The 135,446-nt window shown below is 42.3% G+C and overlaps 4 protein-coding genes and 1 long non-coding RNA gene across 11 annotated transcripts; 4 read left to right on the top strand and 1 right to left on the bottom strand.

Moving 5' to 3' along the window:
* Positions 1-6,889: 6,889 nt before the first annotated feature.
* Positions 6,890-7,665, top strand: LOC135558151 (uncharacterized). Its single transcript, XR_010458315.1, has 3 exons — positions 6,890-6,938; positions 7,213-7,438; positions 7,540-7,665. It is a non-coding gene; the product is annotated as an uncharacterized LOC135558151 (long non-coding RNA).
* A 6,717-nt stretch (positions 7,666-14,382) lies between these two features.
* On the bottom strand, positions 14,383-48,662 carry LOC135558468 (unconventional myosin-VIIa-like). The gene is made up of 48 exons (XM_064992280.1): positions 48,485-48,662; positions 48,009-48,045; positions 47,289-47,390; positions 46,638-46,787; positions 46,146-46,330; positions 45,804-45,925; positions 45,396-45,538; positions 45,008-45,121; positions 43,213-43,366; positions 42,918-42,994; positions 42,686-42,805; positions 42,289-42,431; positions 41,928-42,138; positions 41,703-41,838; positions 41,426-41,595; positions 38,585-38,728; positions 38,190-38,348; positions 37,952-38,044; positions 37,206-37,300; positions 32,884-32,968; positions 32,207-32,425; positions 31,898-32,107; positions 31,351-31,665; positions 30,195-30,344; positions 29,877-29,945; positions 29,434-29,561; positions 29,110-29,236; positions 28,852-28,971; positions 27,543-27,716; positions 26,283-26,510; positions 25,513-25,680; positions 25,182-25,299; positions 24,710-24,836; positions 24,175-24,347; positions 21,015-21,196; positions 20,057-20,166; positions 19,677-19,825; positions 19,068-19,221; positions 18,511-18,666; positions 18,175-18,280; positions 17,582-17,695; positions 17,384-17,495; positions 16,862-16,968; positions 16,442-16,627; positions 15,857-15,973; positions 15,691-15,774; positions 14,865-14,984; positions 14,383-14,642 (listed from the first exon to the last, which is right to left on the bottom strand). Exons 2-48 carry the CDS (start codon positions 48,024-48,026, stop codon positions 14,544-14,546), a joined length of 6,543 nt encoding a protein of 2,180 aa, XP_064848352.1. The 5' UTR covers positions 48,027-48,045; positions 48,485-48,662; the 3' UTR covers positions 14,383-14,543.
* An 11,961-nt stretch (positions 48,663-60,623) lies between these two features.
* LOC135558467 (nucleolin-like) lies at positions 60,624-65,499 on the top strand. Of its 4 annotated transcripts, none has more exons than XM_064992278.1 (14): positions 60,624-60,747; positions 61,110-61,170; positions 61,281-61,352; positions 61,546-61,602; positions 61,733-61,807; positions 61,904-62,027; positions 62,133-62,269; positions 62,369-62,495; positions 63,171-63,313; positions 63,527-63,656; positions 63,839-63,975; positions 64,099-64,225; positions 64,310-64,542; positions 65,160-65,499. In XM_064992278.1, exons 1-14 carry the CDS (start codon positions 60,631-60,633, stop codon positions 65,189-65,191), a joined length of 1,572 nt encoding a protein of 523 aa, XP_064848350.1. In that variant the 5' UTR covers positions 60,624-60,630; the 3' UTR covers positions 65,192-65,499. The 4 variants fall into 4 exon arrangements, with proteins under 4 accessions (XP_064848350.1, XP_064848349.1, XP_064848348.1 ...); XM_064992277.1 differs by having other exon boundaries at positions 61,251-61,352; positions 61,736-61,807; XM_064992276.1 differs by having other exon boundaries at positions 60,625-60,747; positions 61,251-61,352.
* Positions 65,500-74,393: 8,894 nt separating this feature from the next.
* Positions 74,394-115,683, top strand: LOC135558466 (polyamine-transporting ATPase 13A3-like). 4 transcript variants are annotated; one of them, XM_064992271.1, is made up of 33 exons: positions 74,394-74,673; positions 84,463-84,539; positions 84,765-84,941; positions 86,775-86,954; positions 87,211-87,281; positions 87,448-87,531; positions 88,002-88,071; positions 88,606-88,740; positions 89,145-89,217; positions 89,723-89,854; positions 90,117-90,284; positions 90,927-91,084; positions 91,484-91,672; positions 93,579-93,640; positions 94,384-94,534; positions 96,967-97,089; positions 97,196-97,213; positions 97,354-97,507; positions 97,680-97,800; positions 98,011-98,135; positions 98,475-98,641; positions 98,911-99,051; positions 101,053-101,132; positions 101,351-101,393; positions 101,980-102,089; positions 102,467-102,563; positions 102,719-102,791; positions 102,989-103,166; positions 103,736-103,917; positions 104,277-104,365; positions 104,499-104,579; positions 104,895-104,996; positions 110,441-115,683. In XM_064992271.1, exons 2-33 carry the CDS (start codon positions 84,489-84,491, stop codon positions 110,618-110,620), a joined length of 3,765 nt encoding a protein of 1,254 aa, XP_064848343.1. In that variant the 5' UTR covers positions 74,394-74,673; positions 84,463-84,488; the 3' UTR covers positions 110,621-115,683. The 4 variants fall into 4 exon arrangements, with proteins under 4 accessions (XP_064848343.1, XP_064848345.1, XP_064848346.1 ...); XM_064992272.1 differs by lacking the exon at positions 74,394-74,673 and adding an exon at positions 74,825-74,906; XM_064992273.1 differs by lacking the exon at positions 104,895-104,996.
* Positions 115,684-132,723: 17,040 nt separating this feature from the next.
* Positions 132,724-134,469, top strand: LOC135558150 (transcription factor HES-1-B-like). Its single transcript, XM_064991887.1, has 4 exons — positions 132,724-133,035; positions 133,146-133,241; positions 133,384-133,471; positions 133,643-134,469. The coding sequence occupies exons 1-4, from the start codon at positions 132,928-132,930 to the stop codon at positions 134,149-134,151; spliced, it is 801 nt and encodes a 266-aa protein (XP_064847959.1). The 5' UTR covers positions 132,724-132,927; the 3' UTR covers positions 134,152-134,469.
* Positions 134,470-135,446: the final 977 nt, after the last annotated feature.

Here is a 135,446-nt window from a genome sequence, read left to right as displayed (position 1 = left end):
TAGCTAGCTTCATTAGCTAGCTAGGTAAGTGGAGGGGAAAGTGGAAAAAAATACAACAAAATGCTCTCTCTGATTCTCCTTCATTTTTTAAGGAATGAATAAACTGATCAACTCTTGTCTTTTCTCTCTCTTTGTCAACTACTATCCACATTGTATGTACTGCAGTGCTAGCTAGATGTAGCTTATGCTTTCAGTACTAGATTCATTCTCTGATCCATTGATTAGGTGGACAACATGTCAGTTCATGATGCAAGAGCTCTTGGAGGACGTCCTCCGAAAGACGTCATAATTACTGTGCAAGTATGTGGAAGGAGGTGAGAAACATCAGCCTCCAAGGTTTTGTATTGAAGTCAATGTCCTCAGAGGAGGACGGAAAATAGCTGTTCTCCGGCTACACCATGGTGCTACCCTACAGAGTGTTGTTGAGGTTACTGTAGACCTTCATTGCAAAACAGTGTGCTTTAATCAGGTATTTGGTGACGTGAACCTATTTAGTCTAGTTTTATCTAAAAAGCATAACTTTTTTAATGTTTCACTTTTTTATGAAATTCACTGAGTAGGATGGTCCTCCCCTTCCTCCACCGGTCAACAGTGTAATGAGTGTGTGAATGTTGTATTGCTTGATAGCTGTGGCTATGAGTTTATGTTGACCTCCATGTACCCTGAGCTGTTCATACTTCTATGAGTTCCAGTTTCATCTGATTCATAGGGATGACTGAGGAACACACTCTCATCAGTTGTGCAACCGACCCACAGATAGAGAGCTGTCTTTCCTCTAAGTCAAGTCAGAAGCACTTCTAACTTTAATCTAACTTTATTTGTCGCATGTGCCGAATACAACAAGTGTAGACCTTAACGTAAAATGCTTCCTTACAAGCCCTTAACCAACAGTACAGTTCAAGACAGAGTTAAGCAAATAAACGAAAGAAAAAAATAATAAAATGTAACACGGTACCGAGTCAATGTGCGGAGGTACAGGTTAGTCGAGGTAATTTGTTCATTTGTCCATGATGTTGATTTTCACACAGGCAATGTTACTGTCACAGACAGAACAATGAGCCAGATATTTCACCAGATGTGTAAATGTGAAGCATCCGGTTGGTGTTTCCACTCACTACCAAATATGGTGATGAGAGGAAGCCAAGTGGATCAGCAGTGGGAGAAGATGGAGCTTGATGAATTTTGGTTGACATTCTGCACATTTTCTCATCGATGAAACATTTGATCTCAGTACAGTTTTCTGTTTCCAAGACTTTACTCTTTGCCAAAGTTTTAAAAAATGGCTTTGTTTAGAAGGAGTGAATTGAGTTATTGCACTCGCACACTTCATAGAGTAGACGTTCCCTAACAGAAATATGCAAATACATGCTAGAATGTGCTAATTGGCTCTCACTAGCTTGTGCTTGGCTCTGCCCACTTCCTTGCTTGTTCTGCCAACTATGATTAATTTACTCCCATTGGAAACGACAGGCTCTGGTCTATCTTGGGTTAGTTATAAAAAATCTTTGTTGATAGTTTGATAGAGGTTGGATGTTTATAGCACCTCAACAAGCATGGACTTGGCAGGGCCCTCCCTTATATAAGCGGCAGGGTAGCCTAGTGCTTAGAGAGTTGGACTAGTAACCGGAAGGTTGCAAGTTCAAACCCCCGAGCTGATAAGGTACAAATCTGTCGTTCTCCCCCTGAACAGACAGTTAACCCACCGTTCCTAGGCCATCATTAAAAATAAGAATCTGTTCTTAACTGACGTGCCTAGTTAAATAAAGGTAAAAATAAAAGCCCATACAGGAAATTTGATGGCAAGATCAGTCTGATTAGATATTAGATAAGAGCAGGCAAGCTTCTATAAGAACTGGTGGTATGCGAGTGGCTATCAATCTCATTTACGGACTGAGTGAGTTTTTCTTCCCCCTTGCACTGACAGTAGTTTGAGGAGCCGCCAACATTCCTTCTGTTTCACTGAAAGGCGGTTGGCATGTTTCAACAAAGGTTCTCTTTCCTGGATTTTTACATGATGAAGAAAGATCGTAATGTTGACGGGGTCACGGGTGAAATTCCGCAACGGGGCTAGCATGTCAGGAGATGTCAGAGCAAATGTATTTTGACATTCTTCTTCTGTTGCTCAACCACTTGAAAGCTCTTCTTCAACCTCAACCAATTGTCCTTAGAGGATCATATCGGTTGTGTTATACACGGAGATCATTTTTGTACACTTTGTTTTTGTAACATTTGTTTATTCTCTGAGCCCTTTACTGTTTTACAACACATTCCTAATAGTTCAGAAGATTCTTTGTAGTTTGAGGGCTTAGAATACTGATGGGAAACACTAATATAAGAGCAGTGAATTGAAAGGGAAGAGCTTTGGAAGTCAAACCGAGCTTGGCCTGGTTCCGCCTCCACCAAACTATAGTTCCTGGAACCATGCTCAAAGGACAATGTGTAAAGAAGATAACTGAGCCAGCACAGTATGGTTTGGGTCGGAACTATGGTGTGAATCAGGCACTTGATATTAGATGTTTGTGAACAACTATAAATACCTGGGTGTCTGGCTAGACTGTAAACTCTCCTTCCAGACTCATATTAAACGTCTCCAATCCAAAATGAAATCTAGAATCGGCTTCCTATTTCGCAACAAAGCCTCCTTCACTCACGCCGCCAAACATACCCTCGACTTCGGCGATGTCATTTACCAAATAGCTTCCAATACTCACCAAAGCCCCTTATACCACCCACCACTGCGACCTGTATGCTCTAATCGGATGGCCCTTGCTACATATTCGTTGCCAGACCCACTTGCTGCTCCATCTCAGCTCACTGGTCACGACAACAACACCCACCCGTAGCACGCACTCCAGCAGGTATATCTCACTAACACCTCATTTGGCTGCCTTTCCTTCCAATTCTCTGCTGCCAATGACTGGAATGAATTGCAAAGATCACTGAAGCTGGAGACTTATATTTCCGTCACTAACTTTAAACATCAGCTATCTGAGCAGCTAACCGATCGCTGCAGCTGTACACAGTCCATCTGTAAATAGCCCACCCAATCTACCTACCTCATCTCCATATTGTTTTTATTTACTTTTTTACATCAGTATTTGTACTTTCACATCATCATCTGCTCATCTATCACTCCAGCGTTAATTTGCAAAACTGTAATTACTTCGCTACTATGGCCTATTTATTGCCTACCTCATGCCATTTCCACACACTGTATATAGGCTATCTTGTTTTATTGTGTTATTGACTGTATGCTTGTTTATTCCATGTGTAACTCTGTGTTGTTGTTTGTGTCGTACTGCTTTGCTTTATCTTGGCCAGGTCGCAGTTGTAAATTGGAACTTGTTCTCAACTAGCCTACCTGGTTAAATAAAGGTGAAATAAAAACAAAATACAAAATTAGAGTCCAATCTTTACATTGAGCTAATCAACATGTGTTTCCCCAACTGATTTTATTTGGATCCCCAAGTTTTTTGAGCAACATTTTTTAAACAAATATAAAACCTTCTGCACATAGAAACTTGCTACAATGGTCCAATTTGATACATCTTTAATACTGTTAAACAGACTGTTTCAGTGTGATTTGCCTCGAAGCTAGCATAGATGTAGTTTAGCTCGTCTGATAGGCTCGTGTCACTGGGCAGTTATTGGCTGTGCTTTCCTTTCTAGTCTGTAATGATTTGCAAGCCCTGCCACATCCGGCGAGCATCAGAGCTGGTGTTGTACGATTTGATCTTAGTCCTGTATTGACGCTTTGGCTGTTTGATGGTTCGTCGGAGGGCATAGCTGGATTTCTTATAAGCTTCCGGGTTAGAGTCCAGCACATTGAAAGCGGCAGCTCTAGCCTTTAGCTCAGTGCAGATGTTGCCTGTAATCCATGGCTTTTGGTTGGGGAATGTACGTACGGTCACTGTGGGGATGAAGTCATCAATGCACTTATTGATGAAGGCAATGGCTGATGTGGTGTACTCCTCAATGCCATCGGAGGAACCCCGAAACATATTCCAGTCTGTGCTAGCAAAACAGTCCTGTAGTTTAGCATCTGCTTCATCTGACCACTTTTTTATTGATCTAGTCACTGATGCTTCCTGCTTTAATTTGTGCTTGTAAGCAGGATTCAGGAGGATAGAATTATGCTAAATGGAGGGGGAGCTTTGGGCGAGGGGCGAGGGGAGCTTTGTATGCATCTCTGTCTGTGGAGTAAAGGTGGTCCAGAGTTTTTTCCCTCTGGTTGCACATTTAACATGCTGATAGAAATTTGGTAAAACGGATTTAAGTTTCCCTGCATTAAAGTCCCCGGCTACTAGGAGCGCCGCCTCTGGGTGAGCGTTTTATTGTTTGCTTATGGCGAAATACAGCTCATTCAAGGCTGTCTTAGTGCCACCCTCAGTCTGTGGTGGTATGTAAACAGCTATGAAAAATACAGATGAAACTCTCTAGGTAGATAGTGTGGTCTACAGTTTATCATGAGATACTCTACCTCAGGTGGGCAATAGCTCGAGATTTCGTCAGATATCGTGCACCAGCTGTTATTTACAAAAATACATAGCCCCCCGCCCCTTGTCTTACCAGATGCCCCTTTTCTGTCCTGCTGATACAGCGTATAACAAGCCAGCTGTACGTTGATAGTGTCATCGTTCAGCCACGACTCCGTGAAGCATAAGATATTACAGTTTTGAATGTCCCCTTGGTAGTTTAATCTTCCGCGTAGGTCATCTATTTTTTTCTCCAAAGATTGCACGTTTGCTAGCAGAATGGATGGAAGTGGAGGTTTATTCGATCGCCTACGAATTTTCAGAAGGCAGTCTGCCCCCTGCGCCCTTTTTCCCACCTCCTCTTCACGCAAATCACGAGGATCTGGGCCTGTTCCCAAGAAAGCAGTATATCATTTGCGTCGGGCTCATCAGACTCGTTAAAGGAAAAAAGGATTCTGCCAGTCCGTGGTGAGTAATGGCAGTCCTGATGTCCAGAAGTTATTTTTGGTTATAAGAGACGGTAATGGCCACATTATGTACAAAATAAGTTAAAAAATAAGTTACAAACAACTAAAGAAAATAAACGCAAATAAACAAACAAAAAACACAATCGGTTGGGGACACATAAAACGTCAGCCTTCCCTGGCGTCATTGTTACTCTACTGTATATAAGGGAGATGGAGTTGAACAGGTTATAATTGTAACCATGGTGAATTCAATAATGTTTGTAAATCTATCAAAAGTAGAGAACTTTTCAGACCGTGAGTGGTCTTCCCTGAGGGGAATATTTTCCCTTAGAAAATTCCACTAAATGTAATTTTTTCCCCCGTTAAATAATGAAACAACTATAAAAAATGAAATTTCCCTGCCAGACAAGGATTGTCCCGACTTACAGTATAATCCTTGAAAGGGGAAAGCGATCCAAGAGAGAAAAAAGAATGCTTAATTGTTCATTTATTTATATTCCAAACATTAGCCAACACAAATAAATACGGAATATTTCAGCTAACTGCCTTTGTCAAAGGATGGGCTCACTGCTCTGTGCTGGTTGGAATGCTGTGAAGTGTAACAGCATACCTTTAGACCATCCCCTCACTCGGGCGCGAACCAGGGACCCTCTGCACACATCAACAACAGTCACCCACGAAGCATCGTTACCCATCGCTCCACAAAAGCCGCGGCCCTTGCAGAGCAAGGGGAACCACTACTTCAAGGTCTCAGAGCAAGTGACTTCACCGATTGAAACGCTATTTAGCGCGCAACGCCGCTAACTAAGCTAGCCGTTTCACATCCGTTACAGAAGCAATATCATTTCCAGTCATCTCTGTTTTATGTATGCACAAACCAGTTGGAATGTGTAATATTTAGGTCTTCCAAACACAGATTGTGTCCAATAAAGTCCCCATGCAGCGCTCTGGTGGGGCTGAGTTAATAGAAGGTTGTTGTGGTACTTTCAGTGGTGAGATTGACTCACTTTCCCAAGGGAAGACATATCCAGTGTTGATTAATGGACATCTGGAACAACTTTCAGAGCCCAGGTCTGCTCCAGCAAATAGGGATTTCTAAAACACCCAAAGGAGAAATGGATTGACGTAGCCGCACGCCATTTGTCTTTCTTGTTGTCGAACCAAAACATATTTTGGACATTGGGTAATTAAGGTGTAATGTGTTATGGTGGCTTTAGAGCCGCAGGGAGGAAACACGCCCCACCTATTAGCCTACTAAAGCCAAAAGCTGTTAAAGAGCAACTGCCCCTAAAACCCAACTAATCCATTTGAAAACGGCCTGTGTGGCATTGATATGAGTCCGAAACATTTATTCTAGTGTCAAAATTTACTACATAGTCTAAATAGGATAATTTTGGTATAAAGTTAGTCTAATCCAGTCTCATTCAAAACAGAGTTTAGAACCTGTGAGTGCGTCACAATGGGTAAATGAAGGTTGGGTTTGGATTACAATTATGTCAACAATTCATGCCCACGTTTGCCTATTAACACATAGTGGCACTGTGTTTTCTGGGAAAGGACTGGGCGAGTTTTCTTTGCATGGCCCAGTGCCCCAGGCGGGCAGAAACCTCTCCTTAGGAGGAACAATTGAATGATTGAAAAGGAGCAAACCCGGCCCACCAAAGGCACTGGGTCACACAAAACAAACTCTTCTCGAGACAAGACAGGTGTGTTTAGTACTTGCCCTTGCTCAGGAAATAACTACTGTAGTGAAAATGGGCTTTCCATAACCCTCATGAAACTACTCTAGATACACCAGTATAGTTTTGTAATGTTCGGTAGGAAAACAGTAGTGTTTCCAGTAATAATCAGGTAGAGTTTTTACTAATTGATGTTGATAGTAAATAAGTAGTCACAACACTATAGCCAGATTACACAGCTTTTTTGCAACAGTAGAAGAAGACAAAACAGAAAGTAGTTGGTTGTTGTTAGCTAGCAACTGTTGACAATCCCAAATGTAATTATCTTCCATCTTTCCTCGTCCTTATACAGGCACCATCTATAAATTATGTTTTATGAATACCTTCATGTTGTTGATTAGCCGTTAATATTAATTTTTAGTTAGTCAAATCAGTCTTGTGTTGAGCCTAGCTGTTTGCTAGCCCTATTGAAATGTAGCTATGTAGCCTCGGTTTTTGTTGTGCTAGCTAATAAGTATGTGTGTTTTTATGCAAATGTACAGTATGTTCATATTGGTATACTTCCCCATTCTCCTTACCTCTTTTGTATAGGAGGCTGCTAAAGGGAGAATGGCTCATAATAATGGCTGGAACAGAGCTAATGGAAAGGCATCAAACCCTTGGAAATCATGTGTTTGATGTATTTGGTACCATTCCACCTATTCCGCTCCAGTCATTACCACAAGCCCATCCTCCCCAAGTAAGGCGCCACCAAACTCCTGTGTGTTTTAACCTTTTGACAAGGAGGTCCTCGACATAAGACTGGAAGCCATTGTTGGTAAGATTAACATTGTTTATCAAATGTTTTTCTGTGTTAGCCGATGATTGATATGGCTTATAATGGGTTGTCTCTTGTGCTTGCCTTTATTTTCTTACAAGTTATGTGGTGGAGATATGAGGCTGCAACTAAGAAGAGGATCTGAAGATAGTTAAGTCAAAGCTGAATGAAGGCATGGCCTCAAAGGGATTAACAAAAAAAAGTGTAAATATGTAATTTAATATGTGATTAATTTAATAAAGACTGAATGTGCAATTACATTTGTACGAGACTAGTAATTTCTTGTTTGATGATATAACTACAGTTAGAAACTTGAGGAAATAACACGTGAATAGGCAAACAGTAGTAAATATGTCAGTTTTCAATAGTAATTCAAAAGGGTTTATGTAGGAAATGAAAGAGGATGTAAGAAGGGCTATATGAATACATTTGATTTGATTTGAAGAGGATCAGGAGCAATTCAGTAGTTGTCAGTAGTGACGACACTACACACAAATTGCAGTAGTAATTCAATAAGGATTGATTAGGCATACAGCAGTAATGTGTATGCATTACGTAGTAATTCAATAGTGAACATGTAGGAATTATCTAGGTATGTGTAGGTTTTAAGTAGTTGATACTCAAAAGCTCAGTAGTTACACAGTAGTCATTAATGGAGAATTCTGTAGTGATTTGAGGAGGAAATATGCAGTGTTCACCAGTAGTGAAACATCCTAATTTATCACTCATTACTACTGAAATTACTACAGAAATCACGAGTAGTAAAAGCAGTAGGTTTTGTGTAGATCTTCCACAGTAACATGTATTTGCATGACTTGTTGAAATTAAGCTACTTTCAAGGCAAGGTGTTGTAGAACGAGTGTCTTATGAAACACATTCCAGACACTGTCTCTTGCCATCTTGCCATAACTGATTTGACAGAAATATCAGCTAGCTAGGTAGATGCAGCTGGCTATCCTATCACCAGCTAGCTAGCTGCTTTCCGCTTGGCTAAACACAAGGTCAACGCAGGCTTTGGCCTACACGTAGAACTGAATTAGCTGACCATATTGACATGGCAAGTCAGTCAGGAGGGGAGAAGTCCTCAACTTCAAAACTTTGTTGTCTCCATGGCAAAGCTAGCTTAGCTTAACTCTTTGTACTCACTACGGCCCTTGTTTGTTGTGATTGAATGGCAAAGACACACCCAAGAAACACCCACATGAAACCACATCCCCAAGTTAACTCTTTTTTGCCTTCAGTCGTGGCCCTAAAGAATGAGCCATCGTGTATTTTCCTTGGACTTCTTTTTTCCACTACACACCCACAGTGTAAACACAAGCAAAGTGTTATTTTACTTTGGGCCAAAATTCTGGTGTTTACCACCCTTTCTTCACACACAAATACTGTTCTGGGACCCACCTCTCACTGACATCATTTCCCCTCTCCACACAGTGAAACGTTGTCCCCCAGTCAAGAGCGAATGAAGCTTAGCTTATGGCAAAGTATGTGTAATGTCTCTCAGCAGTATGGGGTATGCGGTCCAAAATCAATGACCACCAGTCTCTACAATTTAACCTTTTCAGGGAGCATAAACATTTTTTTAAAGGGTGAAATCTATAACTCTACATTGTGTGAATGGTCCTCCATAGTACATCACTGTTCGTGCCCTTGACATGCAGTTCTACTGAAGGTAAGTACTGCCACCTAGTGGCTCTGACCAGCTTGGTTCATAATGTTTATTTTATAAAGCCCTTTTTTGAATCAGCAGTTGTCACACAATGCTTTATAGATACCCAGTCTAAAACTACAAAGAGAAAGCAATGCAGATGCAGAAGCACAATGGCTAGAAAGAACTCCATATGTCATAAACATCATAAACTCTTTCTTGTATTTCAATACACATTTTATGTGCAGGTCTGGCTGTGGACCAGAATGACAACCCAAACTCTGAGGAGTTAGGCAGGGTTGCATCCCAAATGGCAAATAGGGAATAGGGTGTCATTTGGGACGCAGATCAGGTTATGTATATTTCCGACAGTCAAGAAACATCAGCCATTTTGTCCTGAAACCCTTTAGTTTTCACATTGAAAACAAACCAACTAGTCTTTTGACACATTTCTTTCTTGATGGCACTGAATACATTTTTGGTAAACAATTGCAGCATAAAAGACAGCTGCAATGCACGTAAGTAAACATTGAAGGAGTTGTGGTCCTGCTCTCTCTCCTAATGAGCCTCCCTCCATATTTTCTCCTAAGAGTGCTGTCCACATCCTACCTTCTTATTCCCATCTTAGATAGAATATATTTTTGTCCTCTTTATTCTTTAAGTGTTCCTCCCGTAGATGTTTTCTTTGTGGGTGTTATTCACACACTTCAGTAGGTCACCTTTCTGGGTGAATCTTCTACCACAGACAAAGCACCCATGTCGTTTCTCCTCTGTGTGAGTCAGTAAGCATGGTTAAAGTCCCCTTCTGATGGAAACTTTTACCAAAACGTCTGTTTGGGTCCGAAACTGTTTTGGTCAGGTTCTCCTTGTCCTTAAAACTTTTCCCACAGTCACCAAAGCTAAAGGGGATTCTCCCCTGTGTGTCCGTATATGTGCGGTTAAGTTTCTCTTCTGATGGAAACTTTTTCCACTGTCTCCACAGCTAAATGGTTTCTTGCCTGTGTGGATCCGTTTATGTGCTTTCAGGTTTTTCTTGCGATTGAAGCTTTTTCCACAATCACCACAGCTAAACGAGTTCTCCCCTGCGTGATTCATCATTTGCTTGGACAGATTTCCTTTGGGTTTGAAGGTCTTGCGACAAATGGGACAGGGGTACGATTTCCCAAGAGTAACGTGCCTCAGCAGGTCAACTTTCAGAGCAAGCGTTTTGCCAAAGCCACAGCAGCGATAGATTCCCTCCCCTGTGTGAAGCCTTGTGTGCATCTTCAGCTGGCCAATCCGAGATAAGCATTTGCCACAGTCAATGCAGCTGTGAGTCTTTTTAGATGTGGTGCTGGTTCTGGAATGGTGTTTTTCCAATTATGGTTTTGATCCAATAGTGGGTTGGGATCCAATGGTGGGCTGCTGTCTAGGTCCTTGCTTACAGCTGAGCTATGGCTGAAGGCAAGGCATTGTTTATGTTATCTGGAGGATCACAGTGAATGTTGAGACTCTGTAGGTGGGATTCAAAAGGTTTGAGATCAACTGGTTTAGAGTCGCTCTCTTGGTTAAGGACTGAAGTGGGTCCTCCTGCTCATATTTACGTTTCACTTGGGAAGAGCCAATTAATATTAACTCAATGAGTTTAGCCTCCAGCCCTTGAACCTGCTCTTCCCCCTGAATGGTCTGGAGTTGCCTCTTTAATCTGTGTGGGCTCTGAGTCCTCCTGGTCCACACTCCTGCTCACAGTGCTACTGCTGCCCAGGGGAAACAACCTTTTCAGAGACAGGGAGAGAGAGCTGCAGAGTTTCTGAAGGGAAGTAGAGAGGAACAGAGGTCTATCTAGTATGTTACATCTTTAGACACTCCCTGGCCAAATGCCATTGACATTCCCTGGCCTAATGCCATTGACATTCCCTGGCCTAATGCCATTGACATTCCCTGGCCTAATGCTATTGACATTCCCTGGCCTAATGCCATTGACATTCCCTGGCCAAATGCCATTGACATTCCCTGGCCTAATGCCATTGACATTCCCTGGCCTAATGCCATTGACATTCCCTGGCCTAATGCCATTGACATTCCCTGGCCTAATGCCATTGGCATTCCCTGCCCTAATGCCATTGACATTCCCTGGCCTAATACCATTGACATTCCCTGGCCTAATGCCATTGACATTCCCTGGCCTAATGCCATTGACATTCCCTGGCCTAATCCTTAGTGGCATGACTTGCCATTTCAAACTGCTAACGCAGACCATTTTGCACACAGATCAAAAACGATTTCCTAAACAGTTTATTGAGTGATTCTTAACAGCTTCTACCCCAAGCCATAAGACTCCTGAACAGCTATTCAAATGGCTACCCAGACCCCTCTTTAACTCCGCTGCTACTCTCTGTTTATTATCTATGCACGGTCACTTTAACTCTACCTACATGTACATATTATCTCAATTGCCCCCCGCACATTGACTCTGTACCGGAACCCCCTGTAAATAGCATCGCTATCGTTATTTTACTGCTGCTGTTTTAATTTGCTACTTTTATTTTCGATTTTTTACTTAGCACTTAACTTCTTAAAGCATTGTTGATTGAAGGCTAGCAAGTAAACTTTTCACTGTAAGTATTCTGCGCATGTGACAAATATAATTTGATTTGATTTGATCATTTTCCACCTGGTATTCCGCTTTTGTTTTTTCAAGTACCCCTTGTATATAGCCTAATTATTGTTATTACATTTTTTTTAACTTTAGTTAATTTAGTAAATATTGTCTTAACTCTTATTTTTCTTGGAACTGCAATGTTGGTTAAGGGCTTGTAAGCATTTCACGGTAAGGTCGACACGTTGTATTCGTGCATGGGGGGGGGGGGTTCCCCAGTGATTTTACTCACACACCACTAATGTCTCCTGAAGACCTCCACTCTCCCATAGACCTCCACTCTCCCATAGACACTATCTCACATGGACAAATAGTTGAAGTCGGAGGTTTACATACACCTTAGCCAAATACATTTCAACTCAGTTTTTCACACCTCTTGACATTTAATCCAAGTATAAATTCCTGTCTTAGGTCAGTTAGGATCACCACTTTATTTTAAGAATGTGAAATGTAAGAATAATAGTAGAGAGAATTATTTATTTCATCTTTTATTTATTTCATCATATTCCCAGTGGGTTTACATACACTCAATTAGTTTTTGGTAGCATTGCCTTTAAGTTGTTTAACTTGGGTCAAACATTTCAGGTAGCCTTCCACAAGCTTCCCACAATCAGTTGGGGAAATTCTGCCCCATTCCTCCTGACAGAGCTCATGTAACTGAGTCAGGTTGGTAGGCCTCCTTGCTCACACACACTTTTTCAGTTCTGCCCTCACATTTTCTATGGGATTTAGGTCAGGGCTTGTGATGGCAACTCCAATACCTTGACTTTGTTGTCCTTAAGCCATTTTGCCACAACTTTGGAAGTATGCTTGGGGTCATTGTCCATTTGGAAGACCCATTTGCGACCAAGCATTAACTTCCTGACTGTCTTCAGATGTTGCTTCAATATATCCACATAATTGTCCTCCCTCATGATGCCATCTATTTTGTGAAGTGCACCAGTCCCTCCTGCAGGAAAGCACCCTGGGATATGCTTCGACCACAAGGAATGTTTAATTCTACTTTCTTCTTCAGATTTTATTGACAGTTGGAAAACAAATTCAACGTTGCATTATTTACCATTATTAATTGGGCTGGAGCATGGACCAGTGGCAGGGAAGATCTAAACCTTGTTGATATGCTTCTAGAACTCTCTGCCCACCTATCTCCAAGAAAACAAATTACAGATACATTAATCATCTCCGGTGGTTTACTAAGCACCTCTTTCATATCTGCCTCCTGAATGCTGTTAAACTTACCTGGAAACATTCTCTTTCCCTCCCATATTGCTGACATGTTCCACCATCTCAACCTCCTGCCAATAATCACACCTCCCAGTTGACTGCTACCTATAATATTCAATGTAGTATTCCTTCAACCTGGTATGCTCCAGTCTCAGCCTAGAAACTATGGTCTCCCTTCTGTCTACCCGAGGACCTCCCTGCCCTCGCCTTTCCCTGGATCTTAAAAAGATGTAGGCTCTTTCCCTCCATTTCACACAGGGGCGGACTGGGATCAGAAATTGGCCCAAGCATTTCTAACGCATTGGCCCATTCCGTCCCTTGAGGCCCCCACACCGACCCATTATTTTTTGCCTACCCCATTATAAGCCAAATAATGATTTTGCGCAAAACCCCCAATTTAGACCGGCCAACTGGGCCAAAAATGAATCAGCCCATATAGCTTTTGCCTGAACTGCCCAATGGCCAGTCCGCCCCTGATTCCACATCTCCTGCCACTTCTTAATAACAATCACTTTCCTAAAGTTAGCCACTTGGCCTCTGCTTTACTGGGACTTCCATGTCAACATTAATATGTCTAAGACCCACTGGACACACAATGGTTGAATGGTTGAATGGTTCAATGTTGCTTCCACATCATTACAATGAAATTACACTGAAACAACGTGGAATAGACATTGAATTGACATCTGTGCCCAGTGGGGAGCTTTGTTGTTGGCCAAAAAATATCCATCTCTTCATTCCCCTCTACTCCTTGAAATAATAATTTCAGTTCACACATACAGCATGAGCTACCATCTTATATTTCACAACTGCTTTAGTTTGAATTCAGTCATCCTTGTTGTTTGTATATACGCCTACACATGACATTTTTAGGGGGTTTCACACTGTGGATACCGGTCATCAAAATTGAGAAATCTATGAGAAATCTTTTACACACATACACACACAAACTGGTCGTGCTGCTGCTCCAGTTTCAACTGTTCTGCCTGCAGCTATGGAACCCTGACCTGTTCACCTGGATGTGCTACCTGACATCAAGAGCGGTAGAGATACTCTGAATGATCGGCTATGAAAAGTCAATTGACATTTACTCCTGAGGTGCTGACATGCTGCACACTCGACAACCACTGTGATTATTATTATTTGACCATGCTGGTCATTTATGAACATTTGAACATCTTGGCCATGTTCTGTTATAATCTCCACCCGGCACAGCCAGAAGAGGACTGGCCACCCTCCATAGCCTAGTTCCTCTCTAGGTTTCTTCCTAGGTTTTGGCCTTTCTAGGGAGTTCTTCCTAGCCACCGTGCTTCTACACCTGCATTGCTTGCTGTTTGGGGTTTTATGCTGGGTTTCTGTACAGCACTTTGAGATATCAGCTGATGTAAGAAGGGCTATATAAATACATTTGATTTGATTTGAAACAAGGCACAGTGTCAATTCATTACAGCATTTTAATTACAAAGCTAGGCAAAAGGTTTTAGACCAACTGAAAAGCAATATAATAATTAAATTAATTCCTCCATCAAATTACTAGTTCTATCAATTAAATTAATCTTCCTTGTCCTCCATATTTCCGTATTTCCCAGCAGGCATTAGGTAGGGAACATGGAGTTATTTCTGGGTCGCACAGCCTGCCTCTGCATCTCGTACATGTTCACATAAGATGATAAGAGGTCATCCATTTTGTAACCCTGAAGAGCAGAGTCAAATAGAGTCGTTGGGGTATGAACGTAGAGGCAAAGTCACATCACATTCTGGCTCTTGTGAATAAGTCACTACAATACAAGTGTTTGTGAAGGTCATTTAGTACACCCTCAACAAACACTACTTTTCGATTTACACAAAATTGTAATTTATTGGTTTAATGAAGGAAACATCTTTAATTTTGCCTCAAAGACATAATGGCCACTCACCAATGAGGTCTCACAAAGTAAAGTGTTCCCTTTGACCAGGTTGCCAATGGTGATGTGGAAGTAAGTGCTCCCGCTGGACCAGTTGGTGATGCGGTTGAATGGGTGCATGACCAGAAACTCCTGTAGTTTAGGTAAAGGTCAAAAGGAAATGTTTGGTGAAACAGAAAAGGTAAATACTTTATAGTGCTGATGGTGACAGAAGCATGATGTTGTCTTAATGTTGTGGTGTAACATTTGGAGAACAAACGTGAGGTACAATGTTGTTGTGTGAAGAGATAGCATTGTATTGTACACAGCATCTCCTCTCTCTCCATCTTGGTTCGTGCAGGTGATCGTGACCTCCTCAGACCAGTTGGCAGTACACCCAGAACATTGTTCACGGAACCAAAAGGGATCTCAGTTTCAAGGTCTCAGCTTGGAGAGAAGAAGCCTCGTGAGGTATTGGTCGGTCACATGCAGGAACCAAATGTTAATGAGGAATAATGTAAATCATGCAAATATAACTTGTCTGTGTAAGCAGTATATAAGAGAACTAACGGGACTGCCCCGGGAGAGCTCCCAACCGACGTGTACTATGGTGCATTAAGTTGTTGGACTCTCCCCAGCTTGCTGATAATACAGAATGATTACTTTAAGTTTGACTTTGAGTCCCTGGTGGTAATTTCCACGGCACACATGTAAGCGTTCATATTTTTAGGAAACTGCACCTGATGTCAGCATAATTATATGACAATATGTCAGTAAATGTACTATAGATTAAAGTAAAATACTCTGAATGTTGATCAAATCAAAATAATCATATATAAAAAAACAATGGTACGTTTACCTTTGTTTTGGGGTTGATGAAGTTGACTCCTTGCTTGCTGATTGCAATCTGGATGATACTTGGGTAACTCGGCTCAGAGGTTTGCTGTGAAGGAAGAGCATCCAATGGGATGGTTGGTGTCTGTAGGTATCATTTTTGTATCGACTTGAGCTGTCTGCTAACGCACCTTAACTTCGAAGAAAGCACAGCCGAACGTTGGCCAGTGGCAGATGCCTTTTAGAAAGGCCACTTTAGCCTCGTCCAAGGTGATCCCGGCCTGCTTGTTGTAGGAGGCGATGATGTGCTATACGGGAGGAAGAAAACAGAAAGATTCAGAAATGTTGGTATTTCTTTATTATTATACTATATACAGTTGAAGTGGGAAGTTTACATACACCTCAGCCAAATACATTTAAACTCACTTTTTCCCCTTTAATCCTAGATGTCCTAACCAACTTGCCAAAACTATAGTTTGTTAACAAGAAATTTGTGGAGTGGTTGAAAAACGAGTTTTAATGACTCCAACCTAAGTGTATGTAAACTTCCGCCCAAATCTTTTGTCATAATGGTGCACTATTCATTTACTAAGAACACTGTTTACTAAGAACACTGGTGGCAGTTCTAATTGCAGAAATTATGCTTTATTGGAATGAGCCATCTGCTTCGTAATGGAGAGAGCAAGAGATATCTGCCAAATATCATATAAAGCTCAATAATATGAGAAGGACAGACAGTGTACCATAGGTGTCTGTTATCTCCTCCTCCTCCTTACCTTCTTCCAGTCCTCTGGGGACATGGTTTTCATCTCGTCAGCTGGCACCAGCTCCTTCAGCATCCTGGGAATCATGACAAACTGGGACCTGTCCGTGTCCACCTTGACCCGGAACAGCAGGCCAGCCAGGCTGATCATCTCCTCCTTGGTACACTTGTGGTAGCCACGCAGGTACTTGGGCAACTCCTGAGAGGAGAGGTTTGTGTATGAGTTATGAGTAACTGGGTTCTGGGTTCACCCCGCTTACTCACCATTTACAGCGGTTTGAATAACAGGTTGAGATGCGTAACTCTTTAGTGTAACCATTACCCATTGACGACGATGGGAGATCTGAATGATGAAAAAAAAAACTAAATCTACTACTAGAAATGTACAGTAGTCTGTGTGTGTGCCTGTCTGTCTGTGTCTTTCATGCCCGACCTGTGGGAAATGGAAAGTGAGGTCAGCGGTCAGGTCTCTTCCTGGGGTCACGTTGAACCACAGCTTCCTCATGAATATAACCAGGTAGGGCATGGTGGCTGGACCTCCTGAAACACAAATGTTCATCAGTCCTTATAGCATAGCATAATATAGTTTATTATAGCATAGCTTAGTATAGCATAGTGTAGCATAACATAGGTTTAATCCACTGACAACTTGGTGGGAGTACTTTGACCTTTTGCTAAACATTATATGATGTTTTTGACTATTTTAGGGCTACTATGTACATATAAGTACAACATTGTGGATGCTAGATGTTATTGTACAGTGGTTCTTCCTGTAAAAGTCGTGGCATACTGCAGCACAGCTTGCTAGGTGCCGCAGAGTTCTATGGCACGTTATTTAAGTATCAACCATTGTTGCCAGAATGACGCAATTTACCACAATCTGCCACCATCTACCACAAATGGTTGCGGCATTGAGCTCAAAACTTTCTCTGTTAAATTCAGGACTGCGCCTTACCCTCTGTTTTACCTCCTTTCTTCGCCTCTCTGGCTCTCTTCGTTTTCTTAGGTTGGTCTGTCGTCTCCCTCAAACTGTCAAAGAAGTAGTTTTGGTCGTGTAAGCTCACCACCTGAAAGCAACAGGGAGAGAGAAAAAATAAACATACATTCACTTGCACTACCCAAACTAAACCAGTTAAATGAGCTTGAATTTAACCTTGTTTGGCGTTTTCATGAAGAGACTGTAACCGTCAGCTGAGGCCAGAATGAGCTTGTAGGCAATGCTACGAACAAGGTCACGAATCCTAGACGTTGATGTCACCTCGAAGAGCTAAATAAAAAATTGAGACATTTAATTTATTTCATTACATTTATTTCACACGGACAATGAGCATAATTAATCAACATTTCTGTGTTATTATATTTCTGTAGATTTAGCAAGCCAGATAGTTTCCACTGTGACAAAAGGTCAGATACCATATGAAAGTGGATTTGAGAAATTCATAGTGATCATAGGGATCAGTGACCATAAGTATCAGTGATCATAGGGATCAGTGACCAAAAGGATCCGTGATCATAGGGACCATAGGGGTCAGTGATCATGAGGATCAAAGGGATCAGTGACCATAGGGATCAGTGATCATATGGATCATAGGGATCAGTGATCATAGGGATCAGTGATCATATGGATCATAGGGATCAGTGATCATAGGGATCAGTGATCATAGGGATCATAAGGGTCAGTGATCATAATAATCATAGTTATCAGTGATCATAGTGATCATATGAGGCAAAGAAGAAGCTATCTACCTCAGCTTTGTCGTTAGGGAAGTGGACTTTATGGAAGATCTGGTTGCTGTCCTGTTGAACGGCGTCCACCTCCACCTGATGGGGAGGCAGCTTCCTGGGCTCCATACTACAACAAGAGGACAGTATAGTGTTCATTTCCCCCCAATCATTTTAGTATTTAACATCTCAATACCATATTTTGTAGCGTCCTCAGCACAACTCCAGCAACCTCATTCAAGATATTCAGATTGAGACCTCTTGGTGTCATGGCTTTGGTGTTGGATTTGAAGGGACATTTAGTTCGAGACCTTTTCCCACTGCCTCCCAAATTCACTACAGTGTGCTTTGGAGCCCCACCTGACTAGCATTTGTAGCCGTTGCAGGCAGTCTGCAGCCAGGGGCTCTCTGGGCCGTGACTCTAGGAAACGCTGGGTGTACTTCAGCAAGATCTGACTGGGGGGGAAGAGGCCGGTACACAGCCAAAGGAGCTGCCAACCATAGTCTACACTCATTCTGTGAGAGGGAGGAGGAGAAAGGGAAGGTGAGATGGATATAATAGAGAGTAGAGAGAGATTAGAGCGAGGGGGGGGGAATAGAGCGAGAGAGGGAGAGAGGAGAGAGGGGGAGAGAGAGAGTAGAGCGAGAGAGAGAGAGGGCCGGGGGGAGAGTAGAGAGAGGGGGGAAGAGAGTAGAGGGGAGAAGAGGGTAGAGAGAAGGGGGGAAGAGAGTAGAGAGAGGGGGGAGAGTAGAGAGAGAGGGGGGAGAGTGAGAGAGAGAGGGGAGAGTATTATAATTATAATAAAAATAGAATTATAATTAAAAATAGAACATCAGACATATACTGTACATCTCTGTGATTATTTCCTAGTAATACATGAGAAATAGCTGACATGGCAGTATATTACCACACATACCTGCTGTTGTTACTGGTCATCTGCCTCATGATCTGGCAGTAGACCTCGTCCTGTAAAGGTACATGCTGAGTGGCCGCGCCAAAGATCTGGTCAGTCAGCTCTATGGGCTGGCGCACCTGTTTGATGGGGTAATCTCCCATGTACTTTAGGATAGGTGAGGGAAAGGCTAAAGACAATAGCAAACGTTTAGAAAACTCCACTTGGAGAGACATATTTATCAGGATAAGTTGGTAACTGCTACGCCATTGTAAACAAAGTATTTTTATTTATTGTTTAAAGGTGTCCAGGTGTAATCCCTCCCTAGTGTCTTCAACACCTATTAAAAATCTTCCTTGTTGTTATCCAGTGTTCGCCTCAATATCAATATGAACATCAATCGTACATTAAAGTGGAAGTTCAGGATTTTACAACTTGATGTTAGATGGTTTCTCAACCTGAAAGTAGCTGAAGTTGGCTAAAGTTAACTGAAGTTTGTAGTGGCTGTTTAAAGAAAACCCGAACCAGTTTGTCGTGGCCCGTAGACTACTTCAGGGCGAGGAACCATCGAACATCAAGTTGTAAAATCCTGAACTTTCTCTTGAACTAATCAAGTACTTGAGTAAAGGATATCAGTGAAGGAGATGCAGGCCAGATGGCTGAGGTCGGTGTTGCCCACCAGACTCTTCAGTAGGGGCTGTTTAATGGGTTCTTTGGAGGCAGCCCAAAGTTTCTCCCTGCCTCTGGCCTGCGCCCCGCGCCCCCCTTCTTTACCAGGCTGCCTAAGGGAAACCAAGGAAATAGCTAAGGTTAACTTGCTGTCTTGAGAATAGTATAACCAGAAAACATACTGTTAACCCTGCAAACTGTAGTAGTGAGATAACTGGTCAGATTACTGTCACATTGGAATACTCCTTTCTTAAATTGATGATTCATTTGCAAATGTTTGTGGTAATTATTAAAGTTAAAATGGTTATTGGTGTCGTTGAAATAGTAGTGAGAGTGGATTCTACCTGAAGTAGTCATAGGCAAACTCTTTCAGTGAGACGGGGGACACTGCCTCTTCCCTGGCGGGTGCGTTCTGAGCCACTGTCCTCTGATCTGGGCTCAGATTCAGCAGACTCTTGTGGTTCAACCAAAGAAAAACACAATGTTAAAACGACCACAAGATGGTAGTCTTCCCCTTCCACAATCCCTCGAAGAATAGGGACTTGGGCAGCATTCCAACTGGTTAGGTGTAAGGAATAAATCCACCACGGGACCATTACGTTGTTTCCCGTAGGGACAACTATCTGTAACGGAATGCATCCATGTTCACTTATTAGCTTATAAGAATCTTATCATAACTAAGGCACTACATCGCAGTGCTAGCTGTGTCACTAAAGATCCTGGTTCGAGTCTATGTTCTGTCGCAGCTGGCCGCAACCGGGAGACCCATGGGACGGCACACAATTATCACAGTGTTGTCCAGGTTAGGGGAGGGTTTGGCCGGCATTGATGTCCTTGTCCTATAGCGCACTAGATGTTTCCTCCGACACATTGGTGCGGCTGGCGTCCGGGTTTAAGCGGGTATTCTGTCAAGAAGCAGTGCAGCTTGGCTGGGTTGTGTTTTAGAGGACACATGGCTCTCGACCTTCGCCTCTCCCGAGTCCGTACGGGAGTTGCAGCGATGGGACAAGACTGTAACTACCAATTGGATACCACGAAATCGGAAAGAAAAAGGGGGAAGAAATTTAAAATCTAATCAAATAAAGAATCTTATCATACACAATCCCATTTGTATCACCCTCTTATTTGTACTGTGTGCACTGTTTAATTAGCCTAGTCCCACACAACACAAACAGATTTGGGACCAGACTATAATTCTATGACCTATTCTTCTAACCATATGAATTGAAACATCACTCGAGTGAAGTTTTCAATAAGTATTTTTAGTCTAGAACATTCTGTTAGAGTCTAGAAACGTCTTACCAGTGTGGTATCGCTGGGCTTGTCAAGGGTTGGCAGAACCAGGACGGTATCCGTGGAGACGGCGCCGGTGTTCCCGGTGCGCTCGTTAGTGCCTTTGATCCAGCCCCGGTCAGGGGAGTACTCTCCGTCCTTCAGGATGACCAGCATGTCCCCTCGCTTGTAGCTCAGGAACGTGGGGTCGTCTGCAGTTTGAGAGAGAGAGAGAGACACAGAGAGACACAGACAGAGAGAGAGAGAGAGAGAGAGAGACAGGCAGACAGAGAGAGAGAGAGAGAGAGAGACAGACAGAGAGAGAGAGAGAGAGAGAGAGAGAGAGAGAGAGAGAGAGAGGGGGTGAGAGAGAGACAGAGAGAGAGAGAGGCAGAGAGAGAGACACACACACAGAGAGAGAGAGACAGTGAGACAGACACACAGACAGACACACTGACACAAACTCATGAGAGACAATACAGCCACATTACCATAATCATGTTTATACATGAGTCTCCGTTATGAGGCTTACATCTAATGGCTGTATAAAATGAATGAGTAATGATGAAACTATTTGTGAAATTATGTAATGTGATTTTAGACTGTTTAATGAAGGAAACTCCAATTCCCATTGGAGTTTAACTAAATCAGAGGACCACCCATGAGCTCGGACCCGGCGTCATGGGACAGCCCTTTTCTATGTTCCGAATAAAATCCCCATCTGGGTTTTCCCACCTCAGACCAGCTTACCTCGATAACTACGAGAGGGCTAAGGTTTGAGTAGAGACCAGCCTACCTCGATTTCCACGAGAGGGCTAAGGTTTGAAACCAGACCATAAAACCTGAGTATAAGCTAAGGTTGTAATGGTTGTTGAAACTCTAAGACTATCGATACTGACAGAATAAGAACAAGTCTTTGATATTAATTACTAGTCTGCAGCTAGGAATTCGGTATCATTGAACGCAAAGACCGACAACACCGAAACATATAACGATATGAATGAATGTTACTCTGAACTATCCATTCTAACCACGGCAGAGAGAGAGAGAGAGAGAGGGCGGGCAAACTCTCCAACAGAAATGAACTTTTCAACAGAGATCCCGACAACACACTGAGTATAAATATACATATATTGATTGCAATTACTCTCAAATGAGTGTGCGTTCATGTGCAAAGGATTAGCATTTCAATTGTTATAATTATCAACTTTGTAGTGTCTCATCTCAGTAGACCCGCTCTTCCCCTTTGTCCACCAAGCCGCGATGCAGGTTTAGCCCACTAGGGCACATTCCCCTATCATTTCCTTGTAACCATATCTACTGTTTGTTATGCATTTCTGTGAATTACTTAGTGAGTAAATAAAGGATTTAAGACAATTGGTGTATGGATGACTCATAGTGAAGACTGGGTTCGTGCGGATAACCAACAATTTACAACGTTTGGAATGAGACTAACGTGAGGTAAATAATAATTCATTAAATCGAAGACTAATTGATCAGATGTTAAAATATCTGAAAGTTACATTAGGAAAATTATAACTTTGTAATCTGAATATTTTCCTTGATGTGTTGTCGGACTTCCTAGTTAATTACAGTTACATGATTAATCAATTTAATCGCGTAATAATAATTACAGAGAGTTATTTGATAAATAAGTCTTCAGTTTTAATGATGCCAAAGACACGACAAGAGACTTGTACCGAAGCCACTCCTGCATTGTCTTGGCTTTGTGCTTGGGGCCGTTGTCCTGTTGGAAGGTGAACGTTCGCCACAGTCTGAGGTTCTGAGCAGGTTTTCATCAAGTATCCCTCTGTACTTTGCTCTGTTCACCTTTCCCTCGATCCTTACTAGTCTCCCAGTCCATACCGCTGAAAAACATCCCCACAGCATGATGCTGCCACCACCATGCTTCACCGTAGGGATGGTGCCAGGTTTCCTCTAGATGTGATGCTTAGCATACAAGCCAAAGAGATCAATCTTCGTTTCATCAGACCAGAGAATCTTGTTTATCATGGTCTGAGAGTCTTTAGGTGCCTTTTGGCAAACTCCATGCGGGATGTCATGTGCCTTTTACTGAGGAATGGCTTCCGTCTGGCCACTCTACTATAAAGGCCTGATTCATGGAGTGCTGCAGAGATGGTTGTCCTTCTGGAAGGTTCTCCCATCTCCACAGAGGAACTCTGGAGCTCTGTCAGAGTGATCATCGGATTCTTGGTCACCTCCCTGAACAAGGCCCTTCTCCCCTATTGCTCAGTTAGGCCGGGCAGCCAGCTCTAGGAAGAGTCTTGGTGGTTCCAAGCTCTTTCGATTTATGAATGATGGAGGCCATTGTGTTCTTGGGGACCTTCAATGCTACAGAAATGTTTTGGTAACCTTCCTCGCATCTGTGCCTTGACACAATCCTGTCTCGGAGCTCTATGGACAATTCCTTCGACCCCATGACTTGGTTTTTGCTCTGCCACGCACTGTCAACTGTGGGACCTTATACAGACAGGAGTGTGCTTTTCCAAATCATGTCCAATCAATTGAATTTACCACAGGTGGACTCAATTTCGAGTCTCATGGCAAAGGTTGTGAATAATTATGTAAGTAAGGTATTTCTGTAGTTTTTTTATATACATTTGCGAAAATGTCTATTTTCGCTTTGTCGTTGTGTGGTATTGTGTATAGCTTGATGAGGAAAACATTTTCATTTAATCCATTTCAGATTAAGGCTGAAACAAAATGTGGAAAACGTCAAGGGGTCTGAATACTCTCCAAATGCTCTGTATATAAGAGAAGCCATATTAGGTCATGCATGATCCCCAGCCAAAAACACTTACTGTATATGAAGGGTTCTTTTAGGATATTGTTTTCTGTTAAACACTGACTACCTGTTGTTATCTGATGGGGACAATTATATTGTTTTCCACTCCAATTTACAGCATTAGAATTCAATGGAAAACCCACCCCTCTTAAGCAGTGCTAAGCAGCATGGCCTTCACCCATCTCATCCAAATGGATGAACCTCAGTTATGAAGTGTCTGTTGATATACTAGTAAGTATTATGATTCTGACAAATACATCCATCTACTGTAACTTAACCTCTGTAGCTCAGAGATACAAAGCTTAACCCCAGACAAACTTATCAAAAATCAGTGAACCTCAGCTGTGAGTTGAGTGATCAAGTGATTTATTGTCATATTCTTACCCTGTCTGTTGATGTCCTGCAGGGCCACTGCATAGACGGAGCGCTCCCTCAGGCCCTCCAGGTACCCCTGGATCAGGTCAGCCATCTCGCCTGCCTCCACAGACTGCAGTAGGAACTGCCCTCTCAGTGTGGCCAGGCTCACAGACTGACTGTTGTCGATCCTGCCGTCATCACTGATGAACATATGAAACGTATGTGATATGTAATAACTTCATGGTGGATTGAATGTCAGTATGAGGGATTATGTGAACCATGACGACCACCGCTACCTGACAGCTGAACAATGAACAGCCAGTGTATAAAACTAGTTTCTGGCTATGAATTCTGGGCCCTGTTGGAATACTTAAGAAATGCACCCTTCCTTGTTTCCTTGAGGTAAACAGACCTATAAGTGATTGGATAGCTGTGAGTAAGGTTATCACTCCATTACCTCAAAACCAACCAATTCAGATCAGTGATCACTTCGAAGGGGAGAAGGAAGGAGGGATGCATTTCTGAAATATGTAAACAGGGCCTTGGTATAGCATGTTCATACCTGGACTTGTTCACCCCAGTCACCTCTGTGTAGGGCAGCTCGAGGAGCTTCTTCTCCTTCTCGTCCTGAAAGGAGATCCCATTCCAGTTGATGGCTACAATAAAATTGCTTTTGGATAGAGGAGGTCCTGTGGGTATACAAATACCTTAGTTATAAAAATCATCTTTTTTTACCTTAATTTAACTAAGCAAGTCAGTTAAGAACAAATTCTTATTTTGAATGATGGCCTAGGAACAGTGGGTTAACTGCCTGTTCAGGGGCAGAACAACAGATTTGTACTTTAGCAGCTCGGGGATTTGAACTTGCAACCTTTCGGTTACTAGTCCAACACTCTAACCACTAGGCTACCCTTCCGCCCTCTGACAAATAAAATAAATATTTTACCTGATTTAAACCAACTAAAAGCTTCATCATGAAAAATGATAGAAACTTCACTTGGTACATTATGTGGACATATTCCTGTTAGACTTACCTGCCATTTGCGTAACCTCGTAGAACTTGGAGAAGAAGATGGGCCATTTCTGACGCGCGTAGTCAACCACGTCCCCCTTCACGCTGTCTGTGCTCCTTCTGCTGTTTATGTAAGGACCCTGTGAGAATGATTAGGATCATTATTAGTTGAATAATTTAGTCTGGCATTAACTTTCCTTTATTCTACTTAACTTAACTTTTCAATTTAATTATTTATTTAACTTTGCTTTACTTTACTTGATAGGGATAGCACACTGAATAGCAGGAATTTTTTAACAGAATATACTACAGGTGGTCTGGCCATTACTTATTGCACCTGTGAGTAGCAGTACCTGTGTATGTGCTGCGGTGACCAGCTGAATCCATTTTCCTTGTGACTTGGTCTCAATAAGTTCAGTAGTGATGCATTCCCCCACCACCTTCTTGGCACTTTCTACACTGTTGGTAGACCCAAATGTCACATAGTAGTACATCGCTGCCAGCTGGACAAAGTCATCCTCCTGGATGACAAAAACAAATAAATACAAAGTCTGTTTAGGTCCAATTAATAAAGAAAACTGTTTAGTTGTTTAGTTAATATAATTTCCACTTCAAACATATGCAGTCTTTTATATCTTTTCTTTTTTTCAACAATAGTGGTAATTGATTTTTATTATTTTATGATTTCTTACATAGAGTTCAGTGAGACATTGTGACTCCTAAGATTCATGCTTGGTTCATGGTCAACCTACCCTCGAGAGTAGTGGAGGCTACTTTCACAATGTCACCTTCAGTGATATGATATCCACATTGTCTGGGTGGGTGGAGTCTTAGGCGTTGTACTGTTTTTTACGATTGTGTTTTGCTGTATAATAATGTTTATTTTAATGTGTATATGTGTGCATTGTATTTTGATGTGTATTGTTGTGCTAAACAGGGCTCATCTGGAAAAGAGACATTGGTCTCAGCATTAACTGCCTGTCAAAATAAAGGTGCAATCAAATAAATAAAACAACGACGCACCTTCTCAGAATGGTACTCACCTTCTCAGAATGGTACGCACCTTCTCAGAATGGTACGCACCTTCTCAGAATGGTACTCACCTTCTCAGAATGGTACTCACCTTCTCAGAATGGTACTCCCCAGACTTGAGGCCTCTGATGACCTGTCTGTAGATGAGATCTGTGCTGACGGCATCTATCGAGGAATCGTGCCAGGGCGTAAACAACTCCTTGCGGAAGTAGAGTCTCCAGGAGGCGTGCTGCTCCTCCTCGCCCTTCCGCCTCACTTCCTGCTCGCACTGCGAGATAGCGTCCATCACGTGCTTCCCGCCACTGCCTAGGGACCACACCTGGAAACAGCAGTGTCAAAATATGTCAGGGCTAGTCAAAACATGTCACAGGCCTAGTCAAAACATGTCAGACGGCTAGTCAAAATATGTAACAGGGCTAGTCAAAACATGTCACAGGCCTAGTCAAAACATGTCACACGGCTAGTCAAAATATGTAACAGGGCTAGTCAAAACATGTCACAAGCCTAGTCAAAACATGTCACATGGCTAGTCAAAATATGCCATGGGCTAGTCAAAACATGTCAGACGGCTAGTCAAAATATGCCAGGGCTAGTCAAAATATGCCAGAGCTAGTCAAAATATGTCAGAGCTAGTCAAAACATGTCATAGGGTTAGTCAAAACATGCCAGGGCTAGTCAAAACATGCCAGGGCTAGTCAAAACATGTCACAGGGCTAGTCAAAACATGCCAGGGCTAGTCAAAACATGTCACAGGGCTAGTCAATGCAAGTCAATGTTAGTCAACTTCTGAAAGCTAGTGAAGATGCTAATAAATGGTAGTCAAATGCTATCAAGTCAATGTTGTCCCTTTTCAATCTCAATATTGAACTGACACTTAATGAGGAACTTCAAGTTCTCAATCCACAATGCATGATGCTAGTACCCAGGACACCACAGTTAGGTATCCCCTTGCAATGCAACTAAGAAGAGTACCTATTGACACTGTTGTATTTATTATGTATCTTCTTTGTCAATACAGATGTAGGACCTTAATTTGATCACCCTGTTGCAGGAGAACTTTCCTGTAATGCAGGAGATTTCAAACTTGTAGTGTATTTGAGTTGTAAAAAAGCTTCTGGAGTTAGTAATATCCACTTAGAAATTACAGACTTGTTTTTCCCTTACGAAAAATATATCAACCCCTACAAAAATATCCATTCATTATAATCCACCCAATAATTCACATTTTCCTGTTGCTGCAGGATTATTTTCCTGCTGTAGCAAAACAGCTCAAATTAAGATCCTACATCTGCATGTACTCGTTTTAGTTGAATGGCTAGGTATCCCCAAAACCCTTGGGGGTTTCCTTCACCTTCTCATAGAAGCCGATGTAAAGAGAGAATCCGTAGGTATCCTTGATGTTGACTTTCTTGGCCAAAGCCTGACACACCTCAGCAGAGGTACAGGCTGAGTCAACAGGCAGGCTGACACTAAGGCCATCCATCAGGGCCACAGATACTTGTGTGGGCTTCTTGGTCTTGACGGCCTACATGTGGGAAGGTGGAGACATGGGAATAATTAGTCCTTGCAGTATAATAACTACTTACTACAGGACCCCTATTGCTCTGTACTGCACATACGCGGTTTTGGTGTCCTGTCTCCCTACTAATACAGTCACTGTCATAAGATTAATTGTAAGATCACATTATTCGTGAATTGTACAAAAGGTCGAACCGAACATTGACTTCCATTTATTCCAACCCTTCCAAAAGACACATTAGGGGTTGGACAGTTTGGAACAGGGGGCTACCACACTGGGCCCCCGTGGAGCAGTTGTTGTGTGGGGTTTAAGTGCCATGCTCAAGGGCACAACGGCAGGCAATAGCATCTAATATTTGATACCACCAACACTCTGGTTGCCAGCTCACTTCCCAACAGATTTTTCCAGGCAGATCCAGGATTCGAACAGGAAATCCTCCGGTTGCTGGCTCACCTCTCTGACAGCTAGGCTACCTGCTGCCATGAAGATACGTCCGCAGAGCAAAAACAGAGAATCGATTTCATATGTTGGAGTAGGTGGGATATTAGCAGTGGTTGGCGCATGTAGCTGTAGTTTAGCAACGGTCTCTCACATAACTCTGATGCGACCTCTCATCATTTAACATGAGTGCCAGTCTGTTTCTGATCAGTCAATGTATTGTTGTCTGACCAAACCTGCTCTGATGGTGATTTCAAGACAACTGGGAACTCAGAAAAATACGAGGTCAAATCATGACGTCAGTTGTAAAGTCGGAGCTCTAGAAAGAGACCGAAGTTCCCAAGTTGGAATTCCGAGTTGGATGCCCGTTCGAAACCATTTTTTCCTAATCGGAGCACTTTTTTTCACAGTTCTCAGTTGTCTTGAACGCACTGAAGTCGGAAGTCAGAGATTTCCCAGTTCCCAGTTCTGAGTTCCCAGTTGTTTTGAATGCGACATTTGTAATGAATACTGTCCATGACCTGTAGTGTTGATACTGCTTTAACAGCAGCAGTAGTCGACACCTAGCGACATCGTCAAGAGATTCTTTGGCTAGGGTGTTGGACCCGGGTTTGAGTCCTGACAGGCCTACCCCCCAATTCTGTTGCATTGTGTCAGAAGGGAGATGGCACCCAGATGACTACGTCTCTGTCATGGATCTTACCTGGAGCTCTATCCAACAAGGCAGTTCGCCTCGCTCCCCATTGGCCACGATGCGACGCAGGCGCTCAGCACAGTACGGACAATAGCTACTTGGCCCTCTGCGCAGGAAGCTCTCCAGATACTGTGGAATAGAACAGAATTACAGTGTATGTAATTGATTGAGTGGGGCCTGGGTTATAAATTCAGTATGACTATACGTAAAAACACAGCGCCTTAAGACATACAGCCACAGGTGAAAAAATGTCAACTTTAGCCTGACCTGTATAAGGAGTTCTGTTGGGGGGAAGATACCAAGACAGATGGACAGGAGGACCCAGCCTCTGAGGGAACTCTTCTGGTTCTTATTGTTCACCAGCTGTTTAATGATCTGACAATAGATCTCATCCCTACACGGACAAACAAGGACAGACAGGGCTCAAGTAGCTATCCATCAGTTTTGATTGGATCCAATTCATTTGCATTGCAACTGTAGCTGTAATCCTTTATTAGTTCTGAATGAAACAGTTTTGGGATGACAAACAAATTATTTTTGTAGACAAATATCTGGGTAACATTGTTTACGTGTTGTAATTTGGTTTGTTACCTTATATCTCGTCTGGATAGGGCGTATCCAACAATAATGTGCAGTTTTTCCAGGTCGGATATTGGCCGATCCAAAGTGCGCCCCTCTCCAATTAGAATGTCTTTCTCCTCCTCCGTCATAGTCTCCGGCTGGAAGAGATGAGGAGCACAACGAGACAATTAGCCGGTTTTGTCTGGAGCGGATACAGCTTATGTCATATTTGCCTTTTCTTCGCAGGTTAGGAAAACTTAGGCAGCATGTTAGGAGAAATGCAGTTTAGGAGAATTAGATTAAGGTTAGGAAAAGAGTAGGGTTAGCTAAAATGCACAACAACAAAAAAATCTACTTTTGACATCAATTTTACATAAACTGTATCCCATCTGGACAATTAGCCTGTGTTGTTACATCATGGATATTCAGACTCATTTTAGTTCTGAGGACAAAATAATGTGTATGTAACATACCTCATCTACAATGGTCGAAGCTTTTCTGTTCCCCATTCCTTCTTTCTTTCTATTTTTCCTTAGTATTTTCTGATGGAAACAGGTATAGGACGAATTAGACATCTGACAAACTGTTTAGTGGTTGAATTCAGTCAGCAAAAACTCAGTACAACAGTAAACTATTAGAAACACACAAAATGACACAAGTGTCTATTGTCATCACATTAAGGGAATCAGTGAGTAGCGATATTTCTCCTGCTGCCCGTAAGGGATGAATAAAGTCCTATTGAACTTAGTTGAATGTAAGGTTAAGTCCCAGTAAGGCCTTATGTTCAGTACCTGATCCAGGCCCACTAGATTGCTGAGCCTCCTGTTCTGCCTCTGGCCAAGGTTCTTCTGGATGATGGTGGAGGGCTCCTGGTTGATCTGTTTAGGCTCAGCGATGTCCCCCATGAACCTCAAGATGATCCACCACACTGTCAGACAGGCCTAAAGAGGAGCAGAGAGCAGCGGAGAGGAGAGGAATGGAGAGGAGCAGAGAGCAGCGGAGAGGAGAGGAGAGGAATGGAGAGGAGCAGAGAGCAGCGGAGAGGAGAGGAATGGAGAGGAGAAGAGAGCAGCGGAGAGGAGAGGAATGGAGAGGAGCAGAGAGCAGCGGAGAGGAGAGGAATGGAGAGGAGCAGAGAGCAGCGGAGAGGAGAGGAATGGAGAGGAGCAGAGAGCAGCGGAGAGGAGAGGAATGGAGAGGAGCAGAGAGCAGCGGAGAGGAGAGGAATGGAGAGGAGCAGAGAGCAGCGGAGAGGAGAGGAATGGAGAGGAGCAGAGAGCAGCGGAGAGGAGAGGAATGGAGAGGAGCAGAGAGCAGCGGAGAGGAGAGGAATGGAGAGGAGCGGAGAGAGGAATGGAGAGGGAGAGGAGAGGAATGGAGAGGAGCAGAGAGCAGCGGAGAGGAGAGGAATGGAGAAGAGCAGAGAGCAGAGAGCAGCGGAGAGGAGAGGAATGGAGAGGAGAAAGTGGGGAAGGGAAAAGAAAAGAATGGGGTGAAGTGAGGAACAAAACAAAAACAGCAGGGGGAAAATGAAGAAGGAGAGGAGAAAGTACAGTAGAAAAAGAGAAGAGGAGAGAAGAATTAAGAAATATGGCCCATGGGGGTGTGGTATATGGCCAATATATTATGGCTGGGCTGTTCTCAGGCAGGACGCAAAGCAGAGTACATGGATACAGCTCTTACCCGTGGTATATTGGTCATGTACCACAAACCCCAGAGGTGCCTTATTGCTATTATAAACAGGTTACCAATGTAAATAGAGCAGTAAAAAGACATGTTGTGTTATACCCGTGGTATATGGTCTGATATGCCATGGCTTTCAGCCAATCAGCACTCAGGTTTCGAACCACCCAGTTTATAATGTCGCATATGTGACAGAGGAAGAAAAATTCCATCCTTGCTTTGGATCCCTCTGAGAGACACAGAAGCCCAATGTTGAATTCTCACCAGTGTGTCCCCCTCGTCCTCGTGGTGGAGCAGGGGCTGTCGCAGCCTTTGGGTGATGTGACTGTGGGTAGCAGAGCCCTGGAAGTGCGAAGCACTGAACTTGATGAAGGAGAACTCCTCATCCTCATCATCGTACTCCACCACTGGTAGTTCCACTGGTACTGGTGCTGGTGCAGGAGTTGGTTCAGTCCGAGCTAGCACTGGTACTGGTACTTGTACTACTACCGGAGCTGGGGTTTCTACTGGGCTCTCATCTCGACTCTCCTCTCGGCTCTCCTCAGTCACCTCTGGGATTGTTCGCGTTCTCTCCAAGTCCTGAGGATGGATAGGGAGAGTGCAGTTGGATACTCAGTTAGATACTTTCTTCTTGGAGTTGAAGAGAATAGTAGAATATTATAATGCTTCTTCAATGAGAAGAGATGATTAGATGGATGTGGTCATTCTGTTAGCAGTGTTCATCACTGAGGTATTAAGACATATAAGACTATAGCAAATGGAAACCGATGTTAATATGACATTAAGATCCACCATTGGTTGTGAGCATCACCTCAAAGCCCTCTGGAGCCGGGCCCTCCCGCCCTCCTACTGACACTTTGTGGGGCAGGAATTCAAACATTGTTTCCACCATTTCCTGCTCACTGACTGGCTCTGGCTCGGCAGCAGCCTGTTGTGATTGGCTGAGGACCTCCTCTAGCCTCCGCTGGAGCTCTGCGGCTGTCTGCTCTCTCGCCTCCCGCTCCCGGGCTGATAGGAATGCCTAACACAGACACACACACAGATATATTGAATTTGCACACAGGTGGCAAAACAGGCTTGCAATCACACAAACACACTTTTCTCAAATGTCAGAACTCACATCTGTCCTTATCTTGTTGGTGGTCTTCCTAGCCAGCATGCCTCTGGTGTGTGCCTGGAGGACAGTCACAGCTTCTCTCTTGCTCTTATAACTCTTCCTAGCCAGGTACCCGCGCACCTGGGACTGCAGAGTGACGGCTGCCGCCAGCTCCTTCAGGTAATGCAGCCGGGATAGACGACCACGGATCGTAGACTGCAGACGCTGAAAGCCGCGCTGGAGCTAGTCGAACGAGACGGAGAGGAGGATCAATTATGTTTGTAGAAGGTAAATTGTGAGCAGCAGAGAGAAAACCGAAAGATATGTTAAAAGCTGAAAATCTCTATCAGCACAATAATGTGCACTCCTTAGCTAGGGCATTTGATCAATATCACCTCAGTTTGTCTACAAAAGTGTATCTGAGTTGACTCCTTACCAGTGTTGTGGTGTAGTGAACTATATGTGATTCAACTAGTAATTTAATATCATTTTGCTGTAGCTTGGACTCAATTCAAATATTAGTAGTGTTTTCAGTATTTAATTACTTTTTTTACCATGTAGTGGTGTAGCTAAATACTGGAACTTCACACTCATTTTTTGGCAAAAAGAGGAGAAAATATTGGTAAATTAGACAAGAATTGTCTTTCTTTTTCGGCAGTAGACCTCCCTAATTGCCACTTGAAACTGAGCCAGTGATTTACCTTTCTATATTGATTCTTGTCTTTGTAACCTCTCCAGTGCTTCTGTATCACCACAGCGGCTCTCCTTTTCTTTACAAAGCTCTTCCTACAAGAGGAATACATTTCAACAAAACATCAATAGCGCAGACTGTAAGAACTACTGTATTAAAACAATAGTAACAACTGTATGTAGCTCTGTGGTAAACCTTTAGATTGGGGTATTAGAGAGAATAACAGATAAACCCATGTCAGTAACCACTGCCAGTGTGCTATTTAGAATATATATATATATATATATATATATATATATATATTTCACCTTTATTTAACCAGGTAGGCAAGTTGAGAACAAGTTCTCATTTACAATTGCGACCTGGCCAAGATAAAGCAAAGCAGTTCGACACATACAACAACACAGAGTTACACATGGAGTAAAACAAACATACAGTCAAAAATACAGTAGAAAAATAAGTCTATATACAATGTGAGCAAATGAGGTGAGATAAGGGAGGTGAAGTCAAAACAAAGGCCATGGTGGCGAAGTAAATACAATATTGCAAGTTAAACACTGGAACTGTAGATTTGCAGTGGAAGAATGTGCAAAGTAGAGATAGAAATAATGGGATGCAAAGAGGCAAAATAAATAAATAAATAAAGTAGGGAAAGAGGTAGTTGTTTGGGATATTTATAGATGGGCTATGTATAAGTGCAGTGATCTGTGAGCTGCTCTGACAGATGGTTCTTAAAGCTAGTGAGGGAGATAAGCGTTTCCATTTTCAGAGATTTTTTTGTAGTTAGTTCCAGTCATTAGCAGCAGAGAACTGGAAGGAGAGGCGGCCAAAGGAATAATTAGTTTTGGGGGTGACCAGAGAGATATACCTGCTGGAGCGTGTGCTACAGGTGGGTGCTGCTATGGTGACCAGCGAGCTGAGATAAGGGGGGACTTTACCTAGCAGGGTCTTGGAATATGAAGCGAGGGCCAGCCAACAAGGGTGTAAAGGTTGCAGTGGTGGGTAGTGTATGGGGCTTTGGTGACAAAACGGATGGCACTGTGAGAGACTGCATCCAATTTATTGTGTAGGGTATTGGAGGCTATTTTATAGATGACATCGGCGAAGTCGAGGATCGGTAGGATGGTCAGGTTTTCAAGGGTATGTTTGGCAGCATGAGTGAAGGATGCTTTGTTTCGAAATAGGAAGCCAATTCTAGATTTAACTTTGGATTGGAGATGTTTGATGTGAGTCTGGAAGGAGAGTTTACAGTCTAATCAGACACCTAGGTATTTGTAGTTGTCCACATATTCTAAGTCAGAACCGTCCAGAGTAGTGATGTTGGACGGGTGGGCAAGTGCAGGCAGCGATCGGTTGAAGAGCACGCATTTAGTTTATTTGTATTTAAGAGCAATTGGAGGCCACGGAAGGAGAGTTGTATGGTGTTGAAGCTCGTCTGGAGGGTTGTGAACTTCTTTAAGGTATAGGGGGCAGCATTTTCACTTTTGGATAAATAGCGTGCCCAATTTCAACTTCCTGCTACTCATGTCAAGAATATAAGATATGCATATTATTAGTTTGGATAGAAAACACTCTGAAGTTTCTAAAACTGTTTAAATCATGTCTGTGAGTATAACATAACTTACAGTGCCTTGCGAAAGTATTTGGCCCCCTTGAACTTTGTGACCTTTTGCCACATTTCAGGCTTCAAACATAAAGATATAAAACTGTATTTTTTTGTGAAGAATCAACAACAAGTGGGACACAATCATGAAGTGGAACGACATTTATTGGATATTTCAAACTTTTTTAACAAATCAAAAACTGAAAAATTGGGCGTGCAAAATTATTTAATAAATATTTTATAAAAGGTCAAGACTTGAAAAGTAGCGTTAGTTTCCTCTCATCCTCATCTTAAATTTGATCGATTATTAATGTTCAAAAATACCTAAAGTTGCATTACAAAAGTAGTTTGAAATGTTTTGGCAAAGTTTACAGGCAACTTTTGAGATATTTTGTAGTGACATTACGCAATTTGGAAGCTGTTTTTTTCTGTATCAAACGCGCCAAATAAATGGACATTTTGGATATATAGGGATGGAATTAATCGAACAAAAGGACCAATTGTGATGTTTATGGGACATATTGGAGTGCCAACAAAAGAAGCTCGTCAAAGGTAAGGCATGTTTGATATTTTATTTCTGCATTTTGTGTAGTGCCTGCAGGGTTAAAATATGCTACTCTCTTTGTTTACTGTTGTGCTATCATCAGATAAAATCTGACATGTTGGCTGGATTCACAACGAGTGTAGCTTTAATGTAGTATCTTACATGTGTGATTTAATGAAAGTTAGATTTTTAGATAATTTTATTTGAATTTTCTGCGCTGCATTTTCCCTGGCTTTTGGCCAAGTGGGACGCAAGCGTCCCCTATACCATAAGAAGTTAACACAGTGTCCAAAGAAGGGCCAAAAGTATACAGAATAGTGTCGTCTGTGTAGAGTTGGATCAGAGACTCACCAGCAGCAAGAGCGAAATCATTGATGAATACAGAGAAGAGAGTCGATCCAAGAATTGAACCATGTGGCACCCCCATAGAGACTGCCAGAGGCCCGGACAACAGGCCCTCCGATTTGACACACTGAACTATCAGAGAAGTAGTTGGTGAACCAGGCGAGGCAATCATTTGAGAAACCAAGGCTATTAAGTCTGCCGATGAGGATGTGGTGATTGACAGAGTCGAAAGCCTTGGCCAGGTCAATGAGTACAGCTGCACAGTATTGTTTCTTATCGATGGCGGTTAAGATATAGTTTAGGACCTTGAGCATGGCTGAGGTGCAGCCATGACCAGCTCTGAAACCAGATTGCATAGCGGAGAAGGTATGGTGGGATTCGAAATGGTCGGTAATCTGTTTGTTGACTTGGCTTTCGAAGACCTTAGAAAGGCAGGGTAGGATAGATATAGGTCTGTAGAAGTTTGGGTCAAGAGTATCCCCCCCTTTAAAGAGGGGGATGACCGCAGATGCTTTGCAATCTTTGGGAATCTCAGATGACACGAAAGAGAGGTTGAACAGGCTAGTAGTAGGGGTTGCAACAATTTCGGCAGATAATTTTAGAAAGAAAGGGTCCAGATTTGTAGGGATCCAGATTTTGTAGCTCTTTCAGAACATCAGCTGACTGGATTTGGGAGAAGGAGAAATGGGGAAGGCTTGGGCAAGTTGCTGTGGGGGGGTACAGTGCTATTGACCGTGGCAGGGATAGCCAGGTGGACAGCATGGCCAGCCATAGAAAAATGCTAATTGAAATTCTCAATTATAGTGGATTTATCGGTGGTGACAGTGTTTCCTATCCTCAGTGCAGTGGGCAGCTGGGAGGAGGTGCTCTTATTCTCCATGGACTTTACAGTGTCTCAGGACTTTTTTGAGTTTGTGTTGCAGGAAGCAAATTTCTGCTTGAAAAAGCTAGCCTTGGCTTTTCAAACTGCCTGTGTATATTGGTTTCTAGCTTCCCTGAAAAGTTGTAAATCACGGGGGCTGTTCGATGCTAATGCAGAACGCCATAGGATGTTTTTGTGTTGGTTAAGGGCAGTCAGGTCTGGAGAGAACCAAGGGTTATATCGGTTCCTGGTTCTAAATTTCTTGAATGGGGCATGCTTATTGAAGATGGTGAGGAAGGCATTTAAAAAAATAACCAGGCATCCTCTACTGACGGGAATAGGTCAATATCCTTCCAGGTCGATTAGAAAGGCCTGCTCGCTGAAGTGTTTCAGGGAGCGTTTGACAGTGATGAGTGGAGGTCGTTTGACCGCTGACCCATTACGGATGCAGGCAATGAGGCAGTGATCACTGAGATCTTGGTTGAAAACAGCAGAGGTGTATTTAGAGGGCAAGTTGGTTAGGATGATATCTATGTGGGTGCCCGTGTTTACGGCTTTGGGGTGGTACCTGGTAGGTTCCTTGATAATTTGTGTGAGATTGAGGGCATCAAGCTTAGCTTGTAGGATGGCTAGGGTGTTAAGCATGTTCCAGTTTAGGTCGCCTAGCAGCACGAGCTCTGAAGATAGATGAGTGGTAATCAGTTCACATATGGTGTCCAGAGCACAGCTGGGGCAGAGGGTGGTCTATAGCAGGCGGCAACGGTGAGAGACTTGTTTTTAGAGAGGTAGATTTTTAAAAGTAGAAGTTCAAATTGTTTGGGTACAGACCTGGATAGTAGGACAGAACTCTGCTATGTAATGTCAACATCCCAAACATTACAACATCCCAAACATTGAAGTCCCTGTGTTAGGTATGTCGCATGCCATTTTATTTCCTGTGTTCCCTCCAAGCCATGTGTCTCAGTGTTCCTCATTTACCTGTCTCTGTGGCCAAGAATGACCCTCTGGATGATGAGGGCTTTCCTGTTGAGCTCTCGCTCTCTTTCCCACTCTAGTAGGGAGTCATGGGCATCCTGAATGGGAAGAGGGTGGAGACAGGTTACAGAGGATTCATCTGGACCTTTTCAAAAACGTAGACCAACATCATTGTAACATATTCTAATTGCTTTAAGTGACATTTGGGATTCCATCACTGCTGTTACAACATGACCAATGTTTGTGGTTGTCTAGTGTGGTAGGCTTTAACTTAGCTAAAACTTAGTCAAAACAATTCTAAGCCGTAATGTGTACACCACCCAGCCGGGGAGGGATATGGCTTGAAAATGTACCTCAATCCAGGGATAGAAGATGACGCTGTACTCCTAGTTATGCCATTATCCGAACAGACAAATGGAGAAGATTGAAATACTGCTAGTCTCTGCTAGCCTTTGGTTTAGTCTCTGCTAGCCTTTGGTTTAGTCTCGCTAGCCTTTGGTTTAGTCTCTGCTAGCCTTTGGTTTAGTCTCGCTAGCCTAGCATAAGGATGAAAAAGGGCCATTTAATTCAAAACTAGCAATCTTCTCCATTTGTCAGTTCAGATACTGGCATAACTAGGAGTACAGTGTCATATCCCACCCCTGGACTGAGGTACGTTTTCAAGCCATATCCCTCTCCGGCTGGGTGGTGTCCACATTACGGCTTAGAATCATTTTGACTTGGACGGGAAAATCTAGGTTTAACTGCACCTTTAGGAAGATCTTAGTCGTGCCAATCTTCCAGTCGTTATGTCCTTTGATCACGGCCTTGCAAATGGCAATACAGCAGGCTGATGCTGATTCCTGGGTTAGGAGAGAGAGGAGGATATTGGGAACCATAACCATAAAACTAAAAGCAATGACAACTTTGGAGATTTGAATGCTAACAAATGTCATTATCTCTGTCATCTTTATCATCATCATCATATTCTAAATAATAATGTCTTACAGTTTTGGGGTCACAGACGGTTGTCTTTAGGAGTACTCTGTACCGCTGCAGAAATTGCTTGAACGTGTGACGGATTGGATATCCCAGTTTCCGGATTCTGATGGTATCAATCATTCCAGAATACCGCAGCTGACGTATGCACAGGTCTCTGTCAAAACACTGAGGAAGACAGAGACATTCATACGCTTGTTTTAGTAGAGTGGAGTGCACTGTAGGATGGAAAAATGGGACTTCAGTGGAATTGTAAAATGTTTATGGTGTGAAACTGCCATTCTACCTAATCACATTTTTGCTGTTTTGTGTAAGTTTGACCTCCTACGATTGTGATATTGCACCATCAATGAATCATGTCTCGCTGTATCTGGCCCAGTGCTACAAATGGCTGTCTTGTTCACCATGGATTTCTTGTTGTCATTGGGCTTGAAGCAGCGGATAAAGTGTGGCTGGCAGATGGACAAGGCCTTCATGAGGGAGTCCAGGGACTGGCGGAACTGACCGCTCAGCGTGGACACCTGTTTCCTGCCGTCCGTCTGGGCAGCCTTTGGGGAGAAAGATCACAATGTCATCTGTGTGGAATTTTGGACCGTTGTCAGTGACCATATATATAGGAAAACCATGTGGAGAAACTGGAATTCCCCCAGTGCAATACTTTTTAGATGACCCCAAATCTAACCATTGGATGTTACCAAAGCACAGATTACTTGATGAATAATGGATAGATAATGTATGAATAATTAATAATACTGCTAATCTACATGACATACGGAAACCCATTGCTTTCATTTTGGTGAATATATCCTCAACAAAAATATAAACGTCACTTGTAAAGTGTTGGTCCCAAAGGCCTCCCGGGTGGCGCAGTGGTTAAGGGCGCTGTACTGCAGCACCAGCTGTGCCATCAGAGACTCTGGGTTCGCACCCAGGCTCTGTCATAACCGGCCACGACCGGGAGGTCCGTGGGGCGACACACAATTGGCCTAGGGAGGCTTTGGCCGGTAGGGAAATCCTGCTAGGATGTGCATATACTTGGTAACATTGGATAGAAAACACTCTGACGTTTCTACAACTGTTAAAATAATGTCTGTGAGTATAACAGACCTGATATGGCTGGCAAAAGCCAGAGGAAAATCCATTTGGAATATTCTTTTGAGGTCACAGGCCGTTTGCTTGCCAGGACAGTGCTTGCCTTTGGGAAATACAAATAGATAGGACCCATATTGCAGTTCCTATGGCTTCCACTAGATATCAACTGTCTTTAGAAAGGGTTTGAGGCTTGTTTTTTGAAAAATGAACAACTAGTTGGAAGAACTACAAGGTGTCTCTCATTAGAAAAGTGATCTTGTTGGAGCGTGAATGAGGTGCGCACTCTTCGTCATTTATCTTCCCTATTGAACATACTATTCTCCGTCTTAAATATTATAGTTTATTTAGATATTAGAGTACATGAGGATTAATTAAAAACATTGTTTGACTTGTTTGGACGAACTTTAGTAGTAACTTTTTGGACTCCTTTGTATGCATGTTGAAAGAGTGGATTACTGAGATCATTGGCGCCAACTAAACTGACTTTTTTGGATATAAAGAATGACTTAATCGAACAAAATGACCATTCATTGTGTAGCTGGGACCCTTGGGATTGAAAACAGAGGACGATCTTCCAAGGTAAGGGATTTATTTAATCGCTATTTGTGATTTTGTGACGCCTGTGCTGGTTGAAACGGTACTTTGATGTGGGGCGCTGTCCTCAGATAATTGCATGGTATGCTTTCACCATAAAGCCTTTTTGAAATCTGACAAAGCGGTTGGATTAACAAGAAGTTAAGCTTTTAAATGATGTATGACGCTTCTATTTTCATGAATGTTTAATATTACGATATTTGTTTTTGAATTTCATGCTCTGCAATTTCACCGTTGTTTCGTTGCTGTCCCGCTAGCGGTTCATGCGCCAAAAGAGGTTAAACACTATAACATTTGCAATTTTGTCACACAACATAATGCCACAGATGTCTCAAGTTTTGAGGGAGCGTGCAATTGGTATGCTGACTCCGGGAATGTCCACCAGAGCTGATGCCAGAGAATTGAATGTTCATTTGTCTACCATATGTCCCCTCCAACGTCGTTTTAGAGAATTTGGCAGTACGTCCAACCCGGCCTCACAACTACAGACAACGTGTAACCACCCCAGCCCAGGACCTCCACGTCCAGCTTCTTCACCTGCGGGATCATCTAAGACCAGCCCCCCTGACAGCTGATGAAACTGTGGGTTTGCACAACCAATTCATTTCTGTACAAACTGTCAGAAATTGTCTCAGGGAAGCTCATCTGCGTGCTCGCCGTCCTCACTAGGTTGTTTATCTGACTGCAGCTCGGCGTCGTAACCAACTTCAGTGAGCAAATGCTCACCTTCGATGGCCACTGGCATGCTGGAGAAGTGTGCTCTTCATGGATGAATCCCGGTTTTAACTGTACCGGTCATATGGCAGACAGCCTCTATGGCGTTGTGTGGGCGAGCGGTTTGCTGATGTCAATGTTGTGAACAGAGTGCCCCAAGGTGGCGGTGGGGTTATGGTATGGGCAGGCATCAGCTATGGACAATGAACACAATTGCATTTTATAGATGGACATTTGAATGCACAGAGATACTGAGGCCCATTGTCACGCCATTCAGCCGCCACCATCTCCTCATGTTTCAGCATGGTAATGCATGGCCCCAATGGTCACAAGGATCTGTACACAATTCCTGGAAGCTGAAAATGTCCCAGCCTGCGTACTCACCAGACATGTCACCCATTGACCATGTTTGGGATGCTCTGTATCGACCTGTACGACAGCATGTTCCAGTTCCTGCCAATATCCAGCAACTTCTCACAGCCATTGAAAGGGAGTGGGACAACATTCTACAGGCCACAATCAACAGCCTAATAAACTCTATGTGAAGGAGATGTACCTCTCTGCATGAGGAAAATGGTGGTCACACCAGATACTAACTGGTTTTCTGATCCAAGCCCCTACCTTTTTTAAGTATCTGTTACCAACAGATGCATATCGGTACTCCTATTCATGTGAAATCCATAGATTAGGGCCTAAGTTATTTATTTCAATTGACTGATTTTCTTATATGAATTGTAACTCAGTAAAATCTTTGAAATTGTTGCATGTTGCGTTTTATATTTTTGTTCAGTGTAGGTAACGGGAGTTGGATATTCAGAATCCAAATAATAACAGCGGCTACAAACCCGTAGAGAGCTCTTGGGTGTCATAACGACCCTGTTGTTGCTGGCAGGGTTCTTCACGACATTAGCACTGAGCTGCGTCTCAAAGATCTGCCTCAGCAGCTTGTTGGTTGTCGTGTCAATCAACTTGATAATGTCAGAGCTGAGAGTATCTCTGTTCTTCTCCAGGAATCCTGAATGAAAAACATACAGGATCAAATGGTGAGTAGAAAAACCCACATATTCCTGTGTCCCAGCAAATCAACTAGTATTTTATGTGATCCCTTTTTCTTCTGGTTACCTCTTGAGTCGTAGTAAACAACCCCAGCAAAATGGCGGATCCCAAACTCCATGTCGTGGGTGTTCTTAGACGGAATGTAGATGTTGCACTTGGCATGAACCTGGTTCATCTTGTTCAACATGGTGACATCTGTGCCCTGGAAGAAACATTCAAGGTCGTCACAAACCTCACCAATTCAGATTGCCTCCACAGCAGGGTTTATTAGAGACATTTGAGATAGTTTACCTTGGGAAAGTGGCTCTCCTCATCGATCAGAGCCAACACATTGAGGGGCTTCCCAACCAGGAGATCAAGGGTTTGCGTGTTGTCATTGAAGGTGATGTTTTTCCAGACGATGTCCTCCTTAGTGTACTCCTCCTGCTCCAGCTTGAACACATGACGCACGAAGAACTGCTGCAGCTGCTCATTGGCAAAGTTGATGCACAGCTGTTCAAAGCTGTGAAAAAAGCATGTGGAAAAGGCTTGTGTTATTGACCAGTTGGTTACATAGGATCGGGGAGCATGAAGGACATACTGTATTTAACTACCTGTGTGTCGACTGTCGCAAACAACAAGGGAAATGAGTATTTGATATTGACTGGAATACCTGTTTGAGGCAAAGTTCTCAAACCCAAAGATGTCCAGCAAGCCAATGGAGTTACGGACGTATTTGGGACCGTTGGTGGGAGTCTTATGGATGACACTGTTGATTCTCCCAACAATCCAGATAAATAGTTTACCATATATTGCCTGAAGAAATCATGACACAAACAACACACATACTCTTGAATAGAATATGGACCAAAACCTAGAGCGTTTAACTCAACAATCAAGTAAATTGTGCACTGATGACAATGGAAGACTCGAGTTACGTCCATTCACCCACGGATCTTAAGTAAGGATTAAGGCTTATGTGCTTTGTGAATATGTATGTTGTCTTCTTTCAGGAGGTAGCCTACTGTATATTTTTCCTTGGCACCTTCAAACAGGTGTGGCATCATTACCTTAACGAAGGCGTCCCTGCAGTCGGCTGCCTGTTCAGAGCTGAGGGGTTTGGATACTCGCTCTCTGTTGGTCATGAAGGAGCGGTAAGTCAAGCTCACACCCAGAGACGCAGGCTGCACCTGTAAGGAAGATATGAAGATATATGTATATCATGTAAACTGTACTGTATATTCATAATATGTTATTAAAAAACATCCCAGAAAAAAATGTCATGGCAACAAATATGCCTACCTCCAGCAATTTGGCTGCAATTGTAAAGTGATCCGATGAACTGACATCAGAGCTCTCCATGTTATCCAAGATGGAGGCTGTAAGGCAAATAACAAAAGAAAACTTGGTCAATCAGAGCTTTCAACATAACAAAAAAAAGAATAACAACAACAAAAACACATCAACATTCAAGTATTATAGGATCTCAAGAAATATGGCCATTTGGGTTGGGGGGGATTGGGTGAGGACAAGGCCCAGGTCATATTCCCCAAGAACACACTCAGACATCAGGTCATAGACCCAGAGAGGACTCCACCTTCGAAGCTGACATTGCCCAGGTGGAGTAGTGCAGCAAGCAGCTTGAGGATCTCCCAGCAGTGGGTCTCGGTGAAGGTGAGGATCTTCAGGGCCGTGCGGATACGGGTGTAGTCCTTAGCATCGTCACGTCCATCGCAGACAATACAGTCCCCCTTTAGAACACAGGGTCTAAGGTTATATAGTTTCCTTCAAAAAGTATTCAATCCCCTTGACTTACTTCACATGTTGTTGTGTTATAACCTACATTTAAAATTGATTAAATTGAGATTTTGTTTCACTGGCCTACACACAATACCCTGTAATGTCAAAGTGGAATTATGTTTTTAGAAATGTTTACAAATTAATTAAAAAAGGAAATGCTGACATTTCATGAGTCAATAAGTATTCAATCCCTTTGTTGTGGCAAGCCTAAATAAGTTCAGGAGTAAAAATGTGCTTCACAAGTTACACAATAAGTTGCACAGACTCTCTCTGTGGGCAATAATAGTGTTTAACATGATGTTTGAATGACTACCTTATCTCTGTACCCTGCACATATAATTATCTGTAAGGTCCCTCAGTCGAGCAGTGAATGTCAAACACAGATTCAACCACAAATACCAGGGAGGTTTTCCAATGCCTTGCAAAGGGAACCTGTTGGTAGATGGGTACAACAAATCTATTATTATTTGCACTTCGGATGGTGTATCAATACACACAGTCACTACAAAGATACAGGCGTCTATCCTAACTCAGTTGCCGGAGAGCAAGGAAACCGCTCAGAAATTTCACCATGAGGCCAATGGTGACTTTAAAACAGTTACAGAGTTTAATGGCTGTGAAGAACATAGTAGTTACTCCACAATACTAACTAAATGACAGAGAGAAAAGAAGGAAGCCTGTACAGAATACAAATATTCCAAAACATGCATCCTGTTTGCAATAAAGCACTGAAGTAAAACTACAAAATGAACTTCATGTCCTGAGAACACAAAGTGTTGTGTTAGGTGCAAATCCAACAAACCACATCACTACCACTCTTCATATTTTCAAGCATGGTTGTGGCTGTATCATGTTATGGGTATGCTTGTCATCGGCAAGAACTAGGGAGTTTTTGTTGGATAAAAATAAACGGAATAGTGCTAATCCTAGAGGAAATCCTGGTTCAGTCTGCTTTCCAACAGACACCAGGAGACAAAGTTGTTGCTTCCCAAGATATCATTAAATATTCCTGAGTGGTCTAGTTACAGTTTTGAATTAAATTAAATTAAATGAAAATGAAAATGGCTGTCTGCAATGATCAAGAACCAACTTAACGAAGCTTGAAGATTTTTTTAAAAGAATAATGTGCAAATATTGTACAATCCAGGTGTGCAAAACTCTTAGAGACTTACCCAGAAAGACACAAAGTTGTAATCGCTGCCAAAGGTGATTCTAACATGTATTGACTCAGGAGTGTGAAAATGTATGTTAATGAGATATTTCTGTATTTAATTTTCAATAAATTTGCCCAAAGTTCTAAAAATATGTATTCACTTTGTGGGGTATTGTGTGTATATGGGCAAGGAAAACAACCACAATTTAATCAATTTGGAATTCAAGCTGTAACGCAAGAAAATGTGGAATAAGTGAAGGGGTATGAATACTTTCTGAAGGCACTGTACATCAAAACTAGACGTTGAACTGACGCCTGTGCCCAGTGGACAGTTACTTAGTTGTACCCAGTAAAAATGTAATGTATTAATGAGCTAGATGTATAAATGTGAGTAGGAAAACCTGTAAGTGGTCATGTTGTAGCAGTCTAGTGATATTACCCTCTTGAGGTAGTTGAATTCAGAGGCATCTCCCAAACACAGATTTTTTTTCTGTTCTGTTGTCATCCCCGTTAACATGCAGTAGAATATGTGGTAGTTCCGCTCCTCCATGGCCTAGGGTTAGTTAGAAAAAATTATAACAGTAGTGTTGCATATATCAATATCTCATGACATTAAAACGTTTTGCCTTGATACTGGAAAATCCAACAATGAATTTTGTCCTCTTCCAAGTACAGACACAATTTTTTTTATCTTAAATTAGATAAACCTGTTGTTTACCAGAGATAGTTTAGATGGTTTTGGAATCAATTCCCTTTATGAAGCAATTAGCTATGATATAACCTCATGTTCTACATGTTATTAGACGATACTGCCTTTGCTGCCCTACCTGATGGCAGACACGAGACTTCTCCAGTAAGTACTGTTCCAGTCGAGCCCCTTCGATGACGCCATCTTTGTTGAAGAAGATTTCCACGTATTTCCCAAAGCGACTGGAGTTGTCGTTGCGAATTGTTTTGGCATTCCCAAATGCTGGGGGAACGCAGGAATAGGAAGGTGGTCATGAGTAACAACACTTACGATAGTGTGTGTGTCTGTGTAAAAACACACAGACCCCTCTTAATCTCATGTGTGTTTATGTATGTGTGTGCATGTGTCCGTGTGTGTGTCCATGTGTGAGAGAGAGCAAGAGAGAGAGAGAGACATAGATAGAGAGACAGAGAGGGGCATAGAGAGAGAGAAAGAGAGGGAGAGAGATGTACTGTAGAGAAAATATTTGAATCAGTACAGAGCCTACCTTCTAGTATAGGGTTAGCCTCCAGTATCTGCTGCTCTATCCAGGAGTGCTGTCCACTTACTGCAGCCAGGAACTGAAGGACCAGCTTGGTACTCTCAGTCTTCCCTGCACCCGACTCCCCACTGACAGATAAAAGAGAGAGACAGTCCATCAGTTCTTGGGTTTCAGGTGTATATCCAGTGTAAATGTCAATGTAAAAAGTAGGACTGAACCCCTCCAAAGAGCATCTTCAAATAAAAAAAAACATATTCCACAATAATAATAATAAAAACAGTGACACTTCTGCTTTGGTTTCCTATTGCTCAACCGAATGACTTGAGTGTCTGATGCTGCCAGTCTAACCTGATGATACAGCACTGGTCTCGGTTGTGGCGGCGCATGTTGAAGTAGCAGGTATCTGCGATGGCAAAGACGTGTGGGGGTAGTTCTCCCAGCCTACGCCCGTGGTACAGCCTCACCTGGTCGGCGGTGTAGAGAGGAAGCTCCTGGTAAGGGTTGACTGCCACCAGCACAGAGCCTGTGTAGGTCTGTGCGCAAGACATTAACAGAGGTTTAGGCTTGCGCAGCCCACTTTTTTGGGGGGCACCACATTAATAATTCTGTGAACGTCTTTCATGAATCTTTCATATTTTTCTGCTTGTTTCCAACATAATCTAAATAGTCCAACATCCATAGAGTAGAAAGGGTCTGACTGTACAGCAAGCATGTGTAGGAGTGGTGATGGGTGTATTGGTACGGAGATGAGTTACGCTTCAAAAGATTCAAAACATCAAGACCAAACCTTTTATTGTTACACTAAGCGTTATGGGTAGTGTAGTAGAATAGGGGACTCACATAGATAATGCCTTGTCTGTGTCGGACCAGCAGGTTCCTGAGGAGCCCGGCCTCGTTGAGGTCCCCCAGGCGGATCATGTCGTCCACCCCCTCCACCGAGGTGGGGTGCATCACCCTTATGGAGTTCTCCTTCTGGGAGAGCTTGTGTTCCTGGGAACAATACAGGGACAATACACAGAACTTTAGGCACAGATTGAACAGATTTTTATTTTTATTTATTTTTTACCTTTATTTAACTAGGCAAGTCAGTTAATTAAGAACAAATTCTTATTTTCAATGACGGCCTGGATTCAATACTGGATTTGTTCGATATCTTAAGTTACATAATGCCACATTTTGAGGTCTGAAGGTCTGAAAACTTTAGCTTTGTTTTTAAACTGTCTCTTTAAGTTTTTGGTTTAGGCTTTACATCATTTTATAACAGAGCAGTGCAGAATGCAAAAATAAAAAGACAATAATGCAAAAATAAAAAGACAATAATAAACAAATGTTTTTAACATTCTAAATTATGTAATTTGTAAATGAGATAGTAGTTTGATAGATTATTCCCTCAAGTGATTGATTTATATCTTGAGCTAATTTGAGACCAGCAGTACATTAAAATACCAGAGTCATACAATTCAATACAATACAAGTATAATGAAGTATCACCTTTCCTTCATCGTCCACCAGCAGCTGGTGTCCAGTGTCGGTCACTTTGACCCGGGCTCCGATGGGCACCCCGGTACCAGAGTCGATCCACACCCACTCACCCTGGGAGCAAGAAGCTTAGTGGTTCAGGATCATACATTTGAAAGAACGCAGATTTTGCCCTTACATTCAAAGGCTTGTTACTCTATTGAAAAAAAGGATAGTGGGCAAAGACCTATTGCAAGAAACTCCATCACACTGGTGACCGTAGGATCATTGTGTAAGATCTAATAAATTGTTTGTGGAGCATCTAAGATTGCCAGTGTGCTTACAATTCAACATAGGTATTTTCTAGCACAGATCTGTTTACACTGTCTTGCCAACTCCATGACAATGACCATAGGAGATGGCTATACACTGCAAACAGATTTGATACCAGAATAGGGATTTTCCCATTTCAAGCCATTTCCTGAATTGAATGGCAATGGCATTGTCCCCAAACCCTGAGATAGATCACATTCAGACATAATGCCAGAGAGAATTCCTTGTCCGGTATCAAATTTGTTTGCACTGTATAGTCATCTCCTATGGTCATTTTCAGGCCCAAATAGGTTGGAATGCCTAGGCAATGGAAGTGCTGATCACATAACACTATTCTATTTCAAAAACCTTTAGAACCAAAGGATGTCATCCGGGTTACATTGATCAAATAGTCAACATAGATCATATCGAGGAGCTTACCTTTCTCAACATCACCATGATAGAACCCTCCTATTTCCTAAATTCAAGAAACAAGAAAGACACGAGTCATGCATTTTTTCAAGAAAGATATGTGGATTGTATAATGTAAACCGGGAGATACTGTGATCTCAATGTCTGTGATCTCCATTTTGTAAGAAAAGATTCCAATGGTGATTATATGGGGATAATGGTGCTCAATAACTACAATCATCCATTCTAACAACATATTATACAAGACGAACAATACAGAACCTTTTATCGCCTTCTAGAATGATGACTGAAAGGACACCATTCAGCCTACCCACTGGGCACACACTGGTTGAAGCAATGTTTTTTTCGTGTCAGTTCAATTAAATTACATTGAACCAACGTGGAATAGATATAGAATTGATGTTTGTACCCAGTGGGTAATGGCTATTGCCACATTTCATAACTCCACAAAAAAATACCACAAAAACACACATCTGCCAACTTACTCGTAGCGACTGATGGTCCTCATTGAAAGCCCAGTTCTTCAGTTAGTCCTGTACAGTAGATGTGGGGCTCATATGTTTGTTAGATGATGTTAACACAACCCGACCAGGATAGCACAAGGAACGAGGAAACGACTGAAACTCCTGGCCCTGACACATCTCCTTTATGGCACTTTGACTTTGACCTGTCATGTTGCAGACTCACTGCTCAAGAAGAACGGAGCAAAGTCGGCTCCTACCCACTCACTCTCCTAGTGCGTTTGGACCAACACGCCCTTCAATTCTGGGCCTGCTTCCAAACGTTAACCTGTAACCTAAATAATCCATATCAAAATCTACAAATTGAATCACAGAACATGTTAGAAAGAGTTTATGAGCTGGGAGCTCTTATAAAACTATAGTAGTGCTCTTTGGACCTGTGTTAATGGCAGCAGACACTGGTCTGGTTTCTGTATTGATACAAAATCAAATAACATTTTATTGGTTGCATACACATATTTAGCAGATGTTATGGCGCCGGTAGACATGGTTGTCCTGTTCTTGGAGCCACCGACGCCATCTTACTACAGTAATAGTAGTAAGATGACCGTAAGGCGCTACAGAGTGTAGTGTGAACGGCCCAGTACATCACTGGGGCAAAGCTTCCTGCCATCCAGGACCTATATAATAGGCGGTGTCAGAGGAAAGCCCATAAAATTGTCAAAGACTCCAGTCATGCAAGTCATAGACTGTGTTCTCTGCTACAGCACACGGAGGGCCAAGTCTAGGACCAAAAGGTTCCTCAAAAGTTTTTACCCCCAAGACTGCTTAACAATTCCCCCCCTGTATATAACCTCCACACTGACTCTGTACCGGTGCCCCCTGTATATAACCTCCACACTGACTCGGTACCGGTGCCCCCTGTATATAACCTACACACTTACTCGGTACCGGTGCCCCCTGTATATAACCTCCACACTGACTCGGTACCGGTGCCCCCTGTATATAACCTCCACACTGACTCGGTACCGGTGCCCCCTGTATATAACCTCCACACTGACTCGGTACCGGTGCCCCCTGTATATAACCTCCACACTGACTCGGTACCGGTGCCCCCTGTATATAAACTCCACACTGACTCGGTACCGGTGCCCCCTGTATATAACCTCCACACTGACTCGGTACCGGTGCCCCCTGTATATAACCTCCACACTGACCCAGTACCGGTGCCTCCTGTATATAACCTCCACACTGACTCGGTACCGGTGCCCCCTGTATATAACCTCCACACTGACTCGGTACCGGTGCCCCCTGTATATAACCTCCACACTGACTCGGTACCGGTGCCCCCTGTATATAACCTCCACACTGACTCGGTACCGGTGCCCCCTGTATATAACCTCCACACTGACTCGGTACCGGTGCCCCCTGTATATAAACTCCACACTGACTCGGTACCGGTGCCCCCTGTATATAACCTCCACACTGACTCGGTACCGGTGCCCCCTGTATTTCGCCTCGTTATTCTTATTGTGTTATTTTTTATTATTACTTTTTATTTTAGTCTACTTGGTAAATATTTTCTTCTTCTTGAACTGTACTGTTGGTTAAGGGATTGTAAGTAAAGCATTTCATGGTAAAGTCTACACTTGTTGTATTCGGCGCATGTGGCAAATAAAGTTTGATTTGATTTAATAAAGTAGTAAATCACTGAGATAGTCATCTTATACAACAGTACTTGGAGATGGACCCTACACCTGCATCACACTGATGATGGTTAGTCGAGGAATTCCCTCTAGTTAATAGGACGTGTGCATCCCCTCACACACACAAATAGGCATTAGCTGAAAAATAACAAGACATTTGTTTCCTCCAATAAGTTCTGTTCAAAAAAGCAGTTTGTATTCTCTCACCGAGCTACAGCAAACTATACCAAACTGACAATTGAACCCTGTGTTGTTCTGGAACAAGTATTGTTTGCCCATGATTGTAAAATAGTAATTGTTTATTTACTAAACAGAAATGATATTGAAAAGAATAGGGTCCTGATTTAAGGGACAATTTCCTTGTGGAATTAGAAGAAGAAACGTTCTAAACAGGCAAAGTTTGTGTAACCAATTCAGATAAGGAAATCATAAAGGCATATCAGTTTCTCGGATGGCTTATTGGAAACCGTGCCAATCCAAAGGGGAAATGAAGCACACAAATCCCCGTGTCTCTTCTCACTGCCATTACCTTATTTGGTTTGCTGTAACGTGGGTTTATGTGAGTTAAGGGTAAGCTGTAATGTTTACAGGACAATAACAATGATATCAGCTGGGTAAAGAACCTTGTCCTTAACAAGATATAGAGTCAATTAGCCAGCGTCAGCCAGTCAGTCAGTCAGCCAGTCGCTACAGTCAGTCAGCCAGCCAGCCAGTCGCTACAGTCAGCCAGCCAGTCAGCCAGTCAGTCAGTCAGCCAGTCACTACAGTCAGTCAGCCAGTCAGCCAGTCAGTCAGTCAGCCAGTCGCTACAGTCAGTCAGACAGCCAGTCAGCCAGCCAGTCAGTCTGCCAGTGGCTACAGTCAGTCAGCCAGCCAGTTGGTACAGCCAGCCAACCAGTCAGTCAGTCAGCCAGTCACAGTCAGCAAGCCAGTCAGTCAGCCAGTCGCTATAGTCAGTCAGCCAGCAATGAGCCAGTCGCTACAGCCAGCCAATCAGCCAGCTGCTATAACCAGCCTTTCGCAACAGTCAGCCGGCAAGTCAGCCAGCCAGCCAGTCTGTCAGATAGTCAGCCAGTCACTACAGTCAGCCAGCCAGTCAGTCAGCCAGTTATTACAGTCAGTCAGCCAGCCAGTCCGTTGCTACAGTCAGCCAGCCAGTCATTCGGTACAGCCAGCCAACCAACCAGTCAGTCAGCCAGTCGCTACAGTCAGCCAGCAAGTCAGCCAGCCAGTCAGTCAGATAGTCAGCCAGTCACTACAGTCAGCCAGCCAGCCAGTCAGCCAGTTATTACAGTCAGTCAGCCAGCCAGTCAGTTGCTACAGTCAGTCAGCCAGCCAGTCGGTACAGCCAGCCAACCAACCAGTCAGCTAGTCAGTCAATCAGTCAGTCAATCAGTCAGTCAGTAAGTCAGCCAGTTAGTCATTACAGTCTGAATAATCTTATCAGGCTCATCTCCAGAGAAGTTTCACCAATTTATCTGAGTCACCAATTCATCTTTGTATGGCAATTTTAGGGGAGCACAGTGGATATGGTCGATAAATGTGTGCACATGAGCAATGGGACATAGTCAAAACAAAAGAACAGAGGAACTTGGAGCTCTTTCATGGGGTAATGCTTAGATGGGCAATTGATTTGAATAATTTTTTATTATTTTTCTAATGATGCACTATGCAGAAATCACCCCAGCATTTCCTGGATGCTAAACTAGTTTGAATAGTTTGCCTAATTTCTGATTATGTGACAAAATAAGCAAGTGCAGTGCAGAGAATCATTGTACCATCTAAACCGCTGTAAAATATATTTTCCAAAACCGAAAATATTGTATTTTCAGCTGTTTGAAGCTGGTGTACAAAACTGAAAGTAAAAGATGCAAAAATGAAACTTAAGAATGGGAAGCATAGAAAGAGTGCACAGAGAACAGATCTGCCACTTCTTAGATTTGCTTTCAATTATATTTAGTATGTTTACATGCACACTAATAATTCGATATTAAACTGATTATGGCAGTAGGCAGATTATGCAATAGTCATGTAAACACCTTACTCTGCTTTAACTTAATCGGTGTAAGGTCAAAATGGAAGTAAGCATACACTGATTAAAACACCTGGTTTTCTGAGCAACCTTTCACATTATTAGTACAAGTCAACACCTTAATCGCCTCTAAAAGTCTAAGCCGTTGAGGAGGGGGTACTCAGCTAATATATTGAATTGTTTAAAGATGGTCATACCATGGATCATTTAGCTATTTGATTTAGAATTTTTGCCAAGATAATCCATCCACCTGACAGGTGTGGCATATCAAGGTGCTGATTTAACAGCGTTATCATTACACATATTTAACCCTGTTTTTGGGTAGCCACAAAACTACTAGGGTAGTACGTACGGCCCAGTACATCACTGGGGCAAAGTGTCCTGCCATCCAGGACCTCTATACCAGGCGGTGTCAGAGGAAGGCCCTAAAAATGGTCAAAGAGACAACTATGACAGACAAAATGAGAAAAGAAATCCAGAAAATCACATTGTAGGATTTTTAATGAATTTATTTGCAAATTATGGTGGAAAATAAGTAATAACAAAATAACAATAAAACAAGTTTATCTCAATACTTTGTTATATACCCTTTGTTTGCGATGACAGAGGTCAAACGTTTTCTGTAAGTCTTCACACACTGTTGCTGGTATTTTGGCCCATTCCTCCATGCAGATCTCCTCTAGAGCAGTGATGTTTTAGGGCTGTTGCTGGGCAACATGGACTTTCAACTCCCTCCAAAGATTTTATATTGGGTTGAGATCTGGAGACTGGCTAGGCCACTCCAGGACTTTGAAATGCTTCTTACGAAACCACTCCTTCGTTGCCCGGGAGGTGTGTTTGGGATCATTGTCATGCTGAAAGACCCAGCCACGTTTCATCTTCAATGCCCTTGCTGATGGAAGGAGGTTTTCACTCAAAATCTCACGATACATGGCCCCATTCATTCTTTCCTTTACACGGATCCGTCGTCCTGGTCCCTTTGCAGAAAAACAGCCCCAAAGCATGATGTTTCCACCCCCATGCTTCACAGTAGGTATGGTGTTCTTTGGATGCAACTCAGCATTCTTTGTCCTCCAAACACGACGAGTTGAGTTTTTACCAAAAAGCTCTATTTTGGTTTCATCTGACCATATGACATTCTCCCAATCTTCTTCTGGATCATCCAAATGCTCTCTAGCAAACTTCAGACGAGCCTGAGGGTGAGATCTTGCGTGGAGCCCCAGATCGAGGGAGATTATCAGTGGTCTTGTATGTCTTTCATTTCCTAATAATTGCTCCCACAGTTGATTTCTTCAAACCAAGCTGCTTACCTATTGCAGATTCAGTCTTCCCAGCCTGGTGCAGGTCTACAATTTTGTTTCTGGTGTCCTTTGACAGCTCTTTGGAGTGTGACTGTTTGAGGTTGTACAGGTGTCTTTTATACTGATAACAAGTTCAAACAGGTGCCATTAATACAGGTAACAAGTGGAGGACAGAGGAGCCTCTTGAAGAAGAAGTTACAGGTCTGTGAGAGCCAGAAATCTTGCTTGTTTGTAGGTGACCAAATACTTATTTTCCACCATAATTTGCAAATAAATTCATAAACAATCCTACAGTGTGATTTTCTGGATTTTCTTTTCCTCATTTTGTCTGTCATAGTTGAAGTGTACCTATCTTTTTAAGTGGGAGAACTTGCACAATTGGTGGCTGACTAAATAGTAGATTTCCACTGTAAATCTACCATTCCAGTGTTTTACTTGCTATATTGTATTTACTTTGCCACCATGGCCTTTTTTGCCTTTACCTCCCTTATCTCACCTCATTTGCTCACATCGTATATAGACTTGTTTATACTGTATTATTGACTGTATGTTTGTTTTACTCCATGTGTAACTCTGTGTCGTTGTATGTGTCGAACTGCTTTGCTTTATCTTGGCCAGGTCGCAATTGTAAATGAGAACTTGTTCTCAACTTGCCTACCTGGTTAAATAAAGGTGAAATAAAATAAATAAAATAAAATTTTATTTAAAGTTTTGCCCCACTGTACATAGACTTGGAATCACTGGCCACTTTTATAATGGAACACTAGTCACTTTAATGTTTACATATTTGGCGTTACTCATCTCATATGTATATACTGTATTCTATCCTATTCTACTGTATCTTAGTCTATGCCGCTCTGACATTGCTTGCACAAATATTTATATATTTTTAATTCCATTCCTTTACTTTAGATTGGTGTATATTGTTGTGAAGTTGTTAGATATTACTGCACTGTTGGAGCTAGAAACACAAGCATTTCGCTACACCCACAATAACAGCTGCTAAAGACATGTATGTGAAAAATAAAATGTGATTTAGAACTGGGATACCAGGTGGATGAAATTCCTTAGCAGGTAAAACAGAATAATCAGGCTCCGGACCTTGTAGGGTAAGAGTTGAGTACCCATGCTCTAGTGGGAACATTAAGCAGAGTCTTGTTGGTACCCTGATGAAGAACAGCTCAGAGGTGAGCTCCTGGACTCTCTCGGAGGCAGTCACGTCATCGTTACAGCGGGACGCCTGCTTCTGCACCTCCACTACAGAAGAGGACCACAGCCTACATACCAATGTCACAAAGAGGAAGATAATGTATCTTATAATGTAAGATAATGTATTGCACCAGGCTCAGCCCAGTCAAAACTGTTCGCTGCTCTGGCCCCCCAATGGTGGAACAAACTCCCTCACGACGCCAGGACAGCGGAGTCAATCACCACCTTCCGGAGACACCTGAAACCCCACCTCTTCAAGGAATACCTAGGATAGGATAAGTAATCCTTCTCACCCCCCCTTAATGATTTAGATGCACTATTGTAAAGTGGCTGTTCCACTGGATGTCAGAAGGTGAATTCACCAATCTGTAAGTCGCTCTGGATAAGAGCGTCTGCTAAATGACTTAAATGTAATGTAATGTAATGTAAAGACAAGACGCGCGGGCACACACACACGCGTCAACTTGAACTACTTTTTTTCTTACAGAGAGGGCAGCACAACACCATCAAAGCCAATCAATCTCTCAGAGAGAACACCAGGGGAAACAAAGCCTCATCTGAGATTCAGGGTGTTTTGGAATCTCAGGGAAGCTTTGTCTTTCACAGATCCAATGATCTCTGGTCTTTTAACACATTACTATTCCACCACAGACCCAATCTTCTCTGGTCTTTCAACACATTACTATTCCACCACAGACCCAATCTTCTCTGGTCTTTTAACACATTACTATTCCACCACAGACCCAATCTTCTCTGGTCTTTCAACACATTATTATTCCACCACAGACCCAATCTTCTCTGGTCTTTGAAAACATTACTATTCCACCACAGACCCAATCTTCTCTGTGTGCTACAAAACAGCAGAGACACTGCCTCCTTGCCCTCGTTCTACAACAAAGCCATTGTTCTCTATGGGGTAAACACACACACAACCCAGTGTCCTCTCCTCTCGCCATCCACCCAGAGAGTCTGCCAGCCTGTGGACGATGACATCAGCGTTGCAACAAGGTGAAGTGTCTGTAGAAGAGCACGTTGGCTAGCAACATGAACTCTTCCACCAACCTGGAAGAGGAATGAAAGAAAGAGGAACATTTATAAAAGTTGACAAAAATGACTGCCAATACATTCTATACAACCAGCTCTCTAGTTGCCGTTAAGCTCACTTTGAATCCAGTTCACTTGCTTTCTTGAGGTATACACACACACACTGCATTGGCCATATACCACAAACCCCAGAGGTGCCTTATTACTATTATAAACTAGTTACCAATGTAATTAGAGCAGTACAAATAAATGTTTGGTCATACCTGTGACATACGGTCTGATATACCACGGCTGTCAGCCAATCAGCATTTAGGGCTGGAACCGCCCAGCTTATAAAAAAACTAAATAAATGTGTACACACACACAAACAGAGAGATACATGTTTGTGTAGACACACACAGACCAAACAAACATATCTCTCGGTTTGTGTACACACACACACAGGTGCTGCAATGAAAGCCTCATGATACTTTTTGGGGTTGATTCTCTTGATCCCTGCAAAGAAGATGGAAATGTTTCTATTAGTATGCTACAGCTTTGCTTAACTTGTTAGTAGTCACCTTGACCAATTTCTTAGACTGGAAGGATGGTTAGATGCCGAGTGCGTTAGATCATATTTGAAAGATTCAGCTTTTGGTCAGCATTGTCTGAAAGCCAGTGTTCTGGTAAACAAGTAGCCAAATGATCACCGTGGTTACTTGGTTTGATATAAGTATTCATCATACTAATCTTTATTTTTGGGAATGTCTTCACCTGAATGTGCTCTCCTCTCTTGAGGCCGCCGGAAACGTCTTCCAGGGTCATGTACGCTTCAAACACTGTCTTCTTTGGACATCCTCGGCATCCCGGGTGGTACGGTGGTCTAAGGCACTGTGTCTCAGTGCAAGAGACCCTGGTTCAAATCCAGGCTGTATCACATCCGGCTGTGATTGGGAGTCCCCATAGGCCGGCGCACAGTTGTCCTGGTTTGGCTGTCATTGTAAATAAGAATTTGTTCTTAAGGATTGTTCTTAGGATATTATTTCAGGACCAATATTCTAAATATTCTAAAAACAAAGAAGTATTTTTATACAATATATCCCGATTATTCCATATATAATATCTGTGTGGAGAAAAAATTAAGGACCATGACAAGAAAACCTGCCGATGAAAAGCAGAAAGTTTCACTGGAACTTTGTCAATATTATAATTGCAAAACAACATGAAGTTAAGGCCACCAAAAGTAGAGAAGACATGATGAGGAATAAAATTCCAGATAGAAGTGGGTCTTCTGAATTATTTTATCCAATTGATCTTAAAAGTATTATTTAAGGTAGTAAAGTCCAGAAAATTCAACCTACCATTCTCATAACAGTTTTCCTAATGTAATGAGTACGGTTTCTCCACAGAAAGTTAAAAGCATCTGGTCTATCTCCTTGCTTATTTTACTGTCAAGATATAAAGATAGAGCGCCATGTGTTAGTCTAGAGATACCTTCATCCTGGGTTATTAGGACTCTTCCTTTTAAAGATAAATCCATCTGTAGCCATTGATTTAGCTTCTTCTGGGGTTTTTTAATAAGAAGGTTAAAATGTAGTAAGCCTCTAGACTTCTGATCCTTTGTAATGGTTATGCCTAAATTTGTAAGTTCTTCTTTTACTGGAATACCATTATATGAAGGTGTCACACAATCTTTGACAGCCATGAGTTTCCATTTATTAATGTTTAGATATAAACTAGACACTTTGGAAAAGGATTGTATCACATTGATCGATATAGGAATTTGGTTAGCATCTTTCAGAAAAAGTGTCGTACCTTCAGCCAGCTGGCTTATAATAATTTCTTTACCAGCTATGGAAATACCTTGTACAGGACTATTATTTAAAGAATTTGCAAGAAGTTGGGTGATTAATAAAAACAGGTACGGAGAGATAGGAACACCTTGCCTAATACCTCTCTTTACCTCAAATGTAGGTGAGGTGCCATATTTAAATTTGATAGAGCTGTTACCATTTGTATAGAGAGTCATAATAGCCTTACAGAAAAAAATCCCCAAAGCCAAGTCTCTCAAGGGAGTGGAAGAGGAACTGATGCTCTTCTGTGTCAAATGCTTTATAAAAAACTAAAAATAATATGAAGCTATCCTCAGTTATTAGATCTGAGTAGTCAAGTATGTCTAATACTAGTCTGACATTGTTAGAAATATGTCTGCTCCTCGTGAAGCCAGACTGTGTTTCATCAATGATTGCATCCAGGACTTCTTTAATTATTTTTGCAAATAGTAAGGCTTATCTTATAGTCATTATTAAGAAGACAAATTGGGATGCCAGTTATCGATGAGCAGCACTTCTTTTTTAGGCTTAGGTATCAGTGTTATTAACCCCTGACTCATTGTAGGAGGGAGACCATTGTTTTTAATACTCTCTAAATAGGAAGGGAGCTACTTGTTCAGAAAATAATTTGTATTCTGATGTAATTCCATCAACACCTGGGGATTTATTGTTCTTTAGATGTTTGGTAGACTCTATAATCTCCTCAACTTTGATTGCTTCATCACACTGTTTACATTCTATATCACTGATAGAGTGAACATCATTCAGTGAGTTAAAAACATATCTGTGGATTCCTAACAGTACGTAGAGCTATACAATTTTCTGTAAAAATTGCTACAGTATTTAGCGATTAATTTTTGGTCATCTGCAATAACACCATCAATGTTTAACTTATGGATAGTGTTATTCTTAGAGTGAAATTTCTCAAGTCTAAAGAAATAGGATGAATTCTGTTCTCCCTCCTCAACCCATTTTTTCATAGATCTAATAAAGGCTCCTTCTGCTTGTAATCTATATATATTATCCAGTTTATTTTGTATCTCAATTAGTTCCATATTATCCTCCCCCGAGAGGCTGGCTAGGGAACTCTGAGAAAGGAAAGTTATCTTAATAATCATCTTTTCCTCCTCAGCTCTTCTGGTCTTAACAAGATGACTACCATATTTTCTAAGGTATTTAGACACCTCAAATTTAAAGAGCTCCCCGTTCTTCCCAGTTCAATCAGATTTGTCTTCACAAGCCCTTTCCCAAATGTGTGAGAGCAGATATTTAACCTGAAATGTAACTATATCATTATTTAATAATAAGCTATTTAGCTTCTCGTGGGATGCTCTACCAAGGTTAGTATCAGGGGTAAATATTTTGTAGTAACACACTCACTATCAATACATTTGGATATAAGCCAAAAATCTATTCTGGATTGTCTGGAGCCTGTTTTGTTACTCCAAGTGAATGATCTGTCGGCCGGAAACCCCTCTCTATATCAGTAAGATCAAACTTTTCCATAAAAAGTATTAAACCCAAATTCTGATTGGTTGGCTTACCTGAGGGCCATCTATCAGTTGAATGTTAAAGTCCCCTCCTATCAATAATAACAAATTGGGAAATTTAGATAACCAATGAAGTATATGTTTCTCTATAGATTCAAAGCAACTCATCATTCTCATGTTTGGTGTTGTGCCCGTAGAAGTTTACAGTAATGAGCGTAATGTCATTGTAACTGATCATTCTCATGTTTGGTGTTGTACCCGTAGAAGTTTACAGTAATGAGTGTAATGTCATTATAACTGATCACAAGACAAATAAAGTGACCAAAGGGGTCACATTCTGAGTGTAGAATATTACCACCAAAGGTATTTTTCATTGTAGTGACACCAGCGGGGCGTTCAGATCCATGGGAAAGCCAAATATCGTTGCCCCACTGTGACCTCCAGAAGTTGGCATCAGCCGAAATTGAGTGAGACTCTTGAAAAAAGCATAAATCTGTTTGAAATTGTTTAGCAAATAAAAAGTAGGCCTTGTACTCCACATTGTTTCGTAATCCCCTAGAATTAAGATAAACTATAGACAAAGACAAAACAACAAATATTATATAAAAATATAAACTGTAGTAGGATGAGTCAAAGACGTAGGAGCAGTGAACAAACGATAAGGAACCGAGATCTGCACCATTTAAGTCTATTTAAAGTGAAAGTAGTTTATTTCATCAACTTTGAGCTAGATGTTATCTGGCTTTGAAATTCAACTCGGCTGAAAATTATGTTCAAGACCAAACCAAGGGTTCTTGTAGTAAGAGAGACTAAAAACCCTCTTTAGTGTAATCAGGAACTATTCTGAGAAATAAAATACGAAATAATAATTTAAATAAAACGGTACCTACTATTTTAAGTGCATATGAAAACTGATCATACAAAATTGAATAAAAAATGTTTTACATATACATGTTTCTAAGACCTTTTTCACTTGGAAATAAGTATTAATAACTAAATAGAACAATACCCGTGTAAAGTCAGAGCAGACCTGTATGCCCTTTAAAACCGTAACTTAGTTACTCTATACATTAAAAAAAAACACAGCTTTCTGTCTTCTTCGTAAGTTTGTAAACAAAACAAGTCTTCTGGTCATATAAGAACAAACTAATAAATTGAAGTACCTGAGTATTCCGAAAAATAGTCACCTGATGCTTGTTAGGTAACCATATGCATAACCTTACATTAAGACCAAAAAGCTTATTTGAGTCAAGATATAGCTTTGTGGCTGTGCTATCTAGTGGTGACCTTAAATAACCACTGTGTGTGTAAATGACTGGTAATTGCAATCTGGAGTCATTGGGACGTCCATGCCCTAAACCCTTTATTTTATTTAACTAAAAACCCTTAACCCCTACACTTACCCTAACCCAATGTTTCCCAAACTCGGTCCTGGGGACCCCAAGGGGTGCACGTTTTGCCCTAGCACTACACATCTGATTCAAACGCACAACCCCTAATTGCCGTAAGGACGTTCCAAGGATCCCAAATATCCCCGTCAAAATTTCAAACCATATCCGGGCGTTAGGTCAACTTGCATGCCGGGAAAGAAAGTATTTAATCGCTGCTCCCCACATGTGAATAGTCGTGTTCGCTGTACAGGAACGTTAGCAGAAAGAAAAGAATACACAGAAAACATGGCAAAGTCAGGCAAAGTAAGAATGACATCTAAAATATACGTATTATTAAAGGCGAACTGGCTCGCTGCAGTTAGTCTCACACGGCCACACGTGAAATGACATTGTAAAACGCTAGCTAATTAGCTAAGTTAACGTTAGGTAGCTATTGCTGAACTCCAATGTTACTCTGCCTAACTGTGTGTTCATGGAATGTTTAACTAGCAACTTTGTATCACAGTTTACTTGAAACGTGTTCAACGTAATGAGTTATAATGTATCTATTTCGAATGCTCAGTATCGGCCTGTTCTGTATGATTGACGATGATTAATCAATCACCAAAGTCCACACCATGACGTGCAATGTACTGAAATGCTCATTCCCCCAAAATGTTTTATAGACAACCCAATTAAAGACCTCTAAAAAGAGAACTGGAAAGATCAGCGAAGACAATAACTCTGGTAAGTGTGCCAGTGTAACTTTAGCAATAAATACACTTATGACATTAAATCAGCCTTTGATATAACATGATGCCTTGCAGAGGTTCAGACTGATTCTCCAGCATCAACAGAGGAAGCTGCCACTACTCCACAAGTCATCGTTTCCACAGAACCTGAAGAGAACAAGGTCAAAGATGCCCCAGGTAGCAAATGCTTTGAGGGGTGGTGAGAAGCGTAGACTGTATATCTGCGTATGACATCAAGTTCCAACATGTAGCCTAATTGGAATGGTGATAATGTTCATATGATATTTCTTAAATGCAAAACACAAAAGAAACAATATGTTTTTTTAAATTCAGTAGTTATTTCCAATGTCAATGAATATTGTTTGTGTAGCTGCAGAAGCGGAACAGATGGACACAACTGCTGATGTGGAAAAGGTTAAAGTCCAGGGTGAGGTCAAAGAACAGAACGGAATTGTAACCAATATTTGCCAGATGTCACCCATTAGTAGTTTTTCATCAGGGTATCTATGGAATAGTGTTTTAATACATGTCTGCATTTCTCTCTCCGGCTGTTGCAGTAGCCCCAGTAAAGAGAAAAACGGAAGCAGAGGATGAGACTTCTCCAGCGAAGAAAACAAAGTGCATTAATGATGGTACGATTGTGAACAGTGGTAAATATCACCCCCTCTGTTTGAGCGATTGCTGGTGTCAGTGTGCTAACATGCATCTTGTTTTTATTTTATTTGAAGGGTTTTGTCTATTTGTTGGAAGCTTGAACACATCCAAGACAGTGAAGGAAATTAATGATGCCTTGGCAAACTTCTTCACATCGCATAGTCTGTTGTTTCAGGATATTCGAGTGGACATTACAAAGTGAGTACTTGGCATTGTTATGCACTGCATAAACTTAACCTCTACAAATGCTTGTAGATTTCTTCATGATACAGATTCTTCCCCATGGTTTTGTGCATTCTATAGGAAATTTGCATATGTCGACTTTGACACAGAGGAAAACTTGACAAAAGCCCTTGAGCTGAATGGGGAGAAGATCCTGGACCGAAAGATGAGGCTAGGCAAGGCCAAGGTCAAAGACCCCACAGTAGATGACAAAAAAGGTACTAGTCTCATCTTGAGTGAGTTATCCTTGCTACTGTTATATTTGTCATTTCTAGAATTGATTGATTTCCATGTAGTGACAGTCTTTTTCCTCACAGCTAAAGATGCCAGGACCTTGTTTGTCAAGAATATCCCATTTGCAGCAACAAAGGAGGACTTGAGGAAAGTCTTTGACACGGCTGTCGAAATCAGGTTTCCTGGAGGCATTGGCACCCCAAGCAAAGGGTGAGATGCAGTGTCCATTTGAGTCGGTGTCAGTGTGTTGGTGCGTGTGTTGGCAGCAGCCACTCAATGTTAGTGGTGGCTGTTTAACAGTCTGATGGCCTTGAGATAGAAGCTGTTTTTCAGTCTCTCGGTCCCAGCTTTGATGCACCTGTACTGACCACGCCTTCTGGATGATAGCGGGGTGAACAGGCAGTGGCTCGGGTGGTTGATGTCCTTGATGATCTTTATGGCCTTCCTGTAACATCGGGTGGTGTAGGTGTCCTGGAGGGCAGGTAGTTTGCCCCCGGTGATGCGTTGTGCAGACCTCACTACCCTCTGGAGAGCCTTACGGTTGAGGGCGGAGCAGTTGCCGTACCAGGCGGTGATACAGCCCGCCAGGATGCTCTCGATTGTGCATCTGTAGAAGTTTGTGAGTGCTTTTGGTGACAAGCCGAATTTCTTCAGCCTCCTGAGGTTGAAGAGGCGCTGCTGCGCCTTCTTCACGATGCTGTCTGTGTGAGTGGACCAATTCAGTTTGTCTGTGATGTGTATGCCGAGGAACTTAAAACTTGCTCCTCTCTCCACTACTGTTCCATCGATGTGGATAGGGGGGTGATATTTACGTGAAATGGCTAGTTATGTCTATCCCAGGATTCTGTTCTAAACACGTCTATTGCATCTATTTCGTTTTGACAGAATTGCCTACATAGAGTTCGAAACGGAGGCCACTGCTGAGAAAGTGCTGGAGGAGAAGCAGGGGATTGATGTCCAAGGCCGTGTAATCGTTATTGACTTTTTGGGAGAAAAGAGCCTACAACAAAAAATAATCAAAGCTCCAGGTAAAGATGGAAAGAAATGAGGTCAATGAGAATTAAATTACTGTAGAAGCACAAGGTACTTGATTAGCTAGCTATATGGCTAGTCATGTTGCTCGTTAGCATCTTCAAGATTAAAGTATGTTGTAATTCAGTGATTAGTTGAGACATCTTGTTTATCATAGTTCTCTGAAAAGTGAATGAAGTTCACAAGTTCTCAAATGTTCTGTTCCATAGCTGAGGTCACACCAAATAACGAATTACTGGTGACCAACCTGGCTTATGCTGCAAAAGAGGATGCCCTGAAGGAAATCTTTCACAAAGCAGTCAGTGTCAAGATACCACAGAGCAATGGTAAACCGAGAGGGTGAGTGAAGACGCATGGTGTTGCTGCATCTGCTTTGTTGACCTCTATTGAAAATGTTGAACGGCATCAAAATTGCAAAAAAAAAAACGTGGGAATTAAATAATTAAGTTTTCATGCGATTAATTTCATGTTCTGACTGGAAATAATTAAATTGTGACAATTAGGCCTTTTTCTTTCAAAAGTCATGCCATCATTCAGTTTGAAAGTGTGGAAGATGCCAAAGAAGCCCTGGAATCATCGTTAAACAAAGAGATTAGTGGAAGAGCCATCAGAGTAGAGTTCAGCCAGAAGAGGCCAGAAGGTGACAAAGGGAACACTGGTAAATATTACTATTAGACTTGCCCAATGAACGTCTCATAGTAGAGAATTGGTTGGCGACTCATTTGAAATAGTTTGGCTGTGTGATCATGCATACTTCTGTAATATGTGTGCTCTCTTGTAGTTCCTTCGAAGACGTTGATGGTCAGGAATCTTGCCAAGGAGACGAGTGAGGAGACTTTGAAAAGTGTCTTTGAAGGTGCCATTGAAGCTCGAGTCACCAAAGACAAGGAGACTGGCATATCTAGAGGGTATGTGGTGAAAAATGTCCCCCTTCAAATCACATTTTTACATTCAGATGTCCTTTGAATACTCACAGTTGGCCACTTCTTAAGGTTTGGCTTTGTGGACTTTGAGAGCCCAGAGGTCTGTAAGGCTGTCAAGGATGCCATGGCAGACCTACAGATTGATGGGAGCAAGGTGACCCTGGTCTATGCCAAACCCCAGGGTGAAAGAGGATCTCGTGGAGAAGGAGCGGGCTCAAACATGCGTTACGGAGAGAAACCCGGGGCTAGAGGTGGCTCTGGAGGCAGGGGCAGAGGTAGCAGCTCCAGAGGTGGACGAGGAGGTGAGATCATCTAGGTCAGGGATGGTTAACTGGCGGCCCACCTTTTGTAGGCCCGTAGATCAATTTCCACCAGGAGGAACTCCGCTGGGGTCTCAACTTACTGTTGAGAGTTAGTGATAGAATACACAGGGTCCAATTATTCTTTTTTTAGAATGGTACATTTAGTCTAGCGGCCAGCTATCTAAACTTATAGGGGGGGGGGGGGGGGGCTATTAACATTTCTCTCCGCACCATGGCAAAATGTCAGGAAATTAAAAATGCACTATGCAGAACTAGCAAGTATAGTGTAGAGAATCATTGTACCATCTTAAACCACTGAAATATGTTTTCCATTAGCAGAATTTTGCTTGGGGCCCACAATTGGCTAGGGCCAACTCTTACTGCTTGTGTGGGTATGGGTGTGGGTAAGCAGATACAAGTGCGCAACTGTGGCCCCTTGTGATAAGTTCAGATTTTTTTTTGGGGGGGGGTGCTAAAGGTTAAATTGAAGTTGCAAAACTGATGAGGACATGTCAATTGATACTTCATACTCGATGTATTCTCTTTACTCCACTTGTATCTACCAACAATTCTACCAGCGTTGTAAGATGCTTTCGTTTGTTATTGTTGTTTTTCAGGCAGAGGTAGTGGCGGCGGAAAGAGGACTTAAAAAAGAAAAGTAAAGGAAGGTGCTTTTTATTTTTTACAATGGACTGCTGCAACAGCTCTATTTCACCGTCTACATTTCCTGACAAGTTTGTGATGGGCACCTAACGATAATCAGAAACAAACCAATTTGTTTAGCGATATATGTGAAAAGTTTCTACCACGTTGTTCATACATAATGGTGAAATATCTGACACATTGTACTGTACATGTAACGTTTTTGTCTGTTTTACTTTAGTTTACCTTTTTAATTGTTAATTTCATGTAAAGACTTTATTGAAGGCTGGGCAATTAAAAGGTCCCCAAATTTCAGATGTTCTGTTTTTTTTCTATTTTGTCTTTTTTAGGGGAGCTTGTGTTTCGTTTGAGACAAATTCTTTCTTTAAAAAAAGTGTACAAATCATTTAGGAACACCTGCTCTTTCCATGACAGATTTCACCTGGTCAGTCTATGATCACTAGTTAAATTCTTCAATCAGTGTAAATGAAGAGACAGTTTAAAGAAGGATTTTTAAGCATTGAGACATGGAGTGTGATTGTGTGCCATTCAGAGGGTGAATGGGCAAGACCAGATTTAAAACGGGGTATGGTAGTAGGTGCCAGGCGCACTGTTTTTTTGTCGAGATTTGCAACACTGCTGGGTTTTTCAAGTTCTGCAGTTTCCTGTGTGACTCAAGAATGGTCCACCACCCAAAGAACGTCAAGTTGACTGGATGTCATCTGTGGGAGGCGTTGGAGTCAACATGGGCCAGCATCCCTGTGGAATGCTTTCGGTACCTTGTAGAGTCCATGCCCTGACAAATTGAGGCGTTTCTGAGGACAGAAAGGGGGTGCTCAATATTCGGGTGTTCTGGGTGTTTTGTACACTTAATGTGTATGAAAAGTTTACTTTACCAGAATGAATGCAGACCAGAATTTAATTTGTATTCAAAACTGACATATGCCAATTAGACTGCCTATACTGAGTGACAGTCCACTTACCAGCTATCAAAAGAATAGTACTGCCATTTATGAGAAACATATTTTAGCATATTTTCCAAGAAGCTTAGCTAGAACACATTTTCAAGATATCAGCAGTTGCTTCAGTGAAAGTCTGAAGACTAGCTCGGAGCAAGCACACAATATTTGGTGAATGCACGAGCGTCTGAAGCTAAGATATGATGCAGAAATATCCGTTACCGTTAAGGATATCATAATGCTGAAAAAGGATACTGACAATGAAAAGAGAGAAACCAAAATCAGCTTTTAAGGACAGTTATGAACATGGTTTCATTTGGAAATTACAACTTTTTTTTGTACTGGCTCGGGTTAACTTTTCCACGAAATCACCCATATATACAGTACCAGTCAAATGTTTAGAGACATCTGCTCATTCAAGGTAAAAAATATATATATATTACAGAATAGTAGTGAAGAGTTCACAACTAAATTAACACATATGGAATATGGAAGAGATAATGTTCGCAATTAAGAATCTGCAAAATGGTAAGGCCCCAGGACCAGACGGGTTTTGTAGTGAGTTCTATAAAGAGTTCCATGACCTGATCCTTGAGCCATTGCGTGATATGTTTAACCACTCATTTTCAAATGACCAACTTCCTCAAACGCTGAGAGAAGCCAACATTTCACTTATTCTCAAAAAGGGACAGACCAATTTCCCTCCTGAATGTGGATAGAAAATTGCTTTCTAAAATCCTAGCCACAAGATTAGAGGACTTACTGCCACTAGTTGTGAAAGGAGACCAAACTGGCTTCATTAGGGGCCGTAAGTCATGCAACAATGTTAGGCGGCTTCTTAATGTAATTCAAGCCTACCAACAAAGTGCTGTGGATGGTCTTGTGCTCTCCCTAGATGCTGAAAAAGCATTTGATCGTGTGGAGTGGTTTTACCTATTACCTCTATACCTCTATACACAGAGGTACCAGACAGGGTACCAGACAGGGCTGTCCTTTATCCCCCCTCCTCTTTGCACTCGTTATGGAACCACTGGCCGAGGCCATCAGGGTAACGCCTGCTATACAGGGGCTGCTCATTGGTGATGTTCACCATAAAATAAGCTTGTATGCTGATGATGTCCTGATATTCATCTCTAGTCCCGAGACTTCAATTACATCTCTTATTAATATTATTGAATTATTCAGCGAATTCTCAGGCTATAAGATTAACCTTACTAAGTCAGAGGCTATGCCACTTGGTAGCCTACACTCGGTACCTAATACTTCTCCCCCCTTCCCTTTAAAATGGTCTCCCTCAGGTTTCATGTATCTGGGGATATTTGTAACTCCAAAATTCCAGCTAATGTACAAAGCCAATTTTGTTCCCTTGTTTGATACAATAAGACAGGATCTGGAGCGCTGGAACTCTCTCCCGGTTTCTTGGTATGGGTAGAATATCCCTTTTGAAAATGAACATCTTACCTAGGCTACTTTACCCAATCCAAATGATCCCAGTATTACTCTCCAATACAGTAATAAAGGATGTAAATGGATGGCTAAGTTCCTTTATATGGAGTAAACGCAAGCCAAGACTTAAGATGGCAATATTGCAGCTGCCAAGTTCTATGGGTGGCTTGGACCTGCCCAATATCAGGTTCTATCAATGGTGTGCCCACCTTTGTTATATTTCTGACTGGATCACAAATGATGACTCCTCTATTTGGTTAGACATTGAGACTTCTCTTTCAAAATACCCCTTACAGGATCTTTTATTCTTCAGAAGTTTCAAGTCTGTAAAAGATCACTGCAATAATCCCGTTACACTTAACACACTCAAAGTATGGAGGTCAGTTCAACGCTTCCTGGGAAGGTCCAAACTAACCTCTGCTCTTACCCCAATTCTTAATAACCCAGATTTCAGTCCAGGATTGCTGGATGCTGGTTTTAACTTATGGCTTGATAAGGGCATACGCAGGCTAAATTACTTATTTGCTGATAAGATTTTGTTGTCATTTGAGCAGATGGTCGAGAAATATCGACTCCCAAAGCAGGACTTTTTCCGCTTCCTACAAGTAAGACATTATATTCTGAAGAGCACCACCTTAATTGGTAACCCTGATATGTCTGTCATTGAAAAAATGCTTTTTCTCCCACAAAGGAAAATGTCTGTAAGTCTGTTTTATGATACTTTAAGGTCCTTTTCTGCTGTCAACACACAGAGGGTGAAACAAGTTTGGGAGAAAGAATTGTCTGTTACTATTGACAAAGAGACGTGGGAGGACATTTGGAGATATGCAAAAACAATATCTATATGTAACCATACTAGAGCAATCCAATTAAGAATAATACACAGATTGCATATATCCCCAAATCGCAGACATGCTTTTAGCCCCACTTCCTCTTCCCCTCAGTGTCTTAAATGCAAAACTGATACAGGCACCCTAACACATTGTATATGGTCATGTACCAAAATACAAAGATACTGGTCTGGTGTTCTGCAAGAAATTGAAAAGATCCTAGGGGTTGATCTAGAGCTGGACCCAGTTTCTTTATTGTTAGGTCTCCCTAGTAGGCATGTTACTTCTGTGGGTAAAAGGAGGCTTTACAACATCCTTACCTTCGCAGCGAGGAAAAACATCCTTTTACAGTGGATTAGTGATAAGGTCCCTTCTATTAAAGATTGGCTTAAGATACTATTTAAATGGGTGCCTCTGGAATATCTGACATGTACATTGCATTCTAAAACAGACCAGTTCTACAAAGTATGGGAACCTTATCTAAATTACCTAGAACCTGATGTATCAGCTATTATGCTGCAAGGATTCACTTAGAATGGCGGGGATCTATGTATTTTAGAACTACACTGTACGTTCCAAGTGTGGAACCTAACCTCTTGGTTTAAACTGAGCTTTTTTGTTTAATTTCTGTTTGTAAGTTTGTTTAAAATGTATGTATTGAGAGAGGCAATGATGGTGATTTTGTTCTGTGTGCCTTGTCTCTGTTGTTGTATCTCTTAATTTGGGTGAAAACTGTGAAATTCCAATAAAAATACTATTACAAAAAAAACAAAAAAAACACATGGAATAAAATATTAAACAAGAAAGTGTTAAATATTTTATATTTAAGATTATTCAAAGCCAACCTTTGCCTTGACAGCTTTGCACACTCTTGGCATTCTCTCAACCAGCTTCATGAGGTAGTCACCTGGAATGCATTTCAATTAACAGGTGTGCCTTGTTTAAAGTTAATTTGTAGTTTTTCTTTCCTTAATGCGTTTGAGCCAGTCAGTTGTAACTAGGTAGGGGTGGTATACAAAAGATGGCCCTATTTGGTAAAAGACCAAGTCCATATAATGGCAAGAACAGCTCAAATAAGCAAATATAAATGACAGTCCATTAATACTTTAAGACATGAAGGTCAGTCAATCTGGAAAATTTAATGAACTTTAATTGTTTCTTCAAGTGCAGTTGCAAAAACCATCAAGCGCTATGATGAAACTGGCTCTCATGAGGACCGCCACAGGAAAGGAAGACCCAGAGTTACTTCTGCTGCAGCGGATAAGTTCATTAGTTATCAGCCTCAGATAAATTATCAACCCAAATAAATGCTTCACAGAGTTCAAGTAACACACACATCTCAACATCAACTGTTCAGAGGAGACTGCGTGAATCAGGCCTTCATGTTTGAATTTCTGCGAAGAAACCACTAAAGGACACCAATAATAAGAAGAGACTTGCTTGGGCCAAGAAACACAACCAATGAACATTAGACTGGTGGAAATCTGTCCTTTGGTCTGATGAGTCCAAACTTGAGATTTTTGGTTCCAACCGCCGTGTCTTTGTGAGACGCAGAGTAGGTTAACAGATGATCTCTGCATATGTGGTTCCCACCCTGAAGCATGGAGGAGGAGGTGTGATGGTGTAGGGATGCATTCTTGGTGACACTGATTTATTTAGAATTCAAGGCACACTTAACCACCATGGTTCACAGCATTCTGCAGTGATACGGCATCCCATCTTGTTTGCGCTTAGTAACACTATAATTTATTTTTCAACAATGACCCAAAACACACCTCCAGGCTGTGTAAGGGCTATTTGACCAAGAAGGAGAGTGATGGTGCTGCATCCGATGACCTGGCCTCCACAATCACCCGACCTCAACCCAATTGAGATGGTTTGGGATGAGTTGGACCGCAGAGTGAAGGAAAAGCATCCAACAAGTGCTCAGCATATGTGGGAACTCCTTCAATAATGTTGGAAAACCATTCCTCATGAAGCTGGTTGAGATAATGCCAAAAGTGTGCAAAGCCGTCATCAAGGCAAAGGGTGGCTACTTTGAAGAATCTCAAATATAAATTATATTTTGATTTGTTTAACACTTTTTTGGTTACTTCATGATTCCATATGTGTTATTTCATAGTTTTGATTTCTTCACTATTATTTTACAATGTAGAAAATAGATTTAAAAAATAAAGAAAAACCATTCAATGAGTAGGTGTGTCCGAACTTTTGACTGGTATTGTACATTTGTATACATACTGAACAAAAATATAAATGCAACACGTAAAGTGTCGATCCCATGTTTCATAAGCTGAAATAAAAGATCCCCGAAATTTCCAATAGCACAAAAAGCTTATTTATTTTTACTTCCCTGTTAGTGAGCATTTCTCCTTTTCCAAGTTAATCCATTCACCTGACAGGTGTGGCATATCAATAAACTGATTAAACAGCATGATCATTACACAGGTGCACCTTGTGCTGGGGACAATAAAAGGCAACTCTAATATGTGCCGTTTTGTCACACAACACAATGTGACAGATATCTCAAGTTTTGAGGGAGCATGCAATTGGTATGCTGACTGCAGGAATGTCCAATAGAGCTGTTGCCAGATAATTTAATGTTAATTTCTTGACCATAAGCCGCCTCCAATGTCGTTTTAGATCATTTGGCCGTACATCCAACCTGGCTCACAGCAGCAGACCACATGTAACCATGCCATCCCAGGACCTCCACATCCGGCTTCTTCACCTGTGGGATCATCTGAGACCAGCCAACCGGACAACTGATGAAACTGAGGAGTATTTCTCAAATCAAAGTTTATTTGTCACGTGCACTGAATAAAACAGGTGTATTAGACCTTACAGTGAAATGCTTACTTACAAGCTCTAACCAACAGTGCAATTTTAAGTAAAAAAATTGGTGTTCGGTAAACAATAGATAAATAAAGAAATAAAAAAATAAACAGTTAAATGACAGTGAAAATAACAGTATCGAGGCTATATACAGGTGGTACCGGTACAGAGTCAATGTGCGGTGGCACCGGTTAGTCTGTAATAAAGCCCTTTTATGGGGGAAAATGTATTCTTATTTGCTGGGCCTGGCTCCCCAGTGGATGAGCCTGGCTCCCCAGTGGATGGGCCTGGCTCCACAGTGGATGGGCCTGGCACCCCAGCGGATGGGCCTGGCACCCCAGCGGATGGGCCTGGCTCCCAAGTGGATGAGCCTGGGTCACCAGTGGATGGGTCTGGCTCCCCAGTGGATGAGCCTGGCTCCCCAGTGGATGGGCCTGGCTCCCCAGTGGATGAGCCTGGCTCCCCAGTGGATGGGCCTGGCTCCCCAGTGGGTGGCTGCACATGCCCAGTCATGTGAAATCCATAGTTTAGGGCCTAAAGAATTTATTTAAATGGACTGATTTCCTTATATGAACTGTAACTCAGTAACATTGTTGAAATTGTTGCGTGTAGCATGTATGTTTTTGTTCAGTATATACTGTATATATATATACTGTAGGTTTCAGTAGGTGCCCATTTTGCTAATGTTTTCTTAGTCAAAAATGTCCAACCTGGTGTAAAATGTATGTGATGTGACCGTAATGATTGGAATATTACACACATTGTTATTTGATATCAATCGATTTTAGATCATGGTTAAATGTTGTAGAACACTGCCATCTCTTGGATAGGCATGATAGGGTAGTGTAAACCGATGGAAGAAAGATTTCAGAATGAATTGGAACATTTTCTTATTTCCCCCCAAGAAGACAGAAAAGTCTTGCATGCAAGTAGATGCAACACATTGAGATGGATGATGCAAGCCCAGTCTTTGAGGTCTGTTTTAACCAAAGATGGTGGATAAATTAAGATGTCTGACTCAGGTTGTTTACCATTGAAAAAACGTCTACATATATACATACATATATAATTCCTTTGCTGGAGTCAATTACCAAAAGCGCCCTCTTTGGCCTCATGGGTGGAATGGTAATAATCTTTTTCATAATTTCATAATTAATAAAGAATTATTTTTTTTAACTGATGCAAATCTGGTGTTTCTATGTCAAACGGTTTAGTTATATTTCGGTCTTCTGTGATGTATATAAAGTGTAATATTGGGATGCAACCACAAAATGGAATACATTTCAACTCCATATCTGACATGGTTCACGTTTCTTCTTCTTTTTAAGCCCATAACCATGTGTGTGAGGTGTATACTTTTGTTTTAAAGTAGATTTGTTTAAGACCACCAAGAATCACTCTGTGTGACCCTGATTTAGCCGACTACAGTAAAAAGTTATTAAGGGGTGACTCTCACATAGACAGCAATGCATAGCAGCTGGGTCTGGTCTACCTACTTCATTGACCACGTTAACATGCACACAGTACTCCGGATAATAGCTCATATCCTGGTTAAAGCTGCAATATGTAACTTTTTGGCTGATCTGACCAAATTCACATATGTGAGTTATAGATCTGTCATTCTCTTGAAAGCAAGTCTAAAAAGCGGTATATCTGTTCTATGTGTGCAATTTCTCTGCTTCCCGTTCTTTAGGCTTTGTATACCAGTTTCAAGCAGCTGAAAATACAATATTTTAGGTTATGGAAATTATATTTCCACGGCAGTTTAGACGGTACAATTATTCTCCACACCATACTTGCTTGTTTGCCACATAAACTGAAATTAGAATTTTAGCAAACAGAAAATGGTGGAGTGATTTCTGCATAGTGCACCTTTAAGGTCGTTTTCGGGATGTTTACATGCCCCTTTGATATCCCGCTCACCAGTATTCCCGTGGTACCCATGAATAAACAGAATATTCATAATTTGCCTAGGGATGGCAGAATTTTTTTTTACAGGAGGTGGGGGGAAAAAAAGGTTTCAAGCTTCAGTTATTTAATTATTTTTCTGCTTATAATTTCATTTCCGACATTAGGTAGGCTATTTGTTAGTCAACTTGTCTATAATTAGATACATGCAGCATATATTCTGTCATAACCTGGTGCTCTAGAATATCAAATAAAGCCTTGCTCACCAGAATGATGTCATAAATCCATCGAAGTAATGCATAATCAACAATCTATTGGTAAAGTTTGCTCTTTCATGTCTGCTTCTCTTGTGGAGTGGAGACGCTGACAGGTTTTAAGGAAATGAAAAGCATTGAGAATTATAGTATTTCAGTTTGTCTTGGATATATATTTTGGTTTAAAGTTAAATACTCTCAGCTTTTATGTAGCTGGAAAATAAAATCAGGGTTAGGGTACATAACAAGGTCTCTAAGCACACGTTCACATTTTCTCAAGATGGAATAAATAATTAACATTTCTCCACTCCTGTTCCCGAGACAAAGTTGACATTTTACTGCAAGAAACACTTCATTCTACAGGAGTTAATATTATTATAGGCTACATGTAAGGCCTTAAGTCAGTGTCCAGACTTCAGTTACTATTCCAATTGTTACGGTTTCGGTCTGAACTTCAAAGGTGATAGCCTGCTATGCGAAACAGCCCGTGCAGACCGCGATAAACAACAGTAAACGGGATAAGACGTTTACATGCCACAGTATCCTATCTAGATAAGCATAACCCAGTCATTTTATTCAGGTTTCTCAAAACCGGGGTATATGAGCTTATTCCGGTTATTGTAAATGGGATGTTCATATGCATCAACTCAAAAACAGAATACTGGTGTGCATGTAAACGTGGTCATATGGTGCTTTCAAGACAACTGGGAACTCGGAAAAAAACGAGGTAAAATCACATGACATCAGTGATCTTCAGGTCGGAAAGTATGAGCTCTAGAAACGCCCGAGTTTCGACTTGGAATTCCGAGTTGGATGACCGTTCAAAACGATTTGTGTCAATCGGACCACGTTTTTCCCCGAGTTCCCAGTTGTCTTGAACGCGACAACTGACTGTATATGAACCAGAAAAAATGGTAAATTCTCGCTTCCTCTTCCGTCTGGTTTTAACTACCCCAGGGGGGGTTTGACCGCGATAGGAAAGAATAAGATAATGCGAGAAAATAGGCGTACGCAAAATGTGTCCTCACATCCTGTTTTTCACTTCCTCCTCAATGGTCGTGAATGAACCAGTTTCGGACGGTCTGTATGCGCATGGAATATACCACAGCACATTGTCAATATTGCACACGCGCCCTTTCTGTGGACACTTTACAGGCCACATCAATTGTAGAAGACATTTGTGCGCGGTGAAATTCTGAATCCGTATTTTTCCCGCAATATGAGTGATTTCTGATAGCAAGAGGCCAGAGGGTTCTGGTGAGTATTTTAAATGTTTATAAATAAATAAAAATATCGAACATATAATAAGACCCAGCGAGATAAAAACATGTTGTCTTACGTCATACAGCCGTGTTACAACGTTACAACTGTAGCATGTACTATGGGGGAACGTTTGAACAGATTACGTTACACTCAAATTGTCGTGCAAGGAATACCGAAAGCTCTAACTTTTCTTGTGTGGGATATACCAGTAGTGAAGTAACCTAATGGTAAATATTTCTTCAAACTCAGTATTTACCATGTGTGGACTTTCAAATACTTTATTGAATGGGGTTTTAAAATATATGACAAATTGTCTAGAGATTACGATGATAATGTTTATTATTTTACTTGAAACTATTTTAAATAATAGCCACAAAAATAAACAATTTTGCCCCTAACAGTGACTGGTGTGTACAATAGCTAGTGAAAGTTACAGCAAGATTTAAAGTGGTTGGTATTAGTAGACCACCATCACTGCTGGGTCGTTCCACGAAAAGAGTGCCTTTTGCGTCTCTTTGATATTTTAAGTACAAATTGTGCACCAAGCCTGTTATATTAGATGAAGTGCCCTTTATTATAGACCTCATGGATAATTCAAGAAAATATATATTTTTATATGAATAAAGGCTTGTTCCCCCAACCCTCTGTCACTTCTAGGAAGATTTGAATCCCCAACTGTCTCCGTGTTCACCATCATTGTAAAGCCCATGCTATTTTATTGCTCTGACAAAGTAATTTCTGAAGATTTATTATTCATTTAATTTCATAGTCGTTCATTTACGTCTGTCCCTCATTTTAAGGTCAACCCTGTTAGGTGAACTGAACTGTCATTTTAATATGGTGAAGCTTTTCCTTCCTCTTCCCCTGAACAAGGCAGTTAACCCACTGTTCCTAGGCCATCGTTGTAAATAAGAATTGGTTCTTAACCGAGTTAAATAAAGGTTAAATAAATAAAATAAGAATATACATATTGTTTTCAAAAGAAACATCTAATAGTCAAATCATAGAGTAAACACTGGTTCTACTCTTTTTGGCAATGGAGTGGTGTTTTGTGGTGGGAAACTGAGTGGGTCGAGCATAAAATATCAACTCTGTAACCCATAGATTCACAGGCTAGAAATGTTTCAACAGTTTCATTTTTTTGTGAAGCCTGCATTCAATTGCCACTCCCTGTTGCACACAACAAGTTTTCATTCCCCCTGTCACAAGGGTATTTATGGCTTATTTAAGAAGAAATCATCATCCCTGTTACTTTATTTGGCACTTACTCTAGTCATTTTTAAAAATGTAACCGTATTATGTAAAGTTGAACATGGGTTCTTTATGACAGAATGTTAACAAATGTTTTTTTTTGACCAAGTTACACCAAATTGGTGGAATTACCCATCTGTTACTTTAACTGGTGAAATAAAGTTGGAAGTCCATCTCTTATCAAATCAGGGTAGTAGACATGGTTTTTGATCAGTTATCCATTGCATGTTCACATAACTTATAATAGGCAAATGCACAAAACCTCACCGGCCAAAGGCCCCCTTCTTTTGTAGGCTATATACTTAGAACCCTAACCCGACCTTAAAGTTAAGGGTTGTGAAAAGTTTGCACCCTCTATAGCCATTATGGTTATTATCTGTCCCTGTTGGTCATCTATGAACATTTGAACATCTTGAAAAGCAATCTGGCCTTAATGGCCACATGTACTCAGCGGTCTAAGGCACAGCATCTCAGTGCAAGAGGCGTCACTACAGTCCCTGGTTCGTATCCAGGATGTAACACATCCAGCCGTGATTGGGAGGCCCAGCATTGTCCGGGTTTGGCCAGGGTAGGCCGTCATTGTAAATAGGATTTTGTTCTTAAGTGACTTGCCTAGTTAAATAAAGGTTAAATAAAAAATGTAACATTTCTTTAAATTACATCCCTACCCGGAAAAGCCCTTAGAGGGCTGACCACCCCTCGGTGCCTGGTTCCTCTTTAGGTTTCTTCCTACTGTATGTTCCTGCCAACTAGGGAGTTTTTTTCCTGTCCGTGTGCTTCTGTATTGCGTGCTCTATGGGGTTTTAGGCTGGATATCTGTAAAGCACTTGGACTGACAATGACAGATGTAAAAGGGGCTTTATACAATGTATTTGATAATGTTCTGACTGTGAATTGTAAATTACACAAAAATGTAGTTAGGATTCACACGGATCACCATTTAAGTGACATTTGGAGTCATTTTCTTCTTAGCTCTGCCATACAGGCTATTACTGTATTGTGATGTGTTACTGTTTGAAATAGACCGACATTGAGCACATCCAGCTTTAAAATATAGTTAAAAATGCTTCTGATACAGAATGGTCCACTATTTAAGTAGAAATACTTAATGTTGACTTAAATTAAATGACCGAACAGAAGAGTCAGATCTTGAACAAGACAAGAGGATATCACTTTTAGGCGAAGGTCACCAGCTTTTAGTAAGGACGAAGTAGTGTGTTTACATTCTTTCAAGCTTCTTCCACTGCCAAAAGCCTGCCGTTATTGTTGGTAGTTGGCGTCTGTAAAGAAGAGCTGACTAATCATCAACTAAATGTAAAGAAGCTAGGGAAAACACCCTTATCACTGTCAGAATGTTTACACCAAAAGTGCTCTCATTTTACATGTCCTCTTCACACCAACTATATGATTTTGTTGTTGCTATCATGATTGGTAAAGACTGTTACCTCTCTCCAGCCTACTTGAACCATGTTCCCTCTGGTCTAATGGAGTAGGGCGTCAACTTAAAACCTCTTCTTGATGGAATGCAAAATCTACAAGCTGCAACATCTTCATGAAAATCTACGTTTATTGGTCGCGTACAGCGTTTTGGAGATGTTATTGCAGATGCAGTGAAATGCTTATCTTTCTAGCTCCAACAATGCAGCAATATATCTAGCAATACAATAACAATACACACATAATCCAAAACAACAAAAAAAACGAAAGAAAGAACAAGAAATGAAGACATGTCACAACGAGCAATGTCAGAGTCTGGAATATAAATATATATGTACACTACTGTTCAAAAGTTTGGGATCACTTAGACATTTCCTTGTTTTTGAAAGAAAAGCAAATTTTTTGTCCATTTTAAAATAACATCAAATTGATCAGAAATACACTGTAGACATTGTTAATGTTTGAAATTACTATTGTAGCTGAAAACAGATTTTTAATGTAATATCTACATAGGCATACAGAGGCCCATTATCAGCAAACATCACTCCTGTGTTCCAATGGCACGTTGTTAGCTAATCCAAGTTTATAATTTTAAGGATAATTGATCGTTAGAAAACCCTTTTGCAATTATGTTAGCACAGCTGGAAACTGTTGTCCTGATTAAAGAAGCAATAAAACTGGCCTTTAGACTAGTTGAGTATCTGGAGCATCAACATTTGTGGGTTCGATTACGGGCTGAAAATGGCCAGAAACAAAGACCTTTCTTCTTAAACTCGTCAGTCTATTCTTGTTCTGAGAAATTCAGGCTATTCCATGCGAAAAATTGCCAAGAAACTGAAGATCTGGTACAACGCTGTGTACTACTTCCTTCACAGAACAGCGCAAACTGTCTCTAACCAGAATAGAAGGAGGAGTGGGAGGCCCCGGTGCACAACTGAGCAAGAGGACAAGTACATTAGTGTCCAGTTTCAGAAACCGACGCCTCACAAGTTTTCAACTGGCAGCTTCATTAAATACTACCCGCAAAACACCAGTCTCAACGTCAACAGTGAAGAGGCGACTCCGGGATGCTGGCCTTCTAGGCAGAGTTCTGTTGTCTGTGTTCTTTTGCTCATCTTAATCTTTTCTTTTTATTGGCCAGTCTGCCTAGAAGGCCAGCATCCTGGAGTCGCCTCTTCACTGTTGACGTTGAGCTAGTTTTTTTGTGGGTATTATTTAATGAAGCTGAGGACTTGTCGTGCCCTCTTCACGAGACAGTTGTGTCAAAAGATCGAGAATACACATAGTCCTTGTGAGCGGCATGGCCCACGCTGGCGGCTCTGTTTTTCTCTAAACGGGCAAGGAAGATGTTTAGCTTTCTGAGAGCGAGGCGGGGGTGTCCTGAACCCATTCGTCTTTATTGACACAGAAGTTGAAGAGCTGACAGCCTTTCTTAATGGAGGTCTGAGATTAGTTTGTCAGTCAATAATGTTAGTTATTCAAATCAAATTGTATTGGTCACATGCACATGGTTAGCAGAAGCTATTGAGAGTGTAGAGAAATGCTTATGCTTCTAGATCCGACAGTATCTAACAGTTAATATCTAACAATTCCACAACAAAACCTAATACACACAATCTAGTGAAGGAATGGGATGAGAACATATAAGTATAAAATATATGGATGAGCAGTGACCGAGCGGCTAAGATGCAATAGAGAGTGAAGGATACAGTACATATGAGATGAGTAACCCGAGATATGTAAACATTCTTAAAGTGGCATTAAAGTGACTAGTGTTCTATTTATTAAAGAGGCCAACGATATCAAGTCTGTAGATAGGCAGCCGCCTCTCTGTGCTAGTGGTGGCTGTTTACCAATCAGATGGCCTTTTCAATCTCTCTGTCCCAGCTTTGATGCACCTGTACTGACCTCGCCTTCTGGATGGAAGCAGGGTGAACAGGTAGTGGCGTGGGTGGTTATTGTCCTTTTTTGCTTTCCTGTGACATCGGGTGTGGTAGGTGTCATGGAGGGCAGGTAGTTTGCCCCCGGTGATGCGTTGTGCAGATCGCACCACCCTCTGGAGAGCCCTGCGGTTGTGGGCGGGGCAGTTGTCATACAGCCTGACAGGATGCTCTCAATTGTGCACCTGTAACAGTTAGTGAGGGTTTTTGGTGGCAAGCCCAATTTTTTTCAGCCTCCTGAGGTTGAAGAGGCGCTCTTGCGCCTTCTTCACCACACTGTCTGTGTGCGTGGACCATTTCAGTTTGTCAGTGATATGTACACCAAGGAACTTAAAACTTTCCACTTTCTCCACTGCTGTCGCGCCAATATGGATAGGGGGGTGCTCTCTTTGCTGTTTCCTGAAGTCCATGAACATCTCGTTTGTTTTGCCTACATTGAGTGAGAGGTTATTTTCCTGAAAACACACTCCGAGGGCCCTCACCTCCTCCCTGTAGGCTGTATTGTGTGTAGTGCAGTGTAGTGTCATCTGCAAACTTGATGATTGAGTTGGAGGCGTGCATGGCCACGCAGTCATGGATGAACAGGGAGTACAGGAGAGGGCTGAGAACACACCCTTCTGAGGCCCCAGTGTTGAGGATCAGCGGAGTGGAGATGTTGTTTCCTACCTTCACCACCTGCGGGGCAGCCCGTCAGGAAGTCCAGGACCCAGGGTCTCGAGCTTAATGATGAGCTTGGAGGGTACTTTGGTGTTGAATGCTGAGCTGTACCTATTTTTACATAGGTATTCCTCTTGTCCAGATGGGATAGGGCAGTGGGCAGTGTGATGGCGATTGCATCGTCTGTGGACCTATTGGGGCGTTAAGCAAATTGGAGTGGGTCTAGGGTGACAGGTAGGGTGGAGGTGATATGATCCTTGATTCATCTCTCAAAGCACTTCATGATGACAGAAGTGATTGCTACGGGGTGATAGTCAGTTATAGGATTGCAGATTTTGGGGTATCTTCAGAGGTGGAAACTTTCTGTGGGAATTAACGGGAATATATGGGAATTAATGGGAATATATGGGAATTAATATGAATACCATTTACATGTAGATGTTTTTTGCATTGAATATATTTTCCATATAATATGGAGACAGAAACATAAACCTTTTACCTTTATCATAAGTAGACAATTGCAAATGATTCAATGGAAATAAACAAAAAAAATTGTTACAAATTGAAGTTCAATTAAATGAGTTGACTCTTCACATGGGATGATTTCACTGACCAACAAAAGAATGGGAATATTGAATGATCCCCAATGATCCATCACATCTCCCAAAAACGTTTTCATCATACATCTGTATGTTAGTCTAGAAACTAAAGCTTTGGTTGTCTTCCTCTCAGGCTTCCATGTCTTCTCCCTGGACCTCCTCAATGTCCACCTCTTGAACATCAGACTCTAAGGCCTCATCTTCACTGTCACTTTCCAACCTCGTTGAGGATGGCTCGTTGTCAGGCTCAAAAAGCCTAAAATTTGCCCGGATGGCGACCAATTTTTCAACCCTTGTATTGGTCAGCCTGTTGCATGCTTTGGTGTGTGTGTTCCCAAACAAGGACCAGTTGCCCTCTGACGCGACTGATGTTGGTGGAATTTGGAGGATGATAGAGGCAACAAGGGAAAGAGCCTCAGATCCACAAAGTCCCTTCCACCAGGTGGCTGATGAGATATGTTGGCATGACCGCCATATTACATCTCCATCCCAAAGCCCTTGCTTGGAAGTGTACTTGGCCAGACTGCCAAGAACCTTGCCCTCATCCAGGCCAAGGTGGCGAGACACGGTAGTGATGACACCACAGGACTTGTTGATCTCTGCACCAGACAGGATGCTCTTGCCAGCATACTTGGGGTCCAACATGTACGCTGTGGCATGTATGAGCTTCAGGCAGTAGTAGTCTTCACGCTTTTTGATGTATTTCAGAACTGCAGTTTCCTCTGCTTGGAGCAACAGTGGAGTGGGCAGGGCAGTATGGATTTATTCTCTTACATCTGCAAGCAGAGTCTGAACATCAGACAGGATGGCATTGTCTCCCTGAATCCATGCAATGGCTACTGCTATAGGTTTCAGGCTGCTTACCACTCTCTCCCAAAATACATCATCCAGGAGGATCGTCTTGATGGGCCTGTCCATATCGGCAGACTGTGATATGGCCATTTCTTGAAGAGACTCCTTCCCCTCCAGGAGACTGTCAAATATGATGACAACACCAACCCAACGGGTGTTGCTGGGCAGCTTCAATGTGGTGATCTTATTCTTCTCACTTTTCTTGGTGAGGTAGATTGCTGCTATAACTTGATGACCCTTCACATACCTAACCATTTCCTTGGCTCTCTTGTAGAATGTATCCTTTGTTTTCAGTGCCATGATGGCCTTGAGGTGCAGATTCAATTCATGAGTGTGGGTGTGATGTGAGCACTTTATGCACTTGCCAGATGATTCTGCATCTTCGTTGCATTTTTCACATATGATTTGGAACAGTATTTGCAAATGTACACAGCTTTTCCGTCTACATTAGCTGCAGTGAAATGTCTCCACACGTCAGATAGTGACCGTGGCATTTTCCTGTACAGATTAGAAGAAAGTTCGTTTTTTTTAAACAAATTCAATTCCATGTACAGATTAATAGTTAAGCAATTAGATTAAAACAACTATTTTGTAAGATATTTTTTTTAAATGAAATGTATGGAAACATGTGAATTAACACTCCTCAGTTAGCAGGCTCAAGCAAGCTAAAACCCACAAGTTAGAAATTATTTAAACACACTTTGCTGGAGGCTACTATTTACTCGTTAACAAAAAAATGATGTATGTCATAAAATATATTCACTCCACCCAGTATTGTAATCAAAACTTACCAGAAAGCATATAGTCCTTGTCTCAGACAGTGTAGGAGTGTGGGCTTAATAGCATCTCATTAGTGTGCGAGATCTTGAGAATCAGCTGTACATGTGATGGAAGAGTACACTGCACATGTGATGGAATAATGCACTGTGCATGCAGAGGGTTGCGATCCCATTGCATTGGGGATAGTTTAACCAAGATATGCCACAAGACCTAGAATTGCCTTGTGTATCCCACAAAAAAAGGTTCACTGTTATAAGCAAACTCATTTGATTCATTTAAGCAAATTTCCACAAATTCCAGGGCTTAACTTCCCATAGAAGATTTCCAGAAAAGTTTCATACACTTTGCAACCCTAGTCATTGAGCTTTCTTGGGAGCAGGAACAATGGTATGGACAGCAGACTGGGATATTGATTGAATATGTCCGTAAACACACCAGCCAGCTGGTCTGAGCATGCTCTGAGGACACGGCTAGGGATGCCGTCTGGGCCGGCAGCCTTGCGAGGGTTAACACGTTTAAATGTTTTATTCACATCGGCCACGGAAAAGGAGAGCCCACAGTCTATGTTAGCGGGCTGTGTCGGTGGAACTATTGTCCTCAAAGCGCACAAATAATTAGTTTAATCTATCTGGGAGCAAGACGTCGACGTCCGCGACGGGGCTTGTTTTACTTTTGTAATCCGTGATTGACTGTAGACCCTGCCACATACGTCTCATATTTGAGCTGTTGAATTGCGACTCCACTTTGTCTCTATACTGATGCTTTGCTTGTTTGATTGCCTTAAGGAGGGAATAACTACACTGTATGTATTCGTTCATGTTTCCAGTCGCCTTGCCATGATTAAATGTGGTGGTACGTGATTTCAGTTTTGCGCGAATGTTGCCGTCAATCCACGGTTTCTGGTTAGGGAAGGTTTACAACATCTCCTATACACTTCCTTATAAACTCACTCACCGAGTCAGTGTATACGTCAATGTTATTGTCTGAGGCTACCCGGAACAGATTTCAGTCCACGTGATCGAAGCAATCTTGAAGCGTGGGATCCGATTGGTCAGACCAGCGTTGGATAGACCTAAGCACAGGTGCTTCCTGTTTTAGTTTCTGCCTAGGGGAGGGGATTTGCCAAAAGTAGGGCGGGGGAGGGCCTTGTATGCATCGCAGAAGTTAGAGTAGCAGTGGTCGAGTGTGTTACTCACTCGTGTACTGCAATTGATATGCTGATAGAATTTAGGTAGCCTTGGTCTCAGATTAGCTTTGTTAAAATCCCCAGCTACAATAAATGCAGCCTCAGAATATATGGTTTCCAGTTTGCATAAAGTCCAGTGAAGTTCCTTGATGGCTGTCTTGGTATCCGCTTGCGGGGGGATATACACGGCTGTGAGGATAACCGAGGAGAGTTCTCTTGGGAGATAATACGGTCGGCATTTGATTGTGAGGAATTCTAGGTCAGGAGAACTTGAGTTCTTGTATGTTGTTACAATTACACCATGAGTCGTTAATTATGAAACATACACCCCCGCCCTTCTTCTTACCAGAGAGATGTTTGTTCCTGTCGGCGCAATGCACTGAAAATCCTGTTGGCTATACGGACTCCGACAGTGTGTCCCCAGCTAGCCATGTCACCTGTGAAACAGAGTATGTTACAATCCCAGATATCTCTTTGGAAAGCAACTCTTGCCATAATTTTGTCTACCTTGTTAACCAGGGACTGGACATTAGCTAGTAATATACTCGGAAGTGGTGGGTGGTGTACGCGCATCCAAAGCCTCACTAGAAGACCGCTCCGGCACCCTCTTCTCTGACGGCGTTGTTTTGGGTCGGCCTTTGGAATCAGTTCAAATACTGTGTGATCCGCTTTGGGAAAGTCGTATTCCTGGTCGTAGTGCTGGTTGTGCTGGTAAGTTGACGTCTCTGATATCCAATAGTTCTTCCCGGCTGTATGTAATAACACTTATGGTTTTCAGGGCCAATAATGTAATAAGTAATATATTTCCTAAGGTCTTGAAGGGAAGCTGCCATCTCTCTCGGCGCCATCTTCCAATGTATAACACATTAAATCCATTTGACAGCATTCCGGGCCTAAACTGCCACAGGCAAAGGTGATAGGGCCATGGTAGAACAGGTTTTTGGATCCTTTCGTTTCAAGTCAAATACCGCAGCTTCAATTCAAACATAACGAGACAAAATCCAACATGCTACCCAAACAGGAATATTTACAATGGCAAACAGTTCCAAGACGCTGAGTAAGATTTTCCCTGTTGTTTCAGTGGGACCTTTAAACACTTTTGACAGGATGGAGAAGAAAGACGTGAAGATCATCAACCAGGGCCTGGAGGACGAGATGGTGAGTGACTGAACAAACACCATATCATGCACGCCTGTCCAAAAACCATAACTCCATCAAGACCCAAGATCCTACCCCTGGCCCAGCTAGGGTCTTTATGTAGATCAGAGATGACTGAATACTACGTGTAAGCATATATAGTGAAAGGCCATCTAGGCTTAGCCTTGTATATACCATTTTGCTCTCTGACCCAACATGTGCCACAATCTCATTGTGTGTCTATAGGAGGTGTGGGGTTACCGGCCGTGCCCCTGGAAGATGGTTCTGGTGGCCGTTGGGGCGGTGTGCACCGGGGGGCTGCTGTTTCTGGTGCTCTACTGGCTGCCTGAGTGGGGAGTGAGAGGGACCTGCACACGGACCCCCTTCATCAGGGAGTCCCAGACACTGCTGCTAAGATCCACAGTACACTTATTCTTACTCACCAAAGATAACCTTTCATTGGGTGATTTGAAAAGTCCTAGTCAATCGATCCATAATATGATAAAACTTTTAGCAAAAAAATTTGTCTCTTTAATTTACAATCTGTAGAAACTATGAGAATAGAAAGGTTCATAACTTTTGTGAAACATCACAGCACAGATGAAAAGTATATAGCAAATGTAAATCCAATGTGGATGGTGTTAAGAGATAGATGAGAGGGATTGAATGGAGCTGAAGGGTGGGACTAATAACAACAAGATAACTAATATAAAATATACTGTGTCTGTAAATGTGAAATATAGTTAAAAAGATATAGAACATACAACTGGATGAACATCAGAAATAGAGGAAGGCCAGAACTGAAAACAAACAACATATAACTATTGTCAAATAGATTGCGTCTGTAAAAACTATATAGTACGTATAAAGCTGGAAGCAGAAGCCTAAGTGTTATTGTTCACTAGTTTACTCCAATTAGGGGAGGAGTGGGAGGGTTTGTGGGAAATTATAAAAGAAAATATATTTAAAAATATATATGTCTGTATATGTATGTATGTACACTACCGTTCAAAAGTTTGGGGTCACTTAGAAATATCCTTGTTTTTGAAAGAAAAGCACATTTAATTTTTTTTACCCATTAAAATAACATAAAATTGATCAGAAATACAGTGTAAATGTTGTACAACATTGTAAATGTTGTAAATGACTATTGTAGCTGGAAACGGCTGATGTTTTATGGAATATCTACATAGGCGTACAGAGGCCCATGATCAGCAACCATCACTCCTGTGTTCCAATGGCATGTTGTGTTAGCTAATCCAGGTTTATAATTTTAAAAAGCTAATTGATCATTAGAAAACCCTTTTGCAATTATTTTAGCACAGCTGAAAACTGTTGTCCTGATTAAGGAAGCATTATAGGCTCAAAATGGCCAGACACAAAGAACTTTCTTCTGAAACTCATCTGTCTATTCTTGTTCTGAGAAATGAAGGCTATTCCATGCGAGAAATGGCCAAGAAACTGAAGATGAACAAGAATAGACTTGAGTTTTTAGAAGAAAGTTATTTGTTTCTGGCCATTTCGAGCCTGTAATCAAACCCACAAATGCTGATGCTCCAGATACTCGACTACTCTAAAGAAGGCCAGTTTAATTGCTTCTTTAATCAGGACAAAAGTTTACAGCTGTGCTAACATAATTGCAAAACGGTTTTCTAATGATCAATTTGCCATTTTAAATGATAAACTTGGATTAGCTAACAAAAACTTGCCATTGGAACACTGGAGTGATGGTTGCTGATAATGGGCCTCTGTACACCTATGTAGATAATCCATAAAAAAAATCTGCAGTTTCCAGCTACAAAAGTCATTTACAACATTAACAATGTCTACACTGTATTTCTGATCAATGTGATGTTATTTTAATGAACAAATGTGTTTTTCTTTCAAAAACAAGAACATTTCTAAGTGACCACAAACTTTTAAACGGTAGTGTGTATATATATATATATATGTATATATATATATATAACATACATATGTATATATACCCCAAAAATATATGGGGAAAAAAAAAATCCTACTACGCCCTAAGTAACAGTAAAGATAACATTGGCTTGAGACTACATTACAAATTGTAATTTACAATAACCAATTCTCTACTGAAGAGTCAGTCTGCCTAATCACTAATGTCACTGTCTTACAGCATCAAATGGATGGTATTCACATCCTCCCCAAGCTCGAAGTCCATGTGCTGTGCGCAATTGATCCTGGGGACAATGTTAACTGGATGACTTGACATTGGTTAAATTCTAACAGGACGAGTTTAGGAGATGGTTCCGGGCCAAGGTACATGTGATGCTAGCCCCTGGAAAGAGACCCTTTGAAGGTGTCGATCTCCTAAGCCCTCTGCACATACCTAATGGGGACAGTATACACTCCTTCAGTGCCCTCCAAGATGAACTTCAGGGAAAATACGTCCATATCCAGCCAGTTCAGGTAAGGCAATGGCCTCTGATATTCATTAACAAACAGTGTCCCAGTTGTCTTGAATGGCTCTCTCCCTTCATGTCCTTTCCTTCAAGACAAGTGATGGGTGAAATGTACAGATCTGTGGTCCCGGAGGAAAGGACATGAGGGAAGGAAGGTATCCAAGATTATTGAGATGCATGAAGTGATGGATACAGATCCAAAGCCGTCTCAGTTGATTTCTGAACATTGATTGGTGTTCTGACTATATCTCTCTTTCTATCAGGTTTGCTACTTCACCCACCACAGCACAAAATACTACTGGGATGATCTGCTTCAGAATTTTGAAGTGTTTAAGTAAGAGCCCTATTGCAAAATCACATTACATAAGACTTCAGTAACCCCCATACATGTGTAGTTGTCTAGCTACTTTTAAAACATGGACATTCTCTATCATCCTTATATGAAAGGTGGTAAGTATACAGTATTACCATGGAGGTGACTGTGTGTGCTGCTCTTCTAGAGGTTTGGAGGATGTCAGGGTGACTTGTTCCAGCATCCACACTGACCACAGCTCTGGTCTCAGCAAACTACTTCAGGACTACAGGTAGCCTACATTACCCACAACCCTCTACTTCCATACACAGTATGGAAGAAGAGGCCAGTGGGAGGAGCTATAGGAGGACATGCTCATTGTAATGGCCAAAATGGCATGAAAGGAACAGAGTCAAACGTGGTTTCCATATGTTTGATACCTTTCCATTTATTCCCTTCCAGCCATTACAATGAGCCCCTTCCTCCTATAGCTCCTCCCACCAGCCTCCTCTTCTGCACCTCTCCCTTACACATAGGCATAATCACCCCTGTTCCTACAGGCACTATTACACACACCACCGGTTCTTGAATCTCATTTGGCCCAACGGCTCTTTTGAATGTTGGAATTTATCTCTGAATGTACAGCTAAGACTGGCTAGTCCGCACAAGCATGCAGTGCATACCGGTATTTGAACACTTTGGCCCTTTGGCGTGTGAGAAAGCTGGCAAAAATGCTAATGGTTTTCAATCCGGTTTCAACAGGAGACTGTTCTTTGACGTAAATGAAATAGCAGTTAAGGTGCCATCTGTGTTCAAGCTACTCATAAAAGAGGTAGGTTACTGGATACATCTTCTCTCACACAACAACAAGTATGACCTGGAGTTTTTCTTGATCAGCTGACCTGGAAAAACCCTGGAGCCTATTTATAGTCTTCAACTAGGCCCCAGAGTTTTTACGGGTCAGGTCACATGGCTAGGAATAACTACTGTACCTTAGAGCAGTGGTTCCCAACTCAAGTCCTCGAGTACACCCAACAGCACACATAGTTGTGTTGTAGCCCCCAGACAAACGTACCTGAGTCAACTCATTGAGGGCCTGATGATTAGTTGACAAGTTGAATCAGGTGTGCTTGTCCGGGGCTACAATAAACATATGTACTGTTGTTGATACCCAAGGACCGGAGTTGGGAACTGCTGCCTTAGAGTAAACGCTGCTTATTTTTCTGATAATAACAATCCATTATCTAAAATGATAATGGGCTAAATTGACAATAAAACAATCATAAATTTGACAATAAAGCTGCATAGGAGGAAACTAGCTCAATAATTTCCCACTTTTTTCCCATATAAATTCTTTCATCCTCAGGTTCTGAATCCATTCTACATATTCCAGCTCTTCAGCGTGATTCTGTGGAGCATTGAACAGTATTACTACTACGCCGCTGCCATAGTCTTCATGTCTGTCATATCCATAGCTACCTCGCTGTACACCATCAAGAAGGTGGGTGACCGTCCTCGACTAAGAACTTCCTCATGTAGCGGAAGTGGCAGCCATGTTGCCTCTCAATCTGAGTTATCAAAGTTAAATGTTACTCGTTCCTTGGCGCTAGCGTTAACTTCAAATCTCCCTACCATCATATAGGAGAAGGGTTGAATCCTAAGCAACCTGCCTACACATAGTTTGAAGTATAATACCAACGTAGCTACTGTAGTAGGTCAAAGCTGTGTGCTGGAAAACCTTGGTAGAGAATGGGTCGAAAAAGGCATTGTGGTGCTCGTGAATTTCCTTTTTTCGGGTTCAAACCAATTCTCACTTAAAACATATTTTTGTTGTTTTTAATAGATTACTTCTGTGTTGTTTAGCTTATGTTTCTTTTAATGGATTCCCTTTTCCTCTGATTACAGCAATACATCATGCTGCATGACATGGTGGCGACACACAGTATTGTACGTGTCTCAGTGTGCAGAGGGACTCGAGGTATGTAACAGGCCTACTAAGACTGGCTCTATAGAGATGAATGTCGTGTATTCATTATTATTCATCTATTATTGCATTTTATTAGTGACTTCCTCCTTTCCATTGTTTCGGTTACACTTTTGAAGTATTACATTGATAATGTGTTTTTGATAATGGTGGACAATGTGTACTTGATAATGATTTGATAATGGGTATAATTTCATTCTACATCTTTTATTACGTCTTTTTATTTATTTACATTTTTTGTTGATTGTGAAGGAAAAACAAGTCCTCCTTATGGACTATGCTGCTTGTTATGGGTTCGTCATCTGACCAGAGGGGTATACTACAAACCGGAACAAGGAGTTAGCCAACTAACTTGCCTAAATATTATGAAATATTTTTTTTTTAAATTTAGTTTAGCTTTCTTAATGAAACAGAAAATCCATAGTTATTTCTGGTTGTTTATCACAGTTAGCTGGCTCCTGCTTTGTAGTATACCCCTGTGGTGTTGTGTTGAACACAGATGTCGAGGAGGCCATGTCCACAGAGCTGGTCCCCGGTGATGTCATCGTCATCCCGTCCAATGGAATGATCATGCCCTGTGATGCCGTGCTGGTTCATGGAAACTGCATCGTCAACGAGAGCATGCTGACAGGTGACTATAAAATGTTCATCCTTTTAATTTGAACACTGTGGGCCAGTTTCCCGGACCCAGATTAAGCCTTGTCCTTGGACTAAAAAACATGCTCAATGGGAAAACTAATTTGAAAGTGCTTTTCGATTCAGGACTAGCTTTAATCTGGGTCCGGAAAACAGGCCCCATATGCCATGATAAAAGCTGCTATGGTTCCATTGTAGTGTAATCAGGTTATGTGTACCTATAATATTTAAAGAGTCTTTCTATTGTTCCTCTGCAGGTGAGAGTGTGCCTGTCACCAAGACCAGCCTACCCAGCTCAGGAGAAGATGGGGCTGGCGTCTATAGCATAGAGGAACACAAGAGACACACGCTGTTCTGTGGGACTCACATCATTCAGACCCGCTTCTACACCGGGGAACTGGTCAAGGCCGTGGTGGTCAGGACTGGTGAGACCACTTATTGTTTCCAGTCTTCTGTTATAGAGCTGTTTTTCATTGACCTTAATACACCTAATACACATTTATTACCTATTATAAACTGAGTGGTTCGAGCCCTGAATACTGATTGGCTGACAGCCGTGGTATATCAGACCGTATACCACAGGTATGACAACAACAAATTACTGCTCCATTTACGTTGGTAACCAGTTTATAATAGCAATAAGGCACCTCTGGGGTTTGTGGTATATGGCCAATACACATGGCTAAGGGCTGTATCCAGGTACTCCACGTTGCGTCATGCTTAAGAACAGCCCTAAGTTGTGGTATATTGGCCATATACCACACCCCCCATACCTTATTGCTTAAATATAGCATATGTGTATTTAGTGCATGGGCCTCAGACTCTAGGTTAACTGACCTATACAGGGCTGTAAAGTTGTTATAGGTCTAGCTCAAAGTGTTTGTGTGCATTCAGTTTTAAACCAACCTTCCCTGAATACAACAGTGGAGAGAGACATGGTGAGGATGGGCTCCCAGCTTCCACTGGGATGTGAGATAAATTTACTCAATTAAAGGGTTAATATGGCACTCTGAAGCTCATCAATTCAAATGCTATTTAGGTTATTTCCAATATTTGTTGTCTGTCAGGTTTCAGCACAGAGAAGGGCCAGCTGGTGCGCTCCATCCTGTACCCCAAGCCCACTGACTTCAAGCTGTACAGAGATGCCTATCTCTTCCTGCTCTGTCTGGTGGGAGTGGCCGGCATTGGCTTCATCTACACCATCGTCCTCAGCATCATAAACCAGGTACTGCACTTTGCAGTTTGTCTGTTCAGGCATTGAAAACAGATTGCATTTGTGTAGTGCTTTTTTCGCTAGTACTCAAAGAGCATTACACCTACCCACTCCACAATCAATGTGTAGTATCCTGTGTTTTTGGCTTAGTATTAAATGAGTGAAAATAGTCCTCTGACAATGTATGAATTGACCATTATTTAGACATGCATGGCCCATTCCCAACCAATTCTCTTTTTTGGAAGAATATGACCGTCTCATAGTAAAATAGAAAAATATCAGTATGGAGACAGTTAAGTCCAGCAATAGTGTTGCTTCCCTATGTCTGCAGTTTGTCCATTTCATTGAGTGTTTTCCATGTCCAGGTTCCAGCCAAACTTATTAGAAGGTTCTTCTCTTCTCTTTGAACAGGTTCCAGCCAAAACCATAGTGGTTGAATCTCTGGACATTATCACCATCACGGTGCCCCCGGCGCTGCCTGCAGCCATGACAGCTGGCATCGTCTATGCCCAGCGCCGGCTGAAACGTGTGGGTATCTTCTGCATCAGCCCCCAGAGGATCAACATCTGTGGCCAACTCAACCTCGTCTGCTTCGACAAGGTACCCACTCAACCTCGTCTGCTTCGACAAGGTACCCACTCAACCTCGTCTGCTTCGACAAGGTACCCACTATGCCTCGTCTGCTTCGACAAGGTACCCACTATACCTCGTCTGCTTCGACAAGGTACCCACTATACCTCGTCTGCTTCGACAAGGTACCCACTATGCCTCGTCTGCTTCGACAAGGTACCCACTATACCTCGTCTGCTTCGACAAGGTACCCACTATACCTCGTCTGCTTCGACAAGGTGCCCACTATACCTCGTCTGCTTCGACAAGTTACCCACTATGCCTCGTCTGCTTCGACAAGGTACCCACTATATCTCGTCTGCTTCGACAAGGTACCCACTATACCTAGTCTGCTTCAACAAGGTACCCACTATGCCTCGTCTGCTTCGACAAGGTACCCACTATACCTCGTCTGCTTCGACAAGGTACCCACTATGCCTCGTCTGCTTCGACAAGGTACCCACTCAACCTCGTCTGCTTCGACAAGGTACCCACTCAACCTCGTCTGCTTCGACAAGGTACCCACTCAACCTCGTCTGCTTCGACAAGGTACCCACTATACCTCGTCTGCTTCGACAAGGTACCCACTATACCTCGTCTGCTTCGACAAGGTACCCACTATGCCTCGTCTGCTTCGACAAGGTACCCACTATACCTCGTCTGCTTCGACAAGGTACCCACTATACCTCGTCTGCTTCGACAAGGTACCCACTATACCTCGTCTGCTTCGACAAGGTACCCACTCAACCTCGTCTTCTTCGACAAGTTACCCACTATGCCTCGTCTGCTTCGACAAGGTACCCACTATACCTCGTCTGCTTCGACAAGGTACCCACTATACCTCGTCTGCTTCGACAAGGTACCCACTATGCCTCGTCTGCTTCGACAAGGTACCCACTATACCTCGTCTGCTTCGACAAGGTACCCACTATACCTCGTCTGCTTCGACAAGGTACCCACTCAACCTCGTCTGCTTCTACAAGTTACCCACTATACCTCGTCTGCTTCGACAAGGTACCTACTATACCTCGTCTGCTTCGACAAGGTACCCACTATACCTCGTCTGCTTCGACAAGGTACCCACTATACCTCGTCTGCTTCGACAAGGTACCCACTATACCTCGTCTGCTTCGACAAGGTACCCACTATACCTCGTCTGCTTCGACAAGGTACCCACTATGCCTCGTCTGCTTCGACAAGGTACCCACTATACCTCGTCTGCTTCGACAAGGTACCCACTATACCTCGTCTGCTTCGACAAGGTACCCACTATACCTCGTCTGCTTCGACAAGGTACCCACTATGCCTCGTCTGCTTCGACAAGGTACCCACTATACCTCGTCTGCTTCGACAAGGTACCCACTATACCTCTTCTGCTTCGACAAGGTACCCACTATGCCTCGTCTGCTTCGACAAGGTACCCACTATGCCTCGTCTGCTTCGACAAGGTACCCACTATGCCTCGTCTGCTTCGACAAGGTACCCACTATGCCTCATCTGCTTCGACAAGGTACCCACTATGCCTCGTCTGCTTCGACAAGGTACCCACTATACCTCTTCTGCTTCGACAAGGTACCCACTATACCTCTTCTGCTTCGACAAGGTACCCACTATACCTCTTCTGCTTCGACAAGGTACCCACTATACCTCTTCTGCTTCGACAAGGTACCCACTATGCCACCGAAACACAAACTATCATACTTCATGCCAAGTACCAGGCTGTTATAATCACTAGTGAAACATATTGCTCTATGTAGTAGTATGTTTTTGTAAAACTATGATGCTGTGATTTTACAATAAAGTATTCAGAAATCTTTAGCACACAGGTAGGAAATGCAGACAGTTGTAAAATGAAGCTACAGTATATTTCTGTGTAACTGTCCTGCTCCTCACACAGACTGGTACTCTCACTGAAGATGGTTTGGACCTTTGGGGGATCCAGAGAGTTGAAAATGGCAGGTGAGAATGAGAGGGATATGAGGTGTCCATGTTTCTCATCATGGCTACCATGGCTACCATGGCTACCATGGCTAAGGAGAGATGTTCTCTTCTACCATGTATCAGTTATCTACTGTCTCTGACCCCTCCATTGTTATGGGGAAGTCAGTGGATGAATACCACAGCTCCTTTGTTTCCCCCAGTCCTTTCTCTGTGACCCCACTAGTCCCCTCGTGAAACCCCCACTACGTTAAAGGGGAAATCAGCAGTTGAAACAATAACAAAGCCTACCACTGTTTTGGGGCTGGAGAAATGTAACCAATTTCAAATTCATAGACAGAGATATGGATGCAAGGGCTGACCATCCATGATATCAAAAATGATAGTTCTAACCATGTTTTGAGGCTATACAGTTTTGTGTACATTTACTCTGTTTTATAAACATTGGAGTTAAACAAGCTTATATTTTGGGTTCTGATGGGGTACAGCAGTTGAACTAATAAGCTCATGAGGTATTTTTAATTTAAATTCCTCAACAATCAATGGGTACATATTAATTTGTAGGGCCAAAAATTGATGTAGCAAACTGCAGATTGTCCTTTTTAAAGGGATAGGTACACATTTACATAATGTTGTAGTTACCTTTTTAAAGCTATTCAATCAGAAACCCACAATTTACACACGTTTACTGAGCTGCAACCCCCTATGGGTGGAAAACACAAAATTGGTCTTAGAACAGCTTTCAATCTACTTCTTTCTCTCAGTTTCTCTCCCCCAGAGGATGACCCAGCCAATGAGACACTAGTCAGGTCCTCGTTTGTGTCTTGCATGGCCACCTGCCACTCTCTGACCAAGCTAGAGGGAGAACTCTCCGGAGACCCAATGGACCTCAAGATGTTCAACGCTACAGGCTGGGTCAGTCGGTCGCAATGTTTTCTTTCCAATGCTGTCTGTGTTCCTGTGTGGATATTGTAACCTACAGTAGTTTCTGTTTTATACTGAAGAAAATTATAAACACAACATGTAAAGTGTTGGTCCCATGATTCATGAGCTGAAATAAAAGATCCCAGAAATGTTCCATACGCACAAAAAGCTTATGTCTCTCAAATGTTGTGCACAAATTAGTTTACATCCCTGTTCGTGAGTATTTCTCCTTTGCCAAGATAATCCATCCACCTGACAGATGTGGTGTAATGCAGACACTGGGAGTCAGGAAGCAAGTACAGGGGGTGAATTTAATAATACAAAAAACATGGAACAATACAAAACAAGAGTAGCGTCTGAACATGAGAAACAAAACTAATACTGTATACGTACAATTTCAAGAAGCTCATTAAACAGCATGACCATTACACAGGTGCACCTCGTGTTGGAGGCAATAAAAGGCCATTCTAAATGTGCAGTTTTGTCCCACACAACGCCACCAATGTCTCAAGTTTTTAGGGAGCGTGCAATTGACATGCTGACTGCAGGAATATCCACCAGACCTCTTGCCAGATAATTGAATGTTAATTTCTCTACCATAATCCGCCTCCAACGTCGTTTTAGAGAATTTGGCAGTACGTCCAACCGCCCTCTCAACCCCAGACCACGTTTAACCACGCCAGCCCAGGACCTCCACACCCGGCTTCTTTACCTGTAACATAGTCTGAGACCAGCCACCCGGACAGGTGATGAAACTGTGGGTTTGCACAATCGAAGGATTTCTGCACAAACTGTCAGAAACTGTCTCAGGGAAGCTTATCAGTGTGCTCGTCGTCCTCAACAGGGTCTTGATCTGATTGCATCGTAACCAACTTCAGTGGGCAAATGCCTTCGATGGCCACTGACACTCTGGAGAAGTGTGTTTTCATAGGTTAATTCTGGTTTTAACTGTACTGGGTAGATGGCAGACAGCGTATATGGCATCGTGTGGGCGAGCAGTTTTCTGATGTCAACGTTGTGAACAGAGAGCCCCATGGTGGCGGTGGGGTTATGGTATTTTATTGATGGCAATTTGAATGCACAGAGATACTGTGACGCGATCCCGAGGCCCTTTGTCACACCATTCATCCGCCACCATCACCTCATGTTTCAGCATGATAATGCACAGCCCCATGTCACAAGGATCTGTACACAATTCCTGGAAGTGAAAATATCCCAGTTCTCCCATGGTGTGCATACTCACCAGACATGTCACCCATTGAGCGTGTTTGGGATGCTCTGGATCGACGTGTACGACAGCGTGTTCCAGTTCCCACCAATATCCAGCAACTTTGCACAGCCATTGAAGAGGAGTGGGACAACATTCCACAGGCCACAATCAACTGCCTAATCATCTCTATGTGAAGGACATGTGTCACACTGCATTAGGAAAATGGTCACACCAGATACTGACTGGTTTTCTGATCCACTCCCCTACCTTTTTTTAAAAGTATCTGTGACCCACAGATGCATATCTGAATTCCCAGTCATGTGAAATCCATAGATTAGGCCCTAATGAATTTATTTCAATTGGCCGATTTCTTTATATGAACTGTAACTCAGTAAAATTGTTGAAATTGTTGCATGTTGTGTTTTATATTGTTATTCAGTGTAGTTTGTAGATAGCCAAGTCAATGGGGATTCCAATGAAGAGTTGTGGAAAAAGAGGCTCCAAGACAACATTGGAATGATAATCTCTCCTACACTTGTTCAGTGTAGTTATGCTAACAATGCTACACGCTAACTGCATTTCTGTAATAATACTGTAGTAATGTGTTACACATACTGGTATTACACAGGAAATGTTCCAACTTGTATATGTACTGTTGCTGACTGAAACATGCTCTGACACATTCTTCATATCTTTGTATGTCATGACAACAACACAAAATATTTTGACAGATAGTGGCAGCAGTGGGATTCTTTCTGTTAGAGCTATGGTAACAGAGCTATGGTAACAGAATAGCTGGAAGATGCTACATTAAAAAACATATATTTATTTTACCTTTATTTAAGTCAGTTAAGAACAAATTCTTACTTTCAATGACAGCCTAGGAACAGTGGGTTAACTGCCTTGTTCAGGGGCAGAACGACAGATTTTGACCATGTCAGCTCAGGGATTACGATCTTGAAAACTTCCGGTTACTAGTCCAACGCTCTAACCACTCGGCTATCTGCCACCCCGACATGCTAACATAAGCACAAAATCCCTACCACTGGTGTCAGACTGTTTCTACATTCAGCAATGTTACATTGTTGCCTTGGCAAGATGGCAGACTGGCCCCCGGGTTACCTGTCTAAATCATGTTTAGCCTGTCAGAAGGGGCTGCCAGGTTTCAAATGGGTCACTAATGTTGTTTAACACCAATGTCTGTCATGTTCAGATTCTAGAGGAGCCAACAGAGGAAGAAACAGCCCTCCACAATCCCATAATGCCCACCGTGGTGCGGCCACCCAAACAGGTGCTCCCAGAGGTCAACCAGGAAGTCAATCTAGCACAGAACATGGTACAGTATCCATAGTATGCTCTCTCCTACCTTGCTACATCTTAATATCTGGTAGATATACCTTAACTATGTTCTTTAAACCTTCTTTCCTCCTTTGTGTTTTTAGGAGTTGTCTGAGCTGACGGTAAGCACTGAGGGCTTTTTCAAATGCATCTTTCTTTTCTTCCTTGAATATTGATTTGTATGTGAATGGATTTGTTTATGAATGGGAAAAGTTGAACGGTTGAATGGATTTTGTTTGATCTTGTGCTGTCGGTCTCTCAGTTGTCCTATGAGATTGGGATCGTCCGCCAGTTTCCATTCTCGTCGGCTCTACAGAGGATGAGTGTGGTGGTCCGGAAGCTGGGGGAGAAGCGCATGGACGCCTACCTCAAGGGGGCGCCAGAGGTTGTGGCCAGCCTCTGCGCAGAGGACACAAGTTAGTTAGACCTTTATTCAGTCTTACCAGGCAACAGTTTGCCAGAACATGTACTTCTATTCCAGTACCCCGCCTGTATGTGCACTGTCAAGACAGGCTTACGCGTTTACATGAACATGCTTGCAGGTTAATAGACTATAACCCAATTAATTATTATTTTCTCTTACTCTAGTACCAGAGAGCTTCACAGAGACCTTGGAGTTTTACACCAGGCAGGGGTTCAGAGTCATAGCCTTGGCCCATCGCCAGCTGGAGGCCAAACTCTCCTGGCACAAGGTCCAGAACCTCAACAGGTAGTACAATGTGCTTAATGCAATGGGAAGAATAGAATCACAGGAGTGAGAACTGACTTATTTCTTGTTAGAAGATTCAAGACATTTGAATGTGTGAATTTGTGAACTTCCCCCTTTCACAAATAGTGTAACTTTTTTTAAATATTTGCTGGATTATGTGGGATAAGTTCTTATTCTTTAATTGATTGATCTGTTTTCTATACCCGTCAGAGATCTCATAGAGACCAATATGGAGTTCCTTGGGCTCATAATCATGGAAAACAAGCTAAAGGAAGAGACTTCTGGGGTTTTAAAAGACCTGCGACGTGCAAACATCCGCACTGTGATGGTTACAGGTGAATAAGCCAATCATATACAGTCTTCATCTACGGTACAAAATGTTGTCAGTATTCTGGGAGATTGTTTAGGTTTGCTAGTGCCGTTTTCTACTGTAGCGTGTACCAATCTTACCAATATTCAATACCATAGTCCCACCAGCACTTTACACTGAAGCAACCATCAGTACTGCAAAGCCATATAAACTGCTGTTATGTCATTTGGAATGACTAAGTTCACTACCACTAGCTGCCACCCCTACACTGATAACAATGAAAATGTTGAGCGTCTTACATTTTACATGTTAGTCATTTAACTTGTTTTGCATCTTGTTGTCATCTCTCTCTGTCTGACTGTAGGCGATAATATGCTAACCGCTATATCAGTAGCCAGGGACTGTGGGATGATAACCCCTCATGAGAGGGTCATCGTAGCAGACGCCACACCTCCCAAAGACATCCAGCCTGCTACGATCAATTGGCACTACACAGAGAACCACGCCACCAGCAAAGACAACCGTGTTGAGGTGAGGGGAAAAACGTAATTAAAAGACGTGGATTGATATTAAACTATTCTATAAAGACAGGATATGAGTCTATTAAACAAGTCTCACTTGGAAACAAAGTGAGACATCCTTAAAAAGTACTCCCTGGATAAATAATGCAGTATGTGTACATTCAGTATATTACATGTCCTGTAGCCTAAGGACACAGTTTCTCTTTTCCTCATTGATGTTGTTGCAAATGATGATCCATCATGGCCGTTCATGTCGCCCTTTTCTCTATTGTTTCCCAGTCAGCGGAAATCAGCCTTGACGATGTAGGCCATGAGGCTTATGGTGAGCAGCACAAGCAGCAGGAGCAGGGCTACCATTTCGCCATGAGTGGCAGGTCCTTTGCTGTCATCACCGAACACTTCCCTGACCTAGTCCAAAAGGTTAGTGCCAAACTCCATCACTCTGGACAATAGAAATGAAATGACTGTACGATGACAGACATACTAAATTGCTACATTCTAGTGTTCAGTGCCTCCCTTAACTGAGCTGGGTTTGTAATACCTAGATGGTAAACCCTTATTAAAACTAAATGCATGCTATTCAATCGTTCCCTGCCCAAACCTGCTCGCCGGTCCAGCATCACTACTCTGGACGGCTCTGACTTAGAATATGTGGACAACAACAAATACCTGGGTGTCTGGTTAGACTGTAAACTCTTCTTCCAGACTCACATTAAGCATCTCCAATCCAAAATTAAATCTAGAATCGGCTTCCTATATCGCAACAAAGCATCCTTCACTCATGCTGCCAAACATACCCTCGTAAAACTGACCATCCTACCGATCCTCGACTTCAGTGATGTCATCTATAAAATAGTCTCCAACACTCTACTCAACAAACTTTGTCACCAAAGCCCCATACACTACCCATCATTGCGACCTGTACGCTCTCGTTGGTTGTCCCTCGTTTCATACTCGTCGCCAAACCCACTGGCTACAGGTTATCTACAAGTCTCTGCTAGGTAAATCCCCGCCTTATCTCAGCTCACTGGTCACCATAGCAGCACCCACTCGTAGCAAGTACTCCAGCAGGTATATCTCACTGGTCACCCACAAAGCCAATTCCTCCTTCGGCCGCCTTTCCTTCCAGTTCTCTGCTGCCAATGACTGGAGCGAACTGCAAAAATCTCTGAAGCTGGAGACTCACACTTCCCTCACTAGTTTATCAATAGCCTAGCATAGCATTATGTCCAGCTAGCAGCAGGAAGCTTGGTCACAAAAATCAGAAAAGCATCAAATTAATAGTTTACCTTTGATGATCTTCAGATGTTTTCACTGACGAGACTCCCAGTTAGACAGCAAATGTTCCTTTTGTTCCATAAAGATTATTTTTATACCCAAAATACCTCCGTTTGTTTGTCACGTTATGTTCAGAAATCCACCGGAAATAGCGGTCACGACAAATCCAAATTATATCCATAATATCGACAGAAACATGGCAAACATTTTTTATAATCAATCCTCAAGGTGTTTTTCAAATATTTATTCGATAATATATCAACCGGAACAGTTGGCTTTTCAGTAGGACAGGGAGGAAAAATGGCTACCCCTCTCTTTTACGCAAGAATCACTCTGAGAGCCATCAGCTGGCCACTTACGCAATGTGTTCGTTTACGCTCATTCTTCAACATAAGGGCGTGACACTACGTCTAAAGGCTGTAGACACCTTAGGGAAGACGTAGAAAAAGGAATCTGGTTGATATCCCTTTCAATGGGCAATAGGGATGGATAGAAAGACAGGTTTCAAAATAAGGGTCACTTCCTGATTGGATTTTTCTCAGGATTTCACCTGCTATATTAGTTCTGTTATACTCACAGACAATATTATTACCGTTTTGGAGTGATTTCTATCCTAAGCTGTCAATTATATGCATATTCTAGCATCTGGTCCTGAGAAATAGGCAGTTTACTTTGGGAACGTTATTTTTCCAAAAATAAAAATAGTGCCCCCTAGTTTCAACAGGTTTTAACTTACCTCATTTGCACTCACTGTAAATAGATGTTTTGTTTTCTTTGTTCTACTGTATTATTGACTGTATGTTTTGTTTATTCCATGTGTAACTCTGTGTTGTTGTATGTGTCGAATTGCTATGCTTTATCTTGGCCAGGTCGCAGTTGCAAATGAGAACTTGTTCTCAACTAGCCTACCTGGTTAAATAAAGGTGAAATAAAAAGATTATGGACATCATGGCTCTGTTTACACAGGCAGCCAAATTCAGATATTTTTCATTGGTCTTTTGACCAATCAGATTAACTCTTTTGTCATTAATTGGGCAAAAGATCAGAATTAGGCTGCATGTGTAAATGCAGCTTTAGTCACACTAATACCACGTTATTTGATGCTAGTGTTATGCTCTGTCTGTCCACTGGGTGGTGCTGTAGCTGGCACTGCATGCCACAATATTCGCCCGCATGGCTCCTGACCAGAAGACTCAGCTGGTAGAGGTCCTACAGAGTGTGGAGTGAGTCTCCTCTTCAGCACTAACCCCTACAAGCACAAGACGTTCAAAATAGTTCTTTTTGGATGAAAATACCTATTTTTGGATGAAAATACGTCCTTTTGGAATCACGTCTTGTGCTTACTGGGAAACTACATTATGCTACATTTCTGTCATCCAGCGAAGTAATATGTTGACCACTTGGCTTTAATTGCCTCTTTTTTTTTTGCCCTTCTTTGCAGCTATACTGTAGGGATGTGTGGTGATGGTGCCAATGACTGTGGCGTAAGTATGGGGTTGTCATTTTTATGTGTACTACTGTTCTGGAGAGATGTAGAGTGAAGAGTGTTTTTCATCTCATAATTTAAAAGCATGTTTTACTACAATTAATGTGGTCCTTTGTAGCTCAGTTGATAGAGCATGGCGCTTGCAACACCAGGATAGTGGGTTTGAGTCCCGGGACCATCCTTATGTAAAATGCATGCACACATGATTGTAAGTTGTTTTGCATAGGAGCAGCTGCTAAATGGCATATATTGATTTGATTTTGCTGTGAAGAATGCTTGAATGGGGCAGATTAGTGTTTCTATGATCAGGGCCACTGTTCAGACCATAGGATCAACTGTTTTCAAACTGGACACAGTTCAAGCAGTATGACATAAGTGGGCAGTATTCTCCTGACGCCACTATTAGGAACAGACATCTCTTTCCTGTAATGTCGCCCTCTTTTAACTCTGCTATAAAATGTATTTTAGCAGACAGGCTATTACCTTTCTCCTGGCCTCCATGGGAATTAAACCCACAACCAATGTTCCAAGCAATTATTTGGAGCACATCGAGTGACCTCCCCTCCTCCCTCTGCTATCTCCAGGCCCTAAAGAGAGCTCACAGTGGGATCTCTCTGTCAGAGCTGGAGGCCTCGGTCGCCTCCCCCTTCACCTCCTCCACCGCCAACATCTCCTGTGTGCCCAACCTCATTAGGTACTGTAGCATCAATCAGATGTTTTTTTACAAAGCCCTTTTTACATCATCAGTTGTCACAGTGCTTTACAGTAACCCAAGCCTAAAACCCCAAAGAGCAAGCAACGCAGAGGCAGAAGCACAGTGGCCAGAGACAACTCCCTGGAAGGCAGGAATCTTGGAATAAACCTATAGAGGAAATAGCATCCCTTTTCATCAACAATGTCAAATGTCTCTTTATTTGACAGTCCTTATACAATTGTTATAAGGTACTTGGCACAAGTACCTGTCAAATATCTGTCTGTGGAATAAAATGTATCTTCTGAAGTATTTGAAGTGCTATATCAAAGTAGTCTCGGAGTTGCCAGTCTGAATGATGGCCTGTTGTTTCTCCACAGAGAGGGGAGAGCTGCTCTCATCACTTCCTTCTGTGTGTTCAAGTTCATGGCCCTGTACAGCATCATCCAGTACCTCAGTGTCACGCTCCTCTACTCTGTGAGTACCGGTCCCAGATCAGTTTAGCTACTAAGCTCAACTGACAAACATGATAACGGCTGGTTTGAGATAAGTGTAGCTGCTTTGATCAACTGATGAATATGGTAATGACTGGTTTGAGATCAGTTTTAAGGGGTTGTGTCTCCATGTTCTAGATCCTCAGCAACCTGGGAGACTTCCAGTTCCTCTTCATTGACGTTGCTATCATTCTGATCATTGCCTTCACAAGTGAGTAATAGAAACCTGTCTCCAGAATGTTTTAACCAGCATTACTTGAGTTGAGTATCCAAGCAGACATTGATAGTTTCTTTATGGGGACTCAAATATTCACATCCTAATTGCTGTATCACTGAAATTAATGACTAAAATTGATAAAAAATGTACTGCCATTTATTGATTTCCTATTGTTCATTATTTATTGTAAGTGAGTCTGAACCCGGCGTGGAAGGTTCTGGTGGCGCAGCGCCCCCCGTCCAGTCTAATCTCAGGCCCTCTGCTGTTCTCCGTGCTGACCCAGATCCTCACCTGTCTGGCCTTCCAGATCCTGGCCTTCCTCTGGGTCCGGGGCCAGAACTGGTACGAGAAATGGACGCCCCTCTCAGAGTGAGTACTGTGCTGTGCTACCTGTGCTGTGCAATACCCAATTTTTCAGTTTTTGATTTGTTAAAAAAGTTTGAAATATCCAATAAATGTCGTTCCACTTCATGATTGTGTCCCACTTGTTGTTGATTCTTCACAAAAAAATACAGTTTTATATCTTTATGTTTGAAGCCTGAAATGTGGCAAAAGGTCGCAAAGTTCAAGGGGGCCGAATACTTTCGCAAGGCACTGTATATGATCCAAAATATTATCTGATGGTCCAACAAAATGATCTGAGACACTTACTTTATATGGAAGGTCCAAAAAAGAATTGTAGGACACAACCTCAGATGGTCCAACAACCCAATCCAGAAGTCCAAGAAAGTTATCTGGGGGTCTAAGGGATTGATAAGGGGTACTCCACCAGTCCATCTAGGAAGTCCATCTAAAGGTCAATAGACTCTTAGACTTTTGCTCTGGACGACAGTTGCGGTCTTGGCATATCCTGGAAACAATCTGAGGTACAATAGCAGGCCCATGTAATTATGTCCAAGAAAGTTATCTTCATGCTAACCCAAGTTTCTCTTCAACAGTGCTTGTAATGTTTCCAGTGCCAATCTCACCCATGGTCCCAACATAACGTCACATGTCGACCACAAGAACATTAGGAACTATGAGAACACTACACTCTTCTACGTCTCCTCCTTCCAGTACCTGGCAGTGGCCATCATCTTCTCCAAAGGAAAACCTTTCAGACAGCCAAGCTATAAAAACTGTAAGCTCCACTTGTGTATTGTTAACTGTGCTTGAATCCACAGTAACAGCAGATTTAAGATGCTAATGTTATTGTTTGACATAGAGCTAAAATTTACTATAAAGCTATGGTTTACTTTATTGATTTGTCAATCTGGGCTTTAATTCCAGTCAATTCAGAAAGTTAACCAAATTCAATTTTAATCTCCAAATGTTCCTCATTGAAAAGCATTGAAGAGAATTGGAATTTCAGTGTACTTCCAGAATTGACTGGAATTTAAATGTAATTGACCCTGACACTGATTATATTAAATTGTCCATATGAGCAGCAAAATGGCCTAGTTACTGGTGACCTCATTTTGTTTGAACCAATGTCAATAGGGCCGTTCATGCTATCCTGTATGGCTCTGTACATATTCCTCTTCATGATCATGCTGTATCCTGTTCCTGCCATCGACAATTTCCTGGAGGTGAGTGAGACAAAATGGCCGACCCAAAATGGCTGCCGTTGCCTGGCATGATGTGGTGCAGTGTATGCTTTGCCTTGTGGCGCTTTTGTCTTGAGACTAGCTAACCCCATCCTATTGCGCTCTTTCCCCGTAGATTGTGTGTGTTCCCCATGAATGGCGCATAACAGTGGTCATCATTGTCCTAGTGAACGCTGTTGTGTCTTTCCTATTGGAGGTACAGTATGCTATAGGGAACTTCATGTGTATTCACCCTACAATCTGTCTCTACAGGATTCAGCTTGTTGAGAATCTTGCATGTAGACATTTGTGATTATTAAATGACACCAATCCAATCAATTGATACAATCCCTCAATAATCAAATATAACAACCCCATTGAATCATAATTTCTTAATTAATGTGTGCTTTTATTTTTGAATGTTGTTCTGAGTGACATCCTTGTCTTTGCTCATAACCTGATCATCACCCCCTAATTATGGACGATCAGCAGCCATTTTGTTTTCACTCCTGCCCAATGAAATCTTCCTTAGACTTTGGTCCTTGACATCATCTTATGGAAGCTGGTGTTCAGTCGAGACAAGCAGGGGGGCAGCGATGGCATGGCCGTCACCTCCGCTACTCTCACACCTCAGGTTGGGAATGTTTAGGCTTTGCCCCTTTATTTTGTTCTCTTTCACTTTGTAGATCGAGTAGTTGCCCCCCCCCCCCCACTATGACCCATAGTAGTCCCCCCCCCCCACTATGACCCATAGTAGTCCCCCTCCCCACTATGACCCATAGTAGTTTCCCCCCCCCCCACTATGACCCATAGTAGTTGTGCCCCCGCCACTATGACCCATAGTAGTTGTCCCTCCCGTTACCCCCCCCCCCCCCCCCAATGCATGTACAACGTTGATACATTGATCCTTGCTCTGGCTTCCGAGTTTAAGTGGCAGGTAATTTTAGAAATAAAATATAATCTTAATAATCAGGTATGAAAGATCCAATATGAAAGAATATTGTCTGATACTGATATTTACTAATATTGATACCAATATTATGTTTTTAGCAATTATTGTCCTACACAGATATTTAGTCTAATATACAGTGCATTCAGAAAGTATTCAGACCCCTTGACTTTTTCCACATTTTGTTACGTTACAGCATTATTCTAAAATGGATTAAATAAAAAAATGTCCTCATCAATTTACACACAATACCCCATAAATGACAAAGTGAAAACAGGCATTTAAAAATGTTTGCTACTTTATAAAAAAAACTAAACAGAAATATTTGGAAAGGCACACACCTGTCTATATAAGGTCCAACAGTTGACAGTGCCTGTCAGAGCAAAAACTAAGCAGTGAGGTTGAAGGAATTGTCCGTATATCTCCGAGACAGGATTGTGTCGAGGCACAGATCTGGAGATGGGGAGCAAAACATTTCTGCAGCATTTAAGGTCCCCAAGAAGCATTCTTCAATGGAAGAAGTTTGGAACCACCAAGACTCTTCCTAGAGCTGGCTACTTGGCCAAACTGAACAATCGGGGGAAAAGGGCCTTGGTCAGGGAGATAACCAAGAACCCGATGGTCACTCTGACTGAGCTCCAGAGTTTCTCCGTGGAGATGGGAGAACCTTCCAGAAAGTCAACCATCTCTGCCGCACTCCACCAATTAGGCCTTTATGGTAGAGTGGCCAGATGGAAGCCACTCCTCAGTAAAAGTCACATGACAGCCCACTTAGGAGTTTGCTGGCCCAACGCTCTAACCACTAGGCTACCTGCCGCCCCAACTTGAGAGGATCTGCAGAGAATGGGAGAAACTCCCCAAATACAAGTGTGACAAGCTTATAGCGTCATACACAAGAACATTCAAGGCTGTAATCGCTGCCAAAGGTGCTTCAACAAAGTACTGAGTAAAGGGTCTGAATACTTACAGTATTTAGTCAGCCACCAATTGTGCAAGTTCTCCCACTTAAAAAGATGAGAGAGGCCTGTAATTTTCATCATAGGTACACTTCAACTATGACAGACAATGAGAAAAAAAATCCAGAAAATCACACTGTGGGATTTTTAATGAATTTATTAGCAAATTATGGTGGAAAATAAGTATTTGGTCAATAACAAAAGTTTATTTCAATACTTTGTTATATACCCTTTGTTGGCAATAACAGAGGTCAAACGTTTTCTGTAAGTCTTCACAAGGTTTTCACACACTGTTGCTGGTATTTTGGCCCATTCCTCCATGCAGATCTCCTCTAGAGCAGTGATGTTTTGGGGCTGTTGCTGGGCAACACGGACTTTCAACTCCCTCCAAAGATTTTCTATGGGGTTGAGATCTGGAGACTGGCTAGGCCACTCTAGGACCCCACAGTTGATTCAAACCAAGCTGCTTACCTATTGCAGATTCAGTCTTCCCAGCCTGGTGCAGGTCTACAATTTTGTTTCTGGTGTCCTTTAACAGCTCTTTGGTCTTGGCCATAGTGGAGTTTGGAGTGTGATTGTTTGAGGTTGTGGACAGGTGTCTTTTATACTGATAACAAGTTCAAACAGGTGCCATTAATACAGGTAACGAGTGGAGGACAGAGGAGCCTCTTCAAGAAGAAGTTACAGGTCTGTGAGAGCCAGAAATCTTGCATGTTTGTAGGTTACCAAATACTTATTACAGGCCTCTCTCATCTTTTTAAGTGGGAGAACTTGCACAATTGGTGGCTGACTAAATACTTTTTTGCCCCACTGTATGTAAATGTGATATTTCAGTTTTATTTTTATTTTTTTATAAATCTTCTAAAAATCTGTTTTTGCTTTGTCATTATGGGTTATTGTGTTTAGATTGATGAGAGAAAAAAAAATATTTAATCAATTTTATAATAGAGGCTGTATTGTAACAAAATGTGGGAAAAGTCAGGGTCTGAATACTTACCGAATGCTCTGTATCATGCATTATTACTAGGAATAAAAATACTTTCTGTAGCATTTGAAAAGCAACCACTGGCGTACCACACACCACTGCAAGGTTGCCCCCCAGAACCCTGGAGGTCTCCAATTCCCCCCCCCCAGAACCCTGGAGGTCTCCAATCCCCCCCCCCCCCCCAGAACCCTGGAGGTCTCCAATCGCCCTCCCCCCAGAACCCTGGAGGTCTCCAATCGCCCTCCCCCCGGAACCCTGGAGGTCTCCAATCCCCCTCCCCCCAGGACCCTAGAGATCTCCAACCCCCCCCCCCCCCCCCCAGAACCCTGGATGTTTCCCCCCTGCCGCCAGAACCCTGGAGGTCTCCAATCCCCCCACTCCGCCCAGAACCCTGGAGGTCTCCAATCTCCCCCTGCCCAGAACCCTGGAGGTCTCCAAACCACCCCCAGAACCCTGGAGGTCTCCAAACCACCCCCAGAACCCTGGAGGTCTCCAATCCCCCCCAAACCCCTGGAGGTCTCCAATCCCCCTCCCCAAACCCCTGGAGGTCTACAATCCCCCCCCAAACCCCTGGAGGTCTCCAATCCGCCCTTCCCAGAAAGCATATGAACAGGTCATAAGCCATAGCAAAAATGTTGAGAATTACAGGACATTTGCTTAAAAAATCTAAATTCTCTCAGCCTCATTGCAAAATGTGTAGAATAGCATGCTATTAACTATAAAACAGCGCGTTTTTGTCTCTGCCCCATGCCAATGTGTGTAGAATTGCTGGAAATTTGCTTTGAAGCAACAAAATTTTCTCTTAGCATTGCAAAATGTGTCAAATAACATGAGATTAGCAACATGTGTAGAATTGTACACTAAAGGCAACTGTGGTCCATGCTGATACTGGGTGATTGCTCACGAAACTAGGGGGAAAAAGACCATGATTTGGGGGATATTTACTAAATATAATCCATAGAAGGTTCCTTTCGGAGGAAGGATTGTTGACATACATTTGACCTTTTGTATCTGAAAGCGTAATTGAGTAATAATGTGGTGCTACAAAGCCAAAAAGTGTTGTATGAAGCTTTACCGCTGGCTTTGTGATATGAGTAGTATTTTGATTTCCATAACAATTTTACATTGGTCAGCCTATAAAAAATATAAACATCAATATTGAAAATATTTGACTAATTGTTCAATATATTGTTGAACATAATATACTCTTAAGTCAGTGTTAATCAATATGTTTTGTAAGTGGGCCACTTTAGGTTGAGACAATCATTCAGAGGGCCGCACAGATCTTTAAATTGTTGTACTTTTTCTATCAATAATATCAATTGAGAGCAAATTCTGAGCAATAGAGCACATGCAATTGATTTGATGTACAGCACATCACAAATATATACATACACATGGGGTGGCAGGTAGCCTGGATGAGCGAAAATATCTGATGCCAGATTTGAGCAGTATACATACTGATGCCAGATTTGAGCAGATACCGCTAGTATCCAAGCCATCTCATGTTCCCTCTGTCGTTTTCGCTGCAACATATCTGTCCATCATTTGTTGTTGTCCTTTGAGCTGCGCTATTTTGTTGTTTCTTAGGTTGCTTTGTGGCTGATGTGTTTTGTCAAAGTGGGCATGATGTGACTGGAAATGTAGCTCTAAATTTGCTTGTTTAAAACAATTGACTGCCGTCTGACAAATAAGACAAAGTGAGCTAGTCCCATTATACAGAAAAAAAAGTCAATTTCTCTTCTAACTTTTTGTTTTCTTCTTGAATCGACCGTATCCTTCTCTCTGCCACCGGACCCACGTTACTAGCCATGTTAGCTAGCTGCATTTCCCCGCCGCCATCTTCCTGATTTTCTTGGCTCTCCAGTGGTTGTTCGTGCATAGCTGTCACGTTGTTCTCCAGCTCTTTCACCTCATTTTCATTGTCAATATATTTACGTTTCTTCTTTCTTTTTTTTTTACAATAAATCGATCCATGTCTAAACCAATGAGGAGATGGGAGAGGCAGAAATTTCAGCGCGATCTGCGTCAGAAATAGGAATGAGTTCTATTTTAGCCCTTGGTGTTGCAGACGCTCGTTGGTGCGCGCGAGCAGTGTGGGTGCAATAATTTAATAACATGGATTTCTAAATTTAATTTGCGACACACGCAACGTGTCCGGTCTGGTCAGCATGTAACAAATTGGATCATAACTCTAAATGTAGCCCAAACCACCCAGTTTATATTTATTAAATATTAAAGTTTATATTTTTTTATATTCATGAATGTATGTAATTAATTGTTATTAAAAACGAAACACTACTCATTACATAGCAAGTGGTAAAGCTTCATATGACACCCATGTTTTGCTTTGTAGCCCCTACAGATGAAACATTATGGAGTCTTAAAGGAGGCCTGGGTAATGCCGAAATGCCAGAATTATTCCAACTTCAATTAATTATTTCTCAATCATGCTTTAAGATACAAATGTCAAATAGACAGTGGGGTTTGAAAATATTGACACCCTTGATAAAGATTAACAACAATGACTATAAAATAAGTAATTCAAATCTCTCACAATTATCAATAACTGGAGGTTAGCATGTCTTGCGGGTATGATCTTTGACCCTCTAGCTTTCTCAATGATCATTATTCACAATTCACTTTGATTCAGATGTAATCATGGTAGCATCCACATTAATGTAGAAGTATTTAGAAACAATATTCTTGTATTGTCATTTTGACTTCAAATTGACACAATACATTATTTTCTATGTTTGATGTTGTCATTGCATGCTAGGAATATGGGACCAAATACTTCACTTTTGACTACTTTATTTATTAGAATATTTAAGGCTGTTAATCATTTTGACCCCTACCTTTTGGGGAGAAAAAAAATATTACTTCTTTAAAAAAATATTTCTCTGAGATATTGTATAATTTCCCCATTTTTTTGGAACATACAATATAGCTCAGTATTTGAATGATTTATTTCATACAGTCATTATTGCTCATCTTTATCAAGAGTGTCAGTAAGTTCACACCCCACTGTGTCAAATCCTTCCTCCAAAGGACCTTTCTATGTCGCCAATTTGGTGAAAATCCCCCAAACCAAGTCTTTTTGTTTTTGTTTTTTCCTAGTTTGGTGAGGAATCACCCTACTGTGGTCTGCTGTTTTCTTGTTTCATTTGTGTATGTACTATTTCTAGTCTGCTAATGAGCGTTGGTGCACGGCGTTCATCTCCTGGCTGTTCTGTCGGAAGGGGAAGACCCCCAGAGTGCGCTACATGCAAGTCGCCCAGGAGCTGCAGGAGGACCCCGACTGGCCCCCCAAACCTGCTACCGTCACCTACACCACCAGCACCCCCCACCACACTGTCAGCATGTGACACATGGCCACAAAAAAATATATTTAACCAGGCATGTCAGTTAATAACAAATTCTTATTTACAATGACGGCCTACCCCGGCTAAACCCTCCCCTAACCCGGACGACGCTGGGCCAATTGTGTGCCGCCCTATGGTACTCCTGATCATAGCCAGTTGTGATACAGTCTGGGATCGAACCAGGGTCTCCAGTGATGCCACTAGCACTGAGATGCAGTGTCTTAGACCACTGTGCAACTCAGGAGGCATACAGTACCCAGTCTAGAACCTTCCATTCCCCGGACCAGGTTTATAACCAGCATCAAGTATAGTACCTTCCTTTGCCTGGACAAGTAGGGCTGTGATGATACCAGTATAGCAATACTTTTTCCATGGCAAAAATGAAAACATGAAGCAGACCAAACTCTTAGGTATTTTAAAAATCTGCTGTAAGTAAAATATTGTCTGCAATAGGCAGGTTGGTTGTTGAGTAACAAAACGGACGCGTGCGCAACTATGAGGAAAAACAGATGGGTTGGCTTAGATTGTTATAATAAATTATATTTATTCTCCAATGTTTATTGAAAAGCAAAATCCATTTGCACAATGAGCACTTGTCTCTCAAATACATTGTAACAGTTGTTAGCTAGCTAGCGAATTTGAGCCATATTAGCATTGACATGAAATCAGTCAAAACACCTCAAAACAAGACATGGTATCAAGAAGATGAAACTAGCTGAAATGAGTCACTTGCGATTCCCCACATGGCAGTTTCTTGTAATTGTTGGTATCTATCTAGCCATCCAGAATCACAACAATGCAGACTTCTGCCCCATTTGATGTGTGTGCATCGTTTTCGTGACATTGTCAGCTAACCCATCTATAGCTAGGAAAATAAATAAATGTGACTCCAACATAAGGGCTGTTTTCCTAAAGAAGTTAAATCTGCTTCGTTTTCCTATCCAAGATAATAACAAGTATCGTCCTGTCCCTAGTTTATAACCAATATCCATTGCCTGGACAACTGACCTAGTTTATAACCAATATCGAGTCTAGAACCTTCCATTGCCTGGACAACTGACCTGGTTTATAACCAATATCGAGTCTAGAACCTTCCATTGCATAGACAACTGACCTGGTTTGTAACCAATATCGAGTCTAGAGCCTTCCATTGCCTGGACAACTGACTGGTTTAAAACCAATATTGAGTCTAGAACCTTCCATTGCCTGGACAACTGACTAGTTTATTACCAATATCGAGTCTAGAACCTTCCATTGCCTGGACAACTGACCTGGTTTATAACCAATATTGAGTCTAGAACCTTCTTTTGCCTGGACAACTGACTAGTTTATTACCAATATCGAGTCTAGAACCTTCCATTGCCTGGACAACTGACTGGTTTATAACCAATATCGAGTCTAGAACCTTCCATTGCCTGGACAACTGACCTGGTTTATAACCAATATTGAGTCTAGAACTTTCTTTTGCCTGGACAACTGACCTGGTTTATAACCAATATTGAGTCTAGAACCTTCCATTGCCTGGACAACTGACTGGTTTATAACCAATATTGAGTCTAGAACCTTCCATTTCCTGGACAACTGACTGGTTTATAACCAGTATCGAGTCTAGAACCTTCCATTGTCTGGACAACTGACCTGGTTTATAACCAATATCGAGTCCAGAACCTTCCATTGCCTGGACAACTAGCCCCATATCCAGACTGTGATCCGGTCAACTTCTTGACCATAACTAGACCTTAACTGCTCCGTCCTTACCCATAACCCCCAAACCACACATAGAACCCCAGCAATGTGACTACTGACAGGTTGCCCCATACTGGGCACTTATCACCCTCTTTTTGCTATTAATTTAGCCTTGGTGTTGAGGCCCAGAGATGATATCTTTCCAATACAGGGCTTGCCTTGCACTCACCACTGGTTGATTTTTCAGCTTCACAAAGACTAAGAACTATGGAATCGTCCACTAACACTTTCTCACCTGCCTTGATTGCTGCTCCAACGAAATGTCAAGAGTTAAAGAGAACATGTGTGAACAGGACCGTACTGAGGGAAATGGAGGGATTTTATTTGATTTTTTATCAACACACCCAGATTATGCATTTTGAAAGCACTGTGTGTGTGTTTTAAGCGTGAGTGGTACTACTGTATTTGCCAAGATTGAATAACATTCCAATGCACCAATAATATATTGCTGTGTTTCTCTGAGAATTTGCTACGCTTTATGAATGTAATTCTTCCTGTGGAAGTATGTGAGTGTCCGTGACTCTTGTGAAACCTGAACACTTGAGTTGATCTGATGCCTGTGTGTTTGTGCGTGTGTGTGCAGGGTCTTGGGCAAGACTTAATAAAACATTATTGGGATGGGAAAACATTTTCAGTGCAAACTTAAATGACTTAAACCAGATATATATATGATGATCTTTGAGAACTAACAATATCCCCAAATAAAATCTAGCCCGTTAGGGAGAATCAAAAATTCGAAAAATTATGCAATCAGTATTTTTGTCATGGCATGGGGCCCCCATTGATTTTGTTATGTTTGAGTCTCTCCGATAGCATAACAACGCATAAACCATGGCAAAATGTGTAGATTTGCTGAAAATTTATATTGAAAATTCTTCTCTCACATGACAAATGTGTAGAATTGCAGGACATATTTATCTGCGGCCAAGAGGGCCTCTAAAATGTGCAGTCGGCAACCGCACTATTCACCACGCTCCCGTCACAGCCACGATCCTAACCCTAATTTTGATCCAGAAAAAAACCTGGTAGCTGTGTGCACGTACACTCCTGTACGTATTTATTTGGACGCTGAAGCTAAAACGTTTTAATTCAGCTCTGTACTTTAGCATTTTGGATTTAAGATTAAATGTTTCATATGAGGTGACAGTACAGCAAGTCACCTTTTATTTTCAGGTATTTTCATATATATCTTTTACCATTTAGAAATGAAAGCACTTTATGTATCTAGTCCTCCCATTTTAAAGGCGTCAAATACTTGAAGCGTTCAAATAGGTGGACTAAATACATGAAGGGCTTTATTCTCTAAACTATAAAACGGATATGTATGAGAATACCCTCAAATAAAAGGTGACATTCTGTACCATCTCCTCATATGAAACAATTGATCTCTGTAGAATAGCGGACCTAGAGTATCCAAGTGAGGTGATGGGTGGGAATGAGGTGATGTAACATTTTGTAGCATTTATAAACCATTGCACCTGACCTAAATGCTGCTTTTATTAAAGGGAATTATTTTGAAAATATATCACATTTTGAATGTATTTTATATTCTCTGAGATTAACAGCTAATTTTAATATCTGTTTTTTCAATTTGTACAGTACATGGTTTACAACTGATGTATCGCCTGTATTGTCTAGTATACACTACCGTTTAAAGGTTTGGGGACACTTAGAAATGTCCTTGTTTTTGAAAGAAAAGCACACAAAAAAGTCCATTAAAATAACATCAAATTGATCAGAATTACAGTGTAGACATTGTAAATGTTGTAAATGGCTATTGCGGCTGGAAAAAGCTTTTATCTTTTATTTTTTATAGAATGTCTACATAAGCGTACAGAAGCCCATTATCAGCAATCATTACTCCTGTGTTCCAATGGCACGTTGTGGTAGCTAATCCAAGTTTATCATTTTAAAGGCTAATTGATCATTAGAAAATCCTTTTGCAATTATGTTAGCACAGCTGAAAACGGCTGTGCTGGTTAAAGAAGCAATAAAAATGTCCTTCTTTAGACTAGTTGAGTATCTGGAGCATCAGCATTTGTGGGTTCAATTACAGCCTCAAAATGTCCAGAAACAAAGAACTTTCTTCTGAAACTCATTAGTCTATTCTTGTTCTGAGAACTGAAGGCTATTCCATGCGAGAAGATCTTGTACAACGCTGTGTACTACTCCTTCACAGAACCGTGCAAACTGTCTCTAACCAGAATAGAAAGAGGAGTGGGAAGCCCCGGTGCACAACTGCAAAAGAGGACATGTACATTAGATAGACTAGTTTGAGAAACAGACGCATCACAAGTCCTCAACTGTCAGCTTCATTAAATAGTGCCCGCAAAACACCAGTCTCAACGTCAACAGTGAAGAGGCGACTCCGGGATGCTGGCCTTCAAGGCAGAGTTCCTCTGTCCGGTGTGTGTGTTTTTTTTGCCCATCTTAATCTTTTATTTTTATTGGCCAGTCTGGGATATGTCTTTTTCTTTGCAATTCTGCCTAGAAGGCCAGCATCCCGGGGTCGCCTCTTCACTGTTGACGTTGAAACTGGTGTTATTCTGGGACTATTTAATGAAGCTGCCAGCATTAACAATGTCTACACTGTATTTCATATCAATTTCATGTGATTTTTATTTTAAAAAACAAGGACATTTCTAAGTGACCTTAAACTTCTGAACGGTAGTGAACATCCAAGCTTGATGATATTGACCTAAACATTTGTCAACAATTACTTTGAATATATCTCCCTGTAAAGGTCTCACCAGAAGTATTAAAGGGATAGTTCAGTGAAATTAAATAGTTTGATATTTGTTTCCTTACCTTTTTAAATGTCATGCTCAAATCATCTGTTAAATAGAATTTCTTGTTCAACGACTTGGTTTGAAATGATTTTAAGATGATTTGGGCATCAATAAACGGGGGAGATTGACGTTCATTGATTTTTAGTCTGAATATGCTAATATTAGCCTTTGTTGGCAGTGGCTCGTTTAAGAAAGCCACAGTGTGGATTGCAGTCTCTCCTTGTCCATATACAACTTTCAAGGTAAGAAAACAAATCTAAGTATGTAATTTCACTAAACTATCCTTTAAATGCCTTACTGATAGTCAGAACTACAAAAAAAAAAATAATTGTAATGATTGTTTACTTTTAATTCCTTCCTTTCCTTTGTGATGCAACTCACAAGGAATGTGTGATTTTCTGAAAATGTCTACAATAATTTTGATATTTTCTCTTGTGTTTGCTCTGTAGAGAGGATTGCATAAATGCCTTCTTCCATTCTGACAACTTAACTCAACCATTCCATTTGCCAATAAATCTGTATATTAAAACACTCCTGTGGGCTTCATGGGGGGCTGACCACGGTCACAAGTTACTGATCACACTTACTCATCAATTATGAGCTTTCCCAGCCGCCTCGCTGCCTGGCGCTTTAAAGCCCAGAGAGTGTAAGAGGGTATCATTTCATGTGGAGATCAGGGCCCATAGCAGTGAATGGGTGGATTTAGAGTTTAGAGGGAGACCCTGAAAGAGAAGAGAGGGGTGCCTGGCTGTTCAGTGCCAGTGAAAGGAATGGAATCTCCCAGAGATCAGGGCAAGAAGAGGCCATTGAGGGATATTCATGATGATGGGGATGAGGAGGTGGAGTCATGAATTGATGTGTCCACTTGTAGATCATCTTTTTGGTCAACAGTGGCGTTTTGGAATGAGGATCTCTTGCTTTAGAGCAGTGTGGTTTCTGGCTAGTGTTGCCTCATATTTGGAATTAGATGTTTGGTGTCAGTCTTTCTTGTATTCCTTTGTTTCCAGACAGTAACAGATGAAGATGGATAGAAAGACCTAAATAACACACACAAACACAGGCTTTATTTATCACTGTTCTCACAAAGTTGGGGGCTTGGGACACCTTGTGGAATGTCCTGCCTATAGTTACATGACTGACCATTGCCAGAATTCATGGTTCCTTCTATTTGTCGTCCAGATCCTGAGGCAGCAAAGCATCCCAAACCGTCACACTACCATCACCATGCTGACCGTTGGTCTGAATTTCTTACTGCGGAGTGCAGTGTTTGGTTTTCACCAGACATAATGGGACCCATGTTGTTCAAAAAGTTATACTTTTGAATCATCTGTCCATAGAACATTCTTCCAAGAGTCTTGATGATCATCCAGGTTCTTCAAGGTGCTTTTGGGCAAACTTGAGACAACGTATTGGACGACATTGGTCCCATTATTCCAAGGATAGAGTATCAAAAGTCACAGTAAGATACCCTCACTTGGAACTATGGGCCCGCTCATAAGGCCATCACAGTGATTGATAGTCGGGCCACTAGGCTAGCCCGCTGCTCACTTATGGTTAGCCCCATTGTACCAATGACACAAAGACGCCCATGTCTGGTAGCGGGCCTGCAACGATCTGTAGGCCAGCAGACGGACACAAAGCCTCTTCTCCTCCCTCTTGTCCCCTTAGCAAGGCTCCTGCCACCATCCTTTATGGCCATCTCTGTCCCCTTCTGTTATCAGGGGGATATGGGCTTGAATGGGTTCTGCGGTTGGTTAATGAATTCAGTGATTCAGGGGGTGGACAGTTGCAGCCGTGTTAGCGTTTGTTCACCGCCTTGTTGGAGGGACGGGCCCCGCCCCGGGCCCTTTTGTCTCCTCAGGTCCCTCGACAGGTTAGAAGTCAATGGAGGGCCTTGTGTTCAGGCGGCAGGGCAGGGATGAGGCCGCCTCTCACATGGCATTCACATAGGGGGAGGACAGGCTGGTATCACTGACACTTGTTAGTGTGGGGCCAAACAGAGCTGTAGTTTAGGGCTGATGGTTTTTAGTGTCCCCCCCCCCCTCCTAATAGTTAAGGCTAGCCATTGGGTAAACTGATCTGCACTTAGGGGCCACAATGAATGATTGCAGTATGTTTTACGCTCTCATTTTATACCTCCGACTCAAAATAAATAAAAAATGGTCAGATTTTCATTTGACGACCAGTTGCATTAAAGTAAACCAGTAGTTGATGTTGTACTGTGGCCAAAATTGTCCTCATGCTAAAAAAAAGTTCAGTGTGGGCAACAACAAAAAACGGTTACATTTTAAATGGATGGGATGGCACATTTTTATTTGATTTATTTAACTAGGCAAGACAGTTAAAAACAAATTCTTATTTACAATGACGGCCTAACCCAGCCAAACCTGGACAACGCTGGGCCAATTGTGCCAATTGCGCCCCGCACTATGGGACTCCCAGTCACGGCATGGATTACCAAATGCACGTTCCAAATGCTACAACTAGCATTGCATCACGCCATATACACATACGGCATGGACTCATCTCAACATTAGACCTATTTTGAGGTATGTAAACCACTGACATTTTGGAGTGAACTATCACTTATAACTTCACTAACCCTGACCATTCTCGCAGGCTTTGAGCATATCATGTGAACAGGAGAAAACTGCGGGGGTGAATTGTTAAATAAAGAGTCAAGAGATACAAATGGACATAGATGGGGGGGTTGACAGAAAGAGACAGAAAGCTGACCGAAAACAACGCTCAGGGACCAGAGAGAATTTAGACCTATGACTGAGGCCCAAGTGTCATGAGAAGATGAGAGTTGCCATGGCCACCATGGAGCCACCCAGCAAGCATGTGAGAACGGGAGGCCGGGAGCCAGAGCCCAGGCCTAGTGGCTCACATGCACTAACCAGGGATTATGTGCATAGCTAAGTGATGAGACACTAAGCCGGCAGGTGAAGAAGGGAGGGAGGCCCGGGGACAAGGGCATCCTTCAGGACAGCTCCCCCAAAAGAGCAGAGACTTTTCCCCAGTGAGGCTGATCTACCATGTGAAGGGGGGGCTCAGCTAGAGGTCCTCGAGTGCTGAAAGGGCAGTCCCAGAAGTCTCTTTCATAGCGTAAGTGGCCAAAATAGGGGTCTTGTGAGTCATCTTCACTGGTAAGAATGGCATTCTTCACAATCATAAATCCCTCAGCAGACACACTCATGGATATGGACTTGGAGAAGCTGGGTACTGCCTGGGTACTGGCTGGGTACTGACTGGGTACTGGCTGGGTACTGACTGGGTACTGGCTAGGTACTGGCTGGGTACTGGCTAGGTACTGACTGGGTACTGGCTAGGTACTGACTGGGTACTGACTGGGTACCGGCTGGGTACTGACTGGGTACTGGCTAGGTACTGACTGGGTACTGGCTAGGTACTGACTGGGTACTGACTGGGTACCGGCTGGGTACTGACTGGGTACTAGCTAGGTACCGGCTGGGTACTGACTGGGTACTGGCTAGGTACTGGCTAGGTATTGGCTGGATACTGGCTAGGTACTGACTGAGTACTGGCTGGGTACTGGCTAGGTACTGACTGGGTACCGACTGGGTACTGGCTAGGTACTGACTGGGTACTGACTGGGTACCGGCTAGGTACTGACTGGGTACTGACTGGGTACCGGCTAGGTACTGGCTAGGTATTGGCTAGGTACTGGCTAGGTACTGACTGGGTACCGGCTAGGTACTGGCTGGGTACCGGCTGGGTACTGGCTAGGTACTGACTGGGTACTGACTGGGTACCGGCTAGGTACTGGCTAGGTATTGGCTGGGTACTGGCTAGGTATTGGCTGGGTACTGACAACAACATAAGCTGCCATTCTGTGTATTTGTATTTATTATGGATTCCCATTAGTTCCTGCCAAGGCAGCGGCTACTCTTCCTGGGGTCCGGAAAAATTAAGTCAGTTAAACAATTTAAAAAACATAATATATTCATTACAGAATTCACAACACAAAGTGTGTGCCCTCAGGCCCATACTCCACTACCACAAATCTACAACCCAAAATCCATGTGTACGTGTGTGTATAGTGCATATGTTATCATGTGTGTCTGTGTATGTATGTGTCTGTTTCTATGTTTGTGTTGCTTCACAGTCACTGCTGTTCCATAAGGTGTATTTGTATCTGTTTTTTAAATCTGATTTTACTGCTTGCATCAGTTACCTGATGTGGAATAGAGTTCCATATAGTCATGGCTCTATGTAGTACTGTGTGCCTCCCATGGTCTGTTCTGGACTTGGGGACTGTGAAGAGACCTCTAGTGGCATGTCTGGTGGGGTATGCATTGGGTGTCTGAGCTGTGTGCTAGTCGTTTAAACAGACAACTGTGTTTTCAACAGGTCAATACCTCTCATCAATGGAATTTATTTTAATTTATTTTGGGTAACAGGCATACAGTTGAAGTCGGAGGTTTACGTACACCTTAGCCAAATACATTTAAACTCAGTTTTTCACAATTCCTGACATTTAATCATAGTAAAAAAATGGCTGTCTTAGGTCCGTTAGGATCACCACTTTATTTTAAGAAATGTCAGAATAATAGTAGAGAGAATTATTTATTTCAGCTTTTATTTCTTTCATCACATTCCCAGTGGGCCAGAAGTTTGCATACACTCAATTGGTATTTGGTAGCATTGCCTTTAAATTGTTTAACTTGGGTCAAACGTTTCGGGTAGCTTTCCACAAACTTCCCACAATAAGTTGGGTGAATTTTGGCCCTTTCCTCCTGACAGAGCTGGTGTAACCAAGTCAGGTTTGTAGGCCTCCTTGCTCGCACACGCTTTTTCAGTTCTGCCCACAAATTTTCCATAGGATTGAGGTCAGGGCTTTGTGATGGCCACTCCAATACCTTGATTTTGTTGTCCTTAAGCCATTTTGCCACAGCTTTGGAAGTATGCTTGGGGTCATTGTCTATTTGGAAGACCCATTTGCAACCAAGCTTTAACTTCCTGACTGATGTCTTGAGATGTTGCTTCAATATATCCACATAGTTATCCTCCCTCATGATGCCATCTGTTTTGTGAAGTGCACCAGTCCCTCCTGCAGCAAAGCACCCCCACAACATGATGCTGCGATGGTGTTGGATGGTGTTCTTCGGCTTGCAAGCCTCCCCCTTTTTCCTCTAAACATAACAATGGTCATTAAGGCCAAACAGTTCTATTTTTGTTTCATCAGACCAGAGGACATTTCTCCAAAAAGTACAATTTTTGTCCCCATCTGCAGTTGCAAACCGTAGTCTGGCTTTTTTATGGCGGTTTTCGAGCAGTGGCTTCTTCCTTGCTGAGCGGCCTTTCAGGTTATGTCAATGTAGGACTCGTTTTACTGTGGATATAGAAACTTCTGTACTTGTTTCCTCCAGCATCTTCACAAGGTCCTTTGCTGTTGTTCTGGGATAGATTTTCACTTTTCACACCAAATACATTCATCTCATTGAGACAGAACACATCTCCTTCCTGAACGGTATGACGGCTGTGTGGTCCCATGGTGTTTATACTTGTGTACTATTGTTTGTACAGATGAACGTGGTACCTTCAGGCGTTTGGAAATTGCTCCCAAGGATGAACCAGACTTGTGGAGGTCTACAATTTATTTCTGAGGTCTTGGCTGATTACTTTTGATTTTCCCATGATGTCAAGCAAAGAGGCACTGAGTTTGAAGGTAGGCCTTGAAATACATCCACAGGTACACCTCCAATTGACTCAAATGATGTCAATTAGCCTGTCAGAAGCTTCTAAAGCAATTATATAATTTTCTGGAATTTTAAAGGCACAGTCAACGTTGTGTATGTAAACTCAAGGGCCAGCCGTGGTGCCCTGTTCTGAGCCGATTCCAATTTTCCTGAGTCCCTCTTTGTGGCACCTGACCACACGACTGTAGGACTTGCCTTGTTGATAGTGCTGTTAAGAAGTTAGAGCAGCGCTTTATTATGGGCAGACTTCTCCCCATCTTAGCTACTGTTGTATCATATGTTTTGACCATTGACAGTTTACAATCCAGGGTTACTCCAAGCAGTTTAGTCACCTCGACTTGCTCAACTTGCTCTTTGTTAACTGTTACAGTCAATTTAGTCACTGTAGTAGCTGACGTGTACAGTGTTGAGTCATCCTCATACAAAGTAAGGGGCCTAGACAGCTGCCCTGGGGATTTCCTGATTTTACCTGGATTGTGTTGGAGAGGCTTCCATTAAAGAGCACCCTCTGTCTTTACACCCTCCACAGTATAGTGGAGGGTGTAAAGCTATAACACATGTGTTTTTTCAGCAGCAGAGTATGATCGATAATGTCAAAAGCCGCAATGAAGTCTAACAAAACAGCTCCCACAATCTTTTTATCAGCAATTTCTCTCAGACAATCATCAGTCATTTGTGTAAGTGCTGTGCTTGTTGAAAGTCCTTCCCTATTAGCGTGCTGAACGTCTGTCAATTTGTTTACTGTAAAATAGCATTGTATCTGGTCAAACACCTTTTCTTTCTAAAACTTTACTAAGGGTTGGTAACAGGCTGATTGGTCAGCTATTTGAGCCAGTAAAGGGTTTTTTACTATTCTTAGGACAGCCATATAGTCGAAAACCAAATAACCAGTTTTAAACAGTCAAAGGTTAGTGGAACGGTTTACATGATAACTATGGCGTTGCAGGAATGTGTTTGAACGACGATGGCACAAATAAATAAAATTCCTATGTTCCATAGAGAGAATGACATCATAGTTAACCAGAACCTACCTTTTCAATTTGATTGAGGAAGAAGGAGGACCTCAATTCCCTTTGAAAGGAAGGACCTAGAGTTCAATAAGACGGCAGTCTCATTTCCTTTGCTCCAAGTTGAAGCTCTCTAAATGCTGACTTTTTAAGACTTAAAGCTTAAGGAAGATGACAGATGGCGGCTTGTTGTGGTCTGACCAATTGCAAAATGCTTGTTGCTATGGTCCCCTTTTTCTTCTTCAACTCATTTTCCAAAGCTAAGCATCCTTCCTGTTTATTGACCTGGGATGAGCAGACTTGAAAATGCTCTGGTTGTTGACGAACAGGAGATTGGATCTCTGGTCTTTTTATTTGGTTGGTGTGACCCACTGGGTTCGAACACAGTTCTTCTGCATCATGACACAGGACTGTTAGCCCTTTGAGCTAAAGCCTATGCATAGCTCTAAGATCTAACACAAGTCTTCAGGTCTCAGGCAAGGTTACTCAATATTTGAGCGTGTCTGGCTAAATAAAACCACCCCTGTGCATTAGGATTGCTTTCTTTGTATCTGATCATCATAGAGGGCGGGAAAGAGAGCTTTAATCTTTAATCTTATGGCCTTTTCTTTTCATCTCCAATAAATTCTACCATATTTTTGGGACGGATGGTGACCATGGAGATCAGTGATTTCCCGTCACAGAGCCTCTCCCTCCTACTTTCCCACTATCGAAACCTCCCCCTTTTTTTGTCCAAGTAAAACAAAGCGTGGTGTTGAATGGGCTCTGAGGTAGGTAAATGTATTCAGTGACATCAGCCAGGATGATTCTATTCTGCCGGATTCCTGTACCATTTGTTTCCAGCCTTGTCTGAGGGCCGAACACTCTGTTGGGCTCATTGTCCCGTGTGTATTCCACACAGACCCACAATTAATGGGGGCCTTGTCTAAGGCTTCTGGAGCAGAAACTTCTGTTGGGGAGGGGAACAAAAGGCAGGCGGGCCACTGCCAGGAGTTGCTATGAGAGGCCCCCCTCTTTAAGAAGGTCTCAATGGGAGGAGGTGGGGAGAACAAGCGGAGGCCTGGCTAAGATGTTTAAGTGATCCCTCTATACCCATCTGGCTGTCCCTGCTCTCCGTGTCACACAGCCCAGTACATTTTTTTAATGTAACCTTTATTTAACTCAGTTAAGGACACAACTATCTGCTTCTGGCGCCGACAGAGATGGCCGCCTCGCTTCGCGTTCCTAGGAAACTATACAGTTTTTTTTACGTGTTATTTCTTACATTAGTACCCCAGGTCATCTTAGGTTTCATTACATACAGTCGAGAAGAACTACTGAATATAAGATCAGCGTCAACTCACCATCAGTACGACCAAGAATATGACTTTTGCGAAGCGGATCCTGTGTTCTGCCTTTCAACCAGGACAATGGAATGGATCCCAGCCGGCGACCCAAAAAAACGACTTCGTAAAAGAGGGAAACGAGGCGGTCTTCTGGTCAGACTACGGAGACGGGCACATCGTGCCCCACTTCCTAGCATTCTTCTCGCCAATGTCCAGTCTCTTGACAACAAGGTTGATAAAATCCGAGCAAGGGTAGCATTCCAGAGGGACATCAGAGACTGTAACGTTCTTTGCTTCACGGAAACATGGCTCACTGGAGAAACGCTCTCGGATGCGGTGCAGCCAGCGGGTTTCTCCACACATTGCGGCGACAGAAACAAACACCTTTCTGGTAAGAAGAGTGGTGGGGGCGTATGCCTTATAGCTAACGAGACGTGGTGTGATCACAGAAGCATACAGGAACTCAAATCCTTCTGTTCACCTGATTTAGAATTCCTTACAATCAAATGTAGACCGCATTATCTACCAAGAGAATTCTCTTTGATTATAATCACAGCCGTATATATTCCCCCCCAAGCAGACACATCGATGGCTCTGAACGAACTTTATTTGACTCTTTGCAAACTGGAATCTATACATCCTGAGGCTGCATTCATTGTTGCTGGGGATTTTAACAAGGCTAATCTGAAAACAAGACTCCCTAAAATGTATCAGCATATCGATTGCGCCACCAGGGCTGGCAAAACCTTGGATCACTGTTATTCTAACTTCCGCGACGCATATAAGACCCTGCCCCGCCCCCCTTTCGGAAAAGCTGACCACGACTCCATTTTGCTGATCCCTGCCTACAGACAGAAACTAAAACAAGAAGCTCCCACGCTGAGGTCTGTCCAACGCTGGTCCGACCAAGCTGATTCCACACTCCAAGACTGCTTCCATCACGTGGACTGGGACATGTTTCGTATTGCGTCAGGCAACAACATTGACGAATACGCTGATTCGGTGTGCGAGTTCATTAGAACATGCATTGAAGATGTCGTTCCCATAGCAACGATTAAAACATTCCCTAACCAGAAACCGTGGATTGATGGCAGCATTCGCGTGAAACTGAAAGCGCAAACCACTGCTTTTAATCAGAGCAAGGTGACTGGTAACATGACCGAATACAAACAGTGCAGCTATTCCCTCCGTAAGGCTATCAAACAAGCTAAGCGTCAGTATAGAGACAAAGTAGAATCTCAATTCAACGGCTCAGACACAAGAGGTATGTGGCAGGGTCTACAGTCAATCACGGACAACAAGATGAAATCCAGCTCAGTCACGGACCAGGATGTCTTGCTCCCAGGCAGACTAAATTACTTTTTTGCCCGCTTTGAGGCCAATACAGTGCCACTGACACGGCCTGCAACGGAAACATGCGGTCTCTCCTTCACTGCAGCCGAGGTGAGTAAAACATTTAAACTTGTTAACCCTCGCAAGGCTGCAGGCCCAGACGGCATCCCCAGCCGCGCCCTCAGAGCATGCGCAGACCAGCTGGCTGGTGTGTTTACGGACATATTCAATCAATCCCTATACCAGTCTGCTGTTCCCACATGCTTCAAGAGGGCCACCATTGTTCCTGTTCCCAAAAAAGCTAAGGTAACTGAGCTAAACGACTACCGCCCCGTAGCACTCACTTCCGTCATCATAAAGTGCTTTGAGAGACTAGTCAAGAACCATATCACCTCCACCCTACCTGACACCCTAGACCCACTCCAATTTTTAACACCATAGTACCCTCCAAGCTCGTCATCAAGCTCGAGACCCTGGGTCTCGACCACGCCCTGTGCAACTGGGTACTGGACTTCCTGACGGGCCGCCCCCAGGTGGTGAGGGTAGGCAACAACATCCCCACCCCGCTGATCCTCAACACTGGGGCCCCACAAGGGTGCATTCTGAGCCCTCTCCTGTACTCCCTGTTCACCCACGACTGCGCGGCAACGCACGCCTCCAACTCAATCATCAAGTTTGCGGACGACACAACAGTGGTAGGCTTGATTACCAACAACGACGAGACGGCCTACAGGGAGGAGGTGAGGGCCCTCGGAGTGTGGTGTCAGGAAAATAACCTCACACTCAACGTCAACAAAACTAAGGAGATGATTGTGGACTTCAGGAAACAGCAGAGGGAACACCCCCCTATCCACATCGATGGAACAGTAGTGGAGAGGGTAGTAAGTTTTAAGTTCCTCGGCATACACATCACAGACAAACTAAATTGGTCCACTCACACAGACAGCATCGTGAAGAAGGCGCAGCGGCGCCTCTTCAACCTCAGGAGGCTGAAGAAATTCGGCACGTCACCAAAAACACTCACAAACTTCTACAGATGCACAATCGAGAGCATCCTGGCGGGCTGTATCACCGCCTGGTACGGCAACTGCTCCGCCCTCAACCGTAAGGCTCTCCAGAGGGTAGTGAGGTCTGCAAAACGTATCACCGGGGGCAAACTACCTGCCCTCCAGGACACCTACACCACCCGATGTTACAGGAAGGCCATAAAGATCATCAAGGACAACACCCACCCGAGCCACTGCCTGTTCACCCCGCTATCATCCAGAAGGCGAGGTCAGTACAGGTGCATCAAAGCTGGGACCGAGAGACTGAAAAACAGCTTCTATCTCAAGGCCATCAGACTGTTAAACAGCAACCACTAACATTGAGTGGCTGCTGCCAACACACTGACTCAACTCCAGCCACTTCAATAATGGGAATTGATGGGAAAGGATGTAAAATATATCACTAGCCACTTTAAACAATGCTACCTAATATAATGTTTACATACCCTACATTATTCATCTCATATGTATACGTATATACTGTACTCTTATCATCTACTGCATCCTTATGTAATACATGTATCACTAGCCACTTTAACTATGCTACTTTGTTTACATACTCATCTCATATGTATATACTGTACTCGATACCATCTACTGTATCTTGCCTATGCTGCTCTGCACCATCACTCATTCATATCTTTATGTACATATTCTTTATCCCCTTACACTGTGTATAAGATATTAGTTTTGGAATTGTTAGTTAGATTACTTGTTGGTTATTACTGCATTGTCGGAACTGGAAGCACAAGCATTTCGCTACACTCGCATTAACATCTGCTAACCATGTGTATGTGACAAATAAAATTTGATTTGATTTGATTTGAATCTTATTTACAATGGCGGTCAAACCTGGACGACACTGGGCCAATTGTACGCTGCCCTATGGGACTCCCAATCACCAGGGACTGTAGTGACGTTTCTTGCACTGAGATGCTGTGCCTTTTACCGCTGCGCCACTCAGTTAAAACGGTCAATTCCTGGGATTTGGTGATTGAGATGGCCATTCCACTGCCCGTTTTGTCTTGGAAATATGTGCAGCGGTCCATCTCAAAGCAGGTAAATGTGAATATAGGTTAGTGTAAAAAAAAAGTGGCCATAATGTTTAGAACATGCGTAAATTAAAGTAGCAATATATTTTCTTTAAATATATCCAGAAGGTTATTCTAATCTAATCAGTCTAACTCAACCGCCCTTCTGTTGTGGGTTGTTATCAGACACTGTTGGCCCCCGATAGCTTTCTAACCCCCTCCCATGGCGGCCTGGGCCTCTGTGCCTCTCTCTCCTCTGTGTTTCCCACACTGATACTGATCTGGAGTGTGCCATAAAGCACCGGTATAGATCACAGTGCACAATAAAGGCACGTCTCCAGCCAGACAAGCAGGCTTACTGAGCATGGAGCTGATAAGGGGAAACACGTTGCCGCTTCCCCTCGTAACCTGCACCGCCCCTCTCTCTGTTGTCTTGTCCCATAGCCCTTGTTTGTGAAAGAAAGAAGAATTGTGTACATTGAATAAATAGCATCACCTCTGGACACCTAAATATTCTGTGCACACCATGTAGTCTTTAGAAGATACTCACAGAGAAAGGCACCTGTGAGAATCCTCGTATCAGCGTTGAATCATGTTTTGTTTTTTTGGGGGGAGGGGGGGACTGGTAATTTTACACATTGGGTGTAAAACAGTGTCCATGAACAGAAAAAACATGATTACATGGCGGATGCCCCTGGCTTTTGGCTCCTTATGTGTCCAAAAATTAAGACAATTAAAGTGTTTTTGAGGTCAGTATTGGGGCTTTATTTAAATTCACATTATTAACAAAGTATTTGAAGTTACAGATGACTAGTTTCTTTAAAAAATAGAGAAGGCGCTCAGACCTGTATTGTTGTTTCCCTCTTCTGTGATGTGGGCCCTGACCTTTTGGGGTCATTTGACCTGAGAGGTTTTAGGAGCTTTAAAATGAGACGTTAGGGCACCTGAAGTCTGTCAAGAATGTGATAATAAGAGCAACCTGATAACCTTGTACTCTGGGGTGATAGTTAATTTCTTCTGCATGTTAAAACTGAGACGTGAAGGTCATTGAGTGCAACTTGGTATCTATTAGTCACATAAATGTGATGGTAGTTTGCAGAGAGATTGTCTATGAAGGCACGATGAAAAGGGCTTTCTTTCTTAAAAACACTGAGGATGTTAATCAAGAACATTGACTAGTTACTCTTCAATTAGAGAAAATGTAAATGCATTTCTGTGAATTTATTTTATTATGAACCAAGGGTAAAAGAATCAGGGTTGAATTCAACCCAGTTTTCAATTCAGTCGAGAAATGAATTGAAATGTAATAGAATTGAAAGATCAATCCCTGACCTTGTCACGGTCTGACCTTTATTTTCCTTTGTTTTGTCTTTATTTAGTATGGTCAGGACGTGAGTTGGGGTGGGCGGTCTGTTTTGTGTTTCTATGTTTTTCTATTTCTGTGTTCGGCCTAGTATGGTTCTCAATTAGAGGCAGGTGTCGTTAGATGTCTCTGATTGAGAATCATACTTAGGTAGCCTGGGTTTCACTGTTGGTTTGTGGCTGTTTGTTTCCGTGTCTGTGTTAGTCACACGGGACTGTTTCAGTTTGGTTTTCGTTCATGTTCACATTTATTGTTTTGTAGTTCTTAGTGTTCAGTTTATGTCTTATTATAAACAATATGGACACTTACCACGCTGCGTTTTGGTCCGATCCCTGCTACACCTCCTCTTCAGACGAAGAGGAGGAAATCTGCCGTTACAGACCTCAGTAAGTCATATAGTAAATACAGTGGCAAGAAAAAGTATGTGAACCCTTTGGAATTACCTGGATTAAAATTTGATCTTATCTTCATCTAAGTCACAGCAATAGACAAACACGGTGTGCTTGAACTAATAACACACACAAATTATTGTATTTTTCTATTTTTTTCTGTATTGAATACAGCATTTAAACATTCACAGTGTAGGTTGGAAAAAGTCTGTGAACCCCTAGGCTAATCACTCGTCCAATCAATGAGACGAGATTGGAGATGTTGGTTAGAGCTACACAATGAGTTTTCTATTCACAAGAAGCATTGCCTGATGTGAATCCTGCCTTGAACAAAAGAGATCTCAGAAGACCTAAGATTAAGAATTGTTGAATTGCATAAAGCTGGAAAAGGTTACAAAAGTATCTCTTAAAGCCTTGATGTTCATCAGTCCACGGTAAGACAAATTGTCTATAAATGGAGAAAGTTCAGCACTGTTGCTACTCTCCCTAGGAGTGGCCATCCTGCAAAGATGACTGCAAGAGCACAGTACAGAATGCTCAATGAAGTTAAGAAGAATCCTAGTATCAGCTAAAGACATACAGAAATCTCTGGAACTTTCTAAAATCTCTGACTAGTCTATGATGTGTAAAACACTAAACAAGAATGGTGTTCATGGGAGGACACTACAGAAGAAGCCACTGCTGTCCAAAAAACCCATTGTGTAACGGCTGTTTGAAGAGGACCAAGGTGCATGTTCATGATTTAATAATAGAACTGAACACTGATTAACAAAAAAACAAAGAGAACGAACAAAACCGAAACAGTTCTGTCTGGCGCAGACACAAAAACAGAAAACAACTACCCACAAAACCCATGAGGGAAAAAGCTACCTAAGTATGGTTCTCAATCAGAGACAACGATAGACAGCTGCCTCTGATTGAGAACCATACCCGGCCAAACAAAGAAATACAAAACATAGAAAAAGAACATAGAATGCCCACCCTAGTCACACCCTGGCCTAACCAAAATAAAGAATAAAAGCCCCTCTATGGCCAGGGCGTGACAATACCCCCCCCCAAAGGTGCAGACTCCGGCCGCAAAACTTGACTCTGAAGGGGAGGGTCCGGGTGGGCCTTCCTTACGGTGGCGGCTCTGGTGCGGGATGTGGACCCCGCTCCACCTCTGGTCCGGCCCACTTAGGTAACGCCCCTAGAGCGGAGACCCTCACCGCCGACCCCGGACTGAAGGCCCTCGTAGAGAGCCCAGGACTGGAGGGCACCACTGGAACGAAGGGCACCTCTGGACTGAAGGGCGGCACTGCCAGCTCAGGACTGGAGGGCGAGTCTGGAGTGGAGGGCGACTCTGGCAGCTCCGGACAGGCGGGGGACTCTGGCAGCTCCGGACAGGCGGGGGACTCTGGCAGCTCCGGACAGGCGGGGGACTCTGGCAGCTCCGGACAGGACACAGCAGCGGGAGACTCTGGCCGCTCCGGACAGGACACAGAAACAGGACTCACCAGGCTGGGGAAACCTACTGGAGTCCTGGTCCATGGAGGAGGCACAGGATAGACCGGGCTGTGAGGGAGCACTGGAGATCTGGTGCATGGCCTTGACACCACTCTTCCAGGCTGAATGCCCACTCTAGCCCGGCACGTGCGGAAAGCTGGAACAGGCCACACTGGGATCTCCTGGCGAACTGGGGAAATTGTGCCTAGAGCCGGCGTGGGATATCCTGGTCCAAGGAGAAGCACTGGAGATCTGGAGAGCAGGGCTGGCACCATCCTTCCTGGCTGGATCCTCACCCTAGCCCGGCAGATGCGGGGAGCTGGAATTTAGCACACCGGGCTAAGAATGCATACTGGAGATCTGTTGCGCCAAGCTGGCACAAGACATGCAGGGCTGGGGAGGTGCACAGGAGGCCTGGTGCGTGGGGCTGGCACAGTCTTCACCAGACGGCTAGCACGCACCTCAGGACGAGTATGGAGAGCTGACTCAGGTGACATCAAATCGAGGACACGCTCCGTCGGGCGGATGTCGTGCCTCATGCACCAACACAGCAACTCTCTCATTACTCTCTCCTCCAATCTCCCCATCGATTCCTTCACTGTCTTTGCTTTGCTTCCTTCGCTTACCTCCAATTTCACCCTGACTGGCTCTGGTTCCATCCTCGGCACCACCGTCTGTCCCGTGTGCCCCCCCAAAAAAACATTGGAGCTGCCTCTCCTGGCCACGCTGCTTGGTCCTTTGGTGGTGGGTAGTTCTGTAACAGCTGTTTGAAGAAGAGGACCAAGGTGCAGAGTGGTACGTGTTCATGATTTAATAATAGAACTGAACAACAAAGAGAACGAACCAAACCGAAACAGTTCTGTCTGGTGCAGACACAAAAACAGAAAACAACTACCCACAAAACCCATGAGGGAAAAAGCTACCTAAGTATGGTTCTCAATCAGAGACAACGATAGACAGCTGCCTCTGATTGAGAACCACACCCGGCCAAACAAAGAAATACAAAACATAGAAAATGAACATAGAACATAGAATGCCCACCCTAGTCACACCCTGGCCTAGCTCTGCCGAAGTCGTTGCCTCTCCTTGTTCGGGCGGTGCTCGGCGTTCGACGTCACCGGTCTTCTAGCCATCATTGATCCATTTTCCATTGGTTTTGTCTTGTCTTCCCACACACCTGTTTTCAATCCCATTAATTACCTGTTGTGTATTTAACCCTCTGTTTCCCCTCATGTCTTTGTCAGAGATTGTTTATCGTCAGTGTAGTGATTTTTGTATAGGTGCGCGACGGGTCTTCGTACCCATATTTATTTATATTCATTTTGTCTATTTAGTGTTATGGAGCATGTTACTTGGACATTATTAAAAGACTCCATTTTACACTCCGTTTGACTCTCCAGCGCCTGACTTCCCTGCCACCTATACACATATGTCTGACACTCTCTATGACCAGGGCGTGACACATTGCTGCATGTCTAAATTTCGCAAAAGAGCACCTGGATGTTCCACAGCGCATGTGGCAAAATATTTATGTGGACAGATGAAACTAAAATTATGTTGTTTGGAAGGAACACACAACACTATGTGGAGAGAAAAAAAAGGCACACCAACATCAAAACCTCATCCCAACTGTAAAGTATGGTGGAGGGAGCATCATGATTTTGGCTGTTTTGCTGCCTCAGGGCCTGGACAGCTTGCTATCATTAATGGAGAAATTAATTCCCAAGTTTATCAAAACATTTTGCAGGAGAATGTAAGGCTCTGTCCGCCAATTGAAGCTCAACAGAAGCTGGTTGATGCAACAGGACAACGACCCAAAACACAGAAGTAAATCAACAACAGAATGGCTTAATTAAGCAGAGGAAATATACCTTCTGGAGTGGCCCAGTCAGAGTCCTGACCTCAATCCGATTGAGATGCTGTGGCATGACCTCGAGAGCAGTTCACACCAGACTCCCCAAGAATTTTGCTGAACTGAAACAGTTTGTAAAGAGGAATGGTCCAAAATTCCTCTTAACTGTTTGCAGGTCTGATCCGCAACTACAAAAAAGACGTTTGGTTGAGGTTATTGCTGTCAAAGGAGGGTCAACCAGTTATTAAATCCAAGGGTTCACATACTTTTTCCACGCTGCACTGTGAATGTTTACACGATGTGTTCAATAAGACATGAAAACGTATAATTGTTTGTGTTATTAGCTTAAGCAGACGGTGTCTACTTTTATGATCAATTGATGCATAAATACATGCAATTCCAACGGGTTCATACTTTTTCTTGTCACTGTATGTAGGGGAGTGTGCTTGTGTGTGCCCGGGAGAAAGGCTGTGTTTACACAGGCAGCCCAATTCTGATCTAATTGGGAAAAATATCTGATGTGTTTGGTCAAAAGACCAATTAGTGGCATAAATATCAGAATTGTGCTGTCTGGATAAACACATCCAAAGAGTGTGTGTGTCAACACTCTAAGGGGAGGGTTGCCAAAAGTGTACAACAAAAATGTATTGTTATTTAGAGTTTTTGTTCTAGGGTCAATTAAACTGAAGAAAGGGCCAATACATTTATTTGATTCACCTTAATTGACTATTACTAATAAATATGGCAACTAAGACCTTCATATTTAATCAATACGTTTCATCAAATACCTATCTGTATTGTGTGCTGTGGACCACCTTCTCACACACAAGACACCAGATAGCCAATGGAAGGCCTCCTTGCACGAGCCAACCGACTCCCTGGCAACGTGTCCCGCGCGCTCATTGGTAGAAAGTTGGAGAATTCAACTTTGGGACTATTCACACGAGCCATTCGCGTGCAGCTTCCTCTATAAATATGACCGTAGGTGAAAGTGACAGTGTTGACTTGTTATCAACACGGTACTGGGAGGTCATTAACTGCAGGATGTAACCTCAGCAATAGCTACGTTGTAATAAACACCTGTAACGAACAGCGTTGGTCAGAAAAAAAGTGCATGACCGGTGTTTGAATATTTCTCAATAGGCTGGACTTTATTGAACAATTGTGGGACAAATGACTTGCTGAAGTTGACTGGACGGTTGTGGGATATTAAACATTTAAGATGCCTGCTGATATTGTGGAGAAAACTTCCCCATCTTCTGTTGCAGCCACCCTGTCGAGCGTAAATGGAAATCCGGATAAACCAAGGACTGCCTCGGGGGACAGAAAGGTAGGCCTACAGAAAAGCACGGAAATAAAACGATTCCTTTTTTTTTACATGTCATTAATAAGTTACGTTACATGTCTAATAATCATGGCGTTTGTTTGTTTTATTTAAAGTCTTCTAAACCAATTATGGAGAAGAGAAGACGCGCGCGAATCAACGAAAGCCTTGGACAGCTCAAGACCCTCATACTGGACGCTCTAAAGAAAGATGTACGTTTAAAAAAAGCTTTTATAAATCATAGAAATGTATGTCTACGACATATGCTTCTATAATTATGTTAATTTGATGGATTGGAACGAAGCTCAAATAGATTATTAATCATGTGTAATATTCTTCTTGATGTCTATTTAGAACTCCAGGCATTCGAAGCTGGAGAAGGCAGACATCCTTGAGATGACTGTGAAGCACCTAAGGAATATGCAGCGTCTTCAAATGACTGGTAGGTTTCATTCTAGACGTGCATGTTTAAATTGCGTGTGACTGTTCCCAAGGTACTATATGTATAAGTCCATCAACCCTATTGATAGACCTACTGAGTATTATATAATTACATTTAAAGAATTTTCTGAACAATATATCCTCAAATGCATCATATTATTTCACTTTACAGGTGCTATAAGCACGGATTCATCAGTCCTTGGCAAGTACAGAGCGGGATTCAGCGAGTGCATGAGTGAAGTCGCCCGTTTTCTGTCCACACGTGAAGGGATGAACATGGAGGTCATGTCCCAACTTCTCAGCCACTTAGCTGGTTGTGTGTCACAGATCAACGCCGTAAACTACTCAACTCATCGCCAGAGCCTCACCTACCCTGCGCATCCAGCGCATCCAACGCATGGCGAAGCCATTGTGCAAATCCCAAGTGCGTCGCCTCAGTTGAATGTAATCATGCCTTGCAAAAGTGGCTCGCCAATCAACTTCACGTCCGAAGTGGCTAAATTCTACAGCGGACTTCAGTTTGTGTCAGCGACAGATGGACAATTCGCCTTTCTGATTCCAAGCGCGGCACTTGCGCAAATGAGCGTGCCAAACGCCCAACATGGCAATCCAACAGTTGCGGTGGCGGTGTCACCTGTTGCACCTCCCATCACTGCAGACTCCGTGTGGAGACCATGGTAGGGTCATTAGACTGAAGGACTTTGATGCACCATAACACAATTTTTTTCTGATATGAGTTGTTGTATATTTTTGTATAGGCTGTTCAAAGCAATAGTCAAGAGTGATGCTTATTCACATGTTGTTGTTCTTTGATGGAGAATACACTTTTCCATGAGATATATTTTCAGTGATGTCATGATCATGTTTTATTTTTGTGATACAACAATTATTCAAATGCCCTCAAATGCCTTCCTTCAGGAAATCAATAAATTCTTCAAATGAAATTGCAATGTTAACACCTGAAAATTGTGACTTCTTAACTACATTTAAAATAATTGTCTATCCTTGACCTAACGATACCCACATGAAAATCTACTACAGTTTACTATAGAATACTACAGTACTTAGAATTATGTTGTAAACTGTAGTATATTGTAGAGTACTATACTACACAGTAATATATCTTGATCATGTGTTGTACTTACTATAGAATATATATACACTACCGTTCAAAGAAAAATCCATGTCTCAGACTGGCCAATAAAAATAAAAGATTAAGATGGGCAAAAGAACACAGACACTGGACAGAGGAACTCTGCCTAGAAGCCCAGCATCCCGGAGTCACCTCTTCACTGTTGATGTTGAGACTGGTGTTTTGCGGGTACTGTTTAATGAAGCTGCCAGTTAAGGACTTGTGAGGCGTCTGTTTCTCAAACTAGACACTAATGTACTTGTCCTCTTGCTCAGTTGTGCACCGGTGCCTCCCACTCCTCTTTATATTCTGGTTAGAGACTGTTTGTGCTGTTCTGTGAATTGAATAGTACACAGTGTTGTACGGGATCTTTATTTTCTCGGCAATTTCTAGCATGGAATAGCAAAAGGGTTTTCTAATGATCCTTTTAGCCTTTTAAAATTATATATTTGGATTAGCTATCACAACGTGCCATTGGAACACAGGAGTGATGGTTGCCGATCATGGGCCTCTGTACGCCTATGTAGATATTCCATAAAAAAATCTCCAGTTTCCAGCTACAATAGTCATTTACAGAATTAACAATGCCTACACTGTATTTCTGATCAATTTGACATTATTTTAATGGACAAAAATGTGTTTTTCTTTAAAAAACAAGACATTTCTAAGTGACCCCAAACTTTTGAACGGTAGTGTATATATAGTATAGAGCATACTGTAGAATACTAAAGTAAATACAACTATATACTCCAGACCGCAACAACACTACAGTAAATACTACAGTAATATCTGCAAAAACACTACAGTAATTTCTATAATATATACTACAGTATTTCATTTGCAT

Source organism: Oncorhynchus masou, chromosome 17, assembly GCF_036934945.1.
Source record: "Oncorhynchus masou masou isolate Uvic2021 chromosome 17, UVic_Omas_1.1, whole genome shotgun sequence".
NCBI lineage: Eukaryota > Metazoa > Chordata > Actinopteri > Salmoniformes > Salmonidae > Oncorhynchus > Oncorhynchus masou.
Note: the sequence above shows the minus strand (reverse complement) of the source record. Positions and strands in the feature narration are given on the sequence as shown.

What these genes read in the sequence shown, in the direction of transcription:
- LOC135558468 (XM_064992280.1), bottom strand. An exon ending in TGTTTACTACGACTCAAGAG is followed by an intron (nt 41,596 to 41,702) that starts GTAACCAGAAGA and finishes TTTTTCATTCAG; the next exon opens with GATTCCTGGAGAAGAACAGA. An exon ending in CGAGGTTACGCAAATGGCAG is followed by an intron (nt 24,837 to 25,181) that starts GTAAGTCTAACA and finishes GTATACCCACAG; the next exon opens with GACCTCCTCTATCCAAAAGC.
- LOC135558467 (XM_064992276.1), top strand. Translation starts at nt 60,631, where the DNA reads ATGCCGGGAAAGAAAGTATTTAATCGCTGCTCCCCACATGTGAATAGT. An exon ending in AACAAAGTGCATTAATGATG is followed by an intron (nt 61,808 to 61,903) that starts GTACGATTGTGA and finishes TTTTATTTGAAG; the next exon opens with GGTTTTGTCTATTTGTTGGA. An exon ending in CTCCAGAGGTGGACGAGGAG is followed by an intron (nt 64,543 to 65,159) that starts GTGAGATCATCT and finishes GTTGTTTTTCAG; the next exon opens with GCAGAGGTAGTGGCGGCGGA.
- LOC135558466 (XM_064992271.1), top strand. Translation starts at nt 84,489, where the DNA reads ATGGAGAAGAAAGACGTGAAGATCATCAACCAGGGCCTGGAGGACGAG. An exon ending in AGTGTGCAGAGGGACTCGAG is followed by an intron (nt 89,218 to 89,722) that starts GTATGTAACAGG and finishes TGTTGAACACAG; the next exon opens with ATGTCGAGGAGGCCATGTCC. An exon ending in CCTCTGCGCAGAGGACACAA is followed by an intron (nt 97,508 to 97,679) that starts GTTAGTTAGACC and finishes CTCTTACTCTAG; the next exon opens with TACCAGAGAGCTTCACAGAG.
- LOC135558150 (XM_064991887.1), top strand. Translation starts at nt 132,928, where the DNA reads ATGCCTGCTGATATTGTGGAGAAAACTTCCCCATCTTCTGTTGCAGCC. An exon ending in CTGCCTCGGGGGACAGAAAG is followed by an intron (nt 133,036 to 133,145) that starts GTAGGCCTACAG and finishes TTTTATTTAAAG; the next exon opens with TCTTCTAAACCAATTATGGA. An exon ending in TGGACGCTCTAAAGAAAGAT is followed by an intron (nt 133,242 to 133,383) that starts GTACGTTTAAAA and finishes ATGTCTATTTAG; the next exon opens with AACTCCAGGCATTCGAAGCT.